Raw genomic sequence first — 144,179 nt, forward strand, 5'->3', positions numbered from 1 at the left:
AGATTGGATTTTTTCATCATGTACTCAAAGTAGTTTCAGAGGATTCATTGAATGAGGGATTTGGCTCCTGTGGCTTTGGCTCCTGTGTCCCTAGCAAAGAGTTTGTGCATTAAAGCTCAGCGTCAGCGCTGTTTCCTTCGTCACAACACCATCACCTAAGGAGTGAATGTCTCCCAGCAATGAAATGATACCTGATTCATTCATATCTAAGATGTACAGCCAACAGTCCTTTGTGGAAAGATGGCTGCTGAGAACAGGGCTTGGTAGACTCAACACCTCTTTCATTTTACTGTTTACACCAATGTCAGTAGTTTTAATCTGAATTTAACCAAATGTATTGCAGTGTAAATACAAATGCATTCTTCTACATGTGGAAAAATAATCTATGCCAGTAATTGAGCATTGACACCATTGCTCAAGGTGGAATGTGTCACGTGCAGTCATCATGAATACACAACATGGATTATAAAATATTGGTTATATTTACTGTACTTTATATTTCATTTTAATATAGTGAACTACTTGAGTGACACAATGCTGGCCTGTATTCATATCATTTCATGACGCACTTCAGTTTGTCTTGTCTATAAACAAAACTTTATTCAGAGCTAAACTGTGTGTCATTCTCAACAGTTGCGTGCGAGTTGTCCTTTTTTCAAAACACTCAGAGCTGTCATTTTTCTCAACAAAGCATTCATCATTATGTTTATGTTAGTAGCCTCAGTATCTGTAGCATAATACACTACTGCGATGTGGGGGTGGGAAGTAGTGCACTGCCTCCAACTTTCATGGGATGGGATGTTTTTGTTCTTACGGGATGATGAATTTTCGAACAGCAAAGACGAGGATTTCTGGGAAACAAATGAAACATTGCATTGAGACTGATCCAGACTGGGGAGGGTGGGGGAAAGGCTGCTCTTTGTCCTATCAACAACACAACACACCTCAGACTGTGAAGAATCGATGTGATTCCTCACTTCGACAGGGTCAGGAGCAGAGAAAATATTCCCTTTAACTCAACAAGCCGATGCATCAGGCTCCTCCATGTTAACACTCACAACTAATTCCCCTACAGAGGAGTTACTTTATTCTACTCTCTAATCTGATACCCTCTTCTCAGACCATGAACTCTCTGAGGAGGCAGCGTATGGCATATGTCATGATGACTCCTTAAAAAAATACAACCAATATATTCAACAGAGGGATGATAATAATGAGGAACAAGAGGCAATTTTCTGCTTGGTCTATTTCCATGCATGTATGCAGAAGACAAGGTGTCATGCTGCGCTGATGCAGTTTTAGCCCCAAGTAAAATACACATGCTAATGTATCGACCTTTGCTTGACACAGTGAGGACTGCAAAGGCCTCCACAACATTAATGGCTACAGTGCACCTTCACATGTGACTCAAGAAGTAGAGCTGGTCATCCATGAATTGAAAAATTAGCAGTTAGATTCCCAGCTCCCCCAGTCCACATGTCAAAGTGTCCTTGGGTAAGATACTGAACCCCAAATTGCTCCCAATGGCTACATCCACACCCTGCATGGTAGGGTAATTATGTGTGTGTAAATATATGTGTGAATGGATGAATGTGGCTTGTAGTGTAAAAGCACTTTGAGTGGTCAGAAAACTAGAAAGACACGACATCAGTGCAGTCCTTTTACCATTTACCATAAATGTTCAAATGTATATACATAGAGGTTACCAATACTTAAATAAACACAGAACATATGTAACGTATGTTTGCTTACATCTCTTTATTTTATCTTTGTTTAGATGTTTGCCTGTTCTTGTGTTATTTGTGTCATCTGTTTTTTCTGCATGTAAGTACATTATAGTACATTACACGCTCCCAAAAACTGGAGTCAAATTCATTGTCATCCTCTGCCACTAATGTTGAGTCTGATAGTTACTAAACAAGACTTTGAATGCAAAATATTATTTTTGAGGCTTAGCAGCAGTTCATGCCAGAATGTTTGAACTTTGTGTTAAATGTGCATAGAAGTGTCCAATAAATGGTGCATATATAAACACAATGTGATTGCCTGTGAAGATCTGTCTCCTGCCAGCATCACTCGTAACATTAAAACATTGATTTCTGCTTTTTTAAAGAGTACATTTGATTATACGGTCTGCCCTACAGGTACTAAATGGTTTTTCTCTTCCAGCCTTAACATGATTATATTTAATGACAGGGCTCAGCAGTTTTCAGCAGACAAATCCTCAGAAACGAATGAGTCATTCATTGGCAAAACTTTACACAACATCTAAACTTCAGAGTAATTTGCAGATAATGACCGCTGCCAGTCCATTTTCACTTTCTTGGAAATTTCTTTTGCACTTTCTTTCTTTTTTAGACATCATATGTGAATTATTGACTGCTATGCTCCGTAATGTTTTGAGTCCAACTGTGTTTGGGTCTTTTTAATTAGTCTTTGTTTACAGTGCCTGTGTGTGAGAGCTGACAGGACTGACATTCAGGGCTGTGGGACCATGTACAGTGAGCCATGTACACACTATAAAAATGTGGACATCTATTACGACTAAGTTATATCATGACACTGAACATGAAATGTAATACTCTGAAGGTCAGTTGCACTGGGGTCATTTTTTGTTTAGTTCATTTGGCCGTCTTATTCAATCAACTGCTTCTATATGTTCTATATGTTTTAAGGTTAAGGGATAATTAAAATTGATTGAAATCAAAGGGCAACATGTTCAATTTAATATTATTTCCCTTCTGTGACTGCAGGTATTTTTCTCTGTAACTCTTGAATAGTCTTGGACACAGATGGAGCTTTAATCAACTACAAAGCAGCTTTATGTACCCTCATGTTTACCCGCAGTAATTTACATGGACAATAAAACACACAGTAGAGACATGTCATGCTATTTATTGCCTCTCAATTCCATGTCTGTCCTCCCTAAAACAAACAGGAATCACTAATCATCTCATATGGCGAAAACATCAACTATCCACACTTGATCAGGGTCAAATTTTCCTCACTAAATGAACAGCTCCTGGATTTATTGTTGCTGTTGTGCATGTGGTCTAGAGACATGAAGTAAAAATGTATTTGATGATTTGCAGGTCGAAAAACATCAAAATGCGTAGGTCATAACTGAATTAAATGAAAGAGAACAATCTCATCATCACAATGTCCATTTAGTAGCCGTGTTGGAGCTTTTGATAATATCACATTCATCCAGTTTGCCCAGCTGTAATGGGATCATAGACCAGACTAAGCTTATTCAAATGGTTCATGTGTTTTAGACAAGTATACATATGTAGCTACTAAAGTATACTAAAGTTAGTTACTCAAGTGCTGTTGAAATAACATTTTATATGCAACAAAAAGGGGGGAGAAACCTTTTGTAACAAAATGAAGTTGAATTGCAGCACAATGAAGGTTGAAAATTTCATTCAGAGTAACAATATTTGCATTTTCTGCACACAGCATTTTTCTCCAGACCTCTTATCTACTGATTTGCTTATATGAGTGTCAACAGAAGTGATGGAGTGCAGAAGCGGGTGTTTTTACTTTCTTTTTTCAAACAATGATGCAACAGTTTGAAACACTCATTAGAAGTCACAACAAGCACTTTATGTTTATCTTGAAGACTTTTGCTGCTTATTTCATTTAAAGTACATATCATTTGGCAGCGAATGTATCATATCTGTTACACAAACACCAAACCCCACGTAGCCACAACATGACTCCTCATGACTCCACTGAGTGTCATCAGAGTGACTTTTTGTCCATTTTGGAGACTGAGCTGATGGAGACCCCTTCTCCAAAAAAGGCTGTGGCTGAGTGAAGGGAGTTGACCAAAAGAAACCTACATTGAATGACGTTTTCCAACTAGACACACATTCAGTGAAAAGATATCGCAGCATGAGTAGAGTCCTAGTGTTTTATGAGCTGAATCTCAACACTTCAGTGGCAGCTACTCCAGTCTTGTTTCCATTTTGACCACTTATTGACCCAATCCACTACCCAGACATGTCAGAGTTCAAGTCCTGTGAGGCACCATGGTGATGCAAAAATAAGACATAAGGTTAAACTTGCAAATTCTAAACGCTTATACAAAATATGAATGGCTGCTGCAGAAACTCCTTGGAGGTGTAAAATCCATTACATGGTCAAAGTAACAGGACATTAAAGTTACACTCAACCAAAACTTTTAATATGATAATTGGTCTTCGACAGATAACTGAAACCTTCAGTCTCCTTGTGGAAATGTTATTGATGGTTTAGTCGTTAGGATAGCAGCTAAGCTCATTTGACCCATCAGCTAAAACCTCAGTGTGCAGCCCTCCATTATCCAGGCTAAATTGAATGTGGCATATTGACTTGCCACAGTTACAGATGCCGAACTCCCAATTACTCCACTTGTGTTTGTACGGGAAGACGGTTGAGAGGAAGTGAGAGACCCACAGACGTATACTCCAAACTGATTTTAATGGATTTGTCAGTTACATAAATGACATTGATCACAAGCGCTCTGTCCCAAATGAAGCGTATACTTGAGCAGTGATGTGATATGTGACTAAAGGAGGAAACAGAGGAAGGGAGTGCATGGGTAAAATACTCCTGTAATAGCCTCAAGTTGTGACTATTAAAGAAAACACACCGTCATTGCTGGAAAATTGTACTCCAAATAAGGCAAGACAACATGTGTAACAAACACTCCTTTATTCTTGGCAAATATCCTGATTAGTCTCAAACATGAGGAAGTGGATTCCTCTACTCTTCTTAACAAAGCACACACAATTCTAGTCAAACAAAACTTGTGCTTCTGCATTTAATTACACATATTTCTACTCATTATTTTTGAGGATTATTTGTTCTTCGTGGTGTGAGGACAGTCATCTAACGCTTCCATAAGGCTGTGAGCAGATGGTGACAGGGAAGACAGAGAAAAATGTTTTGACATTTGGACAGTAGGTGGCAGCATGATCTCTGTCTGAGTCTTGTTAGTTTGTATTCTCATTAATACACAGACACATTACATGTTTTACAAAATATGTAAGAATTAGGAATTAAGGCAAGTACACTACAGCTGCAGATGCACTAAGGACATAATAGTGATATAAAACGTTTCATTTGGAAGGCAGGTTCTGTGCATCAAACGAGGATACAACCTGAAGTAGATGGTTGTTGCTAGTTTATAAGGAAAGTATTCAGTTTGGTGTTTTTTTTTTCCTGCAGAACCTCATTTAGTATCAATCTTGACAGAACAGGACTTCGTATCACTTTGCTCCATTAAAGCCCTCCAAACAAAACACAAACAGACATAAAAACAAAGCAAAACCTGCATACGATAAATAAGATTACAACTGATGTTCTAGCAAAATATGCATCATTAAGATTCTCAAGTAAAAATTATGTTAATTATTCACAGATAGCATGATTTATATAATTTCAAGAACAAGTTGTTCCCTGATAGGTGAATCTATGCTGTTTGTGTGTTGAACTGAGATGATTTCAAGTACCTCTGGTGTTCATTCTGAGTGCGACTGATTCAACCTCAGCCTCGAGGATGCACTGAAGATGTTTCACTTCTTCTTTGGATGCTATTAAAAGACAACAGGAAAAGGAAAATTGACTGATGAAATCAATACTCTTACAATTCACATCCAGGAAACAATCCACTGAGGCAACATGCTACAATTTGAAAGGACACACAAAGAAGAAGAAAAAGGAGCGCTATCAATATCATCATTGTTTCTTTCTTTGCTTGATGAGCTGAGGCAGGATGCCAAAATGACTGCAATAAAGATTAAATAAAACACCACAGACGCAACATTTTACAGCAACAACATTATAAAATGATATCCACCCATTGATTAACCAGCAACCAAGTTTGTGATTCAAAACTAACATCAGGATGAGGACACTTGACCGGAAATTAAACAGCCTTCCCCATTCTAACCTGCTGTCCCATCCAATTAAACGCTTCACCAATCAGAGGTGCCTTTTCCCGGGACAACAGACAGTCATTAGAGATATTTGTCTCCATTAAATTACCATTTGCTACAGATGAGCAGCAGAGGATTTCAGAGACATTATCTGGATCTGAGGAGGCGCAGGCCACCCAACAGGAGACTGCTGCATGAGGTGGCAAACCAGTTTTAGGAAATTCAAATTCCTTCCTGATAGTAATGCGGTAGGTGGGAACTAGTAGTGAATCATCCAAACCGGCACACTGGAGCTAAATATATACACTTGAAGTTGAGTCCTGAAGGGCAAATAGTAGCTCAATGAGCTGTTGCTTTCTACATTAGTTTCTGTTCTTTTCCACATGGTGCAAACTTGTGATAAACCTTTCAAACAAGGAATCCAGCCAAATACTCTGTTTGATAAAGCCGCCATGTGCAGGCAGAGTACAGGGAAAGACAGAGATGTAATAAAACCTCAGATGTCGACACCAGCCATCCAAGAGAGGAGAGAGATGCCAGATTTGAGAAGCAATGGTGCAAAGCACTGCACGGAGGTGAGAAATGAAATGAAGAAACTTAAAAATGGATTCTGGGAACACTGCAGTACTTCATGCGTTGCTCTCATAAGCAGAAAATACTTTGAAAGTTTTCCACAGCAAAAAAAACCCAAAGAAAAAGAATGCAGCTAATAAATCAACTTCATGCATTTTTCACTGAGGACATGAGGCTGTGAGAGAGTTTGTGTGAATCTATAAACATCTTTCTAAACTTTAACAGGGCGACAGAAAGAAGACTATAGAAGATTACATATTAACAGTGTAAAATGTCTGAGATTTGCTGAGCAAGTGCAAATGGATGAATATCCCCAGTGAGCTGCTCAGAGAGGGACTTAAACTCAGACCGCAGCAGAGATACAGAAACCTCTTTCCACCAAGCAATCACAGTGCATGATGGATCTGACCATGTAGCGGGGAGAGGGGGTTTATGGGATGGGAGGGTGCGTCACAGCCCTCTACAAAGTGCACGGCATGAAACCACTGCATACCTAACTCAATCCTGGTCTGCAACCCTTCCTGGCCTGGCTCTCCCTAAATGTTCCCAAGATATTTCTCACTTCTTCTGCGGATGATTTGTCTTCATTATGGCATATGTGTTTCAATTCTGCACAATACAAGACAAATATATAAATACCAATCTAGTGGTTTTCTATTTTGGATTTATTTTCTTTTTTTTTTTTGCACTGCTTGGAAACGGCACTGCTCGTTTTAAATGATGTTTTTTAGATTACACTTACATCACCAGAGCAGCCTGTAACTCTCGTGGCACACAGCTTTGAGATTAGATATAATTGTGTACTTGAAAAAGTACACAGAGCCACAGGTCCATTTATTCTGTGATTAATCATTAGCCACACGTGTGCCATCTGGATCTCCTTCACAGCATTCAAACTCTGTAGAGATCAGAGTGTACTGTGCTGTGGTGAATTCAATTTTCTGTTGGCTGGCATTTCTGCTTAGTATTAATAACACAGAAATTAAACTATTCGATATCATGTATTTATGTATTAAGTAATATATACTCAGATTTACAGATTTATCGGTCCGTTAATATGATCAGTCGATATTGGCCTATCATAGATATATCTGTATTGTATTCTGGACAGTATTTTTTAAATCCTTTTTCTTAATTTAAGTTTGATATATTCATTTGTAGTTATTTTTAAATATTAAATTCCGAGTTAAATTTACTGTTTCAGTGCACTGATGTTATTTTATACAAATCAAATTTATTGCTAAACTTTAAATTATCATGGCCTCCATTGCATATCTTTGTCACAAGTGTTTGATAACCACATTAGAGGGATCATTACAAAAGCCGTTTAGGTATATTATATGCCGTATATGTAAGATTATATGTGGATATAAAAATAATGGATTTTTTGACTCCCTGCTGTCAGTATCGACATCTGCCACAAAAATCCAGTGTTGGTCAGACTCACATTTACACTGAAGTTATTCGAAAGCTTGACACTCTGACCCTGACCATGACCACAAAGCTAAATGCTGCAATCAATCTGTCAATCAAGCAATGTGTATTCTGTCTATACAGGATGAATGTGCAGCCATTCATCCATATGATACAGTGGCAGCTTGTAAATGTACATTTTCAAATTTCTAACATACAGCTGAATGATTTGAAAAAACAGTTAGCTGTGGTTTAAAATGTAACCAAACAAAACCACTGACATTAACCTCTATTGAGTCTAATTATGTACCTGCTACAGGGGAAGATGAAAGGAAACTCTGTTAATCATGGTCTATCCTACGGCTGTTGTGATCTTGTTCTAAAAATCATTAACAAGTGGTGTATTGGTGAGAAGCCATAACTCCGACTCCTCTGTTAAACCTGAATTATAGCTAACTGGCTTCTGTCACTAAGTCACAGCTTGAGAAACACTTGATGAGTGTCAATGAGCAAAGCAGAGCCTGACAATCGGATGCTTTAAAAAACAGACCTAAACAGAAGTTGCAGAGAACATTAAGAAAATGAGTTATCTCTGATTATTTCTGACTAATAAGTGTACAGAAGATAAGATAACTTTCTCAGGCAACTGAGTTCCTTGAGATATTTGAGTTTATTTTGTCTGATAAAAGATATCACTCTGAGGAATTCCTAGCAGTGTTTAAGTGTTGTTTGTCTGATACTTACAGCAGCAGCCAGTGCTTGCTCCAGGTCTTCAATGATATCAGCCTCATCCTCCAGTCCCACAGAGAGTCGAATGAGTGTGTCACTGATACCCAGGACACTCCTCTCATTTTCTGGCACTGATGCATGAGTCATAATTGCCCTGAATTATGATAGAGGACATGTTGGTTAAATATGAGCCTCATAGTGACAAACATCCTGATGTTTTAACAGAGATTAGGAGAGAGGCGTCATAACCAAAATTCAATGTTTCTATAAAAGGCACGTTTGAGAAAGACTTGAAAAGGATTTCTTCTTGATCTCTGCTGCCCTCTTGTGGTGACATTTGTTGCATTACAACTTGTGTTAAAGTAAATGTAAGTCAGTTTTAGTCATTTATGTTTAATACTAAGAATAAAAAGGATACTTACGGGTGTTCTGCTAAACTTTCGTAACCACCAAGACTCTCAGCTATGGCAAACATCTGAAGTAAGAAGAGGACAGGAGGCATTAGGTGATAATATAGTGCAGTAAAACACATACATGGTGTGAAAAAGTCTAAATAGTATTGATAAATTAAGTAAAAATATGAAGATAAACAATCAACTACAGAATAGCTCCAGGCTAAGGTAGCATTTTTGTGGTTTGGATGATTTTTTTAACATCCTAACAGCAAACATATGGAGGTGTTTTATTGACAGCTAAATACAATCTGCTCTTTGTTAGGCAATGTGGACCAATTATAAAGAAAGAGGCATGATGATTCAATAAAAAGCTGTTCAAAATCAACAACTAAACCGACACATTTGGTGAAGTAGATAGTCATAAAGGTGAACTTGACTGGTTTTGGCAAACACTCAAAGGCGTTCTTTGAGTACAACTTCTGATTTATCTCAGTCATAAAATTTTAACAAAAGCTTTTTTTACAACATTACTAGCGTAGTAAAATATGTCTCTATATCTGTGAGATTAAAATGCCCTAAAATACCCTACCCTTTCCAAAGCAGCATAATCTGTGTTTTTTTCCCCCATCTGCCCTGTCAGTCTGGGAAACTGAACATAAACCGCTCTGATCACAAAACCGTCACACAATTTCTAAACTCACGCTACAGTTTGTGAACTTTTAAGTCTAAATTAAAAAAAACGTTGCTGTCAAATTACTTTGAGGTTACTGAGGAAGGTGGTGGCATGCTCGAGTTTCCCCTTGATGTAGAAGGTGATCATCCCCGGACATCCGGTGCATTGCTTCTTCACCACTTCATACTGGGGGTGAGAGGGCAGGCCTGTAACAAGAGAGGGTGGGAAAACACATGAAACCAGTCAGTCAAGTCAACAAATCCTGTAATAACCACTTACAGTGAATTCAATCAACAAAAGCAGAGACACATGGATGATGTGCAGGTTTGAGCATGCTTATTTTTAATTTAGGTACTTATTTGAAAGTGTGTCAAAGTGCACATTCCAAGATTTCGGCTTGGTTGCTTGGCTGCCACCAAATAAAATTTAAGACCTTTGAGAGGACCGGCATGTAGGATTTAGTAGCATTTAGCGGCGAGGTTGTAGATTGCAATGAGCTGAATATACCTCCCCGTCACCTTCCAAGTATGTAAGAGAACCTACAGTGGCTGCAAAACTCACAAAGAAACACAAACGGCCCTCTCTAGAGTCAGTGTTTGGTTTGTCTGTTCTGGGCTACAGTACAAATATGGTGGTGCAACATGGGAAAGAGGATGTGAAAAGTCCATTCCACTAGATGCCACCAAATTCTACACACTGGTACTTTAAGAATAATACTGGTTAAAATATGAACACATGAAAACAGAAAGAAGGATAGAATTAATATTAAATCACATTTTTTCAGTATGTTCCAGCAGTACATAACAATAATTCCTAGTTATAATCAATAAATCATCAAATAACGTGACCTGCAACATATCTGATGGTGCTGACTGAAATTCCAGAAATAAGGATGAATCAGTTTCCTGCTGCAAAGTAAACTGTCTTATCTGTTTCACTTCTAGTTTATACATGTGGGATATCTCATGACAGCCTGCAATCACATATAAAAATGTTATGACCCATGTTACTGTCTACAGCAGGAAATGCCTTCTCAGACTTTATTAAAACTAAATTTAATGCTCTTACGACTTTTCAAGACCTGCAGAGACCCTGTATTCACTGCAAACATGCTATGAGTAGTTTATTCTAACTCCGGAGGTGTAGATGTAAGGTGTAGCTGCAAATGTAAGTAAGTGTGTAAGTAAATGTGTAAGTAACTGTAAGCGATAACCAAAAATGCCAAGGTTAAAGTGTATGGGGAGATGGGTTATTGACATCTGAGAGCCAGTAGTTGTGAATGATTAGCAAACTTAACAATAAGATAAAAGACAAGCTCAAAGTCTGAAAGGAATTGTACATTTCAAACCTGTTCTTCATGTGTTCTTTGTTGGTATGAACATCAGAGTAAATCACTGCTGATTTATTCAATATGTTGAGTTTTTAAGTTACAAAACTATAATCGTTGCCCTTTTGACTCCCTGAAACATTTGCAGTGTGATACTTGTGATCAAATGTTTGTGAATGATCTGATTTGTAATGGAGGAAACATTGAAATAGGAAACTGTTGTCAAATTGGTTTACAACACTTGGTAACAAGATACCATTTCATATCTCTGTCAGTGCGATAAGCATCTCATGGGTAGTGTGAACTTAAATAACCCACAATAAGAATTGGAACAGCAGCTAATCTTTTGTTCTCTGAGCAGGTAGTAATGTGTAACAGTTGTATAGTTTAGTATTAGAGAGATAAGAGTTACACACAAACTGTAAGCCACTACAATATGTGCAGTAAATGAGAACAGATATGTTGTTTATATTGCCTGGGAAGATGACGCGCTCCACTCTGGGGTCAGCCTCCAGAAACTTGGCAGCAGCCATGGCATTCTTGAAGTGCCGCTCCATCCGTAGATGTAGCGTCTTCAGGCCACGGTTACACAGATAGCAGTCGAAGGGAGACGGTACACCACCCAGTGCTGAACCGAGGCAAGATCACATGAAAGAAACAAAAGAGATTACAAAACCTTCCAAAAACCCGATCAAGCGAAGAACAAATGCAGAAACAAATACTCCATTCTGAAAAGGTTTTAAATTGGCGTGCAGCTTTGGCCTCGAGAGCATGTTCTGGTTGTTTAATGAGTGAATGTAGGTCAAGTTGATTTAACCATAGCGTGGCGGAGCAAGACAGTAAGTGAATGTCTGACACAAGTCTATAATCTGTCTCCTTGAATCACACTTTAACTTTGGTATGTAACTTGTTAAAAACACCTGTCTGATTTTAAAGTCAGTTATTTTTTAGATTTAAACATTCATGGCTGACTTTTTGACCTTTCTCTAAAACAGCTTTGAAGAGCTGATGCAGAGATCATGAACTTTCATTGAGCTAGTTAATTGGTGCAGTATTAATACACATAAGTCCAAGTAGAAAATATCTCATTTGCAAATCCTCAAACTGATGAATATTGTTTCACTGTCATGTGGTGTGCCAAAAAAATTAATCTGTAGTAAACACTGTGAGATGCATTTGTTGTTCTTTCTACTCACCATTCTGCAGAAATTTCAGTCTGTCATGCAGATCCTCCCTGTTTACTGAGACCAGACCCATGACCACATCACTATGACCTGCCAATTAAATGACAGGAAAAAATAGAAAATGTATATCCAAATCGCAAGTCATTGTTTTCATTTGCACAAAGAAATATTGGGGCCTCTCGTTTTGAAAATACAGAAGTAATACTTTCTTAATTATTATATTATGAGAATAAAGATCTTGTGCGAGTAAAATGAGAAAACAAATATACTTGTGTTTGCATTCAACTTACCGTTCATGTATTTTGTGGCTGAACACATGCAGATATCAGCTCCCAAAGCCAAGGGGCGCTAAAAGTGTACACAAGACAAACACTCAGTAAGTGACTTGTTTCCACATGAACTGGAATTTGATGGCAGGAAACTATTAAGCTGCTGTTTCATAATCAAAAGAGCGTGAACTGCACATCTGTCACTCTCACCTGGAAATAGGCAGACATGAAGGTGTTGTCCACTACTACCACTATGTCTTTGTTGTGCTCGTGGACCAAATCAGAACAGGCTTTGATGTCGACGACCTTCATCGTTGGGTTAGTAGGCGTCTCGATCCACACCAGCTACACCGGAAACGAGATGACATCATTTCAGTGGAACGACAGGAGGGTGATACAGAAAGATGCAAAGTCATGCTGCAACGTGGTAAAACTGATAGACAGCTCACCTTACCGTGTTATTTCACAATAGCAGCAAACACAGTTATTATAAAGTCCTTACTCATGGTGACTGATTCAAATGTGCACAAAGGAAAAAAGGGTCCACCCAATTACGTAACATTCTAGGAAAGCCAGACTCGAAGAAATCACTTTAGGGACTTTTTTTTCCTAACTTAATAAATCACCTATAAAATGATCAAATCTGTTGGCAGAGAGACCAGACTACAAACAACTACACCTGTAAGACAAACAACAAAGAGCACTTTAAAATATTGGACTTACTCTGGTGTTGGGCTTCAGAGTGGCCTTGAGCAGCTCTGGTTTTGTACAATCAGCAAAAGACACCTCCAGACCCATTTCCTTGGCAATTCTTTGGAAGTAACGATTTGTGCCTTGCAATAAAGAAAGTGAAACTCAGTCAGTGATGATTTAAAACTAAAAGTGTGCTCTCACTTTCACACCAGCGACCATTTTGTTCAAGTTTAGTTAGATTAAGTACATTTTCTACCTTCTAATGCAGAAACATCTCACAGGAGGGCAACTCACCTCCGTACACGTCATCCATGCAGACAATGCCATCTCCTGTCTTGAGCATGTGAGTGATGGTCACTGTGGCTGCCAGCCCTGAAGCAAGAGCCAGGCCTGCAGGGGGCGGGGAGGGGGGGGGGGGGGCATAAAAAGTTATCAAGACAAAAAAATACATTTGCATATTATTTCACCAGAGGATGCTTAACTTGGAGATGATTGGCTAAGGCTTGCATAAATCTTAATCTTACTTACAGTACTTTGCTCCATCCATAGCTGCCACAGCCTTCTCCAGACAGTTTCTTGAAGGGTTTCCACTCCGACTATATTCAAACCCCTACACAAAAATCACATTATAACATTAACAGTAACCAAAACCCACATTGATAACACAGCACTGTCAGCAGCTGTATTCAAATGACTTGTGGATGCAGATACAAGAGTACATTATTCAGTGCTATGTTGTCAGCAGAACTGGAACACTAAAAACGAATACCTGCATCTTAACTTGTTCACCTTTAAAAAAATCGACACCATTTATTTATTGGACTATGTGTTATTACAGTACGTAACATACACAAGTCTAAAATTACTGTTAGACTGAAGACAGCCACCATTAAGAAACTACTTAATGTGACATTACAGACTCCATGAACACCTGTTGAAAATACTGCGGTGATGAAAGGTTTAAGTAAATACTCAACACTATCCATACACATAACCTTTCAAACTAGACACATGTTTGGATAAATGCCGTAGACATTGGAGACTGTTGCCCTCAGTCATAAAAGGAGCATAAATGGCATTGAGCCAATGGTTTATGTAACTCTCTCTCTCTCTCTGTCTGCAAAAAACAAGAACATCTGTAAATACACAGCTGCAAAGCAAATATTACTTTTGCTTGTTTTAACTCTTCTGGGTGGACAAGTTTATTTTTGTTTGCATTATTTCAATTTGAACCAACAGCAGCCACTGCCATCTTCTATTCAACATAAAAGGTAAAATAGGTATTTGAACTTTCTATGAATGGTCTGCTCTGTGTGAAATGGAGGCAATGAAGCTCAATCAGATTATTGAGGGGCCAAGCGTGCCAGGGTCTCAATAAGGTCAAAAGGTCAATAGATCATCAGGGTCAGTGAATATGGGTGTTTCTATTCATTTGGTTGCTTAATAAAGGATGTAGTTTTAACTGTAAATGCTATACATATACCTCACAATTAGTCAAAAAGTGATAGTTCAAAATTCATGGACAGTGCCTATGTGAGAAAAATAGACACAATAAAACCGGGGAAAAAACAGTATAGTTTTGACATCATTTGTGATATTTAGTCAGTTCTGGTTGCCATATGTGCTTGTATGTGTCTGTTCTTTAAAGGCTTTGCTAGGTTTGCTTTCATTCATGCTGAATACAAATACATGTGACTTCTTGTTTTTGCATATCTATATTTGTTTATTTTAATGTAAAGTAAGTAGTGTAAAAACGGCCTCTTCAATCAACTACTATCTGTCATTTTAAGTGTTATCTGTGTATCAGTGCGGTTACTGTGGCATTGACAGACTTGTGATCTGTAATCATTGACAGAGACAAAAGGCAATCCTTCTTAAGTGAACACATGTGGACAACACATAATGCCTAGTAAGAGTGAGATGGGATAACAGCTGTGTGATCCTAGGTGCCTGAGTGTCAAACCAACAGGGAAGCAGTGGAAGTGGAACTCTTGACTAACTCTCCTGACTAAATAAAAAGGGAACACCCCCTGCTGTACCGTTATGTTTGACATAACCGTCAGTACAAGAGTATGACACGTACTCATACATCACTCACACACAAAGGAGACTTTATAAAGAGATCTAACATAATCTATTATTTTAATGTTGTGTAGATACCTGCACATAAACACATATGTATTATACCTCTACACATTCCTATATTTTACATACCTATACATGTCTGTGTAGTATACCACTGTATAGTTGTAGTATAGAGAATAGACCTGCACTCTGTATAGAATATTACTAAGCAATACGTATTCATAGTGATTACATTTTAACTTTAGATTCAGTCTCTATAGTATATCTATATACTATAAATCTATAATGCTAATTTTTCATTTTTTATCTTTATGTTTTTGTTTATTTACCTCTTACGTGTCATTAGGTCTGAGGCTGCTTTAATGCTGCAGTTTCCTATTGTGATTAATAGAGTATATCGATTCCTCTACTGATGGGAAACAGATCGTCTTAAAATACGTTATACTGTCTATCCGTTATAATATTAAATATTTTCAAACAATACCCCAGCAGCTAAATTCTAATCTATAGCCCACTTTGATCCTCGTGCATTATGCTGACGCACGTGCACCCCCCCTTCACCACCCGCCTTAAATAACCAAGGCATATCGGGGTACTTACTGCATGGTTTCCTGGTTCGTGCTGCTTGAAAGTGGTAGAAAGAGATATCGGCGGCACTACAGCCATTGACTTCCACTGCTCCGGCTCCTGGCCAACATGAATTGCCTCTGTGGCAAAAGATTTAAAGGCGGTGCGGAAGCCGGCGAACACGTCGCTCTGCTCGCCTTCATGTTGCTTTTGATCCATGGCGAAGCTCTGTGCGCGATGTGTGACACAAAGTGAAGCCGGGGTGCGTATGCATTACCACTGTATGGGTAAAGGGAAAAAACATTTAATGGAGCTGTGAGCTGCGCTTGTCGTCGTGAGCCAATCAGCGCTCATCAACAAGGAGAGGACGGCGCTGATTGGTGGATCGACAAGGGCGTCCATCCCACGTGAGCGCGCACGTTGTTAGCGTTCTTTGTGTGTGTGTGTGTGTGTGTGTTAGCCATACTGATGCAACGTTTCCTGTTGTTTGAGTCAGTACACACTTTTTTTAATCCTTTTGTCTCAAGTTATTAAAAATGTTACGTACGACACGTAATTAGCTATACCGAGCGTATGACAGTGAGAACAGGATTGTAATTATCATGTATGTAGTCAAATAAAATCCAAATCCTCTTGAAATTACGTAATGCAAACTTCATTAACTACTCTGTACCATACTCTGGGTAGTTCTCATCCACAACCCGATATATTTGTTCAAGTTGTTAAATGATACATTGAATTTTGTGTAATGTGTTCCTCGTGGCACACACAACGAAATCTGTGTTTCCATTCTTGCGCCATAGGGGGAGGAAGTGCTCTGCGATGACTCAGTGATATTAGTCTTACTATCTGCTGCTTCACCCTGACCAAGCTTTCCTAGACTGAACTAACTCCTCGGTTTGATTCCCACCTAATGTCCCATATGTGTCCATGAAAAATACAATTACGCCACATAAATCACATCAAATCATCGACTTCAACTCAAATATGTATTGAATACACACTATACAATGGTATGCCACAGTAATGCACTGCATTTGTTGTATAAGTACATAGTGGCTGGTACAGTAGGCACTGGGTTAAGTACGAATAGATTAAAACATAATCAGAGGCAGCAGAAAAGAAAGAAGAAAGAATACTTTAGAGTTGTAGTTTTACACAGTCATGTATTCATCTGAAAAGTGCAAGAGAACAACAGACAGTATTGGACATATGAAGAAAAACAACAGATGTATTAGTAATGTAATAATGATCATATAAGTAATCCAGAGCACATGTCCAAGTCAACAGTTGTCAGTTACAGTTATGGCTAGGCTGGAGGAATTAATCATTGTACATTATATCACATACAACACCAGTGCAAGCATAAAGGACACAAATGCAAATGAAGAAACATGCAATAGCCTATACTGCTCCACAAACCATACAATAATGACTAACTTTAGGATGTTCATTAACTGTATGGCTTTGGGAAATAAGCTCCACTTAAAGTAGTACAGTATACTGTTTAAAAGAGTGGTACCATACTTAAGTGTAGCTTTGACAAACATATGACCCTAACCCTAACCCATATTTTTATTCTATGGTACTTCATATGAAATTTCAGAAGCTGTTCTTTTTACTTTCCTGCATTTATCCAACTGCTTGAGTCATTAGTTTCTTTGCAGATTAAGAGTTTAGGCTACATAAAACCAACCATGTGACCTATAAAACCTATAAAACATTGTTACAGATTATCTACCCAGCATTATGTAAAAATGTTGAATTTTACAGCTAGATACAGCTTTAAAATGCTGCTTTCTGGTTAAAAAAAAGATAAAAAGAAGCAATTCTGCAAAAAAAGCACTTTTACTGTTCAAAGTTTAAGTACACATTGTTGATAATACTTCTGTACTTTTACTCAAGTATAATATTGGTATTGTAACTTAAGTAACGGATCTGAATACTTCTTCTGACATTGGTTTCTTTACACATTCAGAACATATGATGAATTTATTGGACTGAACTGCTCAATATCAAGTAGTTAAATTAGCTACACCTTGACCAACAACAACAACAGTAAAATGTTGCTTACATGTGTCAGAGCTTACAATGCAGTAATTTAATACATCATAATATAGCCTAACACTCACAGCCATTTTCTTGAATTACTTTTTGAAATTTGAAATTTCATTGATACCTAAGTACCTAAGTGCCTAAATAAGTAAAAGTGTACTTTCACTAAGGTAAGATTTCTTTCCACCACTGCCAATCCATGACTGTGTATAAACAGTCAGTAGTGATATAAGTATTCAGATGCTTCACTTAAATACAAGTAACAATACCACTATGTACTTTTACATTATCATCATACCATCATACTGAAAAGAAAAAAGAAAACACTCAAACTTTCACTTCAAAGTAAAAGTGCACAGGGATCCAAAGTAAAACTATGCAGCATGGCCCCCAGAGTGTTACATTATTATACTGTATGTATTTTTTTATGTTTTGATTTTTATTGTTGTAACCAGTTATGATGAAGTTAATTGTAACTGCTTTGTTAGGTAGGTTATTCAAATGTTATTATCATTATTGTATGTTGACAAAGTATAATGGTTATTATATACTGACTTGCTCACTGACTATACAGTCCAACCATGCTTATGTTAAGCACGTTGAACTGCGTATGTGTATGAAAAGTGCTATACAAATACAATTGACTTATAGTTGTGGAATCATGGAGGGATCTACCATGGGCTATCTGGACAAGTGCCCAGGGCCCTCGAGCATAAAGGGGCCCTCAATGATGAGAGAAAAAAAGAAAAGTGTGTGCTTTTTTATTGCCGAGCTCCACAGCAAAACTACACAAAGCTTGATCTTTTCTCTTGATTTTGATAATTATGATTACTATCAGAAACCTACTATGTCCAAAACGAAACATGGAGTTACTTGCTTTCCACCTGATAGCAGCGTTATCCAATCGGAATAACATACCTTGGTTCTGTACTTAAGTACTCAGGGTTGGGAAGGTTAATTTGGAAATGTAATAGGTTACAGATTACTAGTTACCTTATTTAAAATGTAATAAGTAATGTAACTATTGCAATTACTTAATCAACATAATGTAACTCATTACATTTGATTACTTTTTGATTATTTTTCTAATTTTCTAACTAATGTTTTCAACTGTTAGGGTAAGTGTACCCACTATGCCCACCAAAATCTGAGTGTTCAGGTGTTTTTCATGGATACTGATCTATGATGTATAAGGGAGATAATTTCTTATAAAGCGAGATTTAGCTTTCATTTGAATATGTATTCATTATGCAGTTCATTTAGATTTTGGAATATAAAATTAAGATATTTTATGAAAAAAATCAAAAGTCTGGCATGGGCTTAATTGGTACTTTGACACCATTAAAGCCAGTGTGCTCCAAATAAGCCAACGTCATGATTTATTTACATATGATTAAAAAAATCTTAAAGGTCTGACTTCAGATGTAATCCCCCCAATCTTAAACATCTCCAGAAGTAACTGTAATTTAACTACACATTTGTTCCCAGTAACAGTAATGGATAACAGTTACATTTATTGTGGAATTAAATTACGTAACGCAGTTACATGTAACTAGTTACTCCCCAACTATTCAGTACTACTGCTGTGAGCTGAACGATTTATAGTAAATGACCGATAATAACCTCCCCTGAACTCTCGCGATACCACGAGGCGGAAGACATGAGCCCAATCTTCCGTACTACTCAACGGGTGCTGCTTCTGTTGTGCAGCAACCAGCGGCACTTTGGGGCGAGAGGAGGAAAGTGAGCAGTTTGTTTTTGTAATTAACCATTGAACGAGAGCTGCTATTTGTTCGTCCAAGAGCGAAGCGCCGTTTTTGCCCTACCCGGTGGAGGATTAAGTGTTTTTCATGTTGTGCACTTCCCGGTGTTTGCGTGAAGACTTCCAACTGGCGAGTCGCATCAGTTCGCCCGGAGGGTCATCGTCAGCGACGACACCCTCTGCTCCGGTAACGTCAGCTGTTTAGAAAATGACCGGAGAGAAGGTCCGCTCCCTGCGCAAGGACCACAGGCCAAGCAAGGACGAAGATTTACTGGAGCCGGACGAAGAGGCTGCAACCGGGACGTTCACCGCCTCCAAGACGAACAACAGGAGTAGAGCAAGTAAAATCTTCAGCAACCACAAGTTAAACAAGTCGGCATCCTCACAACAGCAGCAGCAGCAGCAGCAACAACAGAACCAGCAGCAGTCGCAGATTAATGCCAACACGAACACACTGTCAACATCGGATGTCATCGATGACAACAACAAAAACCCCATTATCCCAACCGGGCAGGACTTTCCGGTACACGAATGTGTATTTAAAGGAGATGTCCGACGCCTGTCTTCGCTCATACGGACGCAGAATATCGCCCAGAAGGACGTCCATGGTGAGTCTACCAGCAGCTTATCACATTAGGATCCCCCCTAAAACCCGTCACCATCTACCAATTTCAAGGTCCAGTGAAGCTTAGTTCGAGCTAATAGGCCATCAGTCTCCAGCAGCCCTGGAAGTAGGCGAGGCGTCTCCCTGCCGAGGCCTGCACCCTTATAACTTATCACTGATTCCCAAATGTTCACTCCCTGCGATAACTTCAAAGCCAGTTCATTCATGTCAACTGACTAAAAAGCCTGTAAGACTGATTGTTGATCAGAAGCTTTAGTGTCATTTCCCATCTACAGAGCACTGAAACTGGTGACAAAAACGTGCCCAGATGTGTATGATCCTTATCTTTATTCACACACAACACAACAATCTGCAGGAGTCCATTGCAAAACATTGGGATTTCTGGATTGATAGCACCCATTCTGCAGAGCAAAGTCTGCTCAGATAACAGCACCATTTCCAAAGAAACCCTCCCACAGTCACAAAACAACAAGATTATTTTGTTCCGGTTCATGTGCCGAAACAAAAGAGGGCCTGTACTTGTGCTCTGTGTCAGCACTAGAATGTGGTCTGTCTTCAAATCAAAGTGTTGACAAGGTGTATGAGTACAGGGGTCAGGCAGGACATTTGCCTCTGCTGGTGGAACTTGAACCTGTATTTTTCAAATGTTCTGCCAGCCTTGATAAGGGTTGGTATGGCTCAGTGGCAGCACTGTTTACTCACACATTAGTTCAGCGTCCACTGGACACAGGCAGAAGCCCGACTGTCACATGATGTCACTTAAAATCAGTAAACTTGTTTACTTTAGGATTTAGGACGGCCAGTACCATAAGAGCAATGATTTACAGCTCAGTTATGTTTGTTGTTCTTCTTATTGGTCCAAAAATTAATAAGCACTGAATTAATCATTAAGGAGTCAGTTCTCAAATCACAAAAACAAATGTTCCTATTGTGGTATAGTGGTATAAAACCATCCAGATACTACTGGTATTATGGTATAGTGGTTTGTGATGTTCAATGTAGAAGGGCTGCAACTATTGATTCATAGTATCTTCGTATTATTCAGACCTTTTCTTTCTTCTTCTGACCAACAGTTCAATTTACATCTACAGCAGCAGTCCAAAACCTAAATATATTCCATGTTCAATAATATAACCTAGAGAAAAGCATAAAGTTCCACATTTATGAAGCTGGAACAAACTTCAGTGACATACAACAGTTGATTTATTTTCAGAGTTGTTGAATGACTAATTGATAAATCAAGGAATTGTTTTAGCACTGTAACATTTACAATAAAAACTATTTATACAGAGGTCGGTAGTAAAGATGTGTTGCCATTAAGTCAAAGCTTTGATTGATAAAAAAAAATTCCATCTCATGCATTAAATTTGGTCGGCAGCAGAAACCTTGGATATGCACATCAAAACACGAGCAGAGAAAGTGATCTGCATAATGGAGGATAAGAGAGTATTGTGTAACCTCGCCTCAGATAACTGACCCATTCGCTGCTCTGGGTAGAGATTTAGTAATTTACACTTGAAATTGAGAGCTCGCTGTTTGTGTCTACAATTACAGGTCCAGAACATCTTTATGTGGCCAGAAATTGTGCCTTATCCTTCCAGTTTATCATAACATCCAGTGGGACTGGTAGCCGACCCCTCTGCTTGTATTTTCACCGTCATCAGGGCGTCTCTGAGGCAGGCCCTCTTTACTCTGAATCCTTGCCCTCTCTTCCCTCTGGAAGAGGAGCTAGAAGCAGCTGAGCGGGCAGTTTGTTTTTCTCTTGACGGATTCTCCAGTGCTTATGAGGCACATTTCACATCCTTGGAAGAAAACTGGTGCTTCTCTACAACTGATGCAAATGTTATTTTTCCTGTGTGCTTCTCTTACCATTCATGTCTGTTAAAAAGCCATGTCTCTGTCAGTTAAAAGCTTATTTTGGATGTGCAGAAGGTTAATAGCCTAGTTATATTGCTCGTCATGGTGGGAGAACACACAATAGACATGTACTAACCATATCATTTGGAGTTTAGTGGATTAGGCCTCCCTATTTTAAACACGTAATTTACCCAAAGTGTGACAGTCCAAAAGGTGAAGTACTTATCAGATGCTTTCATTTCATATTGTGTTTACCAAAGATTGCCCACAAATTCTGTTTTTCTCCTTTCTTTAGGAAACACACCGCTGCATCTCGCTGTCATGATGGGACACAAAGGTGAGTAACGTTAAAAGATGCATCTCAAAAGTGGTTTATTTTTGGTGGCTGACTCTTGACTGCGCTTTCTAAATGAAACACTCTGTGGGGTCTTTATGTATTCTGTTTGGGTATGTTTAAGTTTATTTACTTGTCAGGATGCTCACACATGAAAAAAAGGTTCTGTTTATGCGTCTCCCGTCCGGCCAATTATCTGGATTGAGCAGGAAAATTATTTTCTTCCTTTTCTCATGGACATGTTCTTCTTCACTGAGGATATTAGAACATATTTAATCAGTGGGGGGGGGGGGGGGGGGATTAGATAATGATGACACTGCAAGAAATAGGATCTTTTCAGTGGCTCAAGTCTCTCGTTCTGATTGATCAAATAATAATAGTTTGAATGTGGCAAAGGAGGTAATTAGTTGACAGAGGAGATGTTATTTTCAGCCTTCATGATATTTGCTTCAGGTGCTATTATTAGTGTTCAGCTGGAGTCTCACGCTGTGCTGAAGAGGTTACTTTGTAATTTGTAGAGTTATTTCAGTCAGTTTGACTCAGTAGTGTTAAAGAGGAGGCACAGAATGATGCTTGGAAAACTACATCATCTTTTTTTGGGAGTAACTTTCCAATAAATCATGGAAATAGAACTCAAAGAAGTTGTTTGTGTATGTAACACACCCTAGGATAACATGATTAATAGGTCATGATGTACTGTATCAAGGCTTTATGGACATTTTTACGTGATTTTGTTTTCAGCTGGATTGCACTGGATGGACTGAAAGGATGTGCATAAAATATTTACGTGCTGCCCCTTTGTGAGTCGATGCTTACATTTAATTTCGCAAGGAGACTGCAGAACATGCTATTGAAAAATTAATTCCCTCTACCCCCTTTTTTTTTTTTTTAACAGCAGGCTCTTGGTGAACAATTCAAGGATAGGGTTACTTGTAGCAGTCGTTCCCATTTGTGTACTGTCTGTCATTGAAGCATAGGTTTCAATTGATTTCACATTTGCAAAGTTCAATTCCTGTCGCCAGAGTGTAGACCATGCCACCGCCTATTGGTGATGCAGCCGAGCAGAGCGCCGACATGTAGTGGTGGATGGGACGCTATGGAATTGATTGTGCTAATGAGGCTGCCTATCTCTTCCCTGAGCGGCTGCCCTTTCCTCCAGAGATGCTCAGGCCAGACAGGATGAAGGCTACGGCATGAGATCATCATAGTCTGGGTGTGGCTGCTCTGTTGGGATGGAAAGGACAAGGGGCTTTGTTTGTGTATATAGCCTTGTGTTATGTGCGCTTGATGACCACAGTCGTAATAACAGTGATGCACATCAGGAGTTTGTTAGATTCAAAAGCTTAACCAGCTGTACAGGTGGAAATTTGTACAATTGAATCCATCCTTTATAGAAAAAGACAAGAGGCCAACCTCAGCCACCTCTACTGTGTTTGTGGATGTGCAACTGATAGCATGTGTAATAGTGAGAGAGGAGTGTAGTTTCATTGTCAGAACGTGCAACACTCAAAGTTATGTGAGATACAACAGCTCTTGTTTGACACAGCACCTCAAGACATATTCTTTTAATCTCCACACGTTTAATGTTGTATTGAACATTATTTAAGCTATCTCTGTTGCTATCGTTTAAATTACTACTGTACTTTTTATCTGGGTGTTGTCAGAACAAGTCTTTGAAAATCCATAACTGAAGAAGCCAAATAAGTGTCAAAATAGTCATAAAACAAGGAAACCTGTCCACTGTATATCATAAATCTATGATGAACACATGGTTGTAAAACAGTGGGTTTTTCCATTCAATAAACACAGCACCACACCTCACTCTCTGACTCATTAGCAACTGGCCTTGAATGTAATCTCTTGAAATAGAAACTTGCAGTACTCTATACACCACATTTCACACCCAGTTTTGGGTTGACACTGCTGTCTTCTGTTCCTGTTTGCTGTCATGTCCACTTAATGGACAGAAAATGACCGTGTTCCCTTTTGTCCAGTGGTTGTTGTATGTGTTCCCATGGTCACAAAGATAAAATCACAGTATAATTAAAATAAGCCTCATAGATAAAAGCTAACAACCTATTGAGCGCTTGGAGCCATTTTGCCAGTGTGGCCGGGTTACTTCCTCTGACACGAGCACATGTTATCAGGTCATCACTAAAAAAAGGAGCAGTCCATCAAACAGAGAGAGGAGAGCTCTGTCTTTGCTGAGCTCAGTTATTATGAAGTTATTACTCATTTATTATGAATGTTATCATGAGTTTTAGTCAGGGAGAATATCATAACGAGTTTTCAGCTTTGCCTCAGAGACTATGACAAAGTGACTCCTTCAGCTCCTGTTTGATTTTGTTGCTGAGTGTGTGTGATCGATAGTGAGGAAGTGAGCGAAAAAGCCATTTCATAGATGTACTCAGAGTCGATCACAGTAGGATGGTTGGGGTTTTAACAGCCCACAGAGCCTCTCAACAAGTACACCATCTGCAGCCACTGCACGTACTGTAGCGTTAGATTAGCACTTTTTTTCTCCCGTCTGCTCAGCTTCCCTCATTCCCACTGTTAGATTTTTATGTGACTTCAGCGAGATCTTGCACAGCTCCTACACATGCAATCAACCCAGAAACCCACGGGGAGACTTCCCTTTATCAATACTGTCACTGCTGCATATCGGATCGAATCAGTCAGCAAACACTAGGCTAATGAGTTTTAGGTTCAATGTTAATGTGGGTTAAGGCAGCCATCTTTGATTTCACAGTGGCTTCTTGTTGCTTCTTTGTCGACTTCCTGCAAAGAAAATATCAACTCATAAGAACGGTGTATGACTTCATATTATACCTGTATGATATAGAGTTAAAGCAACTAGTCTGTTAATCAATTAGTCAACAATTAACAGCTTTTTTGGGTATTGTATACTTGTGCTGGTGAGCCGGCAGGAGAGAGATGACAGGAAATATGGAGATAGAGAGATGGGGAATCCAACAAAGGTCTCAATGCTCTGGACGTGATGTGGTTCATGGTCAGCCACCAGGGCGTCCTAATCAGCAACTATTTTGATAATCACTCAGTTGTTTCAGTCACTTTTCAAACATACAGTGGTTCTAGACTCTCAAATGTGAAGATTTTGTCATACATGTGAAACCAGATTTTGATATTTATTCAGCTGTTAGTTGGACAAAACAAATAATGAGCATGTTTCTTTGACCTCTGGGAAATTATGACAGGTAATTTTCAAGACCAAATGATTTATCACTGAATCAAGTAAATAATAATTCAACTAATTGTATGATAGCTCTGCTTCTCAGAATGGAAATACTCTCTGGATTATGCACCATTACATTTTAATCATTTCAATCAATGTTAATGTTAACCAGTGGTACTAAAATTGAAAATTGAAAATCCAAGACGGATCTTTTTGTTAATATCAGTTCATTGTCGAAGCCAGACACAGTTTAGAGCTTGTACTTAAAACTCCAAAAGCCAGCCCAGAAGCTAGCAGTCGTGCAGCTCAGGACACATGGCGTGGCTGCTCTCTCGATGGTTATGTAATGTATATCTTCTAAATGTTGTCATTATTATTACACAATCATTGGATTTAGCGGGGTGATATATAGGTCAAAGGCTCTGGGGAATGTAAAGCTTATGTCAGACGGCAAGCTCTTAGCCGCCAGTATTTTCCTGGCGTGAACCTCCGATATCAACTGCTGCATCCTCGAGCCCAGGCACAGATTGGACTTAAGCATCAACACAGAGGTTTGCTGTTCTGTTTGCTGATGTAAGACTCATTGTGTGTCACTCTTTGGCGATAATCACCCTGGTGCCAAAGGAGATTCTTTATATGATTAAAGCAATATGCGCCCTAATAACCAATCTGTCTGAAGTTGTCCGATTTTGGACAAGATTCAGCATAAGGCTGAACAATTTATACATATTATACAACATGAAACTTGACATGGTCTCAGATTTTGAATATTGTAATATTGTGATATATCATATGTGGTGTCTACCTGGTTTTAAAGACTTTCTGAATTTACCAGACTGGTCTAGCTGCTCTATTATAGATAGATGGATAGATGGATAGATGGATAGATAGATAGATAGATAGATAGATAGATAGATAGATAGATAGATACTTTATTGATATCTACTTCACTGATAATTACCCACGATATCGATATTGAGGTATTTAGTCAAAAATATGATGGTATTTGATTTTATTTAGCCCTTACTCAGAATTTAACATGCAGATCTCGTCAAGCAGAACTGGGCAGAAATGTAATAAGAATTCATGCATTCAGACTAGTAATAGGCTGAGTCTTTGAACTACAGCTGCTCCCCTGGTGTGAACACAATGACTTCCCATTGGCCTGTCTTTGTTCATTTTGATTTTCTTTGCCACTGCTTCCACCTTGAAGCCAGCAGTACAAAGCCAGTGATAATTTGTTAAAAAAAAACAAAAAAAACACAGTACAGCCTGAATTCTTTGGGTAAAGTTATAAAATGCCTTTTTATTTTTCTGTACCTAGGCTCAGGGGATAGCCACGTTCCTCTTTGTTATATGGTTAATATGTTTAATTAGGAGGAGCTTTAGCATGTTTTTCTATTCCTCATAAAGAATGTATGAAACGCTGGCCTCTCTCTCATTAATAAAACATATTGAGTATGTAAATCAGAGAGGTGATGTGGTATTTTTGACTGAATGACAACGCACCCGTCATTCCTGTCATCTAACAGGTTTGGTTTGATCACTGTTTGGTTCTGTGAGGCAGGTTTTATAACACAAACTGTATGGATGTCGAGTGGAGAAACAAGCCTGAATATGAGGGCAATAACCAGTTTGAATTTATGCAAATGACTAATATGTTAACTTAAAGGCAATGAAAGACAAACTGTATTGAGAGTGTTTATGCAGCTTTTATCAGCCTAAATGCTCACTTGGAAAGATGTGCTCAAACAACTGTACTGCCCAAGTTCCTGCCCCATCAAGTGCTAGCCATACATATCCACTCAGCAGCAGACTGTTAGCAGCTCTACTTAGCTTATGTTTTGTATTCGGGCAGTTTGCTGCTCACAGGACTGTGACTGCTCCTGCTCAGCGCTGAGACAGAGTTGCTGTACAGGCGCCAACATTGTAATGAATGATGTCATGACAAAACTGACAGCTGAACCGGAACAACGGGCTTCATTTTTGGCTGGCTGTAGTTTGTTGACAGGCTGCCCAGAGAGTGGAGGGATTTTGTACTGCACTTACTGCTGATCTTGCCATAGAACAGGGATGAGGCTTTTTGGCTGTTTTCCCATTGTTGGAATACAACCACAGCTCTGAGAGTTACTCTACTAGCAGTGCAGATCTAAAATAGGATGCAGTCTTGTATGACTGTAGGTCCCATGGTCCTTTGGTTAATGGGTCAGCTGTCATTTCAAGCCTACATACAATCTTTCCCTTTTTAAAACCAGGAATATATTTAAATTGTTGATTTGATGCTATGAAAATCTCCAGTTGGTATCATCATAGCCATCGCCCCACATTTGGATCAGCCTTTACTGCAGTGTTCATATACGACTGTGATAAATGCATTGGACTGAATGAAAGCAGTAACAGGCAACACAGAAGATACATTAAGCTAGTAAAAGTGTCTCTTCTCTTTTTTTGGGTTGGTTCTCCTCTAGAAGGTCGTATGAGCATCGAGTTAAAATTAGTCTGTTTTTTTTTCTGTTTGATGGGGGGGCTCTGACTATGAATTTATTGTCACCATAGCAACATGAGGGCTGCCGACAGGAAGCAGCTGATGAGAAATATGCAATGTTAACTCTGTATCAATTTGTTAAACTCCTGTGGGTATAACAAATAATAACTGAGTTACTTTTGTTGTTTTTGTTTTTGAGAGTTTGGGGTGGGCAGTTTTCTGTTACATGTGCTGTAAATATTTGAAGCAAACAGACTTTGTTTTCTTTGTTCATGTGCCAACATTATTTTTCAGCACCAGAAAAGATCATCAAACAGACAAATGAGGATAGTCATAAGAGCTTATTCATCCACAGGCGTTTCTTACTTTTATAAAGGTCATTTTTGCTAAATGTCACATCTCTCTGGCTTCATCCAGCACATTAATACATTTTCACTTTAGAATGCGTAACTTTTACTACATTCATGCCCTGCGTCCACATACGTTTTCAAACCCCTAAAATGTAGACTTTTTGAAATGCAGCTGATCTTGTGTTAGTCTGAAAACTCTTTGTGGAAACAGAGACTTTTGATGATGCGGACACCCATGTTCGATTCCTGATTTGGTATTGTCGGTCACAACATGTCCTTCCCTGATTTGTCAGGCCCCTATCATGTGATGACTCCTAATCTATGTTTTCCACCACCTCGACCCACTCACGCTCGTAATTACTTTCAGTAACAGTTCCACATCGTCAGTCGTAAGTCCAAGCAAAGAACTCTGGCCTTACTTCTGTCTCTGTAATTTTTGATAAGTAATTAAGTACTAAGTACTAATCTTCTTCCTCTTTACGCTGGCACACCCATGCCCAGTGTACACAAATGGTCATGTGATATATGTCTTAAAGCAAGTTAGTATGGATGGAGATTATTTCTGAAACAGTGTGAAAAAAACGCTCATGTGGACAGAGATCGTTTTCTTTTTAAAACAATGTATTAAGCTTTTGGATGGAATGAATTCTTACTTTTATTACTTATAATATATTATTGATATTAATGCACTGGTTAACTGTCTCAGAACCACCTTTTTATAGATTTGCTCTGCTTTAAAGCAAAAACTAATGAGGTTATAGTTGTGCATATTGCAGCTCTGGGTACGCCTTAGTTGTCTTGTCATTAATTCACATTAGTTGTGATGTTCTACAATCCCAGTGCCATACAAATAAAGTTATCATCATTTTCAAGTAATTATCTGTCTATTTGTCCATCTGTTCCTCTTGCAGAGTGTGCCCATCTGCTGCTGGCCCACAATGCACCAGTGAAGGTGAAGAACGCTCAGGGATGGAGCCCCCTTGCAGAGGCCATTAGTTACGGAGACCGACAGATGAGTGAGTATCTGCGACTGACTGACTGACTGACTCTGGTGGTCAGCCAGCTCATTTCCTGAAAATAATGTGGCATCAGTGGAGTTTCAGTTTGTTTTTTCTCGTGTGAAAATCGTGATAAAGGTCCGATCAAGGGATGCAAATCAACGAATGCCTCTGCACATTCTTCCACACTGCTGCCTCCCGGCGGGACCATGATGCTGGCCTGCTTGCTTTGTCCTCCTTACAGTGGGGGCATTCCTCAAGGCCCTCTGGCTTTTGTGGCCCAATGAAAGGCAATTCATTAGGTGTTTTTCTCTCTCCTCATAGGCTGATTATGCTCAGGCCCCAGTCTCACCCATTTTCCGCCCACGTTCCAAAGTCCAGCTCTGAAATGTTGAGAATTTTTTAGGAGTATTATCTTAATTTTAACTGTACTCATCGACTATAACTAGTTACCAACTAATGATACAGAAGACTTCCTAACAATGTCATTCCAAGTTTGAATAAATGACAATAATAAAATGAATTTAAACGTTGAGAGTATTTACTTAAACATATTCATAGTGCTTTGGAAGCAAACGATGCATTTCTATAATTTTTGTATTCAGTATTTGTGAGGCTGTATAGTATTTTGAATGGCCTGTTTTTACTGCAGAGGTGCATTTTGTAAATAATCCATTTAAAGCTGTTGATGTGTGATCACGGGAACAGGAAGACCTGAGGTTTCACTGTATGTGGTTGAGCTTTTGGAGGTGGTGATACTGAATAAAACAAAGTAAATTACAACACTACATTGCTGCTACAAAACTATAGCCCATGTTATCAGCTAATACTGACATCACAGGTATACAGGAATACTACATGTAAATGAGTAGGTAAAAAAAGTGGGAGAGGAAAGATTTCTCTTGAAGATTTCTCTTTTCTCTTTAACTCCTCTGATTCAGTGAACTTAAAAAACCCTTTGTGCACTTTCAACTGTGTCATCATCGTGTGTTTTTCATGCAGACTCTTTGGTTGTCTAAAACACTTCAGGATGTGAGCTGACAGGGTAGCACATCACCGCTGAGCAGGCGTAGACTCTGTTAAGAATAGTAAATATTAACCATTTTATTTGGAGGTGAGTCATCCATATTATTGACAGTGCTGTGATAGCACACAGACATATTTACAATGCAGCTACAGTCATGATAAAACACAGGAAAAATTAGCTTTCTAAAACAGTGTGGATAAAATTGTTTGGGCATCTTTCTTCAGTCATGAAGGGAAGCAGCATAAAGTGTCCCCATTGACCGCATCCTCTAATTAACTCTCTAATGCCACTCTCTAATGTACATTAACAGCAGATACAGGTGTCTTTATTGATTGACTCTCTAATGAACCCTGTTAAAACTACATTAAAACTTAATGTTGATGATGCCTCACCTCTTCTAACTTATATGTTAAATGTTGCCACATGATACTCTGTAGTTTGAGTTTGGGACTGTACTTCTCACTTGCTGCATTCAGACATGTTGAATGTTAGAAAATAACAGTAACAGAGTAAATTACAGAGTTTCATAACGAAAACTGAATGTAATGTAGTATTATTATATAGTTATATAACAGTGTAGAAGTATGTCAGAGTGATGTTTTCCTCTACGCAGAAGGTTACCATGGAAATTAATTTTTGACCTTGTATGTGTGACAAAACAGCCTTTGTCAGAGCTTTCAACTGCATCTCACAGTCAAACACTGTGAAAAAAATCTCAAATCTCATTGGAGGTGTTTGGTAGTTTTATAGAATCACCATATTTGCACCAGATGAGAAGACAAACTAACAGACATCCACAGACTTTTATGCAGTGGCATTTTGGGAAAGAGCAAATTCAGCAGGACTGCACCACACCTCCCGGATGCAGGCCTGGGAGAGGAGGTTCGCAGAGAAGCGTCTGTTTATGTCTGCTGATTTAAGAGATCAGACAAGTGCAGTAGGTCAGTCTGCTGATCACCTGAATCAGCAGACAAGTATTAGGAGGTAAGAGCTTGTGTTGCGCTAAAGCACAGAGAAGAGACAGTCGTTGATAGTTAACCCTCTTCACCTCCTTCAGTTCTCTAATGTCAAAAGAACAGCCCTGGACCTCTGTTATGAAAGCTCAGCAACAACATTTGAGTCAGAAAATTGCTGAGTCTGCACGATGTAAAACAATCATACTTGGCCTCCTCCGTATGCAGTTTTTACCTGATTGCCATGATGACGTCACAGGGGAGAGGTGTTAAAGGAAACGGTGACTATTTTCCCTACTCAGCACAATAAATGTGAAGTCCTTCATAGGATTAGTCCAGCAGAACTCGCTGAGTCAGCTTCAGGAGCTCTTTTAAAGGCTGCCATACTTATGTTGGTATTTGTTAGACGGAGGGACTGGGTCTCTCTGTGTGGGTGGAAGACATAAAGTGTCTTGGTAGTTAGCAGTGAGGCTTGCTGCAGATAAGATCAGTTTGAGTTTTAATCAGGGAGAAGATTCAGACAACATTTATAGTCCTTTTAAAGTGCAATAACACCTCAGGCAAAAATATTAGCGCAGATTGTGGTCTTTGTTAAAGGATGATGGATGGGATCAGTGTCTGTAAAGGCTGGATCATCTGATCTATAGAGTTCCACAAAATGTTTTTTTCCTCCCCAGTACATTTATACAGACATGTTTAACACAGCTTATCATTTTTATCTAGGCATTAACAGCAACTCAGTGGTAAAGTGGCTTTTTAGATGTCTTGTAAAATTACAGTAATTGACGACGTGTCAGCCAGTTTAGCTATAACTTTATCCACTTGATCCAACCTGTTCACGTCAGCCTGTCTGACTCCACCACAGTGACTCTACAGCATACCTGTGTCAATATTGACTGTTCTCACATTGCTGGAGACCTGCCAGCAGTAGTTGTCCAGTTAGATTCAAGGACTAATTGTTGAGTAGTAGCAGTTTGTAGTGATGTAAAGCCTGTTCACCCAACATTGTTCGAACTATGTCTCTTTTCATTAGCGTTGAGGTGAAACTGCTAGGATCGCTCACCTAATTAGTGCCAGGAAAGTGCCTTAATCAGTGTCTGGGTGAATTAGTGCCAGCATGGAGAGTCAGTTTGGTTTAGTCGTTGAAGAGGTCTGTATTGGTTTCTCTGTAAGCTTTGGCTGGGTGGTCTGTCGCCAGATGGTGAGATTGTACTCCTTTCCTTGTCCTGCTGAGAGGCAGTGAGGATCAGAAGGAGCTCCATCCAGAGCTTGTCCACACTCATTAAGCCGCCAGGCCACATAGACACCCTCCTCCTTTAGCTGTGCCTGTGTCACATGGCGCATGTGTGTGTGTGTTACGTGTCTGAGCTCTCATTTGGTTTAGTTTTTTCATCGAGCCCCCTACCCCCTTTGTGCTGGCTTGTGGGGAACACCAGTTAGATAATATGAACAACATGTTAGTGTATGTTAACTCATCGCGTGGACCTACAGCAGCACAGGAGCTAGTTAGGCTAACGATTGTACTCTTAGTCTCATATCTGCTGCTGGTTTAAATGTAGGGCGGTGTCTGTTGTCACATTTTAATACTTTCATTACAGTTTCCACAACTTCATAATAGGCTCAGTCATGTCATTATTTAATCCCCTCTTGGCTTTATCAAAGCACCACAATTATGTCAATGAGCAACTGATGTTCCCACTCCCTTATAAACAGCAAATATTTAAATAAATGTCAGCTAGTTGGGTGTGGATCATTTTTTCTTAATCCTTTTGCAAATAAGATCAAGTTTCCAGCAGCCAATGAGCTAAAGAGCTGTGAATGCTTGTAAGTCAGACTGTCGGGTTAAGAAGTCCCCTGCAAGAATGTCTCTCCCCCAGGTCATTAAGGAGGTATAGGCGCAGCTCATTTACAGGCAGCTCTGTATCTCTCAGGCTCGTTCCCTTTGAACTTCCTTGAATGTTTTGATCCCTGCAGGTGGTATGCCACAATGGGTGTGATGCTGCTGGTTGTGTCCCATCTGGTCTCAGAAAGTTGGCGTATCTCTGAACCAGAAATCATCATTACTGTAGACTGTGTCTTCTCTAGCAGGTCTCACGTTGGCGGGATTTGCCCGTGTTCCCGATATAACGGTGCAGACTTACAGTACGTTCACACAGGCATGTGTACCCCTGTAAGACTTTCCACACCTTGCAGACTGTTACAAACTTCAACCTCACAGTGACACACCTGTGTTGTGAATCAATCTACTACAAGTTACATCGACTTTTAACATTTCTACATAAGAAGCCCTTCATCCAGAGCTTTTTCCACACAATTTATTGGCCTTCGTTGTTGTTGGTTTTGCTCTCACATATGTCCATCTTAATCTCTGTTTTCCTCTTTGTTTCTGTGTCCTTTAGTCACGGCACTGCTGAGGAAGCTTAAGCAACAGTCCAGGGAGAGTGTGGAGGACAAGAGGCCAAAACTGCTGAAGGCCCTGAAAGAAGTATGTAGTTCTTGCTTTCTTAGTTTTCTGCTCTTTTCTCTAATTTTGCCGCTCCTGACATCTTCTAATTCTGCTCCCATTTTGTTCTCTTTTTTTAATCTCTTTTCTCTCATTGGTTCTTTGTCTCATCTCTTTCTTTACAAAGTTGAAAATACATACTCTGCTTACCTCACTTTTCTCTCCTCCCCTCCACAAATAACTGTCATCATAACAAATCAGTGCCAGCAGGGGCACACAAGCACATTATCAGCTGTCCAGAGTCAAAGATGTGTTGTTTAAGGCTAAATGAAGCCTCACAGTGCTTCTGTTGCGGCCTGGTATGACTACACACACACGCACACTGTTAACATATAACTACTAACAGACGTCGTTCAGAGCCACAATTATCAGGGGTTGTTGTGGTTGTCTGCGTATGATGTCACTCATTCATCACACACTCACACAGGCTGACATATATGCTTTTCATGAGGAGACTTTCTGTTGAGTTGAACCTTCCCATCATGATGTTATGGAGGCGTAAGCATCTGGCAGTTTTCAGCTTTCAGTTCAGCTGTGCAGCAGCACCACCCCCACAAGAGAGTTAGGGACACTAAGCAGATGGGCAAATACAAGACCAAAAGAGGCAAAATATCTTAATACTCTGTGTTTTTAAAGGTGCAATGTGTAGAATTGAATGGAATATATTATGTTTTATTTGTTTATAATCACCTAGAAATAAGAATCGTTGTGTTTTTGTTACCTTAGAATGAGCAGTTTATATCTACAGAAGGAGCTAGTCTTCTTCCATAGAGGCTGACATGTTGCACCACCATGTTTCTACAGTAGCCCAGAACAGACAAACCAAACACTAGCAAGGCTTTAGAGAGGGCGTTTCGTGTTTTGCGGCCACCGTAGATTTTCCTACCCATGTGGAAGTTGAGGGAGAGGGGTACTTGGTTGCAATCTGCAACCTCACTGCTAGATGCCCCAAAATCCTACACACTAGTCCTTTAAGTGTGTTTCAAGCAGTCCTCTAACATAGGTCTGGTTTAGTGGCTCTCTCCTCTGAATTAAATGTAAACTTCAAATGGCTTGAGTCTGTGTTTGACATGACGTGATCCTTCCTGGATGATGAAGTTGGAATACCAGAGATGTTTTTTTTTTCTGCATTGTCGTCTCTCGGAGATTGTATATTATATGTATATTGAGACGGTGATGATGAGTTCAGTACATGCCAGCCTCGTACCTCGGGACAATAAGGCTGTATTGAGTTTTGGCAGTCAGTCATGATTTGTTGTGGAAGGAGTTTGAGGCTCATGTTTAATCAGGTTCATGCGAATTGAAAAGGGTTTGGTCTGGGTAAATATGTGTGTTAAATGTTTTTTCCAGCATGATTTATTCCTGGTGACCCAAAAAACACCTTCTGTCAAATAAACAGCATTTGGCTACGAATCTCCACTTTTTTTCATCCCTGTAATTTCATGTGTAATTGAATTTTCTTTATTTTCATTTGCAGCTTGGAGACTTTTACTTGGAGCTTCACTGGGACTTCCAAAGTTGGGGTGAGTCAAGTTCCACTGCCTGCTTGTCTTATAATAGTGAGACTGACAGAAACCTTTTTGTTTCATAGACATTATCCACTCTGGAAAATCACCATGTGTCCTCAGTAAAGTCTATACTACACCGCCTGCTTTTATCTGTGTACAGTATCTCTTTTCAATATAAACATGCAATTGCTATACATATACATATTCATGCCTGTGATATATTCTACAGATATATACATTTAAATTATGTGAGGGAGAGAGAGAAGGAAACAGACAGAGAGAGAGAGAGAGCAGCGGTGGTGCAGCTAAGTAGAGAGTGAATGAAGAAAGGGAGCAGCAGTTACGAGAACAGAGCAGTGAGTAAGAGAAGTAAAACTCTAGCAGAAATAAACACGCACACACCTCAATGTGCCCTACTGGAAGGTGCCGCATTGCCGGATTTGGTATGATTGCAGCCTTAAGGTGAACACAAACAGAGGGATGTATTACAGGAGCATGTGACTGTATCTGTCAGCGTCTGTCTGGTTAGCGAGTGTTTTTCAGCTTATAGCCACTGTAGCACAAGGTGTTTACCTTGGTAACACTCCTCCTGCTGGACATGACCTGACACACTGTCTACCAATGTGGATGTGCCCCTTTTTATGATTATCAGTGATATTTGGTAATACCAGGAGCATAGTTACACAGGATGTATTTTTACATATGATACGAATGAAACATAAACTATCACAGTTGACTAAATGTATACAGTGGTACTGGTGTAGAAGCATTTGCCTAGTCTGCACAACTCTGGCGTCAGTGTGTGAGCCACGACTGACCTCTATGTCCTCACTGTGTCTTTGTGAATTATTGACAAAGTGGACAAGATGGATGCATGAGAGTAACTGAATGTAAACTGGTTGCATAACAGTGTATTTGTAATAAGAAGTTTTGTAAAAAAAAATATAAATAATAATAATAATTGTTTAGACATACACCTAAAATTATATTTGTAGAGTAGTGAGATATCTGATTTATGTCTGTAGAGGACAATCCAATTCAAACCACCACAGTCTCATGGATATATGCTTATGTCAGAGTGCTTTCTGGCTCAGTGCTCCTTTAGGCCTGTTAAGACTAGATGTGGTACTTTGTTCCATTTTCTAGCAGCCTTTCTTAATAGTCATTGACAGAATAATTTAGGACTGTTACAATATCTTTGCCTCAGAAGGAGCATGTCTTGAATTGCTATTGCAGAGCAGCAAAGGAAGTTTCTAACTTAACCTGTCGGTGGCTGCAAGTTATTAAATATTTAGCTACACAGCTACATGTTATTGCTGGTATGTGGCCCTTTAGTCTACAGGGCTATATGCTACAGAAGCTTTGAAGTGGATGGTTGTCTTCATTATTGAGTGTGCTTTCTAAATTTAGGCACTTCCAGGCTGTTGTTTAACACGTGCTTATCATTTCATGTTGCAGTGCCTTTGCTCTCCAGAATCCTGCCTTCAGATGCGTGTAAGATCTACAAGCAGGGCCTCAACATCAGGCAAGTCCTGTCAACAAATGTAATGCATTAAAATGTGTGACGTTTAAAGACACAGAAAAGCAATTCTGTCCATCCTGTAACTTAAAGGTTTATTTGTCATCTTGTACTGCACACAACAGCATTTTGCTCTTTCTCTACCTCCCATTTCATTTCTCAACCTGGTTTGGTTAACAAGTGTGTGAAATCATTGCTGGGCGATATGAGGAAGCAGATGCACATCTATCACTTCTGTTCATCAGTTTGAGTCAGAGCCCCAGAGAAGGAGAGTTACTGTAGAGTCTAAAGTGCTGCTACCTCACTTACAAAGGGCGTCAGCAGAAATTCGTCACACTCTGACGCATGTTGACAGGCAATCACAGCAATGAATCTACTGTGGGAGTCAGTGTTGCTTGTTTCATGGCACTGTGGGCAAAAAGCTAACACCAGGCAGCATTTAACAACCTTGAAGTTTAGCTCACACAGCTATGACAAATGCACGATACATTAACACATTTTTACAGTTTTTATAGTGTTACATGTTAGAAAAACTAGGGCAGCTCTGTATCCAGCACATACCCAAATACCACTGGGTATCATAACATATTAAGTCTATTTGAAGAATTCACTACATAGACTGTGTTTGTTTCTCTGTGTGCAGTTCCTGTGTGAGATACCCTTGATGTGGAGCTTGTCATTATTCTCTGAAACCGCTCCTGGCTGTCTAATTTGGTATTCAAAATGCCCCCTTATTATCCCAGAGTTGCAGGGAGACAGAGAGAGTGAAAGAAAAAACACTGTCACAGCAAGTTCATTTACATTCTAGTGTTACAGTGTGTCAGCGCTGTCATACCTACCCATAGCACTTTCCACTTTGTGTCTGGTCTTCACAGATCAGTTATTCTCTTTGCTGTCATGCCTCATTCCAGGACTACACACTTTGACTAAATTTTAAAAAAAAATCTTAAAATGTGATGTGTCTCTGGTTACACTGGTTACCATACACACTGTCTCTAAACTTTCTAAGTGAAGTGGTGACATCCATCACAGTTTTTGAAGCTGTTTGCTAGTGCCTTGTCTGTGACCATAGTTTACCTTTGTTTTATTTTTCTTGTTTAGCTATCTTTTTGTTTCATTTATCTAAAGTTCTCACATTTCATCTTCTTTTTGTATGTGCATATGTGTGTATCTATTTGTAGGTTGGACACCACCCTCATAGATTTCACAGATATGAAGTGTCAGCGCGGTGACCTCAGTTTCATCTTCAACGGCAATGCCATCCCCTCCGAGTCTTTTGTTGTTCTGGACAACGAACAGAAAGTCTACCAGCGGATACACCATGAGGTGTGACATACCATCTCATATGCAAAGCAAGAATGAAAGACAAAGACTTTTAGACTGGCATGTTTATTACAGCCGCCCACAATATTTAAAGTCCAGTTGAAATTAAACTTCCTTTATTTGTCTACCACAGCATATCTGCCCTGTAAATCACTTGTCCGGTGTTTTCCTTTGCAAAAAAAAAATCAGAAACCAAAAAGGGAGAAATTTATATTATGAATTCTTTGATTTCATGATGGTGCCCTCTAGTTTGCATTATTTTGATGATATATCTTTCCATCATCTGCTTAGGTAGCTGGAGATTTCATTTTGATACAGCAAATCAAATATTACATAAAGCAATAACTTAACGTTTGATTATTGGCAGAGCGGAAGGTCACACTGCCTGGTAGCATGCTGCTACCCAACACAAGAGACAGACTATCAACAACCCACTTTAGCTTCTCTACTCCTTCTCATCTAACTTATAAACATGAAAACACCTCTTATCCTGCACCTCAGCTTGTTGAATGAGTAACCAATCAAACACTAACCAGGAAAAAGTGCACTGCTAATGTCAGTTAGCAGGCTAGTTAGTGCTTGTTTAACAGCATGTCAAAACACCTAAAAATGTCACATTGGACCCATTAGATTCTGGTTTGGTCATTGTTCTTCAAAATCCCTGTTAGCAAAACAGTGTCTGTTCATGACTTATAGCTACAGTGGTTTGTTTAGTTTGTCTTTATTCCATACGATGTTACAATGAAAAAAATAGGGAGCAGTTTCCTATCAGCACTGATATGAAACACATGCTGTATAAATTTATACCAAGCTCACTGCTACTAAAATTGTATCTGTGCTGCTGTCGGATGTTGAAAGCCTGATTACATGTGTGCTATGCAGCCTGTTCTTATGGCTTATCTTTGTTTGCCTCATGGAAATAAAACAGCACTATTTCAGACCTCATATTTCCATGTCTGTGTTGACAGCTCTGACCTGTATTTTCAGGAGTCAGAGATGGAAACAGAGGAGGAAGTGGACATTCTGATGAGCAGCGACGTGTACTCAGCCACACTCTCCACCAAGTCCATCACCTTCTCCAGGGCACAGACTGGCTGGCTGTTCAGAGAAGACAAGACGGTTGGTGTCAACTGTTGTAGTTGTGATTGTTGGTATCAGGATATTATTAATCCCACCACCACAGCTGGTCTTTACCTGGCTGGGGAATTTCTGGAATTTTGAGTGACTTGAGTGGTGTGTTCCAGACAGGGAAAGTTTGGGAATTTGATCAATTCTCAGGGGAAGAGAGGAAATACAAGGTAAACATGACACAAATATATCAGAATGTATTTTATATCTTTATACTTTACTTGTAATTTAATGTTGGTTTTCAGCTGTTCCATATTAAAGGAAACAGACTGTTGACCCCTTTTTGACCTAAAAACAACATGGACAAATGAAAAGGGATATAATATTTTAAGATCATGGAATTACTCTGATATTGTGCGGCCTTATGGAAAGCCACAGTTAGAATAATAAATTATTGCCACCATGTGTCTTATGCTGGAAGTGTAAATGTTGTTTCTCTTTGTCTTCTTCTTATCTGTCCAAATATGATTCTTGTTAGGGAACTACAGTTCAGTTATTCAATACCATAGACGCCCTCCATTTTCATGATATTTCCTGTGCTACATCTCCCATACCAAGCAGGAAAGACAGTAAATAAATCAAATGTGATAACCCAAGGGAAACCACAGGTGATAGGCTCAGGGTTAAAAACAACACAGACAGGGTAGGGGTCATGGAGGCAGTGAATGAGTTATGTGGGTATTGCTTTCTGTCTTCTCACTCCTTTGTCTTTTTGACGTGTTAAAAGGGAAATTGATGACTCAGCGGGAGAGACTTTTTCTGACTGTTTCTTCTATCTCCAGGAGCGTGTGGGAAACTTTCTGGCAGATTTCTACTCTGTGAACGGCCTAATGCTTGAGTCCAGGAAGAGAAGGGAGCATCTTAGCGAGGAGGACATCTTGAGGAACAAAGCCATCATGGAGAGTCTCAGCAAAGGAGGGAACCTGATTGATCAAAACTTTGAGGTGAGTTGGATTGAGAATCTGTATGGTGGTCACTTTTCAATCAAGTGATGTAAGTTGGGAGATGGCAATTTCACCAAACAAACAACATTTATAGTTGCAGTCCATGCCCAACCATCATCACCCATACTGTGACCATTTAAGGGGACCTATTATGCTCATTTCCAGCTACTTTTGTTCAGACTGAAAGCAGAAGAAACTGTTGGAAACCAAACATCCAGAGCAGTCTGAAGCCAACCTTTTTTTGCTCACAGGGATTACTCCTATATACGTTTTACACTTTGGCCACGTTTTAATATGAACATGTGACATTTTGAAATTGGATATATGATTGAAAATAAGGAGACATAATAGGTACCAATTAAGGCTACCATCTAACATCAATCATCAAATCACACCCATCCTACTGCATAGTGATAATGTAACATAACATGAGAGCAGAGCATTTCTAATATTGGAATGCAGGAGTCAATAAGCACTGCAGACTCCTGCACTCTGTCTTTGGTCTCTGCTGTAAGTTGAACAATTCCTTCCATCTTTGACTTATTATACTGTAATATTTTGTGTCACATTGACTTATTTTAAAGGGTTTAGTTGGATATTTTGCAAAATGTGTTTATCCGTTGGAGAGAGTTTGATTAGAAGATATCTATGTCACCATGAAGTTAAAGAAAAAGTAAATATTCCAAGACACAACCTCCCATAAAATCACAACTTGTAGTTACAACTTGTTCTTTTGGTTTGGATGAAATCAACTAGATATAATGTGTTGATTAAAGAGCATTAGCTGGTGGACTTTGTTACCTTTGGACACAGCCAGGCTAGCTGTTTCCGTTTTTTATGCTAAGCTAACCAGCTGCTGGCTGTAGTCTTATATTGGTATTTATCTTCTTATCTAATTTTCTGCAAGAAAGCAAATAAGCGTATTTACCAAAATGAACCAAGTGTTTCATTATGAATTGGCCATTATTCCTTCCTGCACTGAAAGCTACCACTGACTTATTATTCAGTGTGAGTACTGCAGGTTTCATGCATTTATTCCAATCTACCTCATCTACATATCCTCTTGAGTTTCATTTTCTCACAGGTTCTCATTAAATGATGAAGTTACATAGTGAGTCATCAAAAAAGGTCTAAACTGCATAGTTTTTAGTTGCCTTCTGTTGGACTAGAACTGGGACAGATATTCACAGACAGCATGGAACCGTGCGCCCCCCCCCCCCCCCCCAGTATAATCAGAGACAAAACACACCAAGATAAAGTGCATATTTCAAGTTACTTGGTGGCTTACTGATAGGAACTTCTCAGCAAAAATGAGAACGAGGTAGAGCACATCTTGCTCTGTTTATAAACATCCTGTTTACTTCTACCTGCAGCGTAAGAACCAGTCCAGTCCTGAAACTGTCCTGTCCCGCTGGAACCTTGGGGTAGGACATGAGTCTGAGACAAAATAAACCTCACTGTACTCACAGCTGTATCTGTATAGAGATAAATCTTGTTGAAACAGCATGGACTTCCTGCCAGACTCCATCAGTCAACTTTGCATGGTTTATTGAAAAATTCCTGTCTGACTCGCCACCGTTGTCCCTTTGATGTTTTATTAGTGTCAGACATGAAACCAGAATGAAAACTACTCCCGATCACTGTATGTGACACAGGACTACCCCCCTCTATGCATGGATTTGACTCCCAGCACTGCCACCTAGTGGTGAAGGCTAGAGAGCTGCACCTTGTTCACAGGGACGACTCTCCCGCCCACCATCCCCTCACTACAGTATGTTCCAGAGTTTGCTTAGCAAGCCCTTGTCTAAACATAAAGCCAGTCACACAGTTAGGACAAAGCAATGGATGCAAACAGTCAATGGATGCTTTTTAACTGCTCGGTTGTTTTTTGTCGACTCCCTCTTATTCTATGTTCGGCTTTGTCTCATCACATTGTTGTTTTTCAGTCTATTTAAAGTCATTTGAATCACTGCTCACACATGTTTAAAGTGAAAAAAGCCTGTGTTTTAGTGTGTGCTGGTGCTCATACTAAAATATGAACACCAGGGCCCCCGTGAAAAAAAATATGCGTGGAAGTGGGTGAGAGGAAAATAACCAGCTGCTGTGACGTAGCTGTGTTTACCACAGCGAGGGAAAGCTGGCCTGTGGACACAGGGAAGCGTGGGGACCTTCCGAACAGGGCTTGACACTATTGATCACACGGATGAAGCCTAAAACCCCTGGTGCCATGGAATGATGGAGGGCGGGGCCAGCATACCAGCAGATCAGGGCCTCCGCAAGCTGTGTGTACTCTGTCCTCGTCATAACAGCACGCCAGAGCTGGTAAACATAGTGTGAGAGCGAGTACTTACCAAGGCCACAGCCCACAGTGGTGAAAACACCAAAACATGTCTGTGAACACTGCAGTGTAGGCGGGAATGAGGGAAAGTGAAGATATCGTCTCCATTTTTATCTACACTTCATTGGTCTGACTATTGGCACAATCAGGTGTCTCGTCATCTCCATTTTTCCAGATCATTCTGCTCTAGTTGCCTTATTTAACCATGGCTCACAAAAGAGAGGTCAGCTGGTGTGATTCCAGTCTTTTGAACCTCGATGTTGGCAAAAGCTTTGAGTTCATTTCAGGAGAAAGTCAGTTTTAGGAAAAACAGGATTGGTGATTCCAGCTGCAAGTCAGGGTCAACAACACCAGATTGTCCAAACTTAAAATAAACTGACATTGAAGGAAAACACTTGACGTTCGTTTAAGAAAAGAGAATCAAGATCATTCCACATGATTTGATTTGAGGAGGCAAATCCAGCAGGTTTTTAGGGAGCATTCTGGAGACTGTTTTGATGCGGCTGTTTTTGTTGGAAGTCACAGTAGATGATAAAATGATCAGGACAGTTAGTTCTGATATTGATCCGACTCCAGAGGTACTCCAGGTGAATCTGGGCAAAAACATAGGAGAAAAAGAAAGTAAACAGACTGCTGTGCATTTCATGACATATTACAATATTTTTAATGATTGTTTTTAAGTTCATTACAGCTAAAGCTCTCAGATCTTTTATTCCTGATGTCACCGTTTTACACACTTGGAAGTGACTAAGAGTGAGACTTGGTGGAACTGATCCTGCTTTTTTTTATACAAACATTTCTCTTCATGATCTGTACAAATAGAGGGAAAGGCTCTGTCTTTTACTGCTTTTCTTTTTTCCTGTTTACTGATGTGTCTGTGTGTTATAAACCTGTAAAGTGTGAATGTAGAAAAGGATTAAGAGCTGAGACGCTGCTGTTCAGGAAGTAAGGGCATTGTGTACAAAGGTGGGTGAAAGTACACTGTGAAATGGTATCAGGTCTTATGTATTTAGCTAAGCTGATGTTTAGTGGTGTACAGTGTTATTTGAGCTGCATTAAAATTAAATTATATTTTGTGTGTGTGTGTGAGAGAGAGAGAGAGAGAGGGAGAGAGGGAGAGAGAGAGAGAGAGAGTAGGAGAGAGTGTGTGAGTGAGGCTGAATAGCCCAAACAAGAATTGCTGAGTTGAGTGGTGTTGGTGGCCTCTAGTGGTGTACTACTGAGCATGTCATTATATTTAAAGACAGATAGAATAAAGGAAAATTATATTAAATAGCACTTTCTTAACTGAGCTCTTCCAATGATTTCTGTCAGACTGACAGATCTTTAGTCGGCAACTCACCCATTTTTTCTGCAAATGAACATCCCGTCGTAAGAACACACATTAAATGGTTCCTCATTTTGTTTTGTCTGCTGTGAGTGTGAACCTTTTTTGTTTTTCTTTGTTTTATGTGTGGCCCTGCAGTGTATGTGTCTAAAAAGTGACCTCGATGTGTTTTCGTTCTCTCTCTCTCTCTCCTCTTCAGCCTGCAAGGAGGCAATCTCTAACACCACCTTCACCCAACACTATCTCCTGGGAAGAATACATCACTGCTGACAATGGAAAGTAAGTGTTTAAATGTTCAAGTCCAGACTTTGGCAGGGGAAACCAGACCAAATGTTACTGTTATCAATTTGTGAATGAACCAAATGAACAGAAATCTTCACATGCAATTGTACTTAATTGTACTTTCCAGGGCCAGACTTTGGTACTGATGAGGGTTGTGTGTGTACAGTTTAGAAGAAAGAATATAGATGACAGAAAGCAAAGCTGTAAGCTCATTCTCAGTGAGCCACCTTCATTACGAGATACTGTAATAGTCTGACAGCTTGTTGTCACTGTCTTCCCCCCAGAGCACCTCATCTAGGAAGAGAGCTAGTCTGCAAAGAGAGCAAGAAGAACTTCAAAGCCACGATAGCCATGAGTCAAGACTTTCCTCTGGGCATTGAATCGTGAGTCCTTACTTCAACTTTTCATCCATTAAAAGCCACATGATGAGCATTTATTGATCTGAACTGTAGCCACATAGCAAACATGACTTGCCACTTTTATATTTGTTGATTTGTTAATTCTTGTCTGTTGTCTGTCCCCCCCCCACCTCCCCCGCCCTCAGGTTATTGAATGTTCTGGAGGTGATTGCACCCTTCAAGCACTTTAATAAACTCAGGGAGTTTGTTCAGATGAAGCTCCCCCCCGGCTTTCCTGTCAAACTCGGTAAACAGATTTTCAGCAATCCAAAGCAAATAATCTTCCACTTAAAATAAACAAGTATGCCTTTAAGATATTTGAAAACATAATCACCAGTTCTGCTTGTGCTTCTCCCTGCAGACATCCCTGTCTTTCCTACAATCACAGCTACGGTGACATTTCAGGAGTTTCGCTACGACGAGTTTGACGAATCCATTTTTACAATTCCCAACGATTACAAAGAAGACCCCAGCCGCTTCCCTGACCTTTAACCTCTCAAGATGAAGATCCAACAGGACACAGCAAGCAACAAAGGCAACATAATGCTACAAAACAAACGTTCAATGCCTAAGGAAAAAAACTAAGATCAAAACAGTGGTGATCATTTCTTGCCAGGTTATGGATTTACCCTGAATACACACGTGATGATCAGAGCTGGTGAACATGACAAAAATGGCAGAGATGTCAACATCTTTTTGCATTAACAAAGTGTTACGAAGATTCTGAACATCCCATCGGTGAAAGGGCATTGAAGTTAAATGAGCAACAGCAGTCAGGGTGTAAGTGGAGAAAAGACAACCGGTTCAGCTGATGCTATGTATTTAAGTATGTAAGTAATGTTCATAAAGGGACTGTGTTTAACTGACCTGTAGTGAAGCACTGACATTACTGTGTGAGATGTTGCAGAGGAATTCCACTAAAACTTACTTTTTAGGTTCTTTTTCATGCGTAAAGAAATTTTTCGAAGAAAAAAAAATCTCAAGATGCAAAAGATTTAAAGTCATTAAGACGTAAAATTGTACATAATCGAACACACACCTGTTACACAGGTGCATATGAATCTATACTTTTTCACAGTTACTTCAATTCTTTGACATAAAATATAGAAATGATCCCTAAAATGTACTCAGCATTGATAAAAAGTCCTTTAAAATGCACTAAACAGAAAATCTGTTTTGGTAAATGTTTTGTGAATTTGCTGCTTTTGTAGATAAACAACCTAAAAATCAGTTTTCATTGAATTCCACTTTAAATCTGCACATTATAAAATCATATGAGTGTGTGTTTGTAAGTCTGATTTTCATGGGCACGGAGTAGCATCACTGAACTTTTTGGCACTATTTAGATCCACTACAGCTACTCTACATTCAGCCGAGCTTGTAGACACTCACTTTGTGATAACTCAACCTTTAGTCCTACATTTGAAATATTATAGTTACTTTGAGGCAACGCTATAAATGCTGCAGATTTGTATGGTACCACAAAGTCCCTTTGTTTGTTTGAGTGTCTAAACCTTTTGTTTCTTACTTCACCTTTGTAATCTGTGTTTAAAAAAGCAACTGCACAATCCTGCTAAAAGAAGTGAAAACTCTGGGTTGTATAGTGAGTAGATGTTAGGGAATTTGAATGATTACATCATTCATGCCATTTTTACACGCAACGAAAACCAGGCTTTTCCCCTGCACAGTATGTAAATACATGGTTTTGCTTTTGTCTTTTACTTTTCTTATTGTTTGTGTCAATGAGTTAAATATGTTCTCTACAAATGGATGAGTGGTGGATTTAAAAAAAAAAGGTAGCATCACATGAGTTAATTTCAGAATTCATTGTAACATTGTGGCAGTTGCTAATTTTGTACATAGTGTACAACATGTGTTGTTTTTAAAGAAAGAAATTCTCTCTTTGTTCTCCTGTCATTCTTCCCCCTTACTTTATCTGACAAATCTTATGAATCTCCTCCAGATGTGTGAAAGAGACAATCATTTCCAGATTAGGAAAAGCATAAAGCACCAAGGTTCCTAAAAAAGTTATCTTTAAGGCCAGGATGTGTTTCAGGAGTCTTCACAGCTGCTGCTATGGGTCATGAGCTCTAATCATGCAGGGTTGTTGGTGTTGGCTATGTTTGTGTTTGTTGTGTTGTTCAGCACCCACTTTGCTTATTTATATCCATATACAGTATCAACCCACCAGTAAACCATTTCATTTTCTCAGTAATGGTTGGTGCTAGATTGAATCAGCTGGAGGGATAATTTACGAATCTCATTATTATCATAACCCTAACCTCGCGAGAGTTCGTCCATCCATCTGATCCAACCTAGCATTCACCCTCAATGCAGGCCAGTGTAACCACTGGAAATGTGCCTCTTCACTGACTTGCTTTACGTTTTATTTATGCTCCTTGATTTCAGATGCTTTCATTTGACATATTTCTTGTATATAATTATTAATCATCTACATGTCGTTTGTACAGCAAAACCTGTAGTACGAGTCTGCAACACTATTTTCATATAAAATATATACTATAATAAAAATTCCACACATCTTAAAAAGAGTTTGGACTGCGTGTTTCTCACACCTAGGCTGTTTACTGGTCTAAGCCTTCTCACTAAAGGAAGAGATACGTTTTGTGAAAAAAACCCATTAAATATGAAGCTACAGCTAGCCACAATTAGCTTAGCGCATAGTCTGGAAACCGGGGGGCCGGTAGCCTAGCTGTCCATCGGTCACAAAGTCTGCCTACCTTCATATTTAATCTTACACATTGTGTGTCATGTTTAACCCGTACGAAAGCTTCAAGTTTAAAAACGACAGTTCAGTTTTACAGGGACACAGATAATATTTGGGCTCTAAGCCGTTGCCAAGCAACCAGTGAATTCAAGAAGTCACTATGCCAAGTATTTATCCTGTCCTCTTACCTTACTTTCAATGAACACTGAAAGTTTTTTTTTTTTTTGGCCATAATCATTTCCTGTTAATACTACAATGTAAGTGATCTTGGCCAAAATCCACAAGCAGCCTTATGAGCAAAATGTTTGAAGTTTATCTGATGCAAACATGAAGCTTCAGTCGTCCAAATTAGTAAAATCTAGTATCTTTCAACATTCTTTTATTAGTGAGACCCCTCTCATAATTATACTTCCACTGCTTTACACTGTCAGAGAAGGAATTTGACGCTAAAAAGACTAAATGTGGGAGATATCCACCTGATTTGACTAACTCAGACTTAAGACAGTCTAACATAAAGCTTCAAATAAACTTTAAATGCATTTCTGCACATATTAGCTGTGTGGACACATTGTGAATTTTGCCCCCTATCACTTCCATAAGCGCTGTTGAAGGGATTTTTAACATTTTAGCCATTTTTAGCCAGTATGAACAGAAGGAATGATTACAGCAAGGAAAACCTCTTTCAATGTTGCTGATGGGCACCTGTTATTGTAAGACACGCATGAAAATAAGTGGACCTAACCTTTGACATTTTCTTTCAATAACTACACATAAGTAGACAGTTTGACCCAATTTTATTAGTTTCCTTTGGAAAACCTATTGCAGACAAAGCATTGCAACAACACATCTCAATCTACAGTGTACACTTACAAAGGGTTGTAAGTAGGAAGGACAGCTGCAACACGACTGGGTGCAGGACAGCTGTTTCAGCAACCTAACAAAAATAAACATGAAGCTGGTGTTGGGCGGTGACAGTCTGAGTGAGGAAAGGACTCGATCCTGACCAGTAAAATATTTACAAAGACAGCATTTCATTGGAAACTGCTGCGTATTCTACGGTCAGGAAAATAACATTTGAACACAAAGGCAACAAAAAGAAAATGAGGATCTTAAAAAAAAAAAAAAAAAAAAGTACAGCAATGACAATTTAAAACCATATCTCATGTTACTCATATTTTAGTCCTTGTTTCGTCACATCTTTACAAAAATTACTGGACTGCTTTCCTTCTACACCCCCCTCCCCCCCACACATTTCTACAGTTAAGACAACAAATCTTTTTTTACTTTGAGTGATCAGGCACAGACATTTTGTGGCCTATATTAAAAATATAAAAGAGAACAGTGGAAAGATAACGCTTCTGGTTCGGGATGTTCTTAATCGCTCATCTCCATGTCTTCCTGATGGTGGTCGTCTCCATTCAGTTTGGACTTTTTGGGGTTTTGGCCCTCGGCTCTCTCCATCTCCTCCTGGCCTTTGGGGGAAGAGGCAGAGTCAGAGTCGCTCTTCCTCTCGTCATCCTCCTCCTCTCCTTCTTTTTCGCTGTCATAGCCTTGTTCCTCCTCGTCGTAATCCCGTGTCACCTGTCACGAACAGAAGATGGTTAGTGGATGAACAAAGAACTACAGGTTGAGTATTTGACAAGCTGTGTGTATCCACCTACTGGGTCGTGTTCAAAGACTGAACGAACCTTCACATCTCCTTTCTCACTGTCAGACTTGCGATCGCGATCTCGCTCTTTGTCTTTGCTCTTTTTCTTCTTGCTGGTGGAGCGTTCTCTTTCGTCTCTGCTCCGGTCCCTGTCCTCCCTCCTCTCTCGATCCCGGTCCTTCTCACGTTCCTTGTCCTTCTTTTTCTCCTTCTTGTGGCTGCACACATGACAAATACATATTATCTTTAGTTATGGTGTAAATTGTACTCAGCCGTATGTTGAACAGAAGATGCTTCCCGTGTGACAACTCACCGTCTGGGTGATGGAGATCTAGACACCTTCCTCCTGGGGGACCGGGACGCACTGCGGCTTCGCCTGTGCCTCCTGAGACACAAAATTATTAAGTTTAATTCTGACAACAAGACTATTAACAATTTTCATTTTATTAAAAAGACTGCATTAAACTTGGTCTGCTACATTTTATTTGATTAGCTCTTGTGAATCTAGCGGAGTATTGCACTGACTGTGGTGTGAATGTAGATCTCTGTATTTCATTGTGATGACACTCACCGGCTAATGCTTCTAGACCTCCTGGCGCTGCTGTAGCTTTTGGGAGGCGTCTTCGACCTTTTCTTAGACTTTTCTTCCTTTCTCCTGTCCCTGTATCAAGTGAAATCAACAACATCAGGAAACAGAGCAGCACTACAAAGGAAACAGGAGGCGAGACAGTACAAGACTAGATGCGCTGGCAGGGGTTATGTGTGCATGTTTTTTGCAAAGCTTAGTGTATTCTGAAACACAGCAGCACCATTTTTTTTTAAATTCAACTATATGTCTATTTCTGCACAATTGGCAACACATGCAGACGGTGAGTCCCCCCTACAAATAAATGAAAAGGAAAAGTCAGCTATTTTTGCTCTGAGGACAGTAGAGATGCTGACCTAGATCTGCTGCGGCGGCTTCTATCTCGGGAGTGGGACCTCCTCCTTCGTGGGCTCTTGGACCTCCTCCTACTCCTGGAATGGGACCTCCGCCGAGACCTGCTTTTTGATCGCCTGCCAAAATCAAGATACAGCACATTTTTATTTGATTACTGCCAGAAACAGCTTTTTAATAATCATGTTTTACATCAAGACAAACACATCTGATGTTACCAGTACCTGTGTCTTGAGCGAGATCTGGAGCGCCTGCGTCGGGACCGTGAACGAGATCGGGAATGTTTGCGCTTGTCGTCTTTCTTATCTGCAGAAACAAATGACATTAAGTCAAATATTTACCAGGGAGTGAAGACTTATTGCTCACGTCATGGAAGACATATTGCACAACTGACTGAACAAAATTCCTCTCACTGTAAATTCAGTGTAGATGTCAAATCATTTAACATAAAATGTTGACTATGTCGTGTTAACAGTACTCACTTCCAGGTTCAATGGCTGCAGAAATGAGCGACTGGGCCTCTCGGACTCTCTTCATGGCCTCTTCAATCTCCTTGTTGGAGGCGTCGGTCTTCAATCCTGGATTCAAGTTGAGTCCAGCCGCTAATGGATTCAATCTGCAAGTGCCATCAATTATTTAGATACCTCTCAAATAAATAAATAAATAAAACTCTTAAGCACACAGGATTGTATACCCCAGATGAGATTATGTATAGTTTCTTACTTTGGGTCCATGGACTGCATGAGCTTCAAGAAGTCTGCAGAAAGTGCCTGAAAGAGGAACAAGGAGAGGATTATCATCACCAGAAAGGAAATTGGCTTGAAAATGCTGTGATAGTTAATGCAACTGATCCTCACCTGGGGGTTCATGTTAGGTCCTGGCATTCCCATGGCAGCCATCTGCTCCATGTTGGGAGCTCCAAGACCTCCGAATGGTGTTCCTCCCATCTGAAACATTGGACACCGACACTTAAAAACTTGTCTTGTGGAGTTTCTGACCTCTAGTAGTTCAATTGAGCTGTTTGGTATAAGTGTGTCCCTGTTTTGTTAGCTCATGAATATGGTCCTGCCAATGGTTTCACATTACTCAAGTGATCTACAGATGGCTTATTTTAGTAGTAACTTTCAATATAAACAGAACATTTGTTTAAAAGAAAACTCCACAGAGCCTCTTTAAGATAGACTGCAGAGATTAATGAACAGCACAGTTGACTAATGATCTGTTGTCCTTTTTGAAAAAGTTAGCTGTGTGGCTGTTTTTATTTGGAGGAGGAATGTTCGTCATGCTGGACCACATTTGACAAAAGCAAGGCTGCTCTTAATCATCTTTTACTTTCTGAAAATGTTCTTGTATGCTCCATTGTTTGCCAAACGTTAAAGTTATATATGTCTTAAATAACCCATCATCAGGTCTTCTGCTTTTAAAATAAGTGTTAGTAGATTTCCCATTACTTTTCAGTCCTAACAGTCATTTCTGGTAGGGGCGAACATTATCATTCAGTATTTAATAGGCTCCTAGTCAACAGCAAGTTACTCCTAGTAATTATACAGTTCAAAGCTGTATCAGGAAATGCTACGCCCAAATACATTACATAAGAACAAAGACCCTTGCCAAAAAGAGAACCAGATGAACACAATAGAACATGAGATCCTTCAAGACAAACTCACCGACGCCAAAGGATTGGGTGTTGGAAGAAGGCCTCCCCCAGGCATCATTCCTGCCACGGCATTGGCTGGAGCCAGCAGCGACATAGCTTTAGATTCATCAGGAATGACTCCTGGAGAGAAACAGCAGCATTTCAGTACGTGCCGGAAGCAAATGTCGACAACACTCAGACAAGACTTGCAGACAAGCCACCTCAGTCTATCTACTCTGTAACAAAAACTTATAAAAATCCACTTTTTGTCTTGTCTGTAAATCTTGATCCCTGACTTTTTTTTTTGTGAAAGTATGATTGTAGGATTAGCAGCTATGAGTTTAAAAGTCACAATACACACTGTGGTCAACACTGCCAAGATTTTATCACCTGTACTTGTTTTTTAAGTCATGAACCAAACGTAAGCAAGCACAGCCGGTTGTCCCGTGGGATGTGCTCTCAACTTTCAATAGATGTTTTATGAACAAGCGACTCGCGCCGGCTGCTTCGCTATAAAGCACACAAAAACATTGAGATACAGAAAACAAGTTCATGATTGGGGTGTAGACAGAAGGGTACATTTCAACATCACTTACCATTACCAATACAAAAACAGAAAAGGTTCAGTCATATTACCTTTTCTGGACTTTTTGCTAATTTGTACAATCCCACCACAAAAAAAGAAAAACTTACTTGGCAACCGTACAAAGTACTGCTAACCAATACAGTACTGCTAGGTCTTAGCCAACATATGCCGCTAAAAACACTAAACAATGTCAAAGATTAACTGAACTAAACAGTTATGGGCTATTGCCAGCAAAAGCCGTGATAAAAATCATGAAAAATGTGCCCAAAGCTGAAGAAAAACCAAACAGTAAAATCAAAGGGAAACTCTTATGGAGATGATGATCCATGGTTGTGCAATCTGAAAACAGGCTATTTTTAAACTGACATTTTCATATTTTAAAAAGGAGAGAGAGAGGGAGGGAGAGAGAGAGAGAGAGAGAGAGAGACACACGCGCACGCACACACACACACACAACAGAAAGGACACTTGAGAAACAGGATAAGGCTGCAGAAGACAAAACTGTTGGTGGCATTTTCAGCAGGGCCTGGTATATAGGGCTGGCTGAACCAGGAAAAAGAACTGTAAAACACAACAACAAAAGAAACACCACTGTTAACGTGAGATTCACTCAACTCTTGCAGAGTCATGTGTGGAGAGGGTCAATTTAAAAAAAAGAAAAAGAAAAAAAAGCATTTTTACTGCAACATCAAGCAGAGGCTTACGTCTACTTTTATCTCTGGTGTTAGTGACAATTTGGGAATACAAATGCACAGTGTAAAATACTATAAGGCTTTGGCACATGAAGCAAGTAAAAGCCAAAGGCAGTGTGTGCGCTTATCAAAGATGAATAATCAATTCATATATTCATTAACTTCCACAAAATCTGCTGAAATTAACTATAGATGATGGCACACACCTTCAAAACCATTTTAAGCATGCACAGCTGATCAGTTCATCTACCTTGCATGCTTTGTGCTTGGTGTAGGGATGTCCCGATCACTTTTATTTTGTGCTCCTGATACGAGCCATTTAATGTTAGGAATCTGCCAGAACCAAGTCCTGATCCAGTTTTTATATTTTCAGCTGCAGATTGTCCTAACTCGGCTACATTTTAGTCACAGATGCTTTCATTTATTTGGCTCATGAGACCTCTCCTCCGAGCTGTGTGGGTGTAGGAGTCTATTTGTTCTCCTTCACTGTATGTGTATTACATTTATGAAGTATCACTAACGAATTTGTTTTAAATGCTTGCTGATACATGCCGACAGTGTGAAATTAAACTGAAAATAGTGACTGCAATTGATTGAGTCAGAAAGTTAAAAATAAACTAGGGATCAGGAATTGGTTCAGACGTAACAATCAATTAAAAAATACTGATCCAGCCCTTCAGCTCGGGGCATCCCTAGTTTGGTGCATGCCTACTGATTTAAATACATTTAAAAAAATCTGTTTAACATGTGAGGAATTGAGATTGCCCTGCACCCTCTCCCCCACCCCTTCATTTTGCTTAAAAAGTTGTGTGGCTTCTTTTTTTTTTTTTTTTAAATGATGCCTTGAATAGAGAGAAAAAATAAAATAAAAGAGTTAATATTTTACTGCAGAACAAGAGAGAGAAGGGGCTTGCGAGCCTGGTGCCATTATTTTTTCTAATCTCCTGATGGCAGCAGAGGATCACTTTCAGCCAGCAAGGAAGGGGCTCTCTGCAAATGACTTGTCCACTATGAAAACCACAACACAAATAACAGAGAGAGAAGTTTACAGCTAGATTGCAAGACATGGACACAAATGTACATTTCCCTTTTACATACCTAGAAATGCCAAGCATTGGAAAGCTTAGCTAATTCTGCTTGGTCAGAAAAACTCACAATGGCTCAGATAGCGTTTTGTAATGCTATAAAATACACATACACATTGTGATGCATGTTCAGAGACAGCCATGTGAGCGAGACGAGAACAAAACAGACACCCACCTTCAGCAAAAGGGACCACGATCAAGGCTCTGTCCACGAAGACGGTGTTCGTCAGGTGTTGGGAAACTCCCACCGACTCAGACTCAAGGAACTTTACAAAACAGACACGTGAAGTCACAGGCAAGGGAGAGTCACTGGAAGAAAATACAGATATGTTGTGCAAAGAATACAAACAAGGACAGTCTACATGCCTTCTTCAAACTGTTAGTCTGTGTCCCGAGAGGCAACAGATTTAATAATGGATTACAATCCAGTCTCTCTTGCTTCCCCCATCCTCTGCTTAGTCCAAAATGTATCTTTTTAAGATCAAACAATGTCTTGTAGTAAAAACAGCTTCAGCATAGTATACACTAGCATGACACTAATGCTTTGATCATCTATTTTCTTCCCACTGGTTGCCTGAACTGTTTTTATTTTGCCCAAGAAGCAGCCTATGACATTTCCTACCTGCAGAGTGGCCAGGTCTTATTCGATTGAAGAAAATACAAAAGCAGAAAACAATTATTTCCGACTATAGTCAATATTTGTAATAATGTCTGTTTATTCCAATTAGCAATTAACATGACAATTTCCCCCAATACTCGACTAGTTATTTAATGTATATGAAATGTGAATATGAATATGTAATGAGTAACAAATACCAATCACAATTTTCCAGTGTTCAAAACGATCTCTTAATAGTTAGATTATCTAACAAGCAGTCCAAACCCCCAAAATATGCTAATTTTAAAGTGCAACAATCAATTTAGATATTTCTACAGCTTGATTAATTGATGGAGACACATGGTTTAAAATGTCAGAATGGTGAGAAACACACACGGCAATTTCCCAAAGTCAACTGTGATGTCTTAATATTACTACTTTTATCTAACCAAACCCTCAAAATTAAACATAATAATTTACAATAACAAAACTAGAAGATTAGCAACTAATCCTCACTTGACAAGCTGGAATTCAGAGAATATATATGGCACTTTCATCGATTGCTGACATAAAGGACAGCCGAGCAAATTGCTGTGTTGATTAATCGACTAATAGTACTGCTATGTGTGATTTACAGTGTAGTGAATGATAACCCTGAAAAGCAGACCCCCACAACGGAGAAGCTAGAACAAACTAGCATCAATGTGCAAGATTTACTCGTGTTATTTGACTTATATAACTAATCTAAACACTAAATTAAACAGCTATTTCGTCCAACAGTTTTAGAGTCTATCAACTAAACGATTAACGCTAGTTCTTTACAGCTCTGATTACATCCTGACGTTTGTTAAGAGAGGGGATACAAATATGGGTTAAATCACTCGAACAAAACCACACAACAGGATAAAAAGGGCCCATATGGGTCCCTCATGTGGCTCCATTAAGGGGAGTGACTGCTACTACGTTCCTAAAGACGCGGGCAATGGTTAGCATTAGCATACCGAGCCATGAGGCCTGCTCGACCGCAAAGGCCTCACGGTGAGCCTGCGTTAGCTCGGCAGGAAAAATACACGTTTCAACAACATATTATCCAGAATACTCACTCAGGTGGAAACAGTTTGAGCTCCTCTATGTTTCCGAGGAATCCAAACAGAGTCCTCATCTGCTCGGACGTCGTGCTCGGCGAGACATTTGTCACCTGGATGACGTGCGTGTTGGAGTTCATTTTGCGCGAGTGCTAATCAAGCTAGCTAAGTTAGCTTGTGCCCGAAATTAAAACAAAAAAGACCAGCTAAGGTAACGTTTACGAGGAAAACAACATTAGGCAAATACAAAATCTAGCATCTTTGTTGTATAAACCGAGTGGTTAGCTCATGCAATGGATAGGAGGGCAACCGCCGCGAGCAGAGAGCAACAATGCTGCTACCGATAATGTCGTGACAGAAAAGCGGCGTTCACGTGCTGTTAGTAAACTCGTTGGTAGGAGTTTCACTGGACGCAAAAACAATGCGTCCGACTTAAAGGGCGGGTTCCCAATTCTTCAAGACCGTCTTAAAATGATAGGTAGGTATCGAAGCCCATTTCCTCCAATATGATGGGGGAAAAAAGATCCTGTAAGTCAATAAAATGAGGAACTGTGTTTTCATACTATCTCAGAATAATTAGATACTGTCTAAAAATAATGCCTTATCTTATAACTTATTAGTATCTCATTATTTTGAGAAAGTTTCTAGTTTTATTGACTTAGAAGATCTTTTTTTCTCATCACATTGGCGGAAATGGTCTTCAATAGGTACGCAAATGAACATGGATTTTTTTGTTTTGTTGACATAATCATTCATACTGTTAATACTGGCCATTAGAAAACCCCTCCATAATGAACCTGTCTGATTCAGTGATGAGGGCTAGAGTCCACAACCCTTGCTCTGTGCAAAAATGTATTTAATGTATTTATCTGAAGTTAATATGAAGCTTCAGTCATCCAACTTTAAAACAAATCACCCCACAGATCAGCTGAATCAGTGCCTTAGTTTAAAAAGCTTTTAAAAGCCCAGTGACTGACATTTGTATAATATTTTTTTTATAATATCTAATCAAATTTTTTTATGTTGTTTTTATCTTTCTGTGTTTGTAAAAGCAAGAAAAATGAGTCTGAAGAAGAGAATTGAGCTCAAAATGTCACTTGTGGTATCCTTTTAGATCTACCTGCTTTGGAAGCTGCAGTGTGCAAACTTTTTTCTTGCTTTTACAGATTTTGTTGTTTGGACCAGCACCTGCATTCCCACTCCGTCTACCACAAACGTTTTTGATATGTTTGACCACTTTTTGAAATCCTTGTCTTTATTGCATTTTCTGTGTATGTTGTTATTTTTTAATGCTTAACTATCTTTGCACCTATATTTTCTGGTATTGTATTCTTTTGAAGCACCTTGTAACTCTAGTTTATTATATTCTTATTAAATTACCCAAATCAAGTTGGTATCTTTCAATGTTGTTATTGCTCTTATGGATTTACACACGGTGGATTTAGGCCATCATCATTGAAAGCACATTTGAAGGGGATCTTTTAATAGCCAGTATGAACAGGAGGAATGATTACAGAAAATTCCTCTCGAATCAAAGATATACACAAAATTAAGTAGTCCAAAAATATGAAAAATATATTGTAAGTGCTGCTACAGGTTTGAATTTTAAACTGAAGAGAATTAGATGAAATATGCAAAATACTGACCAGGAGTAAACACTATATGCAGTCTGCAGTTGGTAATAATAGTAATAATACAAGTTGCATCTAATGTGCCATGTTTGATCAAAGATCTTGTTAAGGAATTGTTCATATTTAGGGTCAAGCATTGGCCTTGAGTTCACAGTAAAGGCTGCAGTATCATCTTGGCAGAGAAACATATTGTTTCTCTCCATGAGACAGTGAAGGAAGCTGTCTGTGGTGTTTTATGAAAAGCAGGAGTCACTTTGCATGGTGGTGCAGCACTGCTGTGGCACCCAAGGTCAATGGATATGACTGTCTGACTCCCTAAACCCACAGATGGGTATCTGTGTTTCCTTTTTTGTAGAATTACAAGCCAATTAGCAAATTCCATTACTGTATATACATTGAGTATGACCATTTATGGGCACAGAGTATTCGTGGTACTATCTTTGAAGGTTTAAAGACTCTCCACGAAGGACAGTTTCGTCAAAATTGTTGTGGCATCATGCATCTGGCGGGTGTATTGATAGTACTTTGATTCTCCTTGGCCAAGCTTCAATAAACATTTTCAGCATAAGACATCCTGGGCTCCTGGGCACTTTCTCCACGAATGAGTTTAGGCATTGATGATTCTCCATAACAGATCACAGTTGTGCAAATGTAAGATAATGATAATGAAGAAATAGAAGTATTTTGTGTCACTTTGTGTAGACTGGGCTAATGCCATTATGACTTCATTTTTTAATTCAATTAACCAAACCATGAATCTGTACATTAGGCTACCCTCATTAACACAGCATGAAAGGTGGGACATTGTTAGAAACAAACATATGACTAGCATTCGTCCATCTAGGAAGCTTTAGCACGATTCTGAAAGCATAATTAAATTCAACCTGAAGCTTCTTAATTTTTGCTTTGCTATAATTGCACCATAGATGTTTTAATTCGTTTTCAAAAGGCTGAACGTTTTGTATTGTCCAACAGTCATTGAAGGCATCATGACTCTGAACAGGGGTGGGTGTGGTCAAGGTTACGTCACAGTATTTTGTTGCTACGCTTTTAGCTAGCGGCTTCTCCAGAAGATTTTTATACCTTTTATTTTCCTCTCGAAATAACAATTATGCAAACGCAGCGGTAGTTATAAGACGCAAGCGGGTTTGCAAATTTAAATTAGACGTTTTTATTCAAACAAACGGAGCTTAGCTTCGCGCTTGGGTCAACGGAGGGCAACTGGGCGACCCATATAGGCGCTAAAGCCGCTGCTTGCTAGCATCCCTCGTAGCCAGCGTGTCAACAGGTTGCTGCAGTGTGAATGTTTGTTAGTACGGATATTTCTATTCTGTGAATTTCATCATAGCTGTTGTAGTATTAGTAAAACACACTGCCTCTTAAACTTGAGTTACTCGTTGCAGTCAAATCCCCCAAACAGGCTGTCAGGATGGAGCTGCAGAGAGCTACATGACAAGTAAGTCCTCTTTTTATGTTAACGTGAGTTATATTTGCTGTGCATGGTATATATTCATGCATGGACGTATTTATGGGCTCTTCTCTGTTCGTGGTGCAGCCATGAAAGTTTGTGCGACATATATTTGAAGAAAACACAGTTTAACTGCAGAGCTGTCGGAAATGAGTAACTTTTTTATTGTAAGTTTTATTACAAACAGCACAATAAAGACATTAAGTATTTTAAACTGCAACTTTGGAGAACAGTTTGGAGGCAAACGAGTTATCTGCTAGGCTAAAAAAGAAATACCTAAACTATCATTACAAGATTTGATATTATTTGTTATATTTATTAATTTGTCAAACATTCCAAGCAAATGAATAACATGTTAAAGTGAGAACACGTGTGTTTTTCAACATGGTCCCAAGGTGTTAAATGACAAAATGTTGAGAGTGGCTGCTTTTCTCTGTTAGACATAATTGTACTTTGAATACATCTGGATCTTTCGTTGTTGGTTAGATAAAACATGACCTTTTTAGTTTTCTTTTTTAATTTTGTGGACTAAACAATTAATCAATAGTGACAGTAATCATTAGTTGCAATCTTATAATTTGTAAAGAAAATTCGATTAGTGCAAACTGAACCAAAACTAAGAATCATCATCTGTGCACTTAAATACAACAAAACACTGATAATACTTCAAATAAGAGTGAATTGCCTGTCACTTTAGTCCATAAATGAGCTCCAACCTGACCTCTTAAAGCTTTGGTGTTTGTCAATTTACCACCAATAATGATATAAAAACTAATATGCAAAGGAGTGCATGTGTACAGGTATCTAATTTACATCTGTAAATGGTCAAAGAATGGCTGTGCTGGAATAGATAATTAATCAATGTCGTATTTCTCTATATTTCTTGGTGACCTTTGGACTAGTTTAAAAACTCATTCAATTTAATTTGTTTGTACCTGAGTTGGGTATTACAGAGAGTTATTCAAAGCGTAACATTAGTGTCATGTGACCACAGACGGTTTCCTTTCAGTTTGAGAAAAAGTTCAATGAATGTTTTTTACCTTTCACCCAAAACTTAGACTAAAATGAGTCCTTTCTTTTGCAGGTACATGTTGGCCACTAATGTTAAAGTTACTCTGAACTGGAGAGACACAAAATGGTGAAAGTTTTCCCATTTTTACCTCCATTCTCATGACACGAACAGGAAGATATGGGCATCCTGAGACTAGTAGCCAGAATCATGGGTAGGGTCAGTACTTTCAGGTCCTATCAGTTTGTGCTGCTCCTGGCTGCTGCGCTTGCTGTTGTAGCTTTTTACTACTTTGGCTCAGAGAAGCAGAACTTTTCCAGCACCACTAAAAGGATTAAGCAGACCCAGGCGAGCCACAACAGCAACAGAAACGATGCAGACCTAACTGTGGACACCAGGCTCTCACACCCAACTGGATCTGAGGAGCAAGCAGGGGAAGACCAGGATGTAGAAGGAGAGAGTGATGGTTTTAGTGAAGGGGACAGCAAGGCCGTGGAGCCACGCTACCATGCGCTCATGATGTTCACCAAGGTGGACAAAAGCCGGAGCCTGCAGGACAAGTTCAGGGTGGCCATGTTGTCTATGGTGAAGCACAGTCGCTTCCTGGAGGGAGAGGTGCTGGTGCTTCATTTTGTGAGTGATCAGGCCAGCCAAGAACTGGGAGAGAGGATGCTGCAGGAATTTCTCCTCGACGCGACGTTCAAGTATGAGGTAGGTGGTGTGGATACCCAAAGAAATACCTCAGTAGTCTCGACGAGGTTTAAAGAATCTGCAAAATATTTGACTGTATGAAGGAAATTTAGTTCAGGAAATATCCCTTTTCTATGTGTGTATATCATTTAAATGTTTGGTTTTATGCTACTGAGACAAATATTTGATTTATTGATCATAAGCAAGGACAGTCTGAACAATGAATTGGTGTCAATCGTAAGATTTTGTAGTGACACAAATATGCATTATAAAACGATTTATGATGGTTTACTTCTATATTTATTTTTGCATTTTTTTGGTTGGCTGATTAAAAACAGTATAAACATGGAAAACACTGTTATTCAACTACTTTCGGTCTGTGACTCAATTTGTCATTAGCCCAGCATTGATTTTTCCCTTTTGTTTGAGTGTTTTGTTAATGTGAATTATTTTATCGAGCAGTGGTTGCAGCTCTAAATTGGTTTTACAGAACTGTTGATAGATTATAAAAACATTACATTTTTAATGTAGGATAAAACAAACAAATTTAAACATTTTAATGTAATTTCAGGTACAAACCCACATTAATAGACCATTTGTGGTTACAGGTGGTCTATAAAGTCAACACATGGGGGCAGTGTTGGACTATCAAACTAATCCCTCTAACGGGGATATCCCTCCCTTACTGTGGTCTTTCTGCTCCATAGCAAGCATTATGTCCTCTCTCTGTTGCTGTCTTTGGTTCATGTAGTGTCGTACCATGTTCTTCTTCTTGTGTATGCCTCCCGGAGCACAAGATCATATATTTGTTCATAAATTAGTTATCCCGCTTCATATCCTCCTCCTCACCCGCCAGTCTTTTTTCTCCCAGGAATATCTCATCATGTGTAGCATGTTGTGTAGATGTTATAGCTCTTTATTAGCTCAGACTGAAGCTATGCCTGCTTGGGATTTGGTCAAAGTTTGCTCAGCTTGGCATCTTGGCAGTTCTGAGCCAGTGGGTCAGATTTGTTCCTCTTCATTTCACTCTCTGTACTCAGACTTTTGAAGGAGCACAGCTGTAGTGTGCAATGTGAAGTACTGCAAGACCTGCCACACTAATATAAAATGAATCCTTTGTGCTGCCAGGTGATGGACAGGACCAGACAAGGTCTCTTTCTCAAAGAGACCAAACTGGCATGCAGAGATTATCTTCCACCCAACTCTGTAATGTATTACTGGGCCACTCTTTATTAGTTGTGTGTGCTCACAGTGTATTGCAATTTATGTATACATAGAAGAGCCCGGTCGATACTGGAGTTAACAAGATCTGATAATGATGTATTGGTTGATATATGTCGATAAGTGGACGTATCATGGACATTAATATTCTGGGTAATGTCTACTGAAACATCTTGGAATGATTTACAGTCAGAAAACTTCTTATTTATCTTATACAAGCTCTTATCAGAGATGTTCCTAACGATTAATTTACCTGTCATTTAAATGGAAATTTAAATGTAGACTTATTAACTAATCTAAAAACAAGAAAACACTCCGAAAAGAGTAAAAATTCAGCACAATTTAAGTGTGCTGCTGACAATCTGCTTCAAACAGCTGCACACACACACACACACACACAAACACACAAACGTGGTAGACCTACTTTCTCGACTGATGAAACATTTTTGTCCAGTGAAATCAACATGTCAACATGTTTGGGTGAAAGGCGAGACCTCAATCAATTAACAAGAAGTCCAGCAGCTGAAAAAACTCTCAGCTGGCCCAGATGTTGCAGGCACGCAGAGATTGTGACTTGTTCACCAGCACACAGGTGGATCTTTGTTAGGTGGACTACAGGTGAGGAGGCGGGTGGCTACGTAACATCTTAGATGCAGCAGTTAACCAGCATTGTACATTAATCAAATATTAATAATAATTAGTAAACACACAGTTGTAGTAGCTGCTAGTAGGATTTCACTGCTTTGTATCGTTCTTTACACGAAATGGAAACTTCTCAAAAACATCTGTACAGATTTGAATGATCCAAAATATATGATTGGACAATGTGTACAACCCATGAAACAATCTTAGCAACAACTTTAGCAACCAAGCCCAGCCAGCATTTGTAGGCATGAGTGAACAAATTGGTGTCATCACGAAGAGGAAGTAGAAGTAACCTAGCAGAAGTAGCCTGCGTTTTTGCACCTGTTCACCTCAGGTTTTGGACCTTTTGAGCGTGTTCAACACTATAACAATATATATACAACTGAAAATCACAAAAAGCCCCAAACATGTTTTCATTATGGACATTTTGCAGTCCAGGCTGGAGAAATATTTGCCTATGCCTGTTGTGAGCTACAATAGGACCATACCATCAGCAACGTTGATGTATTAGTTTGGTACTAGTCTGTACATATTGGCAGGAAACAGGATTTCATAACTCTCTTACACATCCATTTTCATGCTCCATAAATTTAAACTGTGCCCAATTTGTACCTTCAGGCTGTACACAGTGGTTTTATCGTTCTCATGGTGTCATTCCAGACCACTGGTTTTGAACATGGTTTGACATAATGAATCATAAATAATTAGTGCAGCCACCATTGACACAAGTGCAGTCACCGTCTCTTCTTTTTCTCCTGATGTGCACATTCAGACTTCAAACAAACTCTCAGAGATGTCCGACCAGAGCTACAGATGGGTGGGGTCTTACTGAGGCGGTGTGTATGAGCATGTGGACGTCCTTGTCTGCTCATCCCGAGCCACATTCCTCTTAATTATTTATCTCTTAAGACAAGCATGAAGCTAAGACGGTTGGTTATGGAAGAATTTTAGCCTCAGTCACTTCCCAACAAATTCACTGAACCAATTGAAATTTGCAACAAGCAGCCTGCAGAGTCACATTGCCTAGAGGCTGTGCTCATTACTGCTGACACACACTTCACACACTCCATATGACACATACTTGAGCCTGGAGGAGTGTGTTATCTCGTAGTAATGACCAAGAATTAAGCAGAGTGATGTGACTTGAGTTCTAGTTTCTTGTGTGCAGGATTTGTTTTTATTGAGGAGTCTGTGAAAATCATGTCACTGACAATAAGGAAAAAGCTGTCAGCTGAGTGGATTCAAAACTGCACTTTTTGAGCAGCAACTTGTTCATTTCTTCTGGTTTTTAATGAGATTCTGTAGAGACTCTAAAACTGGTGTGTAGCTAACAGGGAGGGACTTTAGTGAGCAGATGTCCTGACCACTTTGTTAGCTTTCACTGTTTTTTCCACCACCCTTTTTAGATTACTGGATATATACAATTTGTGGGTGATTAAATGTTGACATTAAATGTTTTGGACAGGGAAACGAATGTCTAAATAAAATCAGATATTGTTTTAAAGTTATGTACATATACGACTTTCTGTGGTAATATATGTCATTTTGTACACCGGCTGAAGGTTTGTGACTTCCCATCCTCTGTTTAGCAGAAAGCCACAGAAGTCAAAAAAGGAAATTTTGAGGTTCAGTGTTGGCCTCTCTTCAAAAAGCAGCACCACTTGCCAGCTACTGCCAAACATGTCCAGTGTCTAAAATCAACTTTGTGCGGCTTGTTTTTAGGAGTTTTTTGTGAGCTATTAATATTGTTTGGCCAAAACCATTGGATGCCAAATGTATGATTAGTGTAACCGAGCAGAACGGCACATTATTATTATTATTGGATAAATAATGCTGTTTGGCTATTTACACTTTGACAGAATGTCCAGAAATCCACAATCTTTATAAGGTCTGTAAGCAAAATATGTTGTTGTAACCTAGCTACATCCTTTATCCAAACATTAAATCCTATTCTGTTTAAAACAATCAGCAGCCCAGTGTCTCGAGTTGGGGATTTATTTAGCAGGGTTTGATTTCTGAGGAAGGGTGGGTCCCTAACCTGTCCTTTACTAACCGCACATCCTAAATTTATAACAATAACAAGAACTTTAAGTGTTGAAGCATCTCAGTTTTCAAGGCTGTTGTATTTATACTTAATGGTGGGCTGAGAGCAGACTGGACACTACAGTAACTGACTATCACCCTGAGGTTCAAAGTGGTATTAAGAGACAGTAGGGGCTGGATGGGGCTGGAGCGAGCTGGTTAGCATGCTAACTTAAGTTTGTAGCATAATGTCAGAAATCTTCCTTCATATTCTGTCGAGTGTTTTAAATTAAAATTTGGGCAAATTCGTGACATTGAACCTTTAATAATTTCAATATACTGTATGTGTGAAACAGTTGTTGGCCAGTATATGTTAGGCTGAATGATAACTGTGAAGTCAGACTTTAAGGCCTCAGAAACATTTCCACATAAGCTTGTACACTTTCCACACTGATGAACTGTCCTTGTACCAGTGTGAAGAACCTAGTTCTTTCAGTAATTATCTGCTGTACAGCGTCTCAAAAGATGAACAGTACAACTCATTTGTAACCTTGTAACCAGCATGTCAAGTGTGTGACTCTTTTGAGGAAATTGTGATCAATGTTAACACACATGTATAGCTTATCGACCTAAACTTTATCTTAGACCTTGGTGTATTATTTATTGCGACACAGCTGTTAAAAAGTAATAAACATATGGTTTCACTGAACTTTTTCTCCATGAATTATTCATGGAAATTGTTCAAAATATGTCTATGAAATATTCAAGAACCTTCACACGCTACAAAAAAATGGAATCAGGATTTTCTTTTCTCTACTAACAAAACCAGAGTAGAAAAAGGTGGAAATGAGACCCCCATGAAATAGTGAACATAAATAATATAAACATTGTGATGCAGCTTGTATGACTACAGTAAACTATTTAGGAGAGGTTAAGAAAATCCAATAAATACATGAAATGTGTCCATACGGTCCATTACAGCTCTAATGACTGAACATTATTTATCAGGCTTTTTGAAATATTACTTATATTACACAGTGATTTATGTGCCATTACATCAACAGCAGTCCAGGACAGCACAGGTTTTTACCCACGGCTTATTTTAATCTGCCAGGGATCATTAAATCATGTTTGTACAAGGAGAGGCCTGGGTCTGTTTTTATAATACAGCGGCCATATTGTCCAGGTTGTATCTGAAGCCTCTGACATGCACACTCACTGATGAAAGTAAACAGAAAAGGCCTCTAAAATACTGTTTTAAACAGATAGTTATTTTTTCTCCTGCAGGAAAGCTTTAATAATAATCTGTGCTTACTGTATTTGTGTTTTTTAATCCTCTTCCAGTAATCTGAGGAGATATCTACTGTACATGATCAAAGCGGAGAGTGTTGTGTGCCTATATCAGGGTCACACATGCAGCAGTGAGGGGCCTGAAACGTGAACACAAGAAGTATCCAAAGTCAAAATATTTAAAATGACCCAAGGCAACATGTTAAGATAAAACATGTTGTTGTTTATCTTATTTTTCATCGTTCTCTCTACGAATTATGGAGAGTAGAAAGGTATTGGCGTTGTCAGTAGATGTCTGCAGGCAAGTGTCCACTTCCAATTACCCACATGGTGTATATGATCAAATCTTTACAGCTTATATTTACCGTCATCTGACTTTAAGTCGGCTTTGTTTGAAAAAAGTAATTTCTGTGCGCTCACATCACAAGTAGAAACCAGTAACAAAAGTTATTTTATTACATACTGCAACACACTAATGATGAGGATTTAAGCAGTTAGACTCTCCTTAATGAATTTGTTGGCTGCATGTTTTGAAAAAGTCCAGGTGAGGTTTTTTTACAATGTACTTTAAACCTCTGATAGGTGTCCTAAAATGCAGTAAATGACTGGTTATGACTGACAGAATCAAATATTGTGATACTCTTGATCAAATACCTTAATATTCTGGTGATGTAATTCATTATGATGCAGTCATGTTTTGGGAATTATCATTGGTGTTATTACAATCCTTATGGGGTCTCTACCTAGCCTGAGTCAGAAGGTCTTGGATTCTGTGGTTGAACGGGGTTTTCACTGTTTCACTAATGAACAGAGTTAAAACAATGGATGTGGTAATCAGTGCCAGAAGAGAGGACAACATTTCCTCTCCACTGTTTCCAACCATTTCTGGACTAAACATCTGTGGAGTCTGCACCTTTTAAACTGCTCAGAGTTCAGATCTAATTTGTCATGGGATGCCCACATCAAGATCCATTACTTCAGTGTTGCCAAAGGAGCTGGTCTCCCTTGTGATGCTCTAAAACAAATATACCTGACCTTCATTCGTCCCATCCTTGAGTATGAAAGCACAGTTTGTGATGGGCAGACAAAAGGTGTCCTGAAGGAGCTGGTGGGGTTATAAAAACGGTGCTGCAGGATCATCTGCATCCTGTCCTCTCTGCATGGTTTACTGCCTGCAGCCTCAACACACATTTACTCACTTTGTCAGTGCAGGGATTTCATAGTGTCCACAAGTAAAATACATGAACTTTGCTCTATTCCTTATGCTCTTCAATTGTTTTATAAATAAAGAATTTGGGGTTTTTGTTCTTTAATTCATGCTCTACTTAAGATGTTGATGTTATGTTTGACACATTTCAGGATACAGTGTTTAAAAACTGTGTTATTATGCTGCTGTACTCTGCCTTGTCAATCTTTAATGAATTAAACTTGGTAAAGACAAGTGTGGGAAATTAAATTATTAATGAGGTTGATGTGAGCAGCCGAGTAGAGACATTCACTGTTTATTTAAAACTTGGAAATATGGCCTAACTGTTATGCCGCCTTTATAACCAGATTAAACATGATTTTAATCCATATTACAATAATCAAAAGCTTAGAGGATATCTACTAATAGTCTCATAAAATTATATTTTTACTATATCCATATATCGCCAGCTTTACTGTGGTTATTGTGCTGCTGTACTAATATGATCGCACTGTGTTGATCTCTGTGCAGGTGTTGTTCCACGATGTGGTGGCTCTCACACACAAGCTGTTCCCTATCGTGGAGGCCATGCAGAAGCACTTCAGTGCCGGCTCTGGAGCTTACTACAGCGACGCTATCTTCTTCCTGTCTGTAGCCATGCATCACATCATGCCTGAAAGTAAGAACAGCACATTTTCTCACATTTCTTAGACAGTTATTTAACATTGATCGTGTCTGCAGAGTCCAAAGGTGAATGTTAATAGAGGCTGATGAGTTGCTTTGAAAGACATTTTTCTTATGACTTATTTTCACACTTATATGCTAACTATTCATACATATAGTCACTTTAGATCTGTTTCTGGAGCCAATATAACAAATGGAATTTCATTTTTGTTGCCCAAACCACTGAAAAACAGCATTGACAAAACTGATTTGAACAAACCTTAAACATAAAATGTTAATACCTTCATTAATTAATATTATTTACTTTTACTTGCTTGTTGGCAGAAAAGAAGTCTATGCAAAGAAATATCTATTTTTATATAAACTTCAATGTTGATGATTATCAGGCAGAACAGTGAGTGTTTATTTCACTCAGATGCTCAGCTGTCTAACGCGTCACTGCTGGTGCACAGCTGGAAAAGGCAGGATTGGCAGGTATCTAACAGACACGTGGAGTGCTGCGGAGGCCCCCGGGGAGTTCAGAGGGAACAATGTGCTCTGTCGCTGCTGTCCACATTAGTGCCCTCTGTGTTGGTGTGGACCGATGGCAGAGATCTGCACTGTTGTTGACAGTTGTGGCTCACTTCAGTGGATGTGCAACATGGGGCTCAACCAACCCATTAGTCTTTGGGATTTGAATCAATACTTACTAAAGTCTCTGTCTTGCAGACAGCATGAGCCTGTCCCACTGGACAGTTTTCAAACTGTGACTGACGGCACACAGTGTGAACGGTTAGCAGCATCACGTTTTTGTTGTTAAAATTTATAGATAGAGATTAGGGCTGCAATTAATGATTATTTTTACTCTCTATTAATCTGTTGATTATTTTCTCAATTAATCAATAATTTTTTTGGTCAATGAAATGTCAGAGAATGTGGGAAAATGTTGATCCCTATTTCCCAAAGCCCTATGTGACATCCTTAAATGTCATCCTATGACCTGACCAATGGCCCACTACCCAAAAATCAGTTTACTGTCATAGAAGACTAAAGAAACCAGAAGATATTCACATACTGTATTTTAAGCTAGAACCAGTACTCAAATCAATTGAGTATCAAAATAGCTGGTGATTAATTTTATAGTTGTCAACTGGCCAGTTATAGTCGAGTAGGGATCAAGGCACAGTGAATGAAATGTCAAATGAGGGGGTAATATTACTAAAATGTTTTACTGTTTCTTTCAGTTTCATATTACTGAGAATCTGATTCAGCGTTTTGAGCCAGAAGACGACCTTTTCAATTTCAACACCTTTTTCATCTTAAACAATTAGTGTATGTGTAGGCGTGACAGCCCATGTGGTCGAGGTGTTCTTTAATGTTTCCTATAGCACATCAAGTACGTTATTTACATTACATAGGAACGTAGGATGAATTGAGATGCAGAAGAAGAAATTGTGAAGAAAAAGATCAAAGACACGGATGATAAATAAAAGATTCAGAGTGTGTGTTGTCTCACTCAGCTGTCATCTCTGAAAGTAACACAGTTGTTTGATGACTACATTTTCAACATGTTTTCAATGTTTGTGTTTTTCTCCAAAATACTTTTCCCCCATCAATTGGTGTTTTTCTTTAGAGCAGCCTCCTCCTGCATGAACCAGTGGTGTGTCTGGGTCTGTTACAGTCTCACGTTGTGCGGCAGAAATGCGTATTGATCAATCACACGTGCCAACTGACTGCTCCATCCAAGTGGTCATGCATTTCTATTTAAAGAAGGCTTTTATCTAGAAAGGGCATAATGTGCTTGTCTTCACAGAGCATGTCGGGTTATATGGTGCACAGTCACACAATCACATCATCCTGTCTTTGATTTAACTGAAAGACTCTCTTCATTCAGCAAGTAGCATGGCAGATAGGGAACATCATTTATGATTAATGACACACTGAAAACAAAAGTCATATTCACAGATATAAAAATAGCAGCTGCAAGTGGGAGGGTTCAAAATTTAACATCCTCTAACTTGTGAAGCGGGAGATGTTGTGATTTCGGTGAGTTTAATGTGCTTGTCAAAAGAGGAGGAAGGAGGAGAATAAAATTGCCTCCACGTTGGGTTCAGTGTTAAACCAGCTACATAGACTGAATAGGAAAGTCTTTGCTCAGGATATAAAGGAAATTTATGTTTTTTGAGAGATGTTTATTTTAGACTCCAGAGAAATTGAACACCCATTAAAACCAAACAGTCTATTTTGTACTGAGCAATATTTTTATTTTATAGGCTTAATAGAGGTGAGGCTCACTGGGGAATAATGGTACAATACCATCAGAATACTTCACTTATGACAACAATAACATCACAACACAAACAGTCAGTACATGATATAAGATAAGGAAGACATTGGCCATATATCACAGTATCTTTGTAAGTGAAAAGGAAACATAACCCTTTAATGGAAAAATGTTTTTTGTAGTAAGTAAGGATCAAACATAATTACATTTTATTTATGTAGTTTATTATGCTGACACTTGCAAGTCGATTGATGGAAAAAAGCTGCATGGGAATTCTGTCATAATTCATGATGACGCTCCTAAGGAAACAGTTTTGTTTGTTGTTGTTTTTTTGTTAGTGGAAAGGTGTTCCATGTTTTTGCATCCCCTCTAGAGGTATCAACATGCTGGGACTTGAGTCTTTTATAAGCTCAACCTCAATTTTCCGCCTCATGTCGGTCTCCTTGGAAGCCATGGCACATCTAACAGGTGAAACATGGTAAGAAAGAGTGTCCATCAGAGTGTGAGATTTGGTCAATTAATTGGTCTTCATTTCATTGTACTTACTGAATAAAATATAAAACTCAGTAAATCTGTGATAGTGTTTGCATATTGGATTTCATGCTGAATGCTTGTTGTCCACAGTGACAGACATGTTTAATTTGTGCAGATTCACTCCAGAGTCATTTGTTTTGCTCAGAGCAGCGGGGTGTTCATCGTCTCACAGCGAGTGAGGGTGTGTAGTCTGTCTAATGACTCTAGGACCAGAATAGTCCAACCGGAACAGCCAGTGGGAGGCCATCTACGAATGGCACTGCTAATGTGTTAATTGCTTTGCTAAAGTGAGAAATATGATACCTGGAGGTGGGGTAGTAACTGCTCTGTAAGTTGTCACACAGGCTGAAAATCATAGAGCACATAGATATCAGGAATGCTGAACCAGTGTGATTGTTTTTAACTTTTATCTCTGGCCTCGTAACTTTGAAGATAAAACATCTGTCATCTTTGAAATCTTTTCTTAAGATGTACCAAAGTCCAGTTTTCAGATAAATAAAAAAGTCTGCTCACCTGGTATTCCTGCTGTCCCTTTTTAGGAGATATCTCTGGTATTATCATACCTCCTTGCCTCTCCAGAGAGAATAACACAGCAATAATAACTCTTCCTCGTGGACTTATTGGTATAAGATAACAGGCTTGGCTTGAATGTGACCGGGATAGCAGAGTGAACCAGAGCAGAGCTGAATTTAAATGTCTTGACTTTACTTTGTTTCATTGGAACCTGTTAAAGCTACCCTTACCTTTTGTTACATTTTTGCAAATCTTTTTGTTTAGGTTAAAATGCTATTAATAAGTTAATGGCACTCTAAAATGTTAGAGAGATCCACCAGGCATAGAAACTCATCATTATTCCATTCTCATAATATTCTGTGAAAACTCTGACCAATCATATAATTCGGTCCAAATGATATGATTGGCTGAGCGACCTGCCGCTTTTCCCCTTCCACAATACGTAATCGCACACGCACCCCCACCCGGAAGAGAGTCTGTTGTGGATCCACGGAGTTAGCCATAAACAGACAGTAGCGATTGACAATGACCGTCAAAAGTGGGCCACGGCTTCCACCTCCAGCCGCTCCCACGGGGAAAAGAAAACTATATCAGAAAACTATTGTAGTGCATATTCGCGGAGGGGGGAAGGGAGTGCGGGGGTGGGACATAGGAGCGAGGAAGGGTTGCTGCTATTCAAAGTGCTGTGTGAAATGCAAGAAAGGTAAGAGTTGCTTTAATTTGATTGGACAGGGGTCTTGCCATGCTAGTTAGTGAGCTCCTGTCTCTGGGGTAACTGAAGCGGATCTGTTTACTGCTTCATGATCAATAACCTGACTGCAAGTGTCCATAGCATATATTAAAAAGGTATAGCTTTATTTTTTATTATCACAGGCCAACATTCACTCATTAAAATAATCCAAACAAAACCATGTGAAATATTTCGAAATGATTCTTAAAATGTTTAATCAATATCATTTGGATTGATTTTTTTTCTTTTTTAATTCAATAATTAGTGCATGATCTGTTTGTTTTTCTCCTCGCTTCTTTTACTTGAATTATTTTCTGACCAGAGCTCATGACGATATGACCTTGCCTGCCAGTTTGCGCTAAACATTTTCTTTCATGTAGCAGGAAGTACGTCAACTTTTGGAAGCATGGGAACATAATGAGGGTGAAAATGAGTTTCATGTGATCGCCTGCTTCGAAAAACCCAGAGTGTTTTCCAGTGAGTGTCGGTAAAAGCAGAAAACAATGACCCTTACAAATGGCTGTAAGTGCTCACATCAAGACCAATATTAGGTCTTTATGAAGTTGACCCACTTTCCTCCTGAAAAAAATGTGGCGTTAGATAACAGTGTCTCTTTTGTTTTGTTGTTGCCACTGAGTTGAGGTGTAGCCATATCCCTCTATTCCATCTGACCAGAGCTTCGGGCAAGCTTTAAGCTACCATCATGACATTATTCCTCTAATTAATGTACAACACCCTCACACCTTTCCTGTGACTAAAACAATGCAATAAACTGAAAGGCTGAGATTGATTTAAACCCCAGTGATTTCTGTTTATCCACTTTGTTTAATAGCAGTTGGAAATAATGAAAGAAACAGTCAGTTCCATGGTTGGTCACAGAGAGGTTTGTTGTTCTCCAAACATACTAAAAAAGTTATATAAGCTATAAAAAATGAATGAATTGGAGTAAAATAGTGCTACATACAGAGCTAAAATGATAAGTGGATTAATCAAACTATCACATTTTAACTGTTAGCTTTGAAGCAAAATTTTATTGGTTGAAGATATTTTGTTGGTTTTCTTACTCCTATGTGATAGCGTAAGAAATTAAGAATAAATTCAGGTGAAATGATATGAAACATTGATACTGTAGCTGACACCTCAAAAAGCATTGTAGCTTAACTGTCTGAACAGATGAAATACACGTACAGATGTAATCACTCGGTTTATGTGCGTAATGTTTATCTGCTAAATGAAGGTTGTTGTGCATATGTTTATCTGTGGTAAACAGTTCAGCTTTAAGTGGTAAAATAATATTGACAATGACAGTCTGTTTTGACATTGTTAATTTCTGTGGGAGAAAAAAAACTAAACCAATGTATTAATAAGTAAATATTATAAACATCAACAGAATCAATGCACAAACTGTAACTAAATTTAGTACAAACAACAATACAGAGCAGGAAAAACACTGACACTCTGGTGTACTGAATGATGTTTGTCTTGGAAAGCGGTTAGATTTCACCAAAAGTCCTCATGCCTTCCTTTCTCAATTTTCACATCTCGTCCTTTCATATCTTCTGTGGGAGGAAAGTAAGGAGGAGGAACAGATGTCAGTGGGGGAAGCAAGAACATTTCTTTGTGTTTCTCCCGAGGTTCATACTGTCTATATACAATACTTACTGTCTGTCACAGTCTCAAGTACTAATGCACTAAATGACAATTACTTCAGAATAGATTAAAGTTAATTATATTCCCTCTATCCTTCTGTTGATAATAAAGTGGTTTAATAATACCCATATGCTATTCTTAAGCAGTGGATTGATTGTGTCACAGAAGGTGCTCTGTGAGCATCAGTGCAACTTGCAGCTTGTTAACTAATAAGGCTACAAATCCTCTTTACCCTTAAACAAAGAAATAAAGACATTTGAAGATGAACAGATTATTTAAAAAAAGTTTTCTTCATCCACATGTTGGCGTGCATTTGGTGGTAAAATGTTGTTTTTCTCACTATTTGTTGCAGTTGCTACCAGAGTTCCGCCACAGTCAGCCTCGTTTAACATGTCAAAACGAAACATGTATGACACAAGCAGCTTTAGCTCTCGTGTAAAAAAACAACTACAACACAACTTTGACTAGTCTCTGTATTTATGAGGAGAAAATCCAATGTTTGCATGACTTTTATACACAGGCATTTATAACTATACATACAACTGAGAGAGATGGCTTTAAGAAAACAGGGAAAAAACTCCATTTATGAAAGTCAAGCATTTCACCCAAAATAAATCAAAAGGCTGTTGTACAGCTGTTGTGACAAAGTGAAGTAGTAATCTACATTTAAATCAGTCTAATAAACCCACAATCATAATAATAACATGCTGTGATGTAACACCGCTCATACCACTCTGCCCTACTTTCACCTTCACAGGACGTTGTGGTGAGTAATTGATCCAACATCAAACTCACCTCATCACAGTGTTGTAACAATTTAAGACCCTCTTCCTGTTACACTCCCACTAGTTAAGCCCCGTTAGTGCAAACAAACAGCGCTGACCACTCGGAGATTACTCTTCCGAGCCCCTCTCTGTTGCCACAGTACATTAAGGCTTTGTGATGGGCAGCTTCCTTGTTTGGAGAGCACAGAAAACAGGTTGTTTCTCTTTTGCTGAGTACTCTTTTTTTCCGTCACTTGTTTCAACAGAAACCGGCATTAAAATATCTGCAGCAAAAACTTTTAAATCAGCCACGATCCCCTCACGGTTTCCCCCCTTATTGTTCAGCATTTCATTTGGGTTTGTTGAGACAAAGGTTGTGATTAATTTCCAAATACAGTCAGTTAGTTTGTGATGTCTGGCCCCTTCAAATCCTGCCTTGCACTGGACTTATCCTGTCTATTTTTACCCTAACATGAGACTAAACAATAGGCTACTGGGGCGCCCAAGAATACAGTTTTCAACTGGAAATACCGGACATCCAATCATAAGAGCGAGTGAGCTGTTCAGTGTTATTTTCTAATGACTTAAGCAGCATTGAGGTACATTAGGTTTTCAGCATAAATACAGTACATTACCATCAAGATTGCTGGCGTTTATTGGAAAATTCTAGATGAAGATGAAAATAAATGTGCATGCAAAGGCAGAGAAGACTGCAAGCTAATAAAAATGAATGTTAACAGTTCAAGATTTAAAATAAACTTAAAAGACTATTTAAAAAAACTTTTATGAGGAAGGAAATGCATTCAAACACATTTGTTAGGCCTCAAGGATAGGATGTGAACATTTTGTTCGTTTACAAGAAAAGTCCACAGGGCACCTTGTAGTTTATCTCTCAAGTGTAGCTACTTTGAATAATACCCTCTTGGTTACAACCTGGATAACAGCACAAATAACTATATCACATTTTATGCTGTCCTTCTGTGTTGTATCACACATTTGTGCTGCCAGAATTACACTTAATTACACTGTAGTGTGTTTACACAAGTTGTGTAGTTAGGTAAATGTGGTTTAATCTAACTGGAGGCTGCTGGATGGAAGGCTTTGATGAGCTGAAACGGATCTGAAATAATGTTGATTTGAGCTCTTAAGGCCATTGACAGACACATACATGCAGCGCAGTGTGTTTAAGTACATCCATGTTTTGTGCCATTGTACTAATTCCACAGTTGTTTGTCAAATAAACCTTAGTTGCCAATGAATGTTTACTGCTCTTGAAATTGAGGCCGTCATCTTTGACAGTCCCTCTCTAGCTGATAATTATGTTCTGTCCATGGCATACCATTCCTGAGTATTTCCCATCCTTTCATCACTATGCCAACAAGCAAAACATAGGAAGTTGAAACAATGAACAGATGAAGACATGAATATCCTGGATACAGTTGTTACAGTTTCATCCACAAACAAGTGTCAGTGTTGATCATTTATGTTCTGTACTATCACAGCTGCAGTGTTCAACTTTCTATATATTTTTTCCCACAATTTATGGACATTTTCATAGGATTTCCTCTTTCAGGTCAACAGTAAAATTACATAGAATAAAAGTCAATTATACATGTTAAGGTGTTCATGAGTCTAGTCAGACTCTGCTCTTATTTCCTGGAGCTCTGTATTCCTATAAGGACTCTTACAAGTAATTAAGCAGGCATTCAAGCACTCAATGATGAATACTAGTGGGCAGTTAAATTGGCCAATTTGCACAGTTACTCAGAAGTACATTTCCTGGGATGAATTTAAAAATGGGGAACTCATTTCAGTCATTTATTAAACTTGGTTAAGAACAAATTGGTATTAAATATCCATCTAAAATGGCTTTTTGGCAAACATCAAATCCTCAAGAGAATTTGTAAGGGTTGAAACTATTGAGTAAACTTGATAAAAACACATTTTTTGACTGACAGAATTACTTCTAAAGATTTCACAGTGTGGTGACCATCACAAATGTTTTCTTGAAGGTGTACAGTTGGTGCTTTTTCTTTAACAGATTGCTCTTCTTTCAGGTCTGACACGCATAGTGCAGCTTGACCTGGACCTGAAATACAAGACCAACATCAGGGACCTCTTCCAAGAATTTGATCGCTTTACTCCTGGAGCGGTAATAGGCATCACCAGAGAGATGCAGCCAGTCTACAGGTAGGCACTATGGAACTACACCTCAGCTTTTAGTCATGCCAGTTTGTCAGAGACATACAAATGAGTTAAATTATGAGCATCAGCTGATAACACAGAGAGCACAGAACCAGACTGTTGCTTTTAGGTGTTTGTGTTAAATGGTAGTTTTGGTGCACCAAGTTGTAAAGATGAGATAAAATGAAAATGTCTTTTTAACCCTTTCATATCACATTCTTGCTCCTGTTCTGTTCATGTTTAACAATATATGCCAACCCCTGTACCCCCTTTACTATTACTATTACTATTACTGATAGTAAACTGAATAGGTAATGGACTGTTGATCAAGACAAAACTAATTATTTGATGTTAGACCTTTTGGCTTTTGGAAACAGTAAGCAACTTTTTTTTCTTTCGTTTTGAAGAAGTCTTCTTATACAGACTCTGATTGACCGTTTTTCCCAAATACGTGTGAAAAAGTTATAATGGGGCTTTTAACAAAAACAATAAGTGGCCTTTCTGCTGATCCATTTAATGATTGTTAGACTAGTAATTTTTATTAGATTATTGTGTGTCTGTGCAGTGTCAGCTTTTGTTACCTCTTAGGGTAGTTAGAGATAGTGTCAAGTCAGGGTTTTTATAATGTATTTGAATCATAATCTGTTTTAGTTTTGCACAATTTATTGCCACGCCAAATCCCAATTTTACATTTTCGTATTTTATGGTAACTTATTGAAGCCCACACCCAAACTGTTGTTTATTCTTATTGTTACCATTTTGTTACTTTTTGGAGGTTTTTGGATATGTTTAGGCTGATCTGGACTGTCAGATCCATGTTCTCATGTGAGCCACGAGGCACTAAAGATCAAAGGTTTTTGAGAGTTTATTTAATGTGTTTGCGTATTTTTATGATAGAGAGATATTCTTTTGAGTCCCACCCTCTTGACTGTCAGACAAGTGCATAGTTTACTCTGGACAGTTATCTCTCTTGAACAGAAACAAGAATATTTAAACCCATGACACTCTCTGTACTGTATAAAATCATACAGAATATCTGTCACACCTGCATCATAGGCTTAGTTTGTGTTTACTTTGTGTGTTAAGCAGAACGTGTTGAATAGATTTGACAGATAATCTCACTTAATCCAAGCAGTTTGGTCATTGACGCAGGACTCTTATTCGTATTCGCTGAAGTGGAACTTGCATGATGCCGGTCTGGACTCAGCTCGCCTTCATTATGAATCAGATGAATGTTACTGTCACATAAAATTAACTAGCAACAAGCCACTCAGAGTCTGGCAGCAAAAAGCCAAGAGTGCTGATGGTGATCGATAATGGCAAGCATAAAATCACTTAAGCAAGATTGTGTAACACCAACAGTATGATGCAATGTTTTCATGAATACACTATTTTGAGTTTTTTATGCCAGATAAATAAGTGGGAATGTGGCACGATATAAGTAGAGACTCATCTAATCAGGAAATTCTCAGGAAGATCTGATCCTGTGATGTCTCCTTTCTCTTTATTGCTGTCTGGAGTTATTAAACAATCTGCCCATCCTCTAAACTGACTAACGCCAGCAATGCTCTGATAGGATCCATAAAACTTTCTCTAACTGTCCGTTTTATTTTCCCTTCAAAGTCAGGTTCTTAAGAAACTTGACGTCAATGAACCAACTTTGACCTTTGGCACTGCAGAGCTCGAGACCAAACTCTATCGTTCTGTCATACTCAGCCCTGCATTACAGTTTAAAAGACAGGATAGGTCCCCTTCTCAGACCATTATCTTTATACTTTACACACATCATACCTCAGCAGTGTGCACACAGAAAGGATGTGTGTGTGTGTTTATTATTCTTATTTGGTTGTTATTTAATCAGATTTAAAACTCCATCAGTCATCAAGACATTTTGTTAAATGGGGGGAAAGTTTGTACATTTGGGATAACCTATTGCTTCTGTTGGCACCGTCAATCCTTTTTTATCAATATGGGAAATTGTTGAGTAAGAGGTTTGGGAATCTGTTCAGATCTCAGATCAGCCCATTTGTCTTTATTATATTTACTTTTTATTTAGAGGCTGATTAAGATAACGAAGGAACATGCTGACCACATTCATCGACTCAATCAGAGCACTAGCTGTTATCATTGTTGTCAATAAGGGATTTTTGTGTGGGTGTGCATAAACAAGGGACTTCAACTTTCAAGCTTTGTTCCTCAGCTGATTTTTTTCCCGTCCCTCTCCAAGATAGTAAAACAAAACAAACATGCCTGGACCGTTTAGACCACTTCACTGTTTTCCACCAAGGCACAGCATCAAAACAGGACGTTACTGTGTGTGTGTGTGTGTGTGTGTGTGTGTGTGTGTGTGTGTGTGTGTGTGTGTGTGTGTGTGTGTGTGTGTGTGTGTGTGTGTGTGTGTGTGTGTGTGTGTGTGTGTGTGTGTGTGTGTGTGAGTGAGGTAGTAGGGACTATATGAGGCAAGGTCAGGTGGGAGGTTTCATGTAGCAGCTGCTTACTGGAATAAACATGCAGCCAGGTGGTTTCCTCTGTGGGTTTTAAAGGCAAGTGTGTGAATGAAACAATGAATCATACTGTGTCCTCTCATACTTTACAGCTGTTTACCTTTTCCAAACTATTTCCTTAATGTCATTCACCACCAGCCTTATTTGTCAATATATTCTGCACCTGTAAATGTGTGTTTGTGTGCCAACACTGCTGAAATGTTTGAAAGAGTTACATTTTTATTGCAACCAAGTGCATGTGATATTGATTGTGGTACATCTGTAAAAGTGACATCACCACTCAATCCTAAATAATTGCATTCACATCTTATGACGTACGCTATTAAGCTTTGGTGAAAAGAGATTTGTTGTTTAAAAGGAGTAATCTGCTGTTTATTATAATGACATTAACATTTCTCAAATGTTACATGAAAGCAGACACCGTGCATACATATAACACTTACATCTGTGGTCATGGCTTAATGGATGAGATTGTTGTCATGGTGTAATTTAAGTTGGTATGGTAGCAACAGTGTGTACGTGACAGTAAAGCTCGGTCCGCATAACTGTAAACAGTGATGTCGGCTTTCTGCGTAGGTCATTTTAGAAGCTATAGTTTTCCTGGCAGGCTCCTGTTGGCACAAACAGATCTGTATCTGTGTCTGCCTGCCTCTATGTATCTCTAATATGGTGGCTCCTTCTGTACTAACCTGGGGAAATCCCCCACTAATGTTGTTTCTGTGAGGTCAGACGGATACAGTTAAAACATTCAAATCATGCCATTTGTCATGTACTGACTCATTTGTTGATATTAAACAAATGAGACATTGTTGCAGCTGGTTCCAGGTCTTTGTACACAAGCGTTGGTGTATATAGATGTCTTTTATGTGGGAGTCTAGAGTCTGAAGGACAACTCTTTGTATCGGCGTATTTGACCGCTTACAGAGTTTAGAAGCACATTCCAGGACCAGCAATAGATTTTTTTTCCTTCTCCTCTTTTAAGAAGGAAATGAAAAGTGTTGACAGCAGTTTATGGTTTACGTCACTGAGGCTCTCAAGGTTATTACTTTTTACCTGGGCTCTTGTCTCTTTGCTTGCCTCTAATAAATGAAGTAATAAGAAAAGCAAATGAAAATTCTGAAGATCATCTTTTTTGGTGATCCCCCCCCCCCCCCCCCCCACAACACCTGTGGTGATGTTTGTGTCAAGTGCAGCTTCTGAATACAAATCCAAGCTTTCAATGCAGAATGAAATGTTTAGTAATGATGGATTGAATAGCATCAACAGTGTTGACCTGAATATAACCGATGCTTCAATTTATTTTTCTCCTAAAAAAGTTACTTAGAGAAAATCAGGCTTTGTATTGCATGTGAGCACTGGACAATGACCGGTGTTGGGCGCATCATTTTAACATCTTATATTTGGGGCAGTACGGTAGAAGAAAAAAGAAAGAAGAGAACTCCATCTGTTCATCCCAAAGCAAACTAGCAATGATACACTTTCAGTATATTTACTCTGCTTGGATTATCTTCTAAATAAAACATTTAGGCCCAGTCCTAATACCCTAATACCCCTACCACTTAGTCCTACCCCTCTATTTTGTGTGACCCATGTAGGCTAGGGTGTCCCGTTTTTGTTGGGGATTGAGTGGTAGTGGTCATCCAGCCCTCCAGACGGCCTTCCAAACGCAGTGGTAGAAGGACTAGTAATCATCCAAACCATGTGTTAAAATATGTTGGAATATGTAAGGGAAAAACTGAAAACTTCTGTCAGGTACAGCCTCATCGCTGATGTGTTACGTATGTGCCATCATCTGCTACTGGTGATGAAACGAGTGGTGTCCCATTTCCTAGATTAAAAGAGTTCAACCCCGACCCCTCATGGCTCTTCTTTGAGGAACCATTACCAATGGACGGCACTTCAAAACGAGTAGTAGGGCAAAGGGAAGTAAACTGAGACTGGGCCAATTGAAAAACACATCAGTTACTGACTTGTTAGTCCACTGAGCTGGCTTGTTAGCCTTTAGCAAGGCTTTGTAATATTTTAATTTTAAGTCTTGGTATTAGCGGGCCATTGTGTGCGTCCCCTCCACTGGAGTGTTTTCCTGTGTTGAGTGGAGAGAACTCTCAGCTCCCACTCTGTTTGGGTGCTAATGGACAGAGCATTATGCAGAAGAACATATCCTCCCACCAGCTGCATTCAGAGCACATCCTGCCACTGAAAAGTTCATTATCGGAAAATAAAAGAATTGCCACATCTTTTCCTTGCAGCTGCATTTGTTATTTTTTAAAACCCAAGAGACAAGACCCACTTACATAAGTGTCACAGTCAAAGCCTCAAACACACTCGATTAGAGACATTAGCCAGAAGCAAGTCACTTTGTCTTAATGCTTTGTGTGCTGGTTGTGTGTCTCAGACTTATGATACATCCCACGTATTGGCAGTTTTTCTTCTCTATGATGTGAAATATTTTGTTTTATAATGGTTGCATATCTCAGTGTTTCACAGAGAGAGGACTGAGAGCTTTGAAGCAGTCTCACTGTGACATTTCTGTCTATCTTTGTTCTGATCAAAATGAGGTTTTTGAGCTGGGACAGGTGATGTTCTTCAAGAGATTAAACCATGCAATAATTTCATAACTCCAGGGAGAAGGTGTAATAAACTAGAATAAACTCGGTTTTATAAGGCGTGTAATAATTAGATTGGTCATTGGTTTTTATGATCCTGTAGATTTAGAGCGGCAGCATTGCAGGCGTTCTTGTTTCAAGGCTGCTCAATGCTGGAATTTTCTTTAATATACCTTCTTCAGGGTCCCAAACGACTTTGTGATGAAAAGGACCAGACATTTCATTTGTGCCCAGCAGAACCCCCCCCCCTGTCAGTGAGTGTTTTGCACAGCTTTCAAAGAGCAAGTTGTTTCTTGTCCCGAACAAAGTGGAGCAAAAACACATTTGGTTAGGATAGCAGAATACAGAATGTCCCCAACACCTGCTAATGCTTTTCATTCTCTTGGGAGTGAGAAAGACACTTCGCTTGAGAGGTTGGCAGAGAACATTGGAGGCAGGAGATGATGGTGCTGTGAACTGGCAAAGCAGGAGAGGAGGCACTTGTAGTAGCAGTGATCTGAGCTAAGGGGCTGTATGTCTAGTTTGAGGCTGGCCTGAGTGTAGGGGCACAAAGGAACATTTTGACCAAACAGAGCTGCATTCTGTCCCAGCCACTAAAATCTGATGACCTCTCAAAGGCACGTGTGACCAGTTTGATTAAGAACTGAAGAAAGACCAACATGAGTGATGTGCAGGTTAATATTTGATTATTGCATGCACAGTACATATATTGAAGTTACACCGTGATTTTGCATTGAGATTTTCAAACCTTTCAGGTTTCTTGTTCTTTGAAATTAGGATCAAAATAATAATTTGATACACATACAAGAGAAGGATACAGCTGAGCTAGTAACCGTTAACATGAGCCTTTGTGAATTAAGCCTGCAGTTTTTATGTAAATAGTGCAGCTGATGTATTTTAATGACCTCACTGAAATGCAAGTGTTTCTGACTATTACACATTTCTGTAAACGAAGCTTGTTATACCATCCCAGGTTTCCCCCAGAAAACTTGCTAAGCCTGGTGGTAGGTTGGAAGGGTGGCCCACTGGCGGCAGAGCATGTTTTTTTTTTTGTGACAGGGGCCTGACACAGATAGCAGTGTCCTATAGGTAACAGATTCATGACGTAGTAGAATTAAAGGGTGTGATTCCATACTGTACTGTAATAATCAATGTAATTGTGTTATTACAAGACATTTATTGACAATATGATGGCACGTGAATCTTAATACAAGCCTTGTAATGCTCGTCATATTGTAAGATAAATAACAAGAAATGAGAAAAAAAACTCTAAAGCCAAGGGGGACAGAGGCTCACTGATTTAAGAGGTATGTATCATTTAAACTCTCCTACTTTTTGTGGCACATTGTATGTTGGATCACTGCATGTCATCTTTCTGGGTCTCTCAAAGAAGACTTCCAGGGCTTTCTGGTAGTCCATCTCAGCCATGGATCCATTTATTTTGATAAATTGGCCACCAAGACAAAATTTTCGCCTGAGATAGGGAACCAATCACAGAACGGGGAGGCGGTGACGATGACGGCCGTAGAGCGACTCTGTTTACATCTAGCATGGCGGCCACGGGGGTGCAGCAACCGTTCAAAGCAGCAGTAGATTGTGTGCTAAATAAATTGGAAGGCAAGTGAAGGCAACTTTAAAAATAGAACAAAAACTTGGGCTACATTTTTCCTTCATAAAAAGGATGTGTTCTCGCTGCTTCCTGCAGGCTCTGAATACGTCACCGTCTATCGTTGATATGATTGGCTGTAATTTTGTCCAGTAGTGTACAGAAGCATTTGATCGACATTTGTTGATCGTGCCTCAAATACGAGGAAATGAACGGCTCCTCATCAGACCCTACCTCAATCTCCCATGAGATTGAGATGCGGTCTGGTGTAAGCCAGGCTAGCGGTGAGGAGCATCTTCTTTCATTCAGCTGTGCAGTCTGTCCATCATCATCAAACATTTTGCAGCAGTTTTAGTTCTTGTCCATTTGTCTGTTGACAGTGAAAACAGAACATCAGCCTCACAGTTAAATAAAAAACCTCTTTGAGTGAACAGCAGCTTTAAGTTTGAACAAATTATTGCTTGTTTCTATCATTTGATGTACACTTCAAGGAGAGTCACATTTGACTTGATTTTTTATTTTTTATTCAAGCCCAACTGAAAAATTAGGTTTATTATCTTTGAAAATATAATAAATGTGTAACAGCTTCAAAATCCTGTATGTGTCGGCCTGTAGTTTTAGTTTTTTAACTTTGTAATCTAGACTGAAACTAAACTTCCAAATCATCTTTAGACAGTCTAAAAGAAAACTAAATCTCAATAAGGTTGTTTATTAAAAGCCTAGTTTCAGTATTTTTATATATATTATAATACATACAATAATTCTATATAATTAGAAATATATAACATGTCAGTTAACAAAAAGTCAATTGTCACATATCCTTATTTTTAACCACAAAAACATGTTGCATTTGTTAACAGCTTTACTGCCAATCATGTCTCACAACCAGAGGACAAAAAGATACAAAGTCTCTTTTGTTTGCACATCAGTTAAAATCCTGAATATGCACAAGATATCTGCACCTAAGCACTTTGTCTATTTGGCATTTAGCAGCGTGTTGTCTTCTTTTGAAGTGATCTCACATAGTACTGTTTGTCCCTGTGATCTGCCTGGATTGTTGCATTTTTTTGTGATGACTGTGTAATTTGTATATATATTTGTATATGGGTGGCTGTAACCAAATTTCCCCTGCTAGGATAATTAAGTTTGACTTGACTTGATCATTTATGGCCATCAAATGCAGTATGTTCCACATCCGACATTATAAAAAGGCAGAATGGAAAAGTCTGTGTACATGTTCCTTTATGACGATGTTCAGTCTGAATGTGTCTCAGAGCACGTACACCCACTTATGTCTTGTAAAAATGACAAACGCTCCACAGGGGCTTAATGTCCCCAGCTACTAAACCAGCAGCCTGTATAAAAACTGCATGGACAAGCACAGTTGAGCTCCAGCTGCTGGATATAGGTCAGTAATAATATCAAAGCATGACTCAGAGAATCCACCGCTCCCACTGGATTCAATCAACATGAATGGAGGGAGAGAGAGAGAGAGAAAGAGAGGGGGTATCCTGTACAATAAAAGAAGCATAATTATTCTACATGATTTTCTCACATGTGTTTATCATCACTGAGAGGGCAGCTGATTTAATTTCACCCATGTAGTCATGTGAGTTAAAGGGTGTTTTTCTGTTTTATTTGATGAATCTTTTCTGTCTCCGGTTGCCTTTTTTTTTTTTTTTTTTTTTAAAGTTGGAACATTTTTTTCCATTAATATTTCATCTAAATAAATCCTGTTGAGTTTGTGCACTGTGCACACATGCATGCAGCAAAGAACTTCCTGTCCTTTGTTGTTTTTGGTACTGATGACCCCTCATTGCACTGGCTGTTTGTACTTTTCCATATACTAACTTTCTCAAAGTGAACTCTTCACCCGCTGTATAGAAGCTCATGGTCTCCATAGACTTGATTTAAGTATTAAAAAACACAACACCATGTAAGAACATGACAGATGTACACATGACCATGTTTTTTTCTTTTTTATTGGTCCCATTTGGATTTTCTTTTCCTCCTCAATTCATACACAGTGTTTATCAGGGATTTAATGTTTCTCGGGTACCTAAACACTCGGTTCTTTGAAGAGGAATGTCTTTTTCTGAATGCAGCAGGACTCCACCAGTTTAGATGGAATCTGAATAAATATCCCTTCCTTCTTGGCAGCAAAAAGCTGTGAATAAAACAATATTAATGAACCCTACAAAAGGTTTTTTGAATGAAGCTTTGTGTGTCACTTACGTACTTTAGAGTTGGTATGCTGGCAGGACAGGGTGCTGAGTTGGCACAACTCTTTGGCACTCCTGGACCTGCTCTCTTCCTGTTTTGGCCGCTTTGCTGTTTGTTCAGCAAATGTGAACTAAAACGGAGTTGCCCCTCAGTTTCTGAAATGCAGCAGCTCAAACGAATCGCTCAGACACTGTAAGTACATATGTTCCAGTCTGTGCAGAGGGATGAATTCAGATTTAGAAGTTTTTAATCATCAACCGAAAAGTCTTACACTGACAAATCTAACACTCATGGTTCCTGATTTAGGACTGCATCTAATGATCATTATTGATTTATTTGCTGATTATTTTTTTGATTAGTCGAATTAATCCTTTAAAAGGGACCTATTATGCTTTTGATTATTTAGTGTTAGAAAGTGGTGGGGGGAAAAGGGCATTCACGGTTTCTGAGGCCACCGTGATGTCTGAAATGTCTTGTTTTGTGTGACCAAGAACCAACAGCGTAATGTGTAAAATGCTGCAGTGCTGCGCATTTTATCAGCTGATTTTACAGAACGTCAATTTTAAGTCACTCAGATGTTTCTCATTCAACAGACCTGAAGAGAGAGAGTGAGACAGATTCAACAAAAACGTGATGCAACACATTTTTGTATTCCACTGCAATTATTTGATTTTGGTCCATATTTAATTGAGTTCAAATACATTTCTGATCTTCTGCTACATTATGAACCATCCAGACATCTCAGGTCGTCTGGGACAGGTCTGCTTTCTGTCCCCAGAATCAATATTATACATGGAGCAGGTCTGCTGCAACTCTAATGAAGGCTGACGACTTTTTTTGTTTGCTGGCTTTTATTATATTAGATCTGAGGCATTTTATTAAAAATCTTACACTGTATTGTAACTTTACTCTCCTGTTTTATCTCTTATTCTTTTAACTTATTTTTCTTTTCCAATTTACCATTTTTTAATTGTATTTAAATGTCTTTTTATATTGCCTTGTGTTGCTTGTACAGTCTGTCTTGATGCCCTTCATGTTTTATGTAAAGCTTTTTGATTAGCTTTGTAGTTTTGTTTGACTAACTCATGTTGACTGACCCACAGCTGACTCCTTCTTTGTTCTCCGTGCACAGACACACATTCTGGCAGTATCGTAAGGAGAATCCCCAGACCAGAGTGGGTGAGCCTCCTCCTGAGGGCCTCCCTGGCTTTAACAGTGGTGTGATGTTATTGGACCTTGGTGCAATGAGGACTTCAGATCTCTACAACGAGCTGCTGAAGCCCGACCACGTGGCCAAACTAGCTGACCAGTACCGCTTCAGGGGCCACCTTGGGGACCAGGACTTCTTCACCATGATCGGCATGGAGCATCCTGAGCTGTTTTATTCTCTAACCTGTGGCTGGAACCGACAGCTGTGCACCTGGTGGAGGGACCATGGATACGGGGATGTGTTTCAGTTGTATTATCGCTGCGATGGACCAGTCTACATCTACCACGGGAACTGTAACAGCCCCATACCAGATGACTGATGAACGGAGGGGACACCCAATTTAGGAGGGAGATTTATGACTTTTTTGGACATTTCTCTTTTTGACCGTTGCCATATCTGTAGTCACAGAATCTGCCCCCTGCTGGTCAAGGGGCTCCTGAATTATCCTCCTATACACATTTGCTAAGTATGGTGCTCATCCGTGCCATTCTAGAATAACTGAACACACTGTCAAAGTCTTATCTTTTTTTTTTTTTAAATGTCTTATATATTATTTGATGTATTTGTTTTGGGGCCAAAAGACCACTAAATGGTGACACAAAATGGTGCAAGCTATTTTTAGCCAATAATTTCAATCATTTGATGAGATAAACTTTATTGTCCAGAGGGTAATTTTTTGGGAGCAAAATTGCTACACAGCTGCAGTTAAGTAATCCATGACAATACAATACATAGTCGAAATAGTACATAACTGAAAGACAATGGAGTGCTGCACTAGTGTAAAAGTGCTGCACTCACAAAATACATTGCAATGCATAGACAACAGGACAATGCAGGGTTGCACAATGCCAAAGAAGAGTGCTGCACCCAGCTGCTGTCACACAAAGCATAACATAATGCGTTAATGATCAATAAATACATGGCTCTCAAAACAATGCAGTGATGCTTTCATGTAAAAAAGTGCTGCACACAGCTGCAATCAAACAACAACCAAATACCTGACCGACCAGATAATGCAGCGGTGCACTCAGGCACCAGATTAAATACACCTAACTAGAAGAAGGGAAGATATTGCACGTAACCCAATAAAAGTAAAATAAGTGAAACATAATTCACATTGTGAGAAAATAAATAAAACATAATGTCTGGACTAGACAAGCAGTTCTTCCTTCCTTATAACACCTCTGCACATGTGCTTGAGGCACTAAAACTGTGAAGGTTTGAGCTGGTTGTTTGAGAGGTGCAACTGATGTTGGTTGAAGCAAAGCTTAAAGCAGTTGATCTCACACCAAAAAGTCTGAGCCAGCAGGGAAAGTGAAGTCTTTGAGCAAGTACACTGATAATTAATGTGGACTCTCTACTTTAAATTGCTATCCATCAGTATGCCCAGATACTTTAAAAGAATGGACCTGCTTATTTTCCCTGTTACCAACAATCACAGGGTCATGGGTTCTCACCTCTCTTTGGTCATAAACCATTTCTTTGGTTTTATCAGGGTTGAAAATAAGGTGGTAGTCACACCAGACCTTAAAAGTAGCAATCTCTTTGTGGTACACTGGGGGGCGGTTGTCTGTACTCAGCAGGCTTTATATAGTTGTGTCATCTGAAAATTTAAAGATGTAATTATTTGCAAGGCTGCTTCTGCATTTGTTTACATACAGTGTAAATATGATGGGAGAACTGACTCAGCCTTGAGGGACCCCCTCAATATAATATAAATGCACATATGTGATGATTAAGTCTCAACAAGTGTGCTTTTTGGTCTTTATGAACAAACAAACGATTCTTACTTTCTTTTACATCCCTCTCTGCTCAGACTATCTCCACCACTTCAAAGTTTCAGTCAGCGGCCCAAGTTCACTCTGCGTTGCCTTTTATCTTCCTGCAAATCCACACCATGTGAGGGTCAATCTGTTGCCATTTACTTCCCACCTCTGTAGCGTGATGATGACAGGAGGCATTTGTTTACCACCAGTGGCCTCCATCTTTCTGGAGCCATTTGGTCACAAGGCACAACACATTGCCACAGTTCCTTTCAAACACATCTTTCTTTAGGTGGGATGGTGGCGAAAAAAAACCCATTCAGAGGGTGGAGGGTGGTGTTGGACAGATAATAATAGGACTGATAGATGTTGTCCCTGACCTGCATTTTCAGTTGGGCAACCTCTCATTTTCAGAAGGACTCAAACAGGAAGGCGCATGACTGTAGACACTGACCCACTTTTGAGGTTTCTTGCTGTGCTCACTGAACTGACACTGAGATTCAAAGAAATGTCAACACTCAATATTCATCTGTCAGGGAATTGTCTGAGGTGACTCACACTTAAACACACATACACACTCGTACATGAAGTGAGAGAGAAGCAGTTGAAGGTCTGGCAGCATCAGTGGAGTCAAACAAGGGTTACTGGAGACATTTGAGAATAAACATTATTCTAAATCAATAAGCTTCCCTTGAATTCACCCCGAAGCTGATCAATGATTTTCCGCCTCTTTCAGAACAACACTCCATAGTCTCCATCGCTCTGACACACCTTGTTAACAAGAAAAAGACACATTTCAGAGTCAATCTTGAAACATATCTTTGATTCACAGTTCCTGACTGCACTTTAAAATTTTACAACACATGCTTTATCATCAAAGGTTTGTTGACTAGACATGATTGAGAAGGTTGGATTTATTTGATTGTTTACTGCTTTGATGTTTGTTTGTTTGTTTGTTTATTTTTAGATCATACCAATGATTTGGACATTTTGGTCCATTAACTATGGATTTGTATTTAATGGCTGAGAGAAAATTCTTCATTAAACGTCCTTCTCTTCAGGTAGCCATTTGTTTCCTTTTTTCTCAGGACTTTCAGGACAAGTTTTATTTTTTCTCAGTACAGAGTAATGTACTGTTGCAGTTTTAATGTCTCAGAACAGAAAGCATCATCAGCTGCAGAAATCTACAGGCATGGACATTATGACAACAACTAAATGAATTTGACCATACCTGTGATTAAAAACCAGTGACTGTGTGAAAGACAGGAAACCAATCTACACACTATTGCACTGGTTGGAAATAAAATAAGTTACTATAGAAACATGTAGTTAATGGGCTAAAACATGCTAAGTCATTGGTATCATTCTTTAATATATCTTTTGTGTGTGTGTTTTGTCAGCTGCTTTTCCATGTGTACTGAATGTTTTGAAGTTTTATGTGTTACTCTCGCCCCTTTTAAACACATACCTGTGCATAACATTGGTTAATGAATATAAATGGAGATTTAAGCTGCAACAATTTAAGACTGAAATAATCTGCAGATGAATTGATCATGAAAATAATCAATAGTTGCAGCCCTACTGGAGGTATAAGATGGTGGACAATGTGAATGATCTGTTGTATCTTGATAAATGTTATAAAGATAATAATCCTATAGTTACCATAGTAACTCATCCACCAACTGCCAACACACTTTTTCAGGTTGTTGCTTTGGTGTTAAAGTGGTGTCTAACTGTTATGTGTCCGTATGTTGAATGTTGAGTGATACCTTTTAAGGGCTAATAAAATAAAAATAAAATGATTCATCTCACATATTAAACATCAACAGCTGAGCATATTAGAAAGCTGCTGTGTTCAGTGTTGAGGACTTTAGGTGACATATGTCTGTCATTAACATGAAGCAAATATAAATAAATAAAAAGTTGAATGTTTAAACTCAATGACCTCGTAGATGAGCTTCCTGTGACACAAATACAGTAAACTGTCCATTTTCGTCAGATTTTTGTCTCTGTTTTGAAATTTGGTTTCCTTTTGTGTTTTCAGTTTTCTGAAATAAATTATATGATACTTCACGCTCTGTGTTACTGTTTTATGTAATGCATACATTAAACAGTTCACTTTAGAGATGATCTTTTTGGTTGTTTGTGTGGGAGGAAAGGAGGGAGAGCTGACAACGCTCACATCCTCATGAAAAAGGGGATGCTTTTAGTCATTAAAGGGTTTAAAGGAGGTGATACAAACCTATGTATATTAATGGGGCGCCTTCGCATTTCTCCTTACACAAACCTTTGCTTTTTGTTTTTGTTACAAGCTCTACGCGACCTGTTTCTGTCAATCAAATGTACCAACACGGCAGCCAACACTTCAGATAGACAGAAAAAGACATCCATCAGCCATGACCCCTGAATGTGCTGACATTAAAATAACCAGCTTATCTTAAACTAAAATGTATCTTATATCAAGATAGACTGGATAATGACATCTTGTAAAAAAAAGTCTTGTGTTTTTGTTTTCTGCCCTTGTAACATTCATTCGTTTTTATAATGGTATTTTCTAGGACAACAGGTGATGCAAGTACATGCAGAGTGAGAAAAATGGCATCTAAAATGTGCAAATTTGTACATTTATCTTTTTGTCACATTATGCGGACATATCAGTCATCGTGAAAATCCAAACAAATGAGCGCTAATGATAGAGCTCGTAATTATAGAGCACAGGTAAACACGTCTCACAATCAAAGCTGCATTGATTAGTTGATTAATCGATTCATCAGTAGATTAATCAGCAACTATTTTGATAATTGAATAATCTTTTGGGGGGTTTTTTAGAAGCAAAAATGTGTTAGTTTCAAGACATGATGTGCTACGGGAAATATTATTGGGCCTTTTTCACTATTTTTCTGAATCAATAATTGAAATAAATAATAAAAGTTGCAGCCCTACTTGAAATAAAGCTGTTCAGTGTTGGTGGAGTTTGAGTCTGTTTTCCCTCTCAGCCTGGGTAAACAAGCAACAGCATAACAGACTGCACCTTTAAAACAGCAGGGGTTTGGTGAAAGTTATGATATATATAAGTTAGGTTATATTAGGCTGTGCATAATAACCCTGGGCTATCCAGCCTATTAATGTGCTGTGATTTCTAAAATTCCTCAGCCTGGATTCTAACACTTAAAGTGCATTTACCTTCAGGGTGAGCAGCAGAAACAGCAGGCTGGTATAGATTTCACTAATATTTTCCCTTCCAGACCTCATTAGACCAGGTCCACATTAAATAAACTATATTTAGACTTGTCATATCTTAAAAGTAATAATCCAGTCCAGTCACAGCTTCACTGACAAGTTGGATGTCCTCTTTTGAGTGGTGGTCTTTCTTGATCTTTGGGAATACTAGTTGTTTTTTTTTGTCTGTTAGTCTTTTAAGGACATTGGAGAGTTTTTTGGCATCCAGATTCAGTCTGTCCATGTGGTGTTTGTCTTGGCAAATGTTGTAGGCAGCTTTGAATGCCAATGTCACTGTAAGATTTAGTGAAGTGTGGAATGCATTTATATGAGTTCCAACAAAAATAAATAAGCTTTAAATATTTCATTTTTTGTATATTCTGGGCCACTTTAGGGAATGCTATGAAACTTTAGACTTAAACAATGTATTTTAGAGTGTTTTATGGCTTTTAAATGTCAAAATTGATCAAATCTGACCCAAACAGCAGCAATTGCACAGTAACTTTATCATGAAATGTAAGAAGAGTCCACAATGAATGCTTTAAATAGAAAAATGACTACTGTATTATGCACATTGGAGAGGTTGGTTGGAATTACTCAAGTCTCTTCTAATCTATTGTGGAGATACTCCTGCTGACACCCACACATTCAACAAGCATATCAAACCACTTTTATGGCACAGAATGTATTGTTTCTCCTTGTCTACCATTAGACATGAATAACAACCTAATGCATACAAAATGCAAAGCGATCCTGCAACTGACATGTTTGTATAAGTTTGACAACGCAATGAAAGTTCATTTCACCAACAGTTTCATAAAAATGTGAGCACAGAGAACCTTCAGTATAAATATGATATTATGATAACATACAAAGACAAACATTAAATATCTCAAACTGCAGGCTTGTGTTGAGAGCTGCTTTGGCAGAAAGTGTAAACTAATATAAATTCCACAGACTTTGCTGACAGTCGGTCCAATTTGAACATTCAGAACATGTCAAATCAAAAATATATATCCTCCTCTGGTTCTTAAACACACAAAGTATAAGTAAATTAATTTGGCAGCATATATATGTACTGCACATACAGTGACTATGCACATGCAATTTGAATTTGCATTTGCACCTTTATGTGTTTAAATGGCACAGCGATTCCCTGGACAAAATGTAGTGTGTAATGTGTGTGTGTGCGTGTGTGTGTGTGTGTGTGTGTGTGTGCGCGTTTGTGTGTGTGTTTGTTTGTGTGTGTGTGTGTCTTTCTCTCCCATCACCCTCTCCTCCAGATATTGGGTAATGTGTCCACTAAAAGGCCGAACAATGAGAGGTTTTCATCCATCTGTACACACTGTTAACATCACTGTTTGAGTTTGTGTTAGTGCCCTCTCTTCACTTTCATCCTCAGGAAAATTTTTGTAACACAAAATTTTATAAAAGAATATTTAAAACAATATTCTTGCTTGTTGCTTTGCACAGATTAAGAGATTATATTTTTTCAGTGCAATTATGGTGTCTTTGGCATAGTTAAACTCAAAGACTGGAAACAGCTACATGCAATGAAATCTGTCTTCAATAATCACAAAGTTGTCTTCTATGCATTTATTTTTTATCTTTTGTAGCCTGGATATACCCATGCTCAAATTGTTGAGGGCTGTTTTGTTGTTGTTGTTCTTTAAACTTTCTAATGGAGGCTGTCTGTTACCCTCTGCTCTTGTGCTAAGCTAGGCTAAGCATACCCTGGTCCAGATGAGTCTCTGTAGTAGATGGACAAAGACAACATTGATTTTCAGCTCACACTGATTTTCAGGCCTTTTTTTTTTTTTTGTTTTTTTTTGTTTTTTTTACATACATTGATCATAATCTCTAATAGATAAACAAACAACAACAAAATACATGATTTTAAGCACATGGATTTTTTACACTGAAGTTCCATTCATATTGGATTTATTAGAGTAGGGGAGGTATGGTGTGGTGATTTAACATTAGCTGTGCATGTGTACTGCACAAACCTGCCACTTCAAGGTCAATTTAATGAATTGTATTTGTGTATCCTAAAAACTCAAGTACACCAACACAACCTGAGAGTTTCAGACCTTTTGCAAATTATTTTGGTATATATATATCCTTATATCCACCAAACATTTTATCCTGTCTTATACAAAATACTGTATACATCAACACATAGACTCACCCATAGGTTCTCCATTCGTATTATTAATAGCAACATTTTCAAAGTTTATACAACCACTGTGATATTTTCTGTTAATATTATGTGTTGGCACTCTGTGTCTTCTACCAATGCCTCTAATTCACCTTTACATAGTTAGTATGCATGAAAATGTTTCACTCGAGGGACTGTCACAAAAGCTGCTCATCATTTTACTGACATCTCAATAGTCTGCCCGCTACAGCTGATCTCAAGGTGAGCATCAGCATGAAGAAACTATGATTGCTGCTGCTCACATGTTAGCTTTCACGTGCATTTGATCATATGGCCTCAGGGATCCACGAAGCTTGCTAAAACTTGCAAAAAGGGAGCTTCTAAAAATTGCTAACAATTCTGAGAAGGCTCTTAAATGTAGGAATATTCTAACTTTGTGTGACCTGTAATCAAATCCATACACGTGACCCAACAACTCATATAATGTTACTATCTAATTCAAAAGTACATTTCTGGTGAGGTATCATATTAAACAGAATAACACCTACACACAAGAACAGCACAAAAAGAGCAATATACTGTATGCAAATGTAGTGGCCCTGCTTCTGTTTTTCATTTCACTCCTGCCTTCAAATCCAAGGTTTTTGCATATGCATAAAGAGACACAAATTAACATGCACTCACACACACCACCACCATCTGTGCTCTTCAGAGATTGCTGTTTCCCACCTCTCAGTGTCAGAACAGCTGTAAGTTACAAACTAGAGGGAAGATTATGATGACAGCGGAGGGTCATTTTGTGAATCATCAGTGGATGAAACATAAGCTAATATGACACTGCAAGAAACTGGGCCACTGACTAGAAACTGTTCTCCCAAGACAAACAACAGGTTCATCCATTTATGCAAGTGCCCCAAAACAACATATATTTCTATTTTTAAAAACCATGACCTTGAGCGCCACCTAACCTAGCCACATGGTTTGTATTGTAACTATGACAACAGCGATCCAGTAAATGGTGCAAACCCAAATACATTAAAGAAAATACTGGCAAACAACAAAAGCAGTAGCTAAAAATTAGGAAAACTTTCAATCACACTCTTTTTGACTCTAAATCACAATTCTAATATGGACTGCTTTACTCTAACTTTGCATTGCGCTATAGGCTAAACACATCCTGTCAGACAGTGGTGACGACATAGACAGTAGTCGTTGCCTTCATTGGTTGAGTTGGTTTGGTTCAGGCATGAGGAGTGAGACTAGTGAGGGTTAGGGTAAAGTCAGGACTTTGGCATCCTCGGTAAAAAATATTTTGTACATTTAGTCGAAATATGAAGCTAGACACCCAGCAGTTGATTAGCTTTGCATAAAGGTGAGAAACATGGGAAGCAAAATCCACCAAGTAAGATATAACATATTAACTGGTGAGCTTTACAGGTGCTGGTACTTGTATACTGTTACCTACTAACTGGCCGCTTGCTGTAGCTTCATGAGAGTGGTGTCTATTCTGACTTAAAATCAAGAAGGCAAATGAGGAAATTTCTCAAAAATGTATTACTTTAAGTGGAAGATACATTGACTAATTATGTTTGGAGCAGTTTAAAGGTACATCCATTTAATGAAGCTAATTGTATCCATTTTATTTTACTAATATACTTGTTTTTATTGGATTCTCATATTTCTGGATTTCTGGATTCCAATATTTCTACTCTCTCGTATGCATAATGTAACAGCGGTTGTAAGTACACGGTGTATACAAGTACATTATAAACCTAGACTGTGCAATCAGTATTAATACATTATGTAACATGGAGATTTTTACAGACTACAGTTGAAGGTATAAATGAAACACACTGCGGACTAAAGACACAGTAAAACAATGCGTTACCAGGTGGCCTCAAAGGGATTATGTATATACAGTGCAATCTGAGAACAGGAACAGGAAGTACAACAACTCTTGAGACATGTAAGCCCATTTTTATTATATATGTTCCAATGATGTATTTTCAGGTTTTCAGATGAACTATATGGGATCAGGTTGGTACAGCACATGGATTTGGGAGGTGCGTCACAAACCACAAGGTGCATGCCGTCAAACAATGAACAGACAGTAAGATATATGAACAGACTGTCTCAAGAGCAACACCTTAGACACATTACAGCCATTTATTCACAAGATATGGAATCACAATGCCTTCAGGCAGGACACAAACTGTGAACACTGGCCGGGAGACTGACCCACATAATATATGGCTTTTTCTAGCAGAAATTAGGTCTCTGTGTCGCCCTACTTCAAGGTCCACAGGGAGAAATGTCCATGCTAACATCTAATCTTTTATTCAGCTCCAGAATCCGATTTAAAGTCTGAGATGATGAGCTATTCTTATGGTGGGATGTGTTTGATTGAACTTGTCCCAAGTTTAGCGCAGTTCACCCACTTTATTCGCTGTATAATCAAAGTTATATAAATTTCTGCAATATTTTGTTGTAAGGTAATGTCTTCAGTCAGTCTACTTACTTTAACTCTCATCAACAGATTTAGTTTTTTTCACATTTTTGACAGTGAGTAAATTATTGATAACTCAAGCTTTTACAGCTTGTGTCATAACATCTGTATCAGTATTCATTTGAATTGTGGCAGGAAATGAAGTTACAGGTTGTCATGGATACTCCACTCAAAGGGGAGAGTTAGCCACAGGCTAGTTGCTATATTTAGTATTAAGGCGCCCATGTGCTGAATTAATTCCATAAAATTAATATTGCTATCACCCTACTTGGCTACCAGCCGACAAGTTACATCCAGTCCATCCATAGTAATGCAAGTAAACATCATGGCTATTATGACCTGAAACTTTTCACTATTGCTCTGCTGATACACTCATGAAATCTCCTCCTCCTCCTTTAATGTTCATGTATGTATTTTTAAGGTTGGGATTGGCCCGTTAAGCAGGATCTTTATTGCTGCAGCCTCTTGGAGAGCTCCCTCAAAGAGCAGAGCCTTCTCCACCAAATCTGACTATTTGTTATAGCAAAAATGGATAGGTTCTTGATGCGAGTGTCTCTGATTGAATGTCTAGTTCACTTGACTGCCCATCCCACACATGCTACTGTGTAAGATTATTGCATTGCACAATACATAATTAAAGTGTCCAGGTCATGGACAATGTCAGTGGGCTGCTAGGGTGCTGCTCAATACAATTTTATTTTGATTTTGGACTGAGATCCCTGCATGTACTTTGAGATTTAGCATTCAAACACAACATTGTGTAATCTTTGACATCCCTTACACATCTTTTCTGGGATGATAGATCTTTTCATTTGAAGTAAATTAAATTATGTGAGAGATTAAAATATTCATTCAAAAGTCAACAAAGTGTCACTGCGATTTTGCAGTGATTCATAAGCCATTGTGCATCTCCTCACTGTGAGGTTAATTAACTGCATCATTTAAATAAGACATGAAATATATTTGCAGCCATCAAACTGATAATAATTGAGTAATCTACTCCTTCCACCTTTGTCTGTAAAGGACTCTCAGTAAAACATCACTGAGCAGAAAATTCAAGTAAGAAAACAATCATCAAAGAACGTAAGTAGATTACAGTAGTAGTAGATTACAGCAGTCAAAATGGGCCATCTTCTCTGCCACTAAGTCAGTATCTTTGATTAAAAGACACTACAGAGGCTTTGTAGTGGCAAACGTAAGTATTTCATAGCTAAAACCACAAGTCAGGTGATCTTTTTTGGTCTTAAATAGTCTTGACTGGTATAACCTTTACAAATTTAATGTTACATCAAGGTGTAAATAAATTAAGTCTCATATGAGTGATGATGCATCTTTGAGACCAAGCAGCATGTCCAGTTTCCTTTGAAAGAGTGAAACCTCTCATTCTTTTATGGTTATATATTGAGTTAATCCTAAATGCTGTGAAATGACATACTGTACGTCAGGAAATTTTGTTCCATGATGGTTGTGCTACCCCTGAGTTTTCAGTGCTTTATGTGCCAGTTACCTGACTAGACATTAATGGTGACCCCATTTTGTGGTATTTGTTGGTGATATGACGTCTGATTCTTATTGAGGCCACACAGATAGCTTCTGGCTAGATCATAAGATGGCATTTATTTGAGTTCATAGGAAGAGTTGACCAGCAGTGATTGTGTGATTGTGTGTGTGTGTGTGTGTTAAAGGATGACAGAGCTTACAAAACAGCCTGTGTGCCAGTAGCAATTTAATAACACTGTGACAAACCATAACTCTTGTTCCAATGCATAATGGAGCTATCACATACAAACATACATACATATGTACATAATAATGTTTGTTGTTTTATTCTGTTTTTATTCTCTGTAAGATGACCTTGGGTGACTTGAAAGGTGCCATCAAATAAAATGTATTATTATTATTATTGTTATTATTATTATTATTATTATTATTATTATACATATATACACACTCTGTGGCACACAGTCTATACACACACACAAACCCAAGCATGAATGTACATACGCCCACACACACTTAGCTTTTATCTTACACAAGCTGGTTGATGGAAATACCCCAGAGACTGAGAGGAAAACGGGAGGGAAAGGCTGTAATAATGACCCCTCCATCCCTCCATTCTGTCGATATTGTGTTAGGTCACGACTGGAAACACAGACAGCAGACCAAATAAGTAGGTCAGTGTGCTACAGCACACATGCAACAGGCTAACAGTGGAGAAGCTTGGGCTGTCAATACATGCCATGTAGGAGACTCATCTGAGATCTGCTGGGATCCATTTAGTGTTTTATTCTATCTGTATCTAGAAACTACAAATGTATTACCCTGGGCTTCAGCATGGTGAAAATGGAAACCGCCAAAAAATAGAAACCAACAAGGCTCTAACACCTAATAAATATAATACAAGAATGAAATGCAAAGTAATGCATTATGTCACTTGCAATTGTGTTTGATATAAGAAGGGACACATTAAGTCACACACAAACAGACATTAAGGATGACACAGTAAAGTCCAAGATTAATTTCCATTAAGGTCCTAAATCTAGAATAAATATGTCTGAGTTAAGGTGGCTATGTGATGTCCAAGTATTAATAAACCAATAATATAAATGCAAAAATGGTTATTTGGTGTGTCAGTCCAAAACTTTAGCCTAAAGTGAAATATCTAAACAATTAGACAGTCATACAATGTAAATTCACGGTCCCCCAATGGTTTGATGACATGAGGTCAAAATGTCCAACTCTAAACAGGTAATCCTCTAATGAATGTCTAAATTCCCACAAGCCTTGTTGTGAGGAGCGGAAAAAGTAGACCAAATGCAGGAGACTGCAGGCAACAGGAACTTGCAGAATAAATCTTTATTCAAGACTCAGGAACAGGAAACAGAAGTGCGGGCAGAATAAACCAAACATAGCAGAACAAAGGATCCAACAAGACTGAGCTGAGACACAGGACTGAAATACTGACTGAACTGACGAGGAGATGAGGTGCAGGTGGGGAGATGGGTGGAGAAGCTCAGGTGAGTGAAGTAAGGTGATGAAACACAGTGAATACAACAATGTTCATAATAAACTGACACATAAAACCAACTCAAATGCACAAGTAACACTACAAACTATCTGTAATAAACTTAAAACAATTTTCATAGCTGAGACCGAGTATAAGCTATGTGAGTACAGACCAGAATCAAAACAAAAACAGACTAACTAATATAGGCAACTTAAATAATTATCATGGCAGATGTCTCTTTTTAAAAGGTCCAACTCAAATAAGCCTTGTCTCACACAGTCCAGTCTAAACAACAGGGAAAAAAGTCAGAGGGTGGAGAATGGCAGCAAGGGACATAGAGCCAGACTGTGACAAGCCCCAGCTGCAGTTTGAAATTAATGCTAAAATAACATGCTAATGTGCTCCCATTAGCATTCCAACATTGAAACTATGGTATGAGCATGCCATATTAATAGCCATAACCTCTTAAATATTAACATATTAAATATACATGTCCTTAAATAATGAGCATTATAGCCTCCCACGACTATAAAGAGTTTTATCATCATTTGGCAGTGGAATCAGGCATACAGGGTGAATATCAATCAATCCATAAATCAATTATCAATTCCTGGAAAAGAAGCTGGGTGCAAAACACCCAGTGTCGCCATGGCAACAAGCACACTGTAACTTCAACACAAAAACCAATGTCTATTGTTGGGAGCATCATTATACGCCACCACCAAATGACTGCATGCCCGCTGACAGTCTGCATGTCCACAGCTCTGTCCCCATTCCTTGGCCCAGATGGCTGGTGTCCATACCCTACGTCTCTGCCAAAGCAGCGATAGTGACTCACTGGCATTTATGACAGAGAAGTCAAAGCCTCAGTTGATGCACATGCTGTTCAAAAACTGACATCACTGACAGGGAGTCATTTTAATCACAAGGTTGTTTCATATACGGGATGTAAACATGGAAAACTTTTTTGTCATAGATTGACAAGAGGATTAAAAGTGATGGGAACAGGTGTTAAAGTGTTAAAGTCATTACTTGTTTGGAATGATACAGTATGCTGTATAAAAAAATTGCTTTTTCAATATAATACACATTTCTGGTACGACATGTTTTAACTGAACTCCACAGTGGTTCACAGTGAGTGTCAAGAAAGCATTGTGTATTCATGGCCAGGTCAAGGAAACCTTCATAATAGAAATAATGAATGTATGATGACTGCTGAATGACTGAATGAGCCTTTGATGTATGAGGAAGGCCTTTATTCTGTATCTATCACTTCTAAATTCACATCCATGAATCACTTTCAGTTGTCTATAGAAGGGAACAGCAGCACTCATTTGCATTAGAAAGAGGAATTTCTCAATAACCCTACCTTCAACTCTCCATACAGGCATTAATTAGGTCAGAGGTCAGGCAGCTGCTCATATGTTGACAGTTAACAGTAATGGCAATTGTTTTGACACATGGTGAACTCAGTTTCTTCTTCTAGACTGTAAGACATTAAGTCTAGTCAATTCAAGGCCAATGTAACAAAAGTACGGCGCAAGATATTAGTGTTTGTAAAAGAATCAATATTAAGATGACTGCTTGTATAGTGTTAAATGTGCCTAAGAAGCCAATTCTATAAATATCTTATATTCTCTGTACTATATATTCTATCTTAAGGGGGACATATTATGCACATTTCCAGTTCTATATGTTTAATCCTGGAATGTTTTAACATGATTTTTTAAAAACTTAAATTTATCTATTATTGTAATTTCACGCAACTCCTCAGTCTAGCCTCTGCCTGAAACAAGCCATTTTAGCTCATGTCTCTTTAAGGCCCTCCTCCTGAGGAGCCCACTCTGTAAAGATTGGTTAGTATCTGGAAGCTCTATTTTCCAGACTTCCAGCGACCCAGGAGGTTACATCAACAAACCATGCAGCAAACTATAGTAGACAGCTGTTAATGGGCATGAGCAATGATCTTACATCAGCTTGTTGACAAGGTAGAAAATAAATGTCACAAAATAAGTGCTCAGAGCAGATTTCTGACTCGCAGAGAGCATTTCATTCCACACAAACATGCTTTTTAATAGCACTTTTCTAGTCTACCAACCACTCAAAGTGCTTTACAATACATTCACTCATTCATATACACATTCATAGACTGATGGCAGAAGCTACCATGCAAGGTGCCAACCTGCTAATCAGGATTAAATCTAATGCTCATTCACACACACATTCACACACTGCTGGTACAGCCATTGGGAGCAATTTGGGGTTCAGTATCAGATCTTCCACACACTCTACCTCCTGAGCCACAGTTGCCTCATAACATAGATATCTAACATTCATTGACAGTGTATAGATACCATAAAATCACAAAAAGCATGATATGCCCAATTTAATATGTACAGTAATTTTAATATTTGTTATTTTAAAGATGCATTACCAAGTTTGCAAACACTGGCCTGTTTATATTGCAACATTATGTAACCCTTATGAAAGTACATCTTTGGGTTAACTGGCTATTATTTGTTTGTTTGGCCTCATAGTTAATAAGTTTAATTTTAACATGACTGTAATTGCCTAAAATAGCCGCTAGACGGTGCATTATGTATGTGGTATGTACATCCAGTAGGCGTGAGCATTGCATGCTGGGATCAAGACATCCTAGCTAAGCCTGATGCTTAGCTGGGCTGTCTTCTCGACATGATGTGCTTTTTCTCATTAAGGCCCTCGTCAAAATATCCCTGACCTGTGACAAAAAAGATGAGCATGGTGAAGCAAGTGCGCTCAAGAATGCCATGAGCTAATTTTCTTTCATATTTTTAGTCAACATGCAAACCAAGATTCTGGAATGTATAACCTCACTGCTGCCTCACAGTTATTGCAAGCTAAGTACGCGGATATTCTGAAAGTATCTACTCTATTGCAAAACGCCATCAGTGTTTTGATGGAGTTTAGGGAGCAATTTGATGGGGTTAAGTCTGCCACTCTTGCTCTAGCTACTAAATGGGGAAGTCAAATGCAGTTTGAAACAGCCAGGGCCAGAAAAGTTAAGCGTCACTTTGATGTACTTTCTGAAGACAATTGCCTCACTGACGCAGAGAGCAACTTTCGGGTGAACGTTTTTAATGCCTGTCTTGATATCATCATCCAGCAACTGTCCTTTATTACTCTTCTTCACTTTTTTAGTCAATTTCAGCACACAAAAACATACACACTTCCGCTCCACCCCTCCAAAATAAAACCCCCACATATACACTGTAAATGCTAAACTGGAAGAAACATAAATTGACTCTAAGCTGTCTGCCCAGAAATACTCAGTACAAAAAATAGGTTACATTATCATGAGCTTTATTGGGTTTAAAGGGCCTGGTCATGTGCCCCGCCCCCAGGACTGATTTGTTCTGCTGCTGGTTAGAGAAGATCTGGAATTCTCCATCTTCATCATCTTCCTAAAGATACTTTCCTGGAGCAGATTAGATCTAAGCAAGCATACAAACACACACATTCTACCCGGGTAGTACATATACATTGAATACAATCGGACGGACATGGATACAAAGTAAACACATTGGACTGGACTTTGACGAACATTGATATCAGACAGCAATAAGCTGTAAAGGGACACTTTTTATTTTATTTTTTTATTTTTATTTCTTTTATATATTGGGGAATTGAATCTCAACTGTGATTCCACTTGTGTGTGTCCACCCTTTGTTTACCTTTTACAAGAATCCATCCCTCACTCCTTGAGTTGAACCTGAGTAAAATTAAGTGTTGTTCTTACTGGCTTACAATTACATTCATCTGGAGTTGTGCTATTGTCCACCCCACAAATGAAAGTCTAATATTCACTCACTCAAGCTCTGGTTTGGTCTCCAACATCTCCCGACTGATATATGTGTATGTATACATATCTATTTAGCTGATAAAAGCTACACTATGTTCATCAGTTGGTTGCTAATTTTGTCTGTCTGTCATGTGGTGCTGGGCTGAGAGTGTTCAGTGGGTATACTTCAGCTTTTTGGCTAAAGATAAGTGCCTGCTGCAGCTGGAAATGAGGTTGAAAAACCAAACCTGTGAACTGAAAGACACTAGAACACTCCACATAATAATTTGAGCCATTGTTAATATACAGATACTGAGACATTAACTACTTTTTATCTTTTCATTTTCTGTTTTTCTCTGTGTATCTCTCTCTTGTATGTGGCTAGCACTGCATAAAATTACTGATGACTAAGTGCTTGTGTCATATGCAATGACCTTAATAATATGCTGCTAGTGGGCAATGGAGGAAAACTCACTGGCATACAAATGAAAACAAAAACTTGCTCTCTTTGCTCTCTCTTGCATTTGCATCACTCAGATACAAACACAGACAGAAAAACACCCACATTTGAATCTTTACATGAGGACAGAAAAATAAATGAAGTTCTTTATGTACTTGGCTACAGTATTGGTATCACCAAACTTGCAGACATCAGTCACATTGAAATGAATTGCTAATCATGTTTAATCAAGACAATTGGGGAGTTTTAATATTCTGATAAACTCATAATCTCGCCCCTCTGTGGTTTCACATCCACAAACAATAAATGGTCTGTGGCATAAATTAATTACATGCAAAAGTGAATGGGAGGTGTGTCCAAACATTTGATTTAGTACTGTTTGTTTCCTCTTATTTTGATGATAAGAAAAACAGTTTATATGAAAAAATAATCCTCATCAATCTGGACTAATTTAGTTATTTCTTATTGTTATCTGGTTTATGGGGCTAATGCTTGTTTATGAATCAGAAACACTATTTTAAGGTAAGTGCTCAGCCAACAGCAATTTCTTTTCTATCTTGGGTCACGGAGTGGGGTTACACAATAATGTAGGTCACTTAAGATGGTTTGTTATCTCGCGAGAGTATTTTAATTCTTAAAAAAACACACGCTCTTTATGAAGAAAGAATTGGGGATTTAATTATGAATGCTGGGTATAGAGGAGAAAGGCCACATGTGACATCAAAACTGAGAATGACGCAGAGAGAAAAAAAAAGTAAAAAGTAAAAATGAGGAGGGTGTGTGCAGGTGAGCAGTTGATGCAAACAAAAAGACTCGTGTGAGGAATACATACACACACACACACACACACACACACACACACACACACACACACACACACACACACACACACACACACACACACAGAGCCAGATATGAAAGCTACAGGATAAATTCATTTCTCCTGGCAGAAGGGAGAGGCGTTTTGTTGACGCGGCTGGTGAAAAGTCTTAGTGAGTTTGACCCACATTCTGTATCCAAACAACACACAGGTGCTCCTACTGTTCCAATCTCACTTCTCTTTCTCTCTTTGTGTTTATTTTTACTTTCAAAGATGAGCATGCTGTGTGAAAAGAGGGACCACTAATGAAAATGACTTCTCTCCCTCAGGTGAAGGTGCTTCAGAAAGCCGCAAGGTGCCACACAAAATACTGACACTGCTTTAAATGTTCAGCTATTTCAACAGTGGTACGTACAGTTCTGGGAATACTTTGTTCCACGTCGCATAAAAGCCTTGTTTGAATTAAAAGTAAATTTGATGGTTAAGCAATGGTTTATTCAGTTTAAATTCAGCCTTACTTTATGCAAGCTTCAATGTGAATAGCAAATTGCAAAGCCTCACATAGACAAGGATACATGTCTGAACTCAAGTGAACCCAATGGGGATTTAATGTAACTTGCCTTGACACAAGTGACCTTGTTGTATATGACGACTTCAGACCACATGCTGTTTGCATTTTGAGGCAACAGAGAGTGTCCTTGGCCAAGTGCTTTCATTGCTCAGATGCGTTTGTATCTCAAATCTTAATATGAATCCAACCTGACATGCACATGGCATCTCACATTTTTCAAAGACCTTACACACAACAGATTCACATTCCAGCTTCCTTCTACAGACTTAACATTTACAACTAATGCTTTTGTAATAATAATGACTCATACAGATGGTAATGTGAAATAATATCTGAGGTGAACTGCTTCTGACCAACTGCTGTTGCAGGTCCAGTTTGCCTGTGTCGTAACGTCTCCATCAGAAAGACAGTAATGGATGTAATTTGTTAATTTAATCACGTTTGCAGAACAGCACTATCTGTCTGTACTTAGAAAGCTTGTTATCTTCGTCTGGTAAATTTCAGGCCCCTAACAAAAGGATACATATCAGATTATTTTATTTATTAATTTCTATTCTGTGTTGTATTTTGTCTATATTGTGTTTCAGTCTGCTTACTGTTGTAATAAAGAACTACTAAAGATTTCCTACAGAAAGTGAGATAAAAAGGACAAATATGTGAAAAATAACTATTGGTGAGTCATCCAAACTATAATAATTGTGTCTTAATACTTTAAGATGAACATTTGGTATACATTAGGTATAAACTGAACTGAAAATCCGCCAAAGGATATATGGTTATCAACGCTGTCCTGCTTCAACTCACTAAATATCTAAAAATCTGTTGATATTACAAGCACTCAGTGAAATATTGACATTTTTTGTGTCTTATTCTGCCTTTTTGAAGCACTCTAACTTCATAGTGAAGGCACCAGCTGTCTGCAGTAGTGAATTGAAAGGTGTGGGTGGTGATGGACAATACTGAAAATATATTCCAGTGCTCCTCTCTCTCTCTCTTTCCTCTACCTGTCTGTGTCTTTTTTAATCTGCTAATTTTTAATGCTCATGTGCTTCAGAATGACAAATTTGGTTTCAACATGATCTTGATCTCAAATAACCAGTCTTTGTTATTTAAGTCTGTAGAATCTGATATTTTATTCAGCATTGAAATGACCACAAACAGATGACACATAACGGTATAAACTTCACCATACATTGTATTTAGTCTTAAGTTTTCTTTTATGAAAAATAATATAAAGACAAGAATATTTCAACAAGAGTGATTAGTTGCTCATGAAGTATATTTTTGATACCTTGATAACTTTAACTCTTACCCTGATGTTGACCAAACTGTATTTTCTCACTGAAAAGAGTGATGGATGTTTGTAGAGTGACATTTTAGTACTAGTTTCATAATGAAAAAGTGATAAAATCATGTGTGATTTATGTTGCTCACCCTCAGGTTCAAATGAATAACATGTAGGTGAAGGGTGGGCAGGGCAGGGCAGCTTAAGCCTCCATTAAACACTCAGATGTACAGATGATAAAACAGTTTTTTATATGGAGGCGACATTTAGGGACATCTGCTGATAGTCATGATCTAAATTCATGACAGTCTTCATGTTTAATGCTTCAAAACACTCAAACTAATTCTCACAATGTCCCACTCCCCTATGGTGGTGCCACTTCCTCCGTCTGCCCCAGAGATGCTGCCAGTTCAACCCTGGCATGATGCCCCTTCCAGCAGCCTGGACCACCCCCTCAACTCTGCTGTGACTTCTGCTGGAGTGACACCAGCAACAGCAACTCTGTTTTATCATGACTAGCATACACACTGTCCCACAAATACCATATGTCCTGATACATACACACATGTATGTATGTGGTGCAGTCACATGTGGATGAACAGGTGTAGTGTTAAAATTACTTTGCGAGGGTTAGTGATCTGAAACTTATTGGAGCCACTGAGAGACAGCTGAGACACATGCCTCGGTATTAGTGTAAGTTTCCTATGTCCATGTGATTTAAAAAACAAAACAAAACAGAAAGTTAACATCTAAAATCAATAACAGAAAAAAACTCAATAAATAAAAAAGAACAGTGACATAAACCTCTCAGATAATGACGCTTTACTGACATTTCAGCTTCTAGCCGATCTGAGAAAATACATTTTTATGCACACAATTGTGTGTTTACTAATGGGATATGATATATGAAACATGAAAGTACAAATTAATTTATATGAAGAAATCCCAAACAAATTTTTAGGCACATATATAGTATATGAATGCACATGCCTTCAAATGCACACACCCAAGTACACAGCTGTTGCACAAATGTGAACATGCACACACACCTACATGCACACAACAACCCCCCTACACTCTACTTAAATGTCTACAACACAATGAGACTGCAGTTAATGGGGTGATGGTATTTGGCTCTTCCTGGAATTGCAAACGAATGCTGCTGTGCTTCCACTTAATTGTGTTATGTAACTTTGGTCACGGCTCATTATTTTTTGGCTATCACTGCAGGGGAAGTTTGATTTATCAATGCCAGTTTGCTCGCAGCTGCTCTCGTTCCAGTCCACGCCAGCTCTGTGGTTACGGTCAACAGGCCCTGTTATCAGAAGGCAGCGGAACATGATATTTGTTGTTGTATGCTTTTTGTCATCCTCACTGTGCCACAAAGTTCTCTGCTTATTGTGGCCTGGCAGGGCTGAGTGGCCTGAGACAGGCATTGTTGACAAGTGTTCCTCCGAAAATAAGACATTAGTGTTGAATCTTCCCTTACCTGATTGGACAAATGACTCAGTTTCTGAGCTATCACTAGCTATCACTCATCTTGCGTTTATCCACTGTCATCAGGTTTAGAATTAAGGTTTGTACGAAAGGCAGAGAGAAAGATGAACATTTACAGGTTACAGTTACCAGGTAACAGAAACCTGAAAAAATATATCCTCATCATTGCATCTGTAAACTCAGATAAGGCAAATTAAAATACATAATAATATATATAAAAAAATACAAAATAACTGAGCCAAATGGTTGTACAGCACTCAAGCGTGCAGTGTGATCAGCTATACCTTATGTTCTCTTCACATAGTGCCGAAAATAGGCTACAGTCATCTTGTGGGCTGCCTATAGGAGGCACTGCTGCACTCTGAGGGCAGTGTTGCTACTGCCTATGAAATGGAGCAAACTACACACATGCTGTAAACTCCCCTCCTCTCACCCCAGCTGCTCCCAACAGTAACATGAGGTGCATGCAGAGCACTGTGCAACCTGTTTTAACTGCTGCGTAGTAAACAGGATTTGTGTATGTATAGCAGGAACTCAACTCAGGGTTTTGCAACACAACAGTGGCGGCTTGTGACTCCTTTATCACAATAAGCCTTTGCAAGACACTTCAGGTCATCAGGTTTTCAGTCTGAAAAGCTGCATCTTCTTGTTTTGTGCCATACAGATTCTCCCTTGTATATCTTAAAGCATTGTTTTCTGATTATAAAAGTGCTTTTGTCACACATTGTGAATGCAATGTAGAGGCTGCAAATCTTCACAGCAATGGCCCTGAGCGTTCGCTGCAAACACACACACAAGCTTCAAAAGAAAGTGGCTGTGATTCTTTTTTTCAATCGTCACATGTAGATGGGTTTCACAGTAAAGTCATTGTAATAGAAAACTGACAAGACTGACTGAAAGCTTGAGGGAAGATCAACTCAAGGAGTCGTTTGTATGCCATAAACAGCACAAATCCCAGAAGTCCAACTGGAAAGTGTTCAGTATTCCAAGGTGTACACCTGCAATAAACTATTTGCACTGTGAGATTATCTATATTTGTAACTTTATTGGACATTTCACAGTGAAGATGCAGACAGGAAATAAGGAGAGAGTCCTGGTCGTTTTTCATATGCCTGTTTTAAGATATCTCATTCAACTACACATACTGAGGCAGGACAAAAACAAGATACCTTCATGCATGTGCAGTTGATCTCTATACATAACCATGTCTACCTTTCTGTGATTGTGTTTCTGAATGTTACCATATTAAACAGTTGACCTACTGCAGCATTGTTAATTGTATGGATCGACATCCCTGAGCAACCCAGGGCAACCAAGGGCCATACATAATTAGAGAATTCAATCTCCATAAAATATATGAGCCTTCTCTTTCTTTTCTTCTCTCTTTTGTTCTCTCTATCTTATTTTGTCTCTTTCTGCCTCTCTTCTGACTCATATTTCCCTCTTTCCTCTCCCACTATTTTTCAGTAACCCTGCTTCCTATTATTAATTTAATTATCTGTTTACCTTTGTTTGAGGGTCTGTGCTTTTATCTGTCGCTCACACTCTGCTCTGTGAAGTTAACACACTGACATACATTTCTGAATTGATGACCTACATTCGCAACTCTAGGCTCCCATCACTCACTGGCAAGCCTCCCCCTCTCCTTTCCTCCTTCATCTCTCACTGTCTCCCTCTCTCATCCTTTTTCACTTTCGCACACTGTTGCTGATATTCAGTCATACTTTGATTTTCATCTTTGGCTGCCTCACTATTTGTTTCGAGTGTTTGCTTTATTGGTTTTTTAAACATTTTTTTTCTCTTCCTGCCTTTCTTACATATTCACACCAGCAGACGTTATCTTTGATTGGAGCATTTGCTTTCTTTTGGAGGATGAGAAGATTGATGCTCAATCCCATGTCTATGGATGAAGTACAGAGCCGGAATCAGGATGTGGAGGGGAGACAACCTGGCTCGATGAAAAATATGTCGAGCAAGTAACTCCCTCTAATATCATATAATATTATCATTTTTAAACACATTGTTTTAAACACACAAGCAATGCATTAATCAGTTTCTTCTAGTCTTTATGCTAAGCTAGACTAACCAATATACCTATTTACACATCCAGCCAAGGGGACCATTACAGCTCCATTGAAAGTGTGTTTCTGGTGACCTGACCAAGGTAAGTCAAACACTTCCTGAGAACAAATCTGAGAAGTGTTTAAGTCAATCATTTAGTCTTTAAAATTTCAGAAAATGAAGCTGGGACCAGCAAATATTTGTTAAAAAATGACCAAACTATTTTAATTATTATTATTATTATTATTATTATTATCATTATTATTATTATTATCATTATTATTGTTGTTACACTGGAATAGAAGCACTGCTATGTCTTTGTGATGATGATTATTATTTTTTTAATTTTTAGAATAGTTGCTAATTCATTTTCTGTTGAAAGTGATTGATTAATTGAGAGTTCTTCCAGCTCTAGATTAATTAATGTTACTCTTGTCATGGCCTCATATTTTTAGACTCTTTGTTTTCTCTTGGTTTCCAGTGTGTGTTCAGTCATTTGGTTTTGCTTATTTATATGTATTTTATATAGTTTGCACTGTTGGGCTCCTTGTGTCTTCTCCAACCAATCAGCTCCCTGCTCCCTGTTGTTTGATTAGTTTGGTTTGTCTTTAAGTCTTGGTTTTCTGTTCAGTTTCTGTTGGATCCTTTGTCTAGTTTTCATCATGTTTCACTAGTTCTTGTCAAGGTCATGTGCTTCTTCATCAGTTCTTATCAGTTCTTATCAGTCTTGTCTAGTTTGGTCAAGGTTGTCTATTTTTGGTTTTTGACTGGAAATAAAGACCGTTCAGCCCTGCCTTTGGTATTACTTGGTATTACTTATGTGTTACACATGCCACTTAAAATCAATGTTTTCATAAGGTCATAATGTTTTCATATCATTTGTACTCTGCAATGTATCTATTAAATACGTTATATCATTATATAAATACAGTGGAGTAAGAAGAGAGATATTTCCCTCTAAAATATAAACTTTTGCTTCCACATTTAGCAACCAAACAATCTGAACTGAGATTTTTTTTTTTAAGTAAATAATACCAAATCCACAGGGAGTTTTGCTCTTAATAAATACAGTTTTGCATTAAAAACCAGTGTTCCTTCACGGCTGTTCAGCAGACGCAGGACGCCCACAGGGGCTGTGAGCTGAGCATCTGCGAACGTTTGCTCAGCTTGTTCCTCTGATAACTTAAGATCCAGACTAAATGACTAAAATCCTTCATGTATTTTAATGAATCAGCCCTAATGGTTACTTACATACTGCACATTTCCTCCCCTTAGTCCAAATCGGGATCGGATATGTGGATATGTGTTTGCCTTTTTGTGAATTTAGAAATGCAGAAACTGTCTCAGAAATAGTGTCAGAAATAGTATTCATCATCACAGCGTGGTGGCTTCCCACTATCATGTCACACCATGTGAATCTGCAGGAGAGCAAATTAATCATATGCTGATGAAGATGGAGGTCGGCTGACAATAGAGATTATTATAGAAAAGAGGTTTTGAATGGATTTTGAGAGCAAAAATGGTTCTGTTAAATTTAGGAACGCAGATTTGAACATATTGGAGGCGTAATTTCATCATGCAATGTAAATACATTTCCTCCAGTGTTTTCAAAAAGCTGGTGAGTAATCATTTACAATAAACATGTACAAATGGAGATTATTCTTTGTGTAAATAAACAGAGGACAGCCTGTGAATCAGTATGTCTATGTACTTTCTGCTCAGTGCATGCTGGGAAACACTCCAGCCTTTCTCGACCCCAGTGACAATGTTTTTTTTAAAGCAATGACCAAATACAGAGAAGTCAAATATTTCCTCAATGGAGTTATTTTTTCCTGCGTCATCCCTCACTCTTTTCTAACAGCACGTAACTCATTTTTCACAGTGACAGCCTGTAAACGTGACACTGTATAATCAATAAAGAGAAAGGCCCCCATGATCACACGTGCTCCACACATGCACCGAACGTGATGAGGAACAACGGGGGAAAAAATAGATTTCCGCCTCCACCTGTATATTCCTCCTGATGATAGCTTCTTCCAATCAAGTTTGTTATAATGTTGGAAGTGCTCGGATGTGCACCCCTTATTTTTCTTTCATTGTATATCTGTCTTTTATCTCATGCCCTCTCTCTGTTTATCTGTCTTGTCTCTCTTTTTCTTTTCATTCACTTTTCTTCCTCTCCTTGTTTCATGTTTGATCTTCCTTCTCATATATTCTCCCATCCCATATTTTTTTTTGCTCTCCTCCCTCACTGTCTTTCTATGTGGGCACTGACTGATGCCTCTCTGTGCAGCTCCTTTTTTCCTCCCCACAAGGCTCCAGGGTGCCACAGCAGGCGGCCATGACACGTGTTTGTGGGTTGACACCCCCCAACACCACCCTTAATGCACACACTCACAGATGCACAAACCCTGTCTCTATTGCCAAACTATCTGTGTGACCTTTTAAAGTGTGCTCATTATGCTCTGTATACCAGTCAAAAGTTTGGACACACTTTCCACTTCAAGAGAAAGGGAAATTACCTAGTTGGAAGATAATTTAATGATAATCTGTTTAGCAGGAGGTCATGATTCAGGAAGGGTTTTTTTGTTTGTTTGTTTTTTACATACATGAGTTTTGTTCACATCTAAAATTGTAATGTGTTGAGTGCACTTTGACTATTAATCAACCTGCAGTCACTAAAGGATTCTAATGATGGGGTTTTGTTAAATGGCATTTTAAAGTTGCAAACTGGGAGGATTTATGGTTCCAGAAGTGAAAATCCCATTCATTCATACAGCTTGGATCAGCATGAAACTCTGCTGGTTAAAGAGATGAACATCAGTGTTAGAAAAGATTTGGTTCTTTGGTAAAAAAGACAACGTCATAAAATTAACTAGAAACTTGTAACTGATTTAATTGAGACTTTTTGATGGTGACGTTACTCTGTGACGTAGTGGCGTGCCCGCGTGACCCTGGTCCCTCCCCTACTATATAAGACTGAGAGTCCGCTCTCCTCAGTGATTAACCTGCTTAGTGGAAAGTTATTGTTACTACATAACACTACTACCAATACAGTCTACAGTTGGCCAGTTAGCCGATTGCTTTTCTCGCACATATGATGGAACCGCACATACAGTACAAAGTTTCTGTGTGGCCACAGTGCTAAAATCCCACATGAGGTTGTTGGAGTGCTACATTATAAGTTATTTTTCACTCAGGCTTCTTCCTCTATAGTCCTGCCCACTCACTCTTACAAAACAGCGCACTGAAATCTGCATGTACCAATTAAGCCAGTCATGAAAAAACCCACCAAAAATGCACATTCTTTCCTGTTTTCTGTTGTTATTATGTCACTATTGTTCTTTCTCATTATTAGAGTGTTCTTTCTCTCTCATCAGAACGTTGCAAACCCCTTACTGTAGTGTCTTCAGTCACTCTGAATGGCCATTCTTTTTTTGTACTTTACAGGAAAACCTTACAAGAAAACAGTCACATCGATGCTGGTATTTACATGATACTCATGTTTACCTCTAGCTCCTGCCTTATTTCACTCCTGCCATCAAAGACTGTTATCACAAAGGGATGAGGATGAACCATCTATTAATCTAGGTCAGTATCCTCACACCCTTCATTCTGTGTGGGCTCAGTGCCATATTCACACGCTCAGTGAACGTGCATGGAGCTGCTGAGCAGCTGAAGGGGAGCTACAAAATATGGCATTTTTTTGACTAACAGATGAAATGCAAGCACAAAAAAATGTGAACATGAACAGAAATGTCTCTCATGTCTATGGTTGTGATTAGTTGCAGGCACAGAAATATTCCAAAAGCTGTTTTACTCAATATGTGAAATAAATATTCTGCTGTTTAAGAAGTGCAGCTCCAGAATTAGTCTTTGTCTTGCGAGTGGAGCTTTCTAATGTTCAATGTTGTAATGTTGTTTCTGCCTGGAGACAAAGTGACTTTGAATACCATCAGTCCACCGGCGTAGCTCGTCCATCAATATTGGTGTGGAGCTGCACTTTGATGGACATCCTTGTCCTGCCCATACTGTCTTTTGCCCCCAAGTTAGCTTGTAAGCCAGCAAAATCCACGTTGCTGTTGTCCAGGAGACTGTGTTAACTATAATTTACTGTATGTGCTCATCTCCACATTTTATACAGTGCATTTAATACGTCTTCCTGTTAACATTTCTAACCCAGAATGTGTACAATGGTTAAATGAAAATGTAGAGCATATCAAAGAAAACTTGATAGCTAACGTGTCATAATCTAAACTGGGTCAAAGGAAGTCCTTTCAGCTCAGTGATTCTTTCCCCTGTGTGTCTATGAGGTGAATGAGAGAATGGGTATGAAAAGTCATATATCACAGCCTGGCTGTCACTCTCAGTTTTGTTGGTATGCTGTTACATTTTGCACCACTTTATCATCTTCTCTTGTCTCTGGGGTGATGCTGTTCACATAGCAGTGAGACAATATTCAGTGTTTCTGCTGTCTGGGTGAGAGGCTAAAAATACACAGGTATAAGTCATATAATAACTGGACCAGCTGACAAAAACCTCTGACCACTATTCTTCTCAGTGATGATCATCAGCTTGCACTATGTCCAGGAATCTCTCTCGGGTACTGTGAAATAAGTTTCATTCACACCTGGGTGAATTCAAATAGACAGCTTGACCTCATGTAGAGAGCAACAGGACAGTGTAAGCTATCAGTAATGACTGCTCAAATAATTTGTCTGAAATGTAGACAACTTTGACACTGGTATGTGTGCACCCGATTTTTTATTCTATATTCCCAAGCTTTGTTTTCATGGGACTATTATTATTATGTGGGGATGTCATTTCAGTTTTTAGATAATCTTATGAATGCTATTTTGCAAATTACTAAATATTCACATAGTTGTAAAGGGGATGGGAATGTATTTGGTGTTTATAATTCCTTGTGTTTATAATTCCTCCAATTTGCCTCCAAAAGTTCTTTTGCACAAAATGCTAATGAATGTTAGCCATTAATTAACAGTAAAAGATAACAGCCATCAACTAAGCATTAGCCTGTGATAAACCAGTTTTCTGTAACACAGGAAAGGAAAGAGAGCCTGCATATTGTCAGAAGGAAAAGACAAGAGGATAAGGAAATGGACATAGAGAGGATAGAGTGATCAGGGGGAGGGGTAAGGCAACGAAAGAGACAGTAAATCTCTGCATACTGTTCAGCTGACTCTGATCTCTTCAGTAACAGAGGACAGAACAATTTGTTTACTTGTAATAATGTAATATCGGGAAGTATCGGTATCAGGTTTTTATAACCAATGTTTGTTCTGTAGGCTTCAGCATTTCTGAGCCTGTATGAATGCAGCATGGAACGTTTACTGGCGCACGCTTGATGACGTATAACAACAACAACACGCTAGACTCGTGGGCCGGTAACCGTGGCTAACAGTGTCTAAAAAGTTCAAAGCGTCCACCGCCATGTACACGAACACAAACCAGAAACGAGGTTTACCTCCTCGTTGTCATTTTCTGTTATGTTTTCGGCAAGTCGCCTCTGTGACGTCACCGTGAGACTTCAGCAAAACCATCAATCCTTTCATTTGATTAAAGTGGTGAAGCAGTCATGTGGTTTTCCACATGCTCGGCTTGTCTACACATCCATTTGGAGGAGTAGTAGGGGTGCTGACCTGTTGATCTGCCTTGGTGTTTTCAAGGTATAGTGCTGGGAAATATGATCCGCCGTGAACACGGTGTGTTTTATTTTGAAAACCGGGCGTTTTTATTTTGTATTTGTGCTTCACTTCCTGTCCCGCACAATCTCCTCTGTGCGGCAAAAATAGAAGCTTTACGTATGTCCTCCGGTGGCCTCCTGACTGCCAGAGCCGCTCCGCAGCCATGACGGAGCTGTTCCACAGCCGGTGGAAGTACACACATTGACTAGAATGGAAAACGGATCGGCTACTCTGTGAAGTAGTGGCGTGCCCACGTGACCCTGGTCCCTCCCCTACGATATAAGACTGAGAGTCCGCTCTCCTCAGTGGTTAACCTGCTTAGTGGAAAGTTATTGTTACTACATAACACTACTACCAATACAGTCTACAGTCGGCCAGTTAGCCGAGTTAGCCGCCGAGCTAGTGGCAGAAAGCTCTCAGACATAGGGTCCATGTTTCCGGTAAAGGTGGTGACTTTCATATATTTAATATGAAATTAATTTCATATATTTGGCGATCATTCAAATTTGGAAGGGTTGTTAACTATGTCATCAATATGCAAAGATAGTGTAAATGTAGAAGAAAATGTTCTAGACTAACTGTTAAAGCTGCAGTTGGTAACTTTGAGGAGAGAGAGGACTTAGCATCAAATTTGGAGAAGTACAACTTTCAGATCCCTCCCCCTCCCTCTCCGCTGCACTCCTGCCCTGCCTCCAAAGTCCCTCCCCCAGAGGAGGCTGATGTGCACGCAACGGCACGGGACAACGTGCACGCGGTGGTTGTTGCTGCGCCATTACTTTCTCTACGCTCCTGAAGCCGCTCTCGGAGATATGAGCTTGACCGAGCTGAGGAGGAAGGGGGAGGGGACTGTGTGCGTGAGCAGTGATTGACAGCTGTCAGACACTTCATCAGACACAATCCTGGCTCTGATTGGTTCTTTTTGTCCAGTTTCGGGGGAATTCTGGCAATTTGCAGTAGGAGCAATAGGTGGGGTGTATTTTTTTTTTTTTACAGATTATTAGTTTCATATAATGCTGTCTTTACATAGTGACAGTCTTAACATATATGACAAAAAGTTACTTTTATAAGACTTACCAACTGCAGCTTTAATGACGTGACATTTTACAGTGTGCTCCTGTGTTAAAATGGTTAGATGTATGTGAAAATACAACCACAATACATTCATGGTCAGAGATAAAATCATCCACTTTTAGAGAACTAAATGTCATGCCCAGAGTGAAAACGGACTAAAACTAAATTAATTGGCACTGACACATATTTAAAACAAATAAAACTGCTGCAAAGTATAAGAAGTATTTTTAAGATGCTAACAAATCTGCACTCTGCCTGTTTTCCCACCCATTGTTTTTGCCCTTTTGATTATACTAAATGGTGAATTTTATGTACTATATTAATCTTAAACTTATGTTTCTTGCTTGTTTTTCACAGTCTACATTAAATGGCGTGTGTTCATGTTCTGAGGATGCTTACTGGAGTGTCCTCAGATTTCTCTCCACTTTTATCCTTTCTTTTCTTTCAGGGTCCCCACATATGACCATTTGTCCTCCTGTCAGTCAGGTCACTATGGAGATTGTGCACTAAAAGGTTTGTTTTATTTGTTATTTTCAATTTAAAAAACACAATCTTCTCGTGCCTGCATGGGGTCTCTCCAGGTACTCCGGCTTCATTCCACAGACTAAAAACATGCGACTTAGGTTAATTAGGTTGACTGGAGACTCTTAAAAAACACCTGAGATTGGCTCCAGCCCCCTCCCGCAACCCTCAAGAGAGGATAAGCGGTTTGGAAAATGAATGAATGATTAGACTTTAAAACGGTCTTTTTGTAAGTACTGTATGGAACAACTCTATCTCTTAGAACTACGTTTATATACTACTAAATCAATCAAACAGCATAATGGCATGATGGCAACATGTTGTTTGTGATAATATCTTATAAGCTTTAAAACTGTTGAACTCTGATTTCATTATTTTTAAATCTTATTTTATATATATTAAACATGTTCAGTGTTTAATACAGAAAAATCTGCAGATATTTGGTTTATTAACATAGAAGACTAAAGATCAGCAAATTTGGACACTTCAGTAAAAAAAGAATCCAGTATATAGCCTTTTTTTATTTAATTTATAAGTGTATTTAATGTTTGACAAGTAATTTATATGTATCATTTTAAAGTAATATGTGCACATCAAAGATCACTGCACATTTTCTGCAATGACATCATGAATCCAAACTCATGCAGGGACAAATTCAAGCACTGAGAGAAAAGGTAAGACCTATATTGTGGGAATACTGAGCTTCCTTAGCCTACAGAGGTTATGTTAGATTTAAGCAGCACACACATCACTTGGCTCAACATCTTCAACGCTGCTCTCTTGGTTTTGTATCCTCCGTATATGTACTCCATGTGATGGCAGGCAAAAAAAATGACCTGGAAGTGTCACCCTGTCTTCCTGTGTGTGTACCTTTGTGAAGCCTGTTAGTCAAAAAAACTGAGAGTAGATTTTACACTGAGCATGTCACGCAGGAATCAAGATTTGGTGCTCAATTTGTTGTGTAGTTACTGTACAAATCTGTGCCTGCACCCTCCGTAATCTTGAGTTTAGGACTGATAAATGATTAAATCCTGTCTTGTCTTGTTCACACTTTGAACAAGATTTTGGTATGAATACACCTGCATACATCTATATATAATGCATGTGTACTGACTACCTGACTATCCATGTGGTCTGACCATAGCTCTGCAACTCATTACAGCCATTAGTGGCCACTGCTGTCGTCTTAAATCCCACTCAGCAATCTGTCTCATCTCTTCAATTTACTCTTTAAACCCTGTCTCTCTTGTTGTCTGTGTGCAAGTAACAAAGGCTGAATGGATGGTGCTCTGGCTGACTGTCAGCCCCACCTGCCACATCAAATAGTCCCTGCATTTCATGTGTTCTAATGTTGCATAAGTATTTTTCATAATTGCCCTGACATTTTCTCAGGGGGTGTGCTAGGGAGCCCCACAGGCATAATGAATTGTCAGATTGTCAGTGGCAGCATGATACATCAATATTCTGTTTTCTTTCAAGTTCATCACTATTTATAGTGTTGCCTCTAGTTGAAAGTGTTATTTGTACTTTGTGAAACTGTGTGATTTAGAAAGCTGTGGGAGCTCTTGGAGGGTAAGCAGGACTGGTGCCATGATTAGTGAATGGTGGAGAAAGAAAAAACCTGCAAACAAAGGTTATACAGTATTAAACAAATGTTGATGCATTTAATATGAATTCTCTGTGTCTCAGGTTGGTTTGGTTTGTTTAGGTTGGTGTGATTTAAGGCCCATTTATGCTCAACGTACGTAAGAAAATGTATAAGTCCTTTTCAAACGATGTTACCGTCACCGCTCACATACTTCCATGCGTCCTTTACGTTGGCATGGATGTTAACCAATACATCCACCAGGGGGCAGCCCAGAGTCAAGACTTTATGACAAAAACAAACTCAAAAACAAACATGGCGACTGTGGAGGAGATATTGATGATGTACCTCTTGCATAAAAGACAAAAACGATATGTTTAAAGTAGGGATGGGCATGATTAATCAATGATCAATAATTGATTGTTAAAAATGTTGTTGATCGCATGAAATATTTATCGATCAAACGCTGGTTTCAAGTTGCGTTGCGTACTGTGAGTCTTGAAGCAATGCAATGAATTTCACTATGTGGCAACAATGAGACATCTTACCAACAGGGGGGTGATATTTGACAGAGAAAACGGCTCAGCTACCTACCAGCTGCCGTAGATATCAAACATAAACATGAAGAGGTCAAGGTGAAGTTTGGCGTGGGACCTTTTCAAACTAAAAATGACGCAGTTCATTTTAAACCCTGCACCTTGGCCAGGCTACCCAGGATAGCGCGACAATGCCTCTGCATCCCTGCTACTTCGGTCCTGTCAGAGCATTTCAGCTGCTCGCCTGACTGTCACCAGGCTGCGCTCACTGATCCCTGTTTTTCTAAAAGAGGCTCAATTGTGTTTAAGAGTGCTCTATTGATTGATATGTGAAGAGGTTTGGCTCGGAGCTTCGAACTCAGCTGCTTTTACAAGCGTCCCGTATCATGGCATTTTTAAGATAAAAGATAATGATTAATCGATAATTGATCGTTAATTTTCCTGATGATCGATCAAGAAAATGTATTCAAATGCCCATCACTAGTTTAAAGTTTCTAAGCAACTTGCACAACCTTTCCTCAAAAAGTTCCACCATTGTTATTTCTTCTTTGTGTCTCACTAGTGCTACGTATCGAGTAATGACAGCAACACTGCCCCCATGATTTCCGGTGGTACTGCTCCGTTTGGTCCATTTCCATAAGCTTTATGGAAACGTGCAGAAATACAGACGAAATGAACGTGGAGCACGGACAGAAGGCTCCGCCTGTATCCGTTGAGCATAAATGGGCCTTGAAACCGACTGGTGCAGACCAAACAATCTCACCACCACCAAGACAGCTTTAAAAATCAAGTTTCTGTTCACTTCCAAGCAACTCTGTTTGATTTTGGTGCCAATGCTAAGTAAGTTGACCACCAGATTGTTAGAAAGTACAGACAGTGACTCATCAAACTATTCAGTGACCTCCTGGCCCTGTGGATGGGGGCATTGTCATCCTGGAAGGGAACATTTCTATCCTGACTCCCAACAGGATAGTAATGTTTCATCATAGGACACACGTGAGTGACCACCCAGAAAAACTTTGTATTGATTTTCAGTGACCATTCCCTCTTAGAGGACAAGTGGACTCAAACCATGCCAGCAAAATACCCCCCACAACATAACAGAGCCACCGGATCCTCTCACTGTAGGGGTCAAGCATTCAGACCTGTTCTTTCCTTTAATTTGACACCCATCTGTAGATATGTAACATTACTAAAAGATTCAAAAATTAAATTATGATTAAATTGAATGAATAAATTTGATCAATCTGCAGATTGTGAACTGAAGGAAGTCATCCTCGTAGATCATCTGGAGAACATGGCAACACTTGTGTGCATCAGAAAAGGAGTATGGGATTTTTATTTAAAACATCACCAAAAAGAAGCTTTTTGCAGTTCCTCATTAAAAAGTAGGTGAAACGATGCCATATATATATATTGCCATGCCATATTGTCTAATAAATGGGTTGTAACTTACTTCCTGGGCTGTGCACACACAAACAAAGACTTGCAGGGGAATGACAGCTAATTTTCTTTCTAAATAACAACTAAGCCAGTGGAAACAACCAGGCAGATTTTATCGAAGAGTCAAAGCTTGAGGCAAACCAGACCTAAAATGTGTTAAGAGATTGATACCGTTCACCTGAGATGCATGCAATGAAAGTACATGGTTTATCATTCTTATCTGAGTAAAGAAAAAAACTGGAATGTACAGGCGATGAAATTTAAGTTTTAGATATCTTTGGATTTGAAGGAGAAGACCATACACCTTTAGTATAAAACTACAACAATCAACGCCTCATGTTTACACCCATTGGTGTGTTGTGGTGGCTAAAAGAAGACAATATATAGGTTTTCCCTTTAGTCTAAACATCAGGAATGAAAGAAACCTAAATATCCTGCTCCTCCTACCTTGCATTTAGGAGGAACATAGCAGATTCTGTTCTGGTTGTTGAATGGTGGACCAGCTGTTTACTTTAACATTGATATTAAGGCAATTGTGGCAAATTCAGCCACTCTTCATGTGTTTTTGAGAATGACATTTCATTATTTATCTTTGATGTGTATAACAAGGAAGAAAGCCCAAAGGCTGACTTACATACTAGCTTCTAAGGCTTTCAGCCACATTCCATGGTCTTCATTCAGTAGATGGAAAAAGCACAGGTGTCAGCATGTGACCTAAAGTAAGTGTGGAATTTTAGTAACATAAGTACACTGTTTAACTGATCAACGTGTACGAAAGCTCAAAAAACGTGACCTTTGATCTGAGATTATTCTGTTGCACACATGCCAATTTGTTAGATTGGAGAAGGTTTATCACCTCCTATAAGTCCCATGAGGTGACCTGTAGGGGGTGTTGTGTCCACCACAGCTCATTTAGGATTTCCGACAGGCGTGTTGTGCCAGAGTTCTGTCCTGAGGGATACAGAGTACTTTACACCCGCTGCCCGGGTGTGATCTCATTATGGTCTCATTGGCTGACTGTTAATATACAGAGATGTCTGGGTGAAAGTCAGGTCACACACCCAACCGAGAGAGGTTTCCTAAAGCCTCTCACAGTGGAAGTTAATTGGCGGTCCAGTCAGCCAAGGGCAGATCTCTGGCTGCAGTGTAACTGGGAAAATTGAGGATTGGCCAGACTGGTCACTCTTTTCCCTCTTTCTCTCCTTCTGTTGTTCTCATAATTAACTTGCACTTTGGCACTATTTCACACGGATAATTTGACATGAAAGAAATGGAGACAGAAGTGGGAAAGAGAGAGTCAGTGAGAGTGAGTGAGGGCAAGAGAGAGACTTTCATTTCAGTTTTTCAATGCAGTTTGATAATGAAATTACAATTACGGTATGGCACAGTTCCCCTTTTTGCATTAATAAGTGGCCCTTTTAATCTCAGAGTCTTTCTTTGTATCTAGTGTTCATTTCCTCTAATCTCAATCATTATATTGTATAAACTAAGAGAAGAAATGACAAACGTTGAGATGTGATTCATGAGAAAACTGCAGCTGTGCCTCTTTCTCCTCACATGTCTGCTGCTTGCTTTAGTTTTGATTGATAAAATCAGTCAGGGCCCTTTAGAGTATTACATTTACCCATGGCTGACTGGTTGGACAAATGGTGGATGCAACAAAAGCCTGATTCAGGGAGAGAAGGATGATGTGAGTGGGAATTTACTGCAGGAAGACAGAGGAGAGAGAACTCAATACGGTGACATTTATTTATTTTTTGGTTTGAAAGTCAGGATAAACTCCAAAGAGAGTGAAGAAACAAAAAGTATTGCCTAAATGCATTGTGAATATCCACAAACATGCAAAGAGAGCCAGATTAATAAAATAAATGGTATAAATATCAGGACTGTATGTATGCGGCTGTTCTGCAATGACTTAGACATACTGACAAGGGCTCTATGACTGCTGCCAGCCTCACTGGTGGCACAAAGAGATATACACACAGTTGCAACTAAGCATGAAATTAGAAGATGCCACATAAATGATTTGCTGATAGCACAGATTCTGGCCTTGAGAAACTTTTGTAGAATTTCAAAACAGACAACAGATATGTATATTCAGCGCACCCTCCATTGTGTTATATTGGGCGCAAGACAGAATCTTTCAAGCCAAAATGACCTGAAAATTGAAACTCTGGCACTTTATATATATACATATATATAACTATATATATATATATATATATATATATATATATATATGTCCGTCATGTCATAGATAACATGAGACAGTTACCATAGTTACAGTGACGTTTGCATTTCTCCAGCAACAACTTCAATGCTTTTCTCCACATCTCCTTTTCCTTGACATCTGCATACACTGAAATCAAACCTGGCAAACATCCACTGATAAACAAATAGAAATAAGCTCTTAGCTATTGATGCTGCAGTGTTGCATTCATTTATAATAGTCAGGGACATCTGTGTGATTGAGACGACCCTGGATTAAATGGTTTCACTTGACTATTTTTTGACCACTCAAAGCACTTTTACACTACATGTCACATTCACCCATTCACGCACACATTCATACACTGATGGCAGGGGGTAACCACGCAGGGTGCCAACCTGCTCATCATTCACTCACACACTCATACATGGCACAGCCATCAAGAGCAATTAGGGGTTAAGTATCTTGCCCAAAGACACATCCACATGTGGAGTGAAGGAGCCTTGCTGGCCATTAGAGAGAAAGCAGGTTTAAAGCACTTCCACATTTGCTTCACTTTTCACTCCTAGAACTACCTGCTTGACCGTAATCATCATTTGAAAGAGGATGGTATCGTGAGTCATGCCTAAATCATTGTAAATGTAACTGGAGCTGAGACGTCAAGTTAATTACCCAATTTGTTGATTGGCAGAAAATTAACTAGGAACTATTTTGATAAATAATTATGCTTTTTGTGCCAAAAATACCCAACCTATCCCTGTCTCAGCTTCTAAAATGTGAGCTTTTTCTGCTTTTTAAAGTACATAATTTTTCATTTACGTCACTGTAAACCGAATATGTTTAGTTTTTGGATTGCTGGTTGGACAGAACACATAATTCAAATATGTTATCTTGAGCTCTGAGGTGGGCTTTTGAAAAAAAATCAGACAAAACAATTAACTATTTTGAAAACAAATGTAGTTTGTAGCCAGTGAATAAGAGCAGACTCCCCTGAGGAGTGCTGGAGCTGATGGTCATGGCCTCTGACAGGTTCTCATTAACTCTGACCTGCTGGATTCTGGTGGTCAGAAAAGTGCCACTTAATAACGAAGAGCTTCACCCATGTCTGCCGCAGTGGGTTCAAAGAGGTTATCTGGTTGCAGCATGGTAAGTGCTGAGCTTAAGTCAACAAACAACAATATTTCATAACCACTGAGATAATAAATATGCTAGTTTATGTAAGATGTGCACTCGACTAAACTGTAAAGTTCTCAGAACAGTTAACATGAATCACTGCTCTCCTAACAGTGAGGTTCCTTGGGAACAGGTATTATAATTGCCCTTTTCCATAATGCAGAGAGAATATTAAATTTACAGACATGCGAAAACAGGGCAAAAAGTAAAGCTGTTCAGCACATTTGGGAAATAGAAATGTCACTCAAGCTTGGTTGCCTTATTAATGTAACCATAGCACTTTCAATGCAAATGCTTCTGTGTAAAGACAGCTGAGTTTTTAAAAACATATTCTGCATCTTTACCTGTTACCAGCAACAGACATGTACCCAACAAACAGATCCCCTCCTTTAATAAATAAAACTAAATATGCCACTTTTGTAAAACCATTAGGGATATGTCGCTAATGGTTCAGTTTAAGCACACACATTTACATGGTTATTGGTTTAATATGTATTTAAATGTATTTCATGGAAGAACATTTCTTATATTTTGACATTTGACTGTAAATTAACCAAGTAATTTTAGTCATTGCTTATTCATGTGTTTTCTTTCATTACAGGACATGTTTAATTTTCTTGAATGGGCGATGCTATAATTTTGAGTAAAACACTGAAAAATGTGGTATGAGCTTGTTTCACACATTTCACTATATGAACATCAGGCTCCCTGCATGAGAAGAGTCTTTAACTGCAATTCTGACATGCAGACTGAAAAGCATATATGGGTATACATGAGTACATTTTAAGTGAGTTAAGTAAGTGCAGAAGTAAGTTTAAAAATGCTCTCACAGTCATTACTGAAGCTCACTCACTCAGGAGGCTTTGGTGATAGATGATATATTCAAAAGGAGAAACATGCATGTTCACAGATTTCTCAGCTGAATCTTTTGCTCTCCAGAAAAGCTGCCTGTACTTCATCTCTCAGTCTCTACACAAGGGGAGAAAGAGAGGGTAGAAAATCACGCCCTCCCCATTTCACTAATGAAGCCAATCAAAGCTCTCTCTAAATACCCAGGGGCCATCAGGGCTGTGATCTAAATCATGAACAGCGCCTGCTTGACAGTTAAATCTTTCCTTTCCACAGTGCACTGACCATCAGGACAGACACCATGCTGTATGTGATGCTGTAGAGGATATTTGTGGGCTCTATTTGATTTAGAAAAGAAAATGCAGAGAGAAGCTGATTAAGGAAGGTATGAGGTTGCAAGAAATTAGATGTTTAAATCAACCTCCAAAACATCACCAGTTATGGTTGTTTGGAGAGGAGGTAGAGTTTGATGCCACTAGTGTTTTCTCCACACTTAACCCCACCTCTCTGTTTAGATTCTCTTGAGACACAAACAAATGAGTGAAAAAAGATTGAAAAGGGCTAAAGAGAGAGATGAGAGGAGACTCGCATCACGTCTCTTAGTGACGGCACGTGTTGTCACCATCTGGCCTGCACAAGCTTTGGAAATGAGTTTGTTTATTCACGTGCTACCTTGAAACCAGTTATTACCTTTCTCTCATCTCCCTCTCTTTCTCAAATCAAAATCGACAAAATGGATGAAAAATTGACACATTTTGCTTTTTTGCTCTCCTGATGGGGGTGGCATTGTTTGGGTCAGAAGTTGCCGGAAATTGATTTATAAAAACAGGCTATTCTTGATTAAGTCACATGTGACACTGTAAATGTTTCTCTGGCTGCTACTTGAGTCACAGAGTGATATGTGGGTGCATGCAAAGTAAATCAAAAAGATTGCATCCACCTCCATCATCAGCTTTTATTTGTTTTCCTGTGAAACAAATGATAGCGGAAAAATAAAATGAAGGTGATCAGATAAGAATGAAATGTCTGATGAGATTTAAAATAATTATTCATACCCCAGAGAAAAAGGGAAATACATTAGCTAAAAGACCTTCTTCACAGCAGATATTTGAAGGTGCCACACAGGTGTCAGGGCCTTTGTCTTTGTGTGTGCTGGGACACTGGCTTGGTTTACTGGGACACTTAAATGGAAAAGAGCCATTGATTGAGCCATTAATTAGTTACGCCTGTGCTCCTTAGACCAGTCCAAATGCCTGTTGTAAAAATAATCTATTAGTGCCATACTGTTGATTCAACAACATCAGAAGTGGTATTAACCTTTAAATAGACAGTGTTAGAATCCATCTTCTCATGTTTTTCTCTGTTCCTACACCATACACTGTTGAATAAAGAAGAAAGCAGGATGGCATCACATTAATGGGCTGCTACCTACATGAGCCACAGCTGCCCCATTACGTTACAGTTTGTCATGAAGGTCTGTTTTTAATTGGTTCTTTCACAAGTCTTCAAGGCAAATTAACAATACTATACTATCATATCCTTATACATACATATACATTACTGTCCCAGACAAACCTTCACACTCACAAGAGAAATGGAGGGATATCTTCCATCATTAACCCAAAATCTCACTGAGACACCTCCACTCACAGCTGAGTCAGAGCTTTGGAAACCAGACAGACAGAGTGAAGATCCATATCAAAATCTACCAATTTCATAAATTGGCATACAATATGATGATGAGGAGGATGATGAGGAGTTCATTGGCATCATTAACGGTAATGACCAAAGAGTGACACAGATGGATAATGTGAGCTGATCACATTTCTCTACTCGCATTTTTTTGCATTTAACCAACTAAGCATTATTGTCATAATTAATTGATTCATTGTTTTGTCTATGAAATAGTAAAAATGAGCTTTATAATGTCCCAGATTCAAGGGTTGCATCTTTAAATGTCTTCTTTTGTCTGATATGTATGAAAAAGAAAAACATTAAACATTTGAGATGCTAACAAAATCACTGGCCCTCCTTTTTTGACAGACTCAATTAATCAACTCATTTTTGTTCTATATGGTAGAATTACAATTCAGCACACAATCTGACATGCCTCTTGTAGTCATTTTTAATAGACCTATCTCACAGAGTGTGACGTGACAACTGTTCTCAAAAACCCCTTCCTAGGTCCTCCTTATGGCTGGGTGGTTAAAATGCAAACCAATTAACTGCAACCTCCTCAGTTTGATTCCATACTAAATAATGGGAAAAAAGCTGCTTTCTGTCCGGACAATACGGACCATTGACCTCTTGACATCCAATTCCCTGACGACTCCTTTTCCTTTATTCAGCGGCTGCTTTTCAAGGTAACTTTGGGACGAAAGCTGATTCAAAGTCACAAGCACTGAACATCTGCAGCTCACGTGGCACATGCTCAGAAAAAATTGTTGGTGAGAGCGTAATTGCAGGACAACTTGGCCCTGTTCTATGTTTTTGTGGTTCAGACAAAAAGTACTGCAAGTTCAAAAATATGTTGGCTTCAGGTGGTGTGAGAATAGATTTTTGTGACACATTTGGGAGCTATCAGGTGACACATGACCTTTGATGAAAGAAAAAGAGCAGATTTTTATTTTCCCGATTACTGTTTCCAGAAATATGTTTCTTAAGGAGTTGAAATAAGGGAAACTACGCCACAGTTAATTCTCAGACAGTTCTGCAAAATGAAAGGTTTTGTTGCTAATTCATTTGTTATTTTCATTGACTTGGGGAGAAAGCCTCTTTTTTAAAAAATCTCACCTGCTCCATGTGCAAAATGTTCTGTACACTTTTTTTTATCCTTTTGCATTGTGCTTTTTTAAAAGCAACCAATCAACTTAACTATTTTAATTGACATACTTAGAATCATAACATACAAAGCCACCTGAACCACACTAGCTGCGGTTGATGTATTCAGAGACATAACTGCAATAATCCTCTATATCAAACTCTCAATTGCTGTTTGTCTTTGCATGGCTTTGATATATTTACATGCACACATGCACAGACTGAGATCAATAAGCTTGAAAACCAACATAATCACATGTGTTCTGCCCTCTTTCTCTTGACTGATCCATCACATTGCCAGGAGAATGACTGATAAATCCTTTTAAAAGAAGAACTCAATGTATCTTCTCAACAGCAGCTTCTTTTCAAATTCTTTCACATTTTTTGTACAATATATCTCTTGGAATGTATGTTATTTGACTTGTGATATTCAACTCATTTGTCTCTTTTTCAGGTGTAATGTTTTAATATTTCAGTGTTGTTGTGGGTGAATAACCATTACAGTCTGTACACACATTCATGTCCCAGTTGGATGACGTCTACTGACTTTAATGATTCCTTCACATTTCCTTTATTGTCACCATGAGGTTTATGAAATGTGCCAACATCTATTTGATGAGTTGCTGTGGAGTTATTTGGTACACATGCTCATACTGCCCAGAGGATGAATTCTTCACATGACTTTTCCTCTATCACCACTAACAGGTCAACATTAGATTTTGTCTAATATCTGCAAAACTATGACAATGACATTCCCTTCAACATCAGCTCGACTTTATGTTTAGTACTAACTATCATCCTAACATATTAAACCAAGTCTGTTTTTAAACCTGCATCATTTAGTCTAGTTGAATCAGACAATGTATACACCAAAACAACCTTTTGATGAAGTGGTCTTTGTCTGGTCCCAAATCAATTCTGGAGCAGTTTATTTCAGTGGGAATGTAATTCAAGCTCAATCTGACCCAGCTACTCTTGCATACTCTGCAAGTTTGAGCAGCTGTTAAACTACTACTACATTTTTCTCATCGCTGCAAAGGTCAACCATAAGGATGTCAGCTGTGTCTGGCCTTGTCTCTTTTTTAAATCATTGAACAATCACATGTTCCCTCCTGCACAATAGATGCCTATACCTTTCTCCATCTATTTTCAGACCTACTTTTAGAGTTTTTCAAATGTATATAATAGGTTAGATCCCATTTACTGTGTTTCAAGCACAGAAATATTTTCAATTTTGGTTGAAGCATATAAACAGAAGGTTGATGAAAAGCAGCTATGTATACTGTAGAGAGAAGGGCAACTTTTTGCCAGTGAGTCTTTTCAATTTCAGTAATTTACTTTGTTTGTCCTCGTCTCCTTGCTCTTTTGGCATTCAATCAAATTATCCCTTTAAACCCAAATATGGCCATGCATCATACTGATTGCCATTGTTCCTCCATCTCTCAGCCAGCTAAGCCAGCTGGGAGGACACTTACATAACATGTTTGTTACTTGTTTGTTTTATTTTTTTAAATTTTTTTACCAGTTTCACTTAAAATGTCCTGTATAGTGAAATAATTATACATTATGTCAACATGATTATTTACTTTCTTTCAGAACCAACTTCTTATTCTTCTTTAATCAAACTTCTTAATGATGGTGTCAAGTCGTCAGCTTGTATGAAGTTAACTACTTCCTGAAGTGACTCAGGAAAACTGTTGGAAGTCATTCATTTCCAGTTAGTCATTAGTTCGTCTCTAGTCCCTCCACAGCATGACAGTTTAATCTCCATTTGCAAAGTCAATGGCAATCTACTGCACAGAAATCAATAGATAAAGACTGCAGCTCACTGAGAGCATTTCTGCAATATGCAACAGATCATTCACTCATTTAATTTTGATTAATAAAGCTGACAGATACAATTAATTAATGCACTGTACAGCAAAGGTCAACACTGAAATAAAAACTGTAAAAAAGCAAATACATGAGTAATGCACATTTAGTGACTTTCTATTTATTAAGTTGATAATATAATAACACATTTATTTATTTGGGCCAAAGTTAATTATTTATAAAAATGATTTATTGAATTTTGTCCTAATAATGGCTCCATGTATCTATTTTCTATGTATTAAAAAGTAAAGATTCTGCAAGCTCCTTTTTTAACTATGTGTCACCTGTTTTCTAACTATAACTACTGAACTGTATGTTGTTCCATTGCAGCAGGCAGTAGTCACCACAGACTGGAGACATTATGGTGTCTGATTACTATGGGCAGACTGGAATTGTCAGTTGTGATGAACAGCGTGGTGAGGTAGCCAACATACTGTGGATTGCCTTTTTGCATGAAAGATGCCACAAGGTGTCATTATTCATCATTCAACAAAATTACAGTAATTATGAAATCTTTCTCCTCATAATTGTGAGGAAAACCTGATGTACTCCATGTTCCAATGTCCCACAAATGCCAAATGCGGGAGTGAGGAGATGAGATCAGTAATGTGAGCTACACAGCTAACAGTTAGAGCTAAGAGTGATTCCCCACAATTTTGAAAAGTACAAATGCTGAAAGCCCAACTGATACTGGATTTTTGAGACTGATACTGAAATCGATATTTGGGTGTTTTAAAAATGTGGTGATGGCATTTTTAATCAATCTAGAGATTAGTTAAAAAAAATTGTGACCAAGATACATATTGAGCCGGCAGTGTTGTTGAGTGGATAAATTATATATACATTACATAAAACCTAATTTGCCATGTCTGTGATTCACATTCTTGTTACTTATTGCCAGCATATGCACTGATATTGATACATCTGCAATAAGCTAGTATCAATCGATATATTGACTGGTATATCTGCATTCGCTCTACTGAACGTCTTGTAAAATGGTTGTTTGTTTGACCATACAGTTTGATCTTAACTATCTTTTGTGCCATGTTCAATCATTTTAAATGATGGGGGTCATAATAAAAACAACTTTTATGTCAAGTGGTATTCACAGCTGTCATTTGGCCATAACATAGATAAAGAATATAAACTTTGCATCGTCTTATCCTTCTATCAGGGTGGCACACCAAATTCAGCCTGTGTTTTTACAGGTGCCGTTTGCCTTTTTTCTCATGTGGTTCAGACTGTTCTCTGGCTGTTGTTGTGCCACATTTGTTCTCATTTATTGCACACGATCACATCATTGTTTATTCAGAGGGCATTAGTCTAAAACCCCAGCGTCAATAAGCGGTGAAGCGGGAGCCAGATTGCATTAGAGTGCTGGGATCAATAGTCTCTGGAATACAACAAAACCCCAGAGGAGGCGAGGCAGCCCTCTCAACACAAATAATGAGAAAGTGACTTATAGGTTTTATGAGCTTTCATCATTTTTTTATGAGTTCAAAGTAATCTCATTCTAAGTGATAGGAACTTAGATCCTGACCCGCTATTTCATTAAGTTGGTTCTTCTTAATAGCACTGTGGTGTATGATGCAGTGAAGGCAATCAGCTTTGCTCTCTGTGCCTCCTCTCTCTCTCTCTCTCTCTCTCTCTCTCTCTCTCTGATGTTTTCTCATCTCAGTGTCTCTTTGGATCTCTCCGTCAACCTGTGCTGAAGACCTAATTTACGGCACCAGTAGTGTGTAACTGAAACATCTGGCCTATTTCAGGCTGCTGCATATGGAATTATCAACAGATGCACTGCAGGCAGCTCTTATAAAATTTCAACTAGTTGACCCTATTTGCCACATTGGTTTGTTACTATCACATGAAGATCCTAGAGGCCATTTGGGAAAAAAACAAAGAGCAAATGACCTGTCTAATGTTGCTAGAGGTGTCTGGCTTACACAGCCATTGCATTCAAACAGTCCTTGTTATATAAGTGAACTTGGTAAGTTGGTTAAGTTCAAGCAACCACATTACTCATGCTCTACAAAGTCATGAACACGGCCTCATTATAGGGGACTGGTCTTGCATAACAGGCTCTAATTCAGTCCACAATTTGTAATAGAGCTGTTTATTTGTGAGCTGTTCATATGTTTGTATGTTGATTCAATCTTTTTGTATTCACTGTCAGTACAGAGTTTGTTACTGGTCAAATACTGCAACGTGCCCCCTTGATGGAGTTTCCTTAACCAAGACACTGAATACTGGCTACAGGTGTGTTGTTCTTTGTTGTCCCTGAACTTAGACTACTGTGGTATAAATTCTTAAAGTGCCCCTCCAGTCAAAAATATGGTTTTCTTTTTTTTCCTTCAGTTGAATGTTTGAGCTTTAGCTCAGCAGAAGGATGTACCTACAAACTTGATTTGTGACATCATAGCATCATTTTTATTATACTTATTTAAGTCTACAAATATATAAATTATATAAGTTTACACTTACATTAGTGTTATCTGGAAACTTGTCATCTTAAGGATGTTAACCCTTTTATGCATGAATTTCTGATAACCTCAGTCAGGATTTTTCTCCTGTTTTTTTAATTTATCTTTAGGCATGAAAAAAATATCAACTTCATTTTTTCTTTCACCAAACGATATACTACGGTATTACATTTTAATAACACAAATCAACTGATCTACTACCAAAAACATTACTGCAGGTTTAGTGGTGATGTATGGGATGACACACTAGTGTCCACTATGGTGGCTGAAGTGTAACTATGCCATCAATATCCTTTCATACATAAGAAAACAGCTTTTGAATATCTGTCCTGTGCAGTGACCACAATGTGTTAAAGGGTTAAAGGAAGGAAATGATATGTTTAGTGGAAAAACCATATCAGACACAAATTATATAATTACAACAACAATAATAATAATAATGCATTTTATTTAAAAGGCACCTTTCAAAGCATTCAAGGACACCTTACAAGGCACACACAACAACAGTACATCAAACAATATAAATTAGGTAACATTTAGTGCAAAGATAAATAATAAATATGAATGTGATTACAAAGTGCATCCCCATCTACTTTACTTACTTATTAGTCTCTTTAAGTTTTTTTTGTTTTCTTACTTACTATAGTCTTTTTTTTTTTTTTGGAGCTGTTTCTACAAAAATCAAAGTAGCCAAAACTCTTTGTGGCAAAGGAGCATGTCACCCAGAACAATGATGTGGCTCACTGCTGTGGCACATCTCTAGTCAATTTTAGATATCATCTTTGTCTTTGATATTCTGAAGCATTTTTGTTTCTTTGTTGATGTGAAAGGAACTCTCAGATGAACTAAATGCTCATTACAAGCGTCCCTTCATAGAGCCAATAAATAATTGGTGGTAGCTGTATGTTGCATGAGACCTGGCCTGTTCCTCTCTATGTCAAGACAAGGAGCAGCCAGCTCTAGTACTGGCCAGCCTCCTAAATGAGACCATTGTATCCCTTCCATCAATGCTGTCTCCCAACATCTTCATGTTACACAGTCGTATCGTGAACTGTGATCTAGGAAATTGCATCTACAACCCCATAAGGACATGGCTAACCCTCACACACAGCAGGCTTTGTGCTCATGTTACTCAAGACTCCATCTCTGTAACGGCTCAGAGACAGGCTAATGGCTGTGTGTATATGTGTGAGGCCTGCAATATGAATCAATTCACAGCATAATTATACTATACTATATCCTGTATAGTCTCTTATTGCCTGTACTCACTGTATTTTGATGTAACAGTTGGGTCAATGTTTTGAAAGCAGCCATGGACAGTATGTATTGTACATGTGCAGCGCCTAAAGATAACCTGATGATTAACAGAGGCCAATTTAATTAGAAGGTCCTAAGTTCAATCCAGAAAGCCATGTCAAAAAGTCATCGAACAAGCTCCTGAATACATTTCCTATTTTAACCTGCCAGTTAAATGCTTAACATCTTAAACATCAAGTAATACATTAATATAAATCCTCTCAATCAGTGCTGTAGTTGTAGTTGTAGTTTATGAGATAATGTAGCCACGTGCAAGTATTTAAATAGAGATAAGAGCCACGCACTCAACATATTCAGAATGTGACAATCTAATCTGTGAATGAAGTTACAAGATAAACGAATCATACCCGTGTCCTTTCATGTGACAAATGTCTTATCAAAAAGGGACTGTGCTGTCCTAATTTGATCAGGAAATAAATATCAGTACTGCTCCTAAATGTATCAGCACACAGGTGAGAAAATGAATTGAAAAGCATGAAAAGTGACATGTGCGTATAAAGTCACATTATAAGGGTAGAATAGTCAGATAATATTGGCCCTTTTGTGAGTATTGTGTGTGCACACGTGTGGGAGTGGGAATCAAACAAGGTGAGGCAGGAAATGAAAAATGGCCTTTTCACCCTTTTATCTAAATCTTACATCATGACAAAAGAATTTTTATATAAAAACCCTTTTTTCTTTTTGAAAAGGCGTTCATCTCTAAAGGTTATTATATGCACTCACAGAACACTTTACTTGTGCCTGTTTCACCTGTGCAATCTAATGCAATCTAATACATCAGCTCTGCAATAAGATCTATTTTTACAAAGCTTGATTAATCTTCAGTTCTGGTATGTTGGGGTGGACAAATTATTAGGAATGCTTTACAATCTAATTTTCAATATTTCACTACCACTCACTTCAACGTCAATAATAAACAGAAAGTAGAATTATCAACTTTCGGACAATGGGCTAGATGCAAGAAACACTATATGCACAGATTTGTGCATACTTCAGTATTAAAGTAGTAGGCTATTTAACAATTTAGGTAGATATATTACTCATTTAAACTGACAACTGAAACTATGATATAATGCAAGCTTACAATATAAATATTAGCGACTGAAACTACAAAGCGACTTGTCCACAGTTACTTTTCCACAATGCAAACTTTTCTCTCATTCTTTGTCTTTGCCTTTAATTCCACCACTAACACTACTAAATAATAATATTTGTTTCTGTTGATCTTTTTCTGAGAGTGGGACCTCAGTCTGAAAGCTTTTCTTAGTCTTTGGTGCCATTTTCATGAATGGGGCTTCTCTACATTCTGCTGGACAGCTGAACTTGGGGGGTTAGGGTTAGGGTTCTTTAGCCGTCCCACACAAGAATCAAATCCGGCATTTTTAAATACCAGCAACAGCGTTACAGCCATACAGCTCAATTTTCTTGCTTTTCCATATATATATATGGCAGTCCTGGTGCATGACCACAATCAGCAGAACACTGAAAAAGCACCCTTTATTGATTCATTTTCCATGATTGCCATGTGGAAGAAAAAGACTCCAAGACTCAAGGTCGATATTGTTATTATGAATTCTCTATAATCACCAATTTGTAAGATATAAGGAATATTTAATGCTTTAAATATTGTAAATACTACTGTATATCAAATATTTTGAGACATAGTGCTTTATGGAACTTTTTTAGTGGGAATTCATATTTTGGTGGCGGCTGGTGCTGGCGACGGCTGTTGGTGGTGGCAGTTCATAACCAAATGAGGATCTTCCCTCCCTCTCTCTCTCCTCAACTACTTTTGAATTTGCTCAGGGCTATGATAAGTGTTGTAATGGGATAACGTATAGTATGTTTGCAACACTATAATAAGTTGTGAATGGTTTGCCCTACTGTAAGTATATAGTGCTACCTGCTGTGTCCACTATTGTCCACTGTTGTTCTGTTCTCATACTATTTTTACATGATTTTTTTTTCTAAACAAAAGAAAGTAAACTAAACTACTACTTGTGTGTATATATATATATAGATATATATATATATATCTATATATATATAGATATATATAGATATATCTATATATATATAGATATATATAGATATATCTATATATATATCATTATATTATTATATATTATATTGTATATATATATATATATATATATATATATATATATATATATATATATACACATATATATCTATATCTATATATATATATAATATATAGCCTAGTGTTTAGAAAAAAAGAGTATTAGATTTTGTTTTCTAAACACTTGCTGTCTCACTCATTGTTTAATAAGAAAATACTATTTAATTCATCCAAGCATAATGAGTTGTGTATGGCTTAGTCTTAAAATTATAATGGTTATGTGGTCAACTCCTGCCTCATCAGAAGTGGGCTGGACACTAAATGCTGAATGGACTGTTGCTACTCTGCTTTCTCAATCGCTCTCTGACCACGGGTAAGTGAATTGGAATTACAAGCAAAATCAAGGAAATCCAGTAATCCAGTTGCCCAAAAAAGAACATCTTGAATTGTCTTTCAAGTTAAGGTTGTGCCACTAAAGCCAGTAGCCCATGCTAACACAGACGTGAAGCTTTCCCTCCAAAACTTAAAAACGTATCTAAGTAATACTTACATAACATAACAGTCAAACAAGTATTTGGGTATGTGTTTTCATTTATATTTATTTTATATTTACCATTCAATGTCGCAATCGCTGCTGTCAGTCCCATAAAAGAACATGACAGCGCAGTGTGTGTTTGGAACTATACAGGCTTACATGAACCAAGTGACCACCCTGCTAGTGAGATCAAATAGTGTCGCAACTCTTCTCTCTCTATGGCTCTGGTTCAGGTTACATCTCAAATGTGTCTCAAGTGACAACTTGTGATCAGATTTCATGGTCTTGCTCACATTTGTACATTTGTGGTGAACACTGCTAAATATAGATACACCTCAGTCATGTTGAGTAATAGTAAGCCAGACCAGACGTGCAGTGAAACCACTTCTAAATATGCAGAGGAGGCAGAAAAAACACGTGAGTCACACATGATAATAAGAAGGTAGACAGCGGACAGGATGTATCACTCACGACTGAAAAACACACCGTTTGAAAACAAGGCAGCATGTAAACATGTCCTTCCCATGAATGATGCAGGCACCCCTTAGGCCAACCTGTAATGAGATGCATCATCCTGCAAGTTTCGGGTACCCACTGTGCCTTTTAAAAGACTTGAAACTTTAACCTTTAATCGTACACCTCCATCAGGACAGTCAGTGTTTCAAGATGATGAATAAACTGTAGTTTACAGGTCTTTTTCAGGCTCTATGACTTGAAACTGTTTGCTTGTGGAATGGAGCAGTATCTTGGAGCAAGAGGCAATACTGACACTTTTAAAAAGCTGCCTCACACTGCCTGCACAATCACACAGCTGCCTCTTTACACCATAACAGTTCACTGAATGTACACAGCCAGTATAAGCTGTGTTTTTCAGTCACGCATCTCATGCCCACCTGAGAGGACAGATATGTTTATTCTAATCAATACAGCTGTCTACACAGGCAGCATATTGTCTCATGTTTCACACATGTAACTGAAAAGCATATTTTGAGCAAATCATATTTTCTATTTTCAAGTCCACTTTTCTTTTAATTTACACATGTAGCAACAGTGATTTTGTGTTGGACTCTGAGTGCTGTCAAAACAACTACAGTCAGTACACTCAGTACTATGTCTGAACACATCCTGTGTAGGAACAGAGGGATTACTGAAGCTGCCGCTGCAATCAAGCTGCTAAGGCTACGAAGGCTTTGTAGACACAGCGTTAAGCTTTTGACCTTTAATAATTTTTTCCCAGTAGGCTATTAAGAAAAATTATATCCATGGCCCTAAATTCACACGTGAGATGAATGAACAGTTGGGAACTGCTTGCTCATTCAGACACATGTAGTTTTTGGTTTAACAGTTGTGATCAATGCTAAACATTTAACAGTTCCAGTTTCTCAAATAGGCGAATTGGCTGCTTTACCTTCTCTAACACTATAATGATATAAATAAATAAATATTTTTGTTTTTTGGACTCTTACTCACAAAGCAAGACATTTGATAACCTTGACCTCTAGATTTTTTTCCACTGACACTCAGTGTACAGTGTTTGCTGATGTTTTCCAGATCAAATGATTAATGGAGAAAAATCAGCAGATTAGCCAGTAATGAAAATAACCATTAGTTGGATCTCTGTTATGTAGTCTTACATTTACATATCAGTATGATTGCATAAATACTCTACGAAATCAGTAAAGAAACAATTTATGGATTAAACAACCAGAAACAAATGTCTGCTTCTCCTCAATCCAGAAAATTGAATATGAATCTTTTTGAAGGGTGTGGAGTGACTGCTGTGCGGTAAAGAGCTTCACTCACTCATTAAAAACATGAATATAATCTTGTGTCATTTTTGGAGGAAGTATTATGCTATGTATCAGTAAAAGAAGGAGATCATTAATAATATTGTATTGCGTATGTGATGTGCTGCCACCAAGCAGTGATGGTCTCGTTTGAAATTTCATTCGAAGACCACCAAATGCGCACAGCAAGCTCCCCTAGTGGGGAGTTGGATATACCAAAGTCAACCTCATAACTTGCCTGAGGATATTATTATTTGTAGTACATTTACAGTGCTTTAGTGAAAACCTAAAGCTCTAGAGCACCTGCCCAGGACATGAAAACTCTTTTTTTTTTAAAATGTTATTGCTAAAAACAGCGGTGTGTTTATGATATGGGATATTGGACATCAGCAAGATGAAGAAGATCAGGACAAAAAATTAAAACTCCTTCCTCCATGAGCAACAATTATTAATGTGCTTTCACCATAATGGGTGGCTGTGGCTCAGGAGGTAGAGCGGTCGTCCTCCGATTGGCGGTTCGATTTCCGGCTCCTCCAGTCCGCATGTTGATGTGTCCTTGGGCAAGACACTTAACCCCAAATTGCACCATTGAATGAATGGTTAAAATCCCCTGATGAACAGGTTGGTACCCTGCGTGGTAGCCCCTGCCATCAGTGTATGAATGTGTGTGAATGGGTGAATGGGTGAATGACATGTTATGTAAAGCGCTTTGAGTGGTCGCAAAGACTAGAAAGGCGCTATATAAATACAGTCCATTTACCATAATGGAGCTTTAACTGATAACAGCGAGAGTGTTCCATAAATCTTTCTTCCCTGGTTGAATACAAGTTACCTTCATGATGTCAGCTGACCTGAAGCTGCTTTTACTGACAATCGTGCAAAGCGTCACTTCAGTATGGTCAAGGTCCAACATGGGTTCATTTGGTTTTCATTCAAAAACTCAAGGTGCCTTGTAAAGGCTAGTGCTGCTTTCCAGTCACTGCTGGCAGCATCTGCTTCTTAACTGTATGTATGTAGCTTAGTGATACAACTGTAAGAGTGGGCAACATGGATACTATACAAACACACAATATTAGCTGTGTCCCAATTCAATTTGAAGGATGCATTTGAAGGCAGATCATGTCAATGCCGTGTGAAGGCTGTCCCAATTCGAAGGCTCCTTCGAATGCACGCTTCAAATGCGGCCTTCTTTTCCCTCTTTTTGGAGGATACACTGCTGCTATCCTTGCCGGCCCCCCATATCCCAAGATCCTTTGCGCGCCGCTGCTCAGTCCCGGCAGCCAAAGGAGCCGCTTCCTCCAGAACAAGGAAGATTAAAAATAAAATCAAAAATGGCTCTGGCTCAATCATTTTTAAACTTTCTTTCTACTCTTTTACTTCCTTTTGTTCTTTTTCTCTTACTTTTGCGGGCCTGGGCTTCAGAAATCATGACTTAACGGTAAGGGCGGGAACATCTGGTAATCCTCCAAAGGCTAGACTGTCCAATTTAACAATGGTTGATGCATCCTTCAGAGGTCCCTCCGAACCCTCTGAAGGAGTCGCTTTTGAAGGCCGGGTCCTTCAAAGGATGCAGCCCCTGAGTTGGGACACAGCTTATATGTGGTTTTACATTTATGTATCAATATCATTCAATTCAATTCAGTTCACTTTAATTGTAATTCTTATGCAGGTACATACAAACGAAATACACTTAAAAACACTTTAAAAGAGAGAACAGTGCAATAGTTAACATTCAAATTGTCTCATAAATATACTGCAAAATCAATTCAGAAATGATTTATGGCTAAAATAACCAAAAAATAATGTCTGTTTTGGGTCAATCCAGGAAATACAGAATACTGTGCAGATCAGACATTTCATCACTTAAATGTAAAAATTCTACTTTGCCATAAAACAGTCCTGCACATTGACTCGCAACATAATGCACATTCACTAAATACATGATATTAGCATGTTTAAGGGAAAGTTATCACAGTTTGAAACAATATGGTACATTTTGTTACATTTGTGTTTGTGTTTGTATTTGAATGTATGATGTGAATCCATGTGTGTACATACAGTTACTGTTTACACAACTGTATACTCTTGTGTGTGTGTCTAACAGGGATGAGGTGTGAATAAAATGAAGAAAACACACACAGTCAGGCCGTCACAGCCTCCCTCCAGGGTTTACCAATGAGATTTAGCTGCTGACAGCCGTGTTATCACTGAAACAAGAACACACACACACACACACACACATATATATAAACATACAGCCTATACACACAAACAACTCTAATGTCTCTAAATACAGCCATGTGGATAACTGGGACATCTAACTCAAAGATTATTGTGGCTTGCTCGGATATTTTTCCCATAATGATGTTGTACTGTTGTACCAGGGTGCTGAACCGATGTGTCTATTACCCTCTCGTCTGGTGTAGGGAAATTAGATTAGGAGGTGCACAACTAAATTTAGTGCCTGTACTCAAAAATAAACCCACACGCGCAAAACAAATAAGAAAAACAAGCTGGGTGGGTGTGACAGGAAGGGCAGTCTGAGGACATTTGGACAAAGCTTTTCCACAGCTTTAGTGCTGAAAAGAAGAACGACTTCTGCTCATTTCCTGAAGTGCTATTACATTTTATGAACTTTTGCTCTATAGGACTGGTTGTCAAGGCCTGGAGCAACGCCAAGATGAGATAAAGGAAGATATAGAAAAGGATATAACTAGAGATCGACAATTCAAATGAACTCACTGTAATGCATTATTGCTTTCATGGTGAAGCAGAAAGCATCTAACATATCCACTTTTGAACTAGCTGAGGTGTGTGTATGTGAGTGTGTGGATGTGTGAGTGTAAGTGGAAAGAGATGAATAGGCCAATTTTTGTAAAGCGCTTCTTAAAACCCAAGTTTCTCCTTTTCAAACAGAGGCAGGATTACACAAAAAGCAAAACAAGGACAGCAACACGTTTTTAACCTTTTTTTGCAGCTTTTTAGGAAGAAGAAGCCTTAAAAGAAGAGAGAATAGAGGAGAAGAATTTAATTTCTAGATTTGTGCAAATGGCCACGAATTTTCCATGTTTTCGTGACAAACAGCCCAACTTTCAAATTAATGTATTTCAATTGGAAGTATTTTTCCAAATAATTTTATGTTGTGACAATGTTGTGGTTACTGGCTTGTTAGGTTTAGGCACAACAAAACTACCAGGTTAAGGTTAGGGAAAGCTTGTGGTTTGGATTAAAATTATAATTTTACAATGATACAATTAAAGGTTGAATATGTAGAATATTTATTAAAAGCTATATTTTTTTAAAAATAATACAGCCACGGGGCGTTTTGAGGGGTACATAATGAAAGTATTGCTTTTCCATAAAAAAAAATATTTAGTCTGAATTAATATTTTTAAATTTTTTTGAAGGTTCGACAATGACGTTCTGACACATTCTATGTACATTGTTACCAGCCATTTAGCAGCCGGAATTGCGGGTTGCCAGGGTTGTCTGTTGTTCCGGTGCAGCTACTGAAGGCACGCACTGGGTGAAATGGAGTTGAAAAACAAACACGGCCGTGTTGGACTTACTAAAACCAGCGTTTTTTGCTGTCAAATACAACTTTTCATCACAAAACTTCGAAGGTAAGACTGAAGGTAAGAGAATATCTGTTAGTCGCTGTAAATAAGTGGTTGTTTACCGTTGTATGCTGCTGGTTCACTGAGTTTTTAGCGCAATAATAGTGGTACTGTTGAACTCGGCAGGGTCTTAGCTTTCATATGAGATGCTATTTGTTTGTGTACCATGAAGTATCAAAACGGTAGCAATGGAAATGTGGAGAGTGGGTTGACTTTCTGACGCTATTCGGATTTTGATATTTGATCATTAACCTCTTAACGCACGCTGTTCCGTTCCCGGGACGGGACGGATGTTAGGAGGTAGCCACACGTTCTTCTGAATGTTTTAAACACCAACCCTTAAACATATATACTCATGCCGTACATTGTTGGAAAGCTTAGATTGTTCTGATTCATTCAAGACCACTCACGACTTATATGGTTGCTCACAGCCGTAATAGTATTAGCGATTAGCTTGGCTAGCCACTCAGCTAAGTGAGAAAAGCTATAATGCCTACATACCTTCAAAGTCTTCCCTTTATCCACAACGATCATCTTATGACACAGGACTTTCTGTACAGCTCGCCAAGTATCCATTCTTGTGAAATATGAAATCCGTTTCCATAAAACCGGAATATTTTCCTCAATATGTCCATGTATTTAGTCCAACACGTAATGTAATAACACAAATAACAAACCATATACGGTCCGTTTACGTCATTTCCTGACCTGCGCGTCCATCTCAGAGTACACGTGACTAGATGTTTACGACCGTGAGCCTCTTCTGCTTCTGACGACACCATACACAAGCCAATCGGTGTTTAGGATTAGGCAGTACATGCAGAGACATTGCTGCTACTCCCTGTCACTGGCGTTACAATGTAATGTACCTCGGTGGTTTCAAGTCAGTTACAGCAAGGGTATGTTCGCTTCCTGTTTTCAAAATAAAAGCACCAACTCTATCGATATGGTTTTCTTAATAATAAAAGGCAACGGGTGTTTTATTTTGTGAAAATGACCGGAAGTTCCTTACTCGCTACGGCTAACTTGAGTGGCTCCGAATTCGCAGGAACAAAACTTTAAGCAGATGTTATTTGGACAAATTAGCGTCACATTGTGGATCTAAAGGGCTACTTTCTCACCTAAAAATGTTAGACATGTGGATAAAGTGGTATATTTACAGAGTTAGAGCTCAAATAAAATCCGGCACCGGACCTGGCAACCCGACTGCTGGAATTACTTTTTGGTTGTTGCGACTACGATCTCGAGACATTAGATGGCGTTGTTCTGCTCATTCTACATATTCTACCTTTAATAAGGTTAGGCAACCTTCATTGTCATGGCAACATAAACATCATAACAAAAAAATGTGAAAATAGAATAGAATAGAATAGAAAGTCTTTATTGTCATTGTACAAAGCACAACAAAATTGAGATGCCATCTTTAAAGTGCAGAAACAAAAATGAATAAATAATTACCATTATTTAATGTAGTTAAGTGCATTTATGACTTTAGCGTGAAAGCTGTTGTGTTATCTATTTGTGCGTACTCTTAATGTCCTGTAGCGTTTGCCTGAGGGCAGCAGCTCAAAGAGTGAGTGTCCTGTGTGAGATGGGTCCCTGAGGATATGGTGAGCTCTCCTGAAACAGCGGGAACTGTACAGATCTTTCAGGGAGGGGAGGGGGCAGCCGATAATCTTCTGGCAGTGTTGGGGGTAACGAGTTACAAAGTAACGGATTACAGTAACGATATTACTTTTTTGTGTAACTAAGTAAAGTAACGCATTACACTAAAAATATCGGTAACTACACTACTTTACTAGACTATAGTAACGTGCTTTTCTGCGTTACCCTGCCTTGTTTGCCTGTGTGTAAAGTTCTGATCTGTTAGGTGGGGTGTGTGCATGCGCGTTGCTTGTGTGTGTGCTTGCCTGGGCAGTGCACTGTTGTCATGGAGATCGATTTGATTTGAGTGACGTCGCTGCCGGTGAGAAGCAGGGAATTGGAGATGGAGATGGAGACGCCGGAGAAGGAGATAGGGGTTTTGGCCAGTGACGATATGCACATTACTTCCAGTTTATTTCTCGAAAAGACAAAAATATCTGTGTGAAATGCACTCTATGCCCTGGCGACAAGTGTTTTTCAACTGCTGCCACGTCAATGAGCAACCTGTCTAAGCATTTGTCAGCGCAGCATGGCAATACAAAACTTGTGGCCAAAGATCCTGCTCGTCGGTCATTTGAAGGAGTCACTGAGCAGCCGACCCCGCCTAAACAAGCTAAGCTTTTGTCAAGTCTTGGAGCGCAGCAGGTAACACAAAAAGAAATGAACAGGCTAGTTGCAGGGTTCATTGTAGAAGACATGCTTCCCCTGTCGACCATTGAATCGCCCAGGTTTAGAAAAATATTAGATAAAATACCCGCGACCCTGCATTTTCTGTTTCCTTTTTATGGGCTTAAGTGCATTTCTGTTTTATTTTATGGGATAAAGTGACCTTTATGTTTATATTTTTCTTTGACCACTTTCATTGACGCCTGTGTTTTGAAACGTGTGTGTTCATTGACCCCACCATAGCCTCCTTTAAGCTGTTATTTGTGGCTTTTACAGTGAGGCATATTTCTTTGTGAAGACAGGGATAGTGTTCTTTCGTATGTTTCCTATGTGGGCAGACTAAGTGATGTTTTTCCATGTATCTACACAGAAATGGGAAAGTAAAGTAATAAGTAGTGAAGTTACTTTTCAAATCCAGTAACTAGTAAAGTAATCTCATTACAATTTACAGAAGTAACTAGTAACTAGTAATGAATTACTTTTTTTGAGTAACTACCCCAACACTGTCTTCTGGGCTGTGGTGATGACCCTCTGGAGCGCTATCCTCTCTGCAGCTGTGAAGCTGGAGAACCACACACACATGTAGTAGGTCAAAATGCTCTCTATGGAGCAACTGTAAAAGGACACAAGCAGTTTTTGTGAGAGTTGGGTATTCCTGAGTACTCTCAGGAAGTACAATCTCTGCTGTGCCTTCTTAATGACAGCAGTGGTGTTGATGCTCCAGGTCAG

At 38.8% G+C, this 144,179-nt stretch overlaps 4 protein-coding genes across 7 annotated transcripts; 2 read left to right on the forward strand and 2 right to left on the reverse strand.

The window, feature by feature from the left end:
• Window positions 1–4,679: 4,679 nt before the first annotated feature.
• Window positions 4,680–16,125, reverse strand: LOC128361352 (cystathionine gamma-lyase-like). Of its 2 annotated transcripts, XR_008321579.1 has the most exons (13): window positions 15,866–16,125; window positions 13,709–13,790; window positions 13,475–13,570; window positions 13,211–13,320; window positions 12,698–12,832; window positions 12,509–12,566; window positions 12,231–12,308; window positions 11,510–11,662; window positions 9,792–9,913; window positions 9,062–9,114; window positions 8,655–8,793; window positions 5,499–5,579; window positions 4,680–4,892 (listed from the first exon to the last, which is right to left on the reverse strand). XR_008321579.1 is itself a non-coding variant. In XM_053321781.1 (12 exons), exons 1-12 carry the CDS (start codon window positions 16,049–16,051, stop codon window positions 5,562–5,564), a joined length of 1,230 nt encoding a protein of 409 aa, XP_053177756.1. In that variant the 5' UTR covers window positions 16,052–16,125; the 3' UTR covers window positions 4,680–5,561. The 2 variants fall into 2 exon arrangements, 1 of the variants encoding a protein (XP_053177756.1); XM_053321781.1 differs by having other exon boundaries at window positions 4,680–5,579.
• A 2,828-nt stretch (window positions 16,126–18,953) lies between these two features.
• On the forward strand, window positions 18,954–45,884 carry LOC128361455 (ankyrin repeat domain-containing protein 13C). Its single transcript, XM_053321926.1, has 13 exons — window positions 18,954–20,257; window positions 22,427–22,468; window positions 29,405–29,509; window positions 33,871–33,956; window positions 35,452–35,497; window positions 36,941–37,007; window positions 38,183–38,327; window positions 39,312–39,443; window positions 40,235–40,396; window positions 44,261–44,340; window positions 44,628–44,726; window positions 44,888–44,988; window positions 45,103–45,884. Exons 1-13 carry the CDS (start codon window positions 19,858–19,860, stop codon window positions 45,231–45,233), a joined length of 1,596 nt encoding a protein of 531 aa, XP_053177901.1. The 5' UTR covers window positions 18,954–19,857; the 3' UTR covers window positions 45,234–45,884.
• A 2,362-nt stretch (window positions 45,885–48,246) lies between these two features.
• On the reverse strand, window positions 48,247–56,096 carry srsf11 (serine and arginine rich splicing factor 11). 3 transcript variants are annotated; one of them, XM_053321828.1, is made up of 12 exons: window positions 55,755–56,096; window positions 54,229–54,362; window positions 51,722–51,831; window positions 50,912–51,001; window positions 50,778–50,824; window positions 50,537–50,670; window positions 50,279–50,360; window positions 50,060–50,173; window positions 49,689–49,778; window positions 49,431–49,502; window positions 49,158–49,335; window positions 48,247–49,050 (listed from the first exon to the last, which is right to left on the reverse strand). In XM_053321828.1, the coding sequence occupies exons 1-12, from the start codon at window positions 55,874–55,876 to the stop codon at window positions 48,844–48,846; spliced, it is 1,380 nt and encodes a 459-aa protein (XP_053177803.1). In that variant the 5' UTR covers window positions 55,877–56,096; the 3' UTR covers window positions 48,247–48,843. The 3 variants fall into 3 exon arrangements, with proteins under 3 accessions (XP_053177803.1, XP_053177802.1, XP_053177804.1); XM_053321827.1 differs by having other exon boundaries at window positions 49,131–49,335; XM_053321829.1 differs by lacking the exons at window positions 54,229–54,362; window positions 55,755–56,096 and adding an exon at window positions 52,081–52,644 and having other exon boundaries at window positions 49,131–49,335.
• Window positions 56,097–58,524: 2,428 nt separating this feature from the next.
• Window positions 58,525–86,927, forward strand: xxylt1 (xyloside xylosyltransferase 1). The gene is made up of 5 exons (XM_053322315.1): window positions 58,525–58,823; window positions 59,920–60,555; window positions 67,430–67,577; window positions 76,094–76,226; window positions 86,292–86,927. Exons 2-5 carry the CDS (start codon window positions 60,025–60,027, stop codon window positions 86,686–86,688), a joined length of 1,209 nt encoding a protein of 402 aa, XP_053178290.1. The 5' UTR covers window positions 58,525–58,823; window positions 59,920–60,024; the 3' UTR covers window positions 86,689–86,927.
• Window positions 86,928–144,179: the final 57,252 nt, after the last annotated feature.

This window comes from Scomber japonicus, chromosome 7 (genome assembly GCF_027409825.1).
Source record: "Scomber japonicus isolate fScoJap1 chromosome 7, fScoJap1.pri, whole genome shotgun sequence".
NCBI classification, from domain to species: Eukaryota; Metazoa; Chordata; class Actinopteri; order Scombriformes; family Scombridae; genus Scomber; species Scomber japonicus.

Bases quoted from the DNA above. Each gene is read 5' to 3' on its own strand.
- LOC128361352 (XM_053321781.1), bottom strand. From the start codon at position 16,051: ATGGATCAAAAGCAACATGAAGGCGAGCAGAGCGACGTGTTCGCCGGC. The intron at 12,833-13,210 runs GTAAGTCCAATA...TTTCCGGTGTAG, and splicing joins CTCTGAAGCCCAACACCAGA to CTGGTGTGGATCGAGACGCC. The intron at 12,567-12,697 runs GTGAGAGTGACA...GTACACTTTTAG, and splicing joins TCATGTCTGCCTATTTCCAG to CGCCCCTTGGCTTTGGGAGC.
- LOC128361455 (XM_053321926.1), top strand. From the start codon at position 19,858: ATGACCGGAGAGAAGGTCCGCTCCCTGCGCAAGGACCACAGGCCAAGC. The intron at 35,498-36,940 runs GTGAGTCAAGTT...TTCATGTTGCAG, and splicing joins CTGGGACTTCCAAAGTTGGG to TGCCTTTGCTCTCCAGAATC. The intron at 40,397-44,260 runs GTGAGTTGGATT...TCTCCTCTTCAG, and splicing joins TGATTGATCAAAACTTTGAG to CCTGCAAGGAGGCAATCTCT.
- srsf11 (XM_053321827.1), bottom strand. From the start codon at position 55,876: ATGAACTCCAACACGCACGTCATCCAGGTGACAAATGTCTCGCCGAGC. The intron at 50,671-50,777 runs GTAAGAAACTAT...TGGCACTTGCAG, and splicing joins ATGCAGTCCATGGACCCAAA to ATTGAATCCATTAGCGGCTG. The intron at 50,361-50,536 runs GTGAGTACTGTT...TTGTTTCTGCAG, and splicing joins TGCAGCCATTGAACCTGGAA to ATAAGAAAGACGACAAGCGC.
- xxylt1 (XM_053322315.1), top strand. From the start codon at position 60,025: ATGGGCATCCTGAGACTAGTAGCCAGAATCATGGGTAGGGTCAGTACT. The intron at 67,578-76,093 runs GTAAGAACAGCA...CTCTTCTTTCAG, and splicing joins GCATCACATCATGCCTGAAA to GTCTGACACGCATAGTGCAG. The intron at 76,227-86,291 runs GTAGGCACTATG...CTCCGTGCACAG, and splicing joins GAGATGCAGCCAGTCTACAG to ACACACATTCTGGCAGTATC.